At 37.2% G+C, this 113,766-nt stretch overlaps 1 protein-coding gene across 2 annotated transcripts; it reads left to right on the top strand.

Moving 5' to 3' along the window:
- The first annotated feature begins 12,174 nt into the window (after positions 1-12,174).
- Positions 12,175-105,680, top strand: LOC121429594 (probable ubiquitin carboxyl-terminal hydrolase FAF-X). 2 transcript variants are annotated; one of them, XM_041626703.1, is made up of 61 exons: positions 12,175-12,293; positions 36,755-37,010; positions 38,145-38,334; positions 39,302-39,414; positions 41,176-41,288; positions 41,801-41,855; positions 42,505-42,555; positions 43,789-43,907; positions 44,813-44,879; positions 45,626-45,724; positions 46,140-46,364; positions 47,191-47,253; positions 47,645-47,734; positions 48,277-48,381; positions 50,382-50,588; positions 52,393-52,509; positions 53,074-53,224; positions 54,168-54,249; positions 54,760-54,811; positions 56,170-56,241; positions 56,773-56,876; positions 57,559-57,769; positions 58,928-59,029; positions 59,575-59,684; positions 60,282-60,348; positions 60,525-60,586; positions 61,644-61,755; positions 62,472-62,609; positions 63,164-63,284; positions 66,425-66,555; positions 68,536-68,598; positions 69,430-69,521; positions 70,781-71,030; positions 72,079-72,368; positions 73,133-73,241; positions 73,751-73,897; positions 74,718-74,864; positions 75,699-75,909; positions 77,718-77,839; positions 79,022-79,123; positions 80,103-80,290; positions 81,131-81,304; positions 82,592-82,733; positions 83,925-84,010; positions 84,896-84,987; positions 86,060-86,204; positions 87,727-87,811; positions 88,809-88,873; positions 90,439-90,548; positions 91,139-91,314; positions 92,812-92,903; positions 93,476-93,617; positions 94,516-94,597; positions 95,741-95,892; positions 97,063-97,236; positions 98,943-99,104; positions 99,919-100,087; positions 100,691-100,893; positions 101,483-101,629; positions 102,133-102,345; positions 103,813-105,680. In XM_041626703.1, the coding sequence occupies exons 2-61, from the start codon at positions 36,903-36,905 to the stop codon at positions 104,056-104,058; spliced, it is 7,815 nt and encodes a 2,604-aa protein (XP_041482637.1). In that variant the 5' UTR covers positions 12,175-12,293; positions 36,755-36,902; the 3' UTR covers positions 104,059-105,680. The 2 variants fall into 2 exon arrangements, with proteins under 2 accessions (XP_041482637.1, XP_041482636.1); XM_041626702.1 differs by lacking the exon at positions 60,525-60,586 and having other exon boundaries at positions 60,282-60,410.
- The last annotated feature ends 8,086 nt before the right edge of the window (positions 105,681-113,766 follow it).

Here is a 113,766-nt window from a genome sequence, read left to right as displayed (position 1 = left end):
GTTGAAAACATAACCTTTTTGTCAATAGTTTGTTGGTATCATAGTCGATGCTACATGTCCTTCGGATCGTAGCACTCATGATTATGGCCAACCGCGTAGCCGGGATTTCATTTTGGAGGGGGCGGTAAATGCACGCGAAGCGTGCCAACACTTACAAAGCGCGCGAAGCGCGCTCCCTAGGGGGTGGGTGCAGGGAGGGGGAGTTTCCCCCTCCCCCGCGAAGCTTTTAGTGTTTCATAAATTAAAATGAAAAGGAGCCGTTTCTCTTGTCTCAAGTACCTCCAATTCGGTTGACTATATTGCGATTTTGAACCTTGTTTTCAAAAGTGATTGTAAACGCACAAAAGAGGTATATACAATGGAGGAAATTAAAATGATAATAACTCCGCGCGAAGCGCGGAAGCTAAAGTGATTTATAAATTTTTCTTGCCATAAAAAGGGTCCCGAGAAAAGGGTATTCTCAAAGATATATTGAAACTTTCTTTGGAAAGATCAGATTTGATTACAAACAATTTAGCATCAGTGCATATTTTTAACTCGCAAAACAGAGGAGAAGATTGGTAGAGGAAGATATTCCTCCCCGCGATGAGCAATGAAACTCTGAAATTTCAAAGGGCGGACGTTTCATCAAATGTAGATATCTCTAATACCCAATCGTCTCTAATTCAATTGATTTTCTAAGATTATTGAACTTCATTACAAGGAAAATAGTGCGCATAAAGTTGAAACTTCTGTGATTTATTGAAATTATCTATCTATATAATAAAGGATGATTAATTTTTTTTGACTTATCCTGAAGCGCTTCATTTTGAATATAAAGAAACTTAAGTGTCATTCAAAATTTCAAACTGAGGGCGCAAAACAGGACAGGAGATGAATGTATACAGGGAAATTTGATAAAAAAATATTGTACTTTTTTATTTAATACGACACGAATTCCATACCTTCCTCTTTTTAAATTAGGAACCTGTTTGCCCCCAAATTATGGTTGTTTATAGTAATGAGCTGAAAAGCGGGAGAAGCTGACTTTATGGAGGTGACGGCAGAAACTGATATAAAGATTTTTACCCGCTCGGAGCCGACCAGACCAGAAGTTGCGCGATCAATTGAAAAAAAAAAGATAACTTCATACATTTACTTCGGCCTAACCTTACTCAAATTCATGCCCTAATGTATACAATTTTAACTTTAACTGGCAAGAAGCACATAGCTGAGGTGGAAAAACAGGGTTAGAGAAAAGGTGGGGGAACAATGGAGAACTTCAATATTGTCATTTAACCGCGCGCAGCGCGGAAGCAAAATTCATATATGAATTTAAAGCAAGAAGAGTGAAGAAGTTTCTCTTTTGAGAAAAAAATAAAGAATAAATAGAAAAAACACAAAGCTACCTTTCTTCCCTTTCCTTCCTTCCCTTTTCCTTTTCTCCTCTCCTTTTTTCCCTTCTTTTTTTTCTTTTTGGGGGCGATCGCCCCCCCCGGCTATGCACCTGGATATGGCCTTGATCAGAACACTAGAAACTTGAGAAATGTCATGAATAATTACGAGCGAGCGGAGCAAGCGAGCCGAAATGTTTGCGTTTTTCCGTCAAAACATACAATTCTTCTCAATAGCTTGTTGGTAATGATTACATATTAGTTGATGATACATGTCCTTCTGCTCGTAAGTCTCATGATATGGCCTTGATCAAGAGACTAGAAACTTAAGAAATTTCATAAATGATTACGAGCGAGCGGAGTGAGCGAGCCGAAATTTTCGCGTTTTCCCGTCAAAACATACATTTCTTGTCAATAGTTTGTTAGTAAATCAAGTATTAGTCGATGCTAAATGTCCTTCTATTCGTAACACTCATAATACGGCCTTGAACAGGAGACTAGATACTTATGGAATTTCATAAATTATTACGAGCGAGCGGAGCGAGCTAACCGACATTTTAGCGTTTTCCGTCATTTTGGTTTGGTAAAACATATTTTGTAAGAAAACGTATGTCTTTGTCTTGGTTCACTTGTATTCATAAGTATACATCATGATAATCATGTATGGCCTTGTTAATGGCGATACCGTGATCATGTCGGTGACATGCGGAAATAAAAGATATAATAAAATGGAGCGAGCGAAGCGAGCGGAAATTTTTTCTGTTTTTTCGTCGGAAACATGAGATTCTGTTCATTATTGCTGTCATATACATTATTGGGTAGGGGAACTGTCCGTAACCAGAGTCCAAGAAGTTATCAGGCGCTTGCCCGATAACTCCTTGACCAGACCGACCTCTGGGGAGACAAGCAAAAAAAAAAGGAAACGAAAAGTGGGGGGGGGGGTTGAACCCCCGAACCCCCCCCCCTTGCGTACGCGCCTGCCTCCCACTGAATATCTGGTATTGCCATTTAGTTGTTCAACGTTTGATATTTCAGTCAAGTTGAGGCTTAGTGTCAAATTTGTAAAAATTAAAATATTGTATAAATAAAACAATGAAAAACAAAAGAAAATAGCGAGAGTCATCATATCTTATTTGCATGTCACTGATCGATTGGTGCATATAGATAAGCGAAAATTTAAAGTGTCATAACTTTCTTCCGATTTGGATGAAATTTTCAGGGTTTTTTTTATTTTTCTCTTCTGTTGGCAAATCCAAATTTTTTGGAGTGGACTTGACCTTCAAGCCCGGGGGCCACTTACATTGAGGAGTGGATACCATGCGCGACCCCAAAAAACACGTAAAAAGTATGTCTTTTTCAAGATAGGGCACGTTACGTGATAAGGGTGTAAAAACACAAAAATATTGAAAAAAGGGTATCCATTTTGCTAAGAAAGTTACGTGCTTAGGGTCAAATTTGTGGGGATAATCAAACAAAATTAAAATGTTTTATAAAGGATGTCCTTTTTGCCCCTACATTACGTGTTTAGAGTCCGATTTGCGCGAGGTGTGGAAGGTAGGGTCGTACTAAACCAAAAATGATGTGTAAAGGTAAAACCGACAACCGAAGGACCTGTGACATATTAAAGGTCAAGTCCACCTAAGAAAAATGTTGACTTGAATCAATAGAGAAAAATCAGACAAGCACAATGCTGAAAATTTCATCAAAATCAGATGTAAAATAAGAAAGTTATGACATTTCAAAGCTTTGCTTATTTTAACAAAATACTTATATGAACGAGCCAGTTACATCCAAATGAGAGAGTCGATGATGTCACTCACTCACTATTTCTTTTGTTTTTTATTGTTTGAACTATACAATATTTCAATTTTTACGAATTTGACGCGATTAGGACCTCCTTGCCTGAAGCACATTGCAAACTAACCGGGAATTTCACGTGTTCAGGGAGGAATGAAACTTCATTTAACATGACAATTACTAGTACGAGAAAATAAAAATATTTCATATAATAAAATACAAGAGAAATAGTGAGTGAGTGATGTCATCAGTTCCTCATTTGCATACCGACCGAGATGTGCATACAATTGTTTTGTGAAATGAAGCGATACTTTAAAATGCCATAACTTTCTTATCCGATTTTGATGAAGTTTTCAGCGTTGTGCTTGTTGAATTTTTCTCTTTTTATTCAAAACAAGTTTTTGTTTGGGTGGACTTGTCCTTTAAACAATAAAATATGGCTGTACTTGTTTAGGGGTTCATTTTAGGGAATATTTGCCTGGAGTATCGCTTTGTTTCCAATTATTTATATTCCAAAATTAAGACTAAACTGTTTTATAAAGGATGTACTTTTTGCCTCAAGAGTCACGTACGGCCCGAATTCACAAAGGTGGTTTCTGCGGAAACCATGGTTTCAACCGTGGGTTTTGCTCAGTGATTTTGGTATTCACAAAGGTGGTTTTAAACGAAACAACCTTTGTGAATTCGGGCCATAGATTTTTGCAGATAAGATTTTACTCAGAATTATGAAAATGCTATTAATCGAACAAAGAGTTTTCCCGTTTTTTATTTAACCCCCCCCCCCCCCCTCTTAATACGGTTCATTAGTTTCAAAATCTATTTTCATATTTTGATTGTTTACCCATAATACGTGATCATTGTACGGCCTGCTACAGCATGTCCAGCGCGTCTCTTTACGCCAACAGCAGGTGCTGGGATCCAGGGGCCAGCTTAGCAATGATCGTAAAACATTTTTCTATGATTGATTGCATTGACTAAAATGAACTATCAATCGTAAACATCAAGCGTACGATTGATCGCTAGCCTGTGTGTTACGGGTCTGGCGTCCTCGATAGATGCTCCGCAATCACGAATGAAAGCAAGTAACAACATTGCTGTATTGGAAAAATATATATTTACACTGCCTGGAATTCATTTGAAACTAATGAAACATCTCATATCATCCACAATCTTTTTTAAGAAGTTCAAGCCAAAGTAATAAAGAAACTTTAAGACATCCACAGAGGAATATTGGATTAATTTCATACCAAGTGAAATTAAACCGGTGAGTTCAACACAATTTTTTAAACATTTATCTTTCTACTTCTGCTTTTTATACTTTTTCAAGCTAGAGTACTAAAGAAAAGCACACGAACTTTTAACTTTACTTACATGTTGCTTTGAGGGCAAAATATGTATCAAGAGACTAAGCTAGACAAGCAAGCGATATTTTGCGATTGATCCAAAGAGAAACAGAGTAGCTAGAGATAGATTGGAGGCAGATATCCAGACAGAGAATGGAGATAAACTTTCACGCGAGGTCGAGGTGGGCTGACGTCTAAAGCCAATGATAAAGGTAAATGTACCGACGACCGACGTTCGTGATGATATCGCTGTTTGTTTAGGGGTTCAATTCGGGAAATACTTTCCAATGGTATCGTTTTGTTTCCAATACTCGTTAAGGGTATAGGGTTTACACGCCAGTGTTGAAGTGCCTTGATGCTCGGCCTTGGCCTTAAGGCCTATTTTTTCAAAGCCTTGGCCTCAGTGAGAGGGCCTTGGCCTTGAGGATTTTGAGCCTTGAAATTTCAAGGCTTTTTCAAGGCATTTTGTATTTTGTACTTTCATTTGTTTTATATAAGTAATTATAAATGTTTCAATTGTTCTGTATATTTAATGACACTAATGGTCAAAACTACCAAGGGCGCCGGAAGCGGGGGGGGGGCACTTGCCCCCCCAAAGAAAATTTTTGGGGGGCAAAACGAGATTTTGCCCCCCCCCCAATGTGCCCACCTAAAAGTAGAAAAATGATATTATTTAAGGACAAAAGTAAACGATGAAGGCACTTTTCTGCCTAAGAATTGTTATTTCTTTTTTCAAAAATGAAAAAATTTCGCCCCTGACGGGGCAATTACACATCTTAGTAAGCCTTGCGTCTTTTGACGAACATGTCCCTCTGTGAAACATACCTTTGATAAGCCCCTTTTCCATCTTATTACAGTGTGATAACGTATAACCTTTTAAACCCCCAATCCACAGAGAACAAGACCGCTGGTAGACCTTTGAAAGACCATGAATTTTGGTTGATCTTTCAGAGGTCTCTCAATGGTCTTTGAGGTCTTACACGAGTCCTGACCAATCTTTCAGTGGTCTTCGTGGTCTCTAAAACTTGTTGAAACGGTTCAAAACAGTCTTACAACGGTCTTTCAGGAAAATTGTCTTTCAGTGGTCTTTCAGCAGTCTTTCAGCGGTCTTTCGATGAACTTTCAAAGGTCTTCATAGTCTTTCATTGATCTTTCGGCAGTCTCTCTCAAGATTTTTGCGGAGATCACTGAAAAACTCATGAGAGATCATTGAAAGACCATTGAAGGACCAGGCAAAGTCCATGGAAAGAATTCTGAAAGACCACTTATTGCATAAAAGATCTCTGAAAGACCATTGAAAGATCTCGAGAGGACTAGTCTAAGACAGTACGACAAGAAATATCCATCAGTCTTTCAGAGTTCTTTGAGGGGTCTTTCTGAGCCATTCCAAAGAGATGACAAATTTCATTGATCTTGAAGACCGCTGTAAGACCTCACTAATTTCAAGTTATCAGTGGTCTTTCAATGGTCTCCGTTCTGTGGAATGGGGGCCTATTAAGAAATACATTTCAGACTAAAAACCGAATGGCAAATTTGCATGCTGGCTGTGTCCGCTAACAAACGCGCGGTCGCCCAGAAACGCTCAGACCGGGGTGGTGTTTCATCAATATTTTCGTCCGACAAGTTGTAAGATCTGACAACTTTCCTGTATTCTGATTGGTTGAGAAGCATTGTTACCATAGTAACTGTCGGATAAAACAGGACTTGTCGGATAAAACGTCCTACAAGTCCTTTCATGAAACGTTCCCCGGACCCGATATCACCAACGCGCGTGAACGCTAGTTACTCGAGCAATATATGGAATCTGAAAATAGCTGTAAAACCGAAAAATTTAAAGAGTTATAGAGGATTGAGTAGTTGCTTATTGGATAAATGAGAAGATGCTAGCTTGAGTCGGCGAATGGAGTGCAGAGCAGGAGTACTCATCTATCAACTAATCAAGCCTCTTCTTCAACCTTTTCTGGTTTACTGTCTTTATCAGGACTACGCTCGTTTGAACAAAAAATTACTCGACTATCAACTGTCTACTCCCTCCTATCAATTTCACTTCTTCCTCTATCCACTTTTTTCGAAAACTCCACATGGTGTACCGTCAACCACATCCGCTGTTGGAATGTAATTGTTTTCTTCTAAATAATATATGTTACATAATGTACATTATGAACTGCCGTAGTTTGTTAGGTCATGATTATTTACAAATGAATATTTCCTGGAATTTGATATTCATCATTTCCTAGTTATGGTCACATTTTCCCCAGAAAATATGTAAAGAAAAAAGAAGATTTTGAAGGGGTCATCCAAAAGTGCTTCCCAGCCATACAAAACATGCCAAAGGAAATACATAAATCGAGTAATGTTTTAAATTTTCAGAAAAGTTTTAAATTGTTAGACAATAATTAAGCAGGTCATATTTCTTTTTTCCTCCAGTTACAAAATATGAAACGTTTTGCCTATGCATGGATAATCACGGACTCTCTCCAATGCTGAGGTCAGAAATGATTTAAATAGAATGGGGATTTAAGCGCTTATCGCAAAATGTCATACTGTTCTGCCACGTCAGAACAGTATGACATTTTGAATTTAAAAAGACATTCATTAGAATGTATTTTGTTTCTGTTGTTACGCTTCTTCTGCTTAATACAATCCTTGAAACTTACGATAATTGTACTCCAGCTCGCATCGTCCGTGTATGTAAATGTACATAAATAAATATTTCTGAAAGGATATTGCATGAAAAATGTAATTTCTGGTATTTTGAGTAAATATAAGCGTTTTACGCAATTTAATTGATCAGACACGAAAACCACATTCCGAATTAAGCGATCGTTTTGCGCGTAGATTTCATAGGTTCTCATAAACTCTGAGTATAGTCTTTCGTAGTGAATTCTATGTTTAATTCTCAAGAAATTGATTTTTGAATTCTCTTAGAAACTTAATTTTTAAACTCCATTTTTACACAAAGTCCTTACCGTGGGGGGGGGGGGTCCCACGCCTTCTCCCGCTCGATCGCTTCGGTATCTCACGCTGTCAAAAATATTGTGCCCCTTCGGGATTTTGCCCCCCCAAAACTGAAAGTGTTCCGGCGCGCCTGACAACTACCAGTCACCAGTAACAGTAGCAACAGCAGTAAGTGTACTAGCTGTGTCATCGATTGTAATTGTTAAATCATCATTATTAAGAATTATCATCACATTGTAACAAAGAAAACAGCAGTGATGAAAAATAACTATTAATTGGTAATGTGTTGTAATCATGACTAATGATGATAATGACAATATTAATAATAATGATAATAATGACAGTAATAATGATTATGATCAAGATTATAGTGCTTTGATGAAAGGAATAATTCTGACAGATCTGACTGCAATTTTGACAACAACTTTCATACTTTAAACATAGCTAACTCTAAGGAATGATTTATAACAAGGTTGATTTCTATTCCATTAGGATTTTCCTTGTATTATTTTCTTTAGCCAACAAGAATGATTTAAGTCTTAATTATATTCTGAAAAGATTTGGAAAACTTGAACACAGACTTTAATTTTGTTATATCCAAATTGGCTACATGTATGTCAATGGCATGATGAGCCAAAAATTTAGAGGGGCCAAGCATGGCATATAAAACAAAATTTCTGCCAAAAAAGTTGAAAGCGATTCAAGCGAGCGAGCGAACAAAATTTGTCACCCTCTTGCTATAAGAAAAGCTTTTTTTTGGAAAGATTGTGACAGTATGTTTAGAAAATAATATCAAATTTACTCCACATTTTCCTTTCCTTTATCCTCCTATTTTAAGTTTATTCTTGGTGGTGGAACTTCTTCCTCTCTCTCTCATTTTTTTTTGGTGGGGGTCTGATATATTTTTAAAGAGACTAGAAAGAGGAATGGGAAGAGAGAGAGAGGATAAGGGAGAGAAATATGTAAGGGGGTAAGAAAGATGGGCGTGGTTGGTTAGGCAGAAAATACTGCAAAATTAGTTAATTTTCTAAATTGTATACATTTTGTTTTGGGTCTAGTGTCTCAGATTGACAAAACAAAGGGAAAAAATTCAATGAAATAACGTATTTGTTTTTGTGTCAATGTGGGTTCAAGAAATAATGATTAATTAAAATAATGATATATAATTAATAATTATAATATTATTAATAATTATTAATAATTAAATGTTTCAGGAAATAATCAAGATTTACCCCCCCCCCAACTAAGGGTATGGGGTGCACCCCATTTATTTTGTATCCTTTTGAATATAACTTTATTTTGTAAGTATTCTTTATTCTGGTTTTTAGGTAAAATAGGTGTAGAAGATACAAGAAATGAGAATTGAAATTTGAAAGTGGTTGTAAGCAGAAAAAACATGAAAACTGGCAAGAATCCTAAAAATGACACATTTTCAAGTCAGCATTTGAAAATTTCAGCTTGCGCTCTGTGCTCTCTTGTCCCCCCCCAAAAAAAAAATTCCTGTAGGAAAAATACCTCTTTTTCCAAAGTCAAAAATGCCTTCTTTTTCAGAACGATTTTGCCCTTTTTCAAAAAGAAATACCTTCTTTAATAGTAAAAATAATACATTTTATTTTACGTTTGAAAATCACAAATTTTGAATCATGCTTATATCAGTTATTGGTTAGTACAGTACTACATGTAATCCTGTTACAAAAATGTATAGAATGGTGTTTTCTGGTTGGAATATCACAAATTTTTGGCTCGCTTTCTGCACTCGCATCAATTATTGTACTCATTCTATTCCTGTTTACACACAAAAAATGCTTAGAATGTCCAGTTTTCAGGTTGGAATATCACAATTTTTTTTAGCTCGCACTTTGCGCTCGCATTACTTTGATTGGTGAGTTATGTATCCTATTAAAAATGCAGTCCTTAAATGCTTCCTTTTCTGATCTGTACATTATCTAGCGTTATTTCTTTAATTAGATACACATCTTTTTCATGATTACAAAAACAGCTCAGAATATTTAATTTTCATGTCTTATTACACATGTCCAGAAGTTTGAGATCGTGGTTCGTACCGGCAACATCACGCAACAGTGATTTAACAGTCATTAACCCCATAATTGACCAAAAATCGAGTTTTACAACTTCAGAATTGATTTTCTTTTCAAAACTGCTTGCTCGCTACACTTTCTCGCTGAGAAGTAAAACCTAAATCTATCTTATCAATAAGAAATAAATTTAAAAAGGCTTTGCTCAACTTAATTTCTACAAAACAAACAACTACTTCACGCAGTTGATAATCTCATTTTGAAAATACATGTATCTGTTAGCACCAAAAATTCCCATTTTGGTATATAAGTGCCTTTTTGGCTCTGAACCACCCCCCCAAAAAAAATTGTATATAATATATTATGTCTAAATCTATCATGAAATTATTTTTGTTTTAAACATGTTAAATGTACAAGGGTGAAATTCTTTGTTCGCTCAGTCCGCTCGCTCACATACATTTTTGCCATGTGTGATGTCTAGCGGCCTAAGCATTGTTAGCTCATTGTTCTGTATATCTTAAGTTTGAAATGCCTTGGCCTTGGCCTTGAGGTTTTCAGGCCTTGGCCTTGGCCTTGGGTTTCCATGCCTTGGCCTCAGCCTTGGGTATTGAAGCCTTGGCCTTGCATGGGTATTAAAGCCTTGGCCTTGGAGGTTTGAGCCTTGACTACAACACTGTTACACGCCAATAAGCCAGTTCGTAGTTCCTTTCTAGTCTGCATGCAGGCACAGACCCTAATTGGAACTTTGATCAACAAGTGTGCCTCCACGCAAAGACTAGCACATACAAAACTTGGTGTTCCAATACAGGAGCGAGAGAGCCTTCAGTACACAAGGCATGAGTAGGCTGCACATTCAGACCCTTATTTCGAATTTCGGTTTGCCCAGCAGACTAGTTCCTTTCTGCGCATGATCAAAATATTCTACGCATGGGGAGCGTTTCATGAAAGGACTTGTCGGACGTTTTATCCGACAGTTACTATAGTAACAGCGCCTCTCAGCCAATCAGAATCAAGGAAAGATGTCAGATCTGACAACTTGTCGGACAAAAATGTTGATGAAACGGTCCCCAAGAAGGCCATTTGTACTAAAGTGACATGGCGCTTTAAAATGTAGTGAGATAAGCACCAACTTTGATGTCTTGATTATTCATATATTCTTTTGAATTGTCGTTGTCATTTACATCCACAAAAACAACAATACTTCCACGAACGACTGGTATTTCACAGTTTGCAAAGTACATTGTGCAATATGCTAAGATATGCATTCAAAGAAGGGATGCAACAAATGCCTTCATTAAAGGAGAATGAAACCATTGGAACAAGATAGCTTGTGTGAAAACAGAAAAATCAAAGAAACAGATCAACGAAAGTTTGAGAAAAATCGGACAAATAATGAGAAACTTATGAGCATTTGAATATTGCGATCACTAATGCTATGGAGATAGCAAATTGGCAATGCGACAAAGATGTGTGATGTCACTTGTGAACAACTCTCCCCATTACTTAAGTATAAATTTCACTAGAATTGCCTCTTTTATCACATCTATCCACAAATCATGTGTTCTGTCTACATGAGGGCATGTAATACATATTTTTTAAGAATACATCATGGATAAAGAGTTTGTTTGATCATAAGAAAAAGCAAAAAGAGACATTTTGAGGGTATTTTACAGTCCACCAAAGGGAAAGTTGTTCATCAGTGACATCACACATCCTTGTCGCATTGCCAATGTGAGGATCTCCATAGCATTAGTGATTGCAATATTCAAATGCTCATAACTTTCTCACTATTTGTCCGATTTTTCTCAAACTTTCTTTATTCTTATTCTTTGATTTTTCTGTTTCTACACAAGCCTATTTGTTCCAAAGGTTTCATTCCCCTTTAAGTGTTCATTTGTGTGCTATTCTAGTCACCTGGTCTATTCAATTTCTTCATCCTGCTATGTAAGGCAAGCTTACGTCATATCTTGCTTTGAAATCTGCCTATCATGATGAAAGAAATGAAAGGTCATTTGACCAAAATTGCCCATGAAGTAACTACGAACTGGGGAGCGTTTCATGAAAGGACTTGTCAGACGTTTTATCTGACAAGTCCTGTTTTATCCGACAGTTACTATAGTAACAGTGCTTCTCAACCAATCAGAATCCAGGAAAGTTGTCATATCTGACAACTTGTCGGATGAAAATATTGATGAAACGCCCCCTGGTCTATACGTGCATTTTCTAGGGGCCTTCAAGGAGGGTACCATGGACTTGGCCACGGAGGATTACTGGGGGTACTGTGACATTGCTCAGCACCCCCAGTTACAATAGACTAATCCTCCGTGGATAGGTGCCTGGAGGGTACCATTCTCAAATGTAAATAATTATTGCTGGAGTATATTTACGAAAGAAATATACATTACGTCGCCTCTTTATTTGTAATGTCTGCTAATAGTGATTTTTTAAAAATACATTTACAGTACGGTGTGTGTAGTACTGTTGACGTGTGCAATTTTTCTTTTATTTATCAATCTAAGCGCCAGTGAAGGAAATGTTTCCATCTATAAATCTTCCCATTCTTCGTAGCCCTTTTGACCCGGATATATCGATCGTCGACGGATTCGAGAAGAGGCGGCGAATCTTTTCCATATTTTTCACTCTATCGCCCTCAGTCGAACTCCGCGAAACAATACTATGACGTCATATAGACTAATTTGCTCGCAGGTCCTGAAAAAAGAGCCCCCGACGTACCTCCGATAGCTGATGTTTATCTATACTTAGCACCCAGTTCAGAGCATTTCAAGGTAAATTGTGAGATTGTTGATATTTTAGAGAGATGTGAAATACATTTTCCGTTAATGAGAGGTATCAAAGTAGTCTTAAGTAGTCACTGTTCATGATTAAAATGTTCAATATTCAGCATATGATGTCACTGTGAAAGTCGCCATTTTGTGTGTGTATTTTCAATAGAGATTTGGATGAGTTGATTTGCATTGAACTCGCCTTTGCATTGCCTTTGTATAGATCTAGAGTGTGATTTGTAAAATTGTATCTGTGTTGCTTCTTGTTTAATTGAGAAACATTATTTCCAGTGCTGATACTAGGCTTAGTGGTATCTCACTATCTCATTATCTGTTTGTACTATAAATGAGGAGAATGTCACTCATGTCACTGGCATTGCAACAAGTTGACTGACGCCGACGGTGACTGACGATTCATCAGCTGGACTCAGCAACTCTTTTTTTTTCTTCTTCGCTGCCTGACTAGCCTGGAGGCGTCTGGAAAGTAAAAGTATTTACTAGTACTACATAGGCTTACTCCCCATGGCCATGACGCCTGGCACGGCACACTCATGGTTTCAAATCGTCTCGTGTGTGAAGCCTGAAGGATTCATATGCACCTGGTGCACGCGAATCTTTCACACCCTTTTTACTATAATAACTATGACTTTACATCATAGCTAAGAATTGTATGGTAGTGGATCGTATTACCGAACACTTTTCATGAATTTGATCACATCAAACACATTATTCCAATAAAATTCACCAAACTTTCACCATAAATACACAATACCTACAAAATATAAATATGCAGAAATTTTGCCGAAATTGTTTTTCATTTTTACGACATCAGCTTCCAATCGGACCCCTCTTCACAAATGAAATATTTTGGTCACTTGAAAAGGTATTGTATTACCGAACGTGTGTTTTGTGTGGGAAAAGTTGGGAAAACAACAAAGTCACTGATGAGCTATTTTGACCATATTTTATTGTTTTGAGGATATAAAGACTTCGAAATTGTGTTTTTGATAATTTTTCATCATTTTTCTATTTAAGCTCCCTTTGGAAGGAAGTTGCAAAGGTTTGAGCGTATTTGATTATTTTTTCTGACGCATATGCTCGCGTTCGGTAATACAAGGCCGGTCGGTAATACAATCACTCACTATACTTGTTCTATAACACTTACCGAACCATATGGATCGTTCGTTGAATTCTCTCTGCTGTCTTTTTTAATAAAATAAGAGCATTTTTCGTGATCTTCACGTAGATAACTTCTGCTCAGCGTGGATATCAATTTTTGCCTAAAGAGGGCGCGCGATATTATTCACCAAGCCGGTAGGCACTTAAGAACCAAGTTTGAAAGGATACTCGTAAAATTATGTCACTCTCGCCGATGAATATTCATTAGATCGTGGTCGTGCGTGTTCAATACACACTGAGTGCATGTATGCAGAGAGTTTGTATTGAACACGCACGACCACGATCTAATGAATATTCATCGCGACAGTGACGTAATTTTACGAGTGTCCTTTCAAACTTGGTTCTTAAGTGCCTACCGTACCTTTGTTTACGGTGTTGCAAGCTAGCTGCATTCTAGGCGATCAGCATTATTTTCTTGCTCGTTCAATCCACTTTCATCATCATCTTGTCAAAAGATGGCGTACTTTACCAATAAGTATGTACATGAGATGTAACCTGTTGATTTTTGGTACAATTTCCTATTATGCGCTGACGACTTGAATTGAGAATGTTCGATACGAAAAATTGCTTTTCGATTGTTGTTTGCGTACTTTCCACCGCAGTATTAAGGACGGATCGAACGGAGTATCCTGGTTGAGACTTGGAGGTACTTGTAAGCGATAAAAACACTTTTATAAATAATTTCCAATTTATTTTTAAAACAAAATTAAACCATTACAATAAGAGTACGAAAGTGGAGAAATGCTGAAACGTTTGGCGTTTTTCATTCCCTCACATTCGTGTGATGAATGAAAACGTCAAAGTCCACTATGAAACCACATGCGTTGTGCGAGGTTAGTATTACTAACCTCGCATGTTGTGTGAGTGGGCACGGCAAGGCATTGCCATTGGCCCACACGAAGGAGAGTTTTTAGAGAAAACTATGTTGCTCCAAAGTACTTGATTTGTTTAACTTGCAAGCCACACAATTATGTAAATGGAAAAGAAGTACATATCCCCCCATTACGTACATTTATTTTTTTTACCCGAGAAATATTAAGAAAAATCATGTAAGAAGTTGAGCAGATACTCACCAATGATCTTGTCGTCATTTTCCTTCTTTGTTCGTAGCCTAGTTACAAGACGCGTATAAGAGAGGGCACCGATATCATGAGCAGTGCAAATTAAAAAAAATACCATCGGCTGATGAATATCGTGAATTGTAAAATACTTGCATTAGCTCATGTATTGGCTTCCTTCTCATAGATTACTGCAGGGAAAAACTCTTGTTTTTGTCTCACCTGCGAAGCAAAGTGAGACTATAGGCGCCGCTTTTCCGACGGCGGCGGCGGCGGCGGCGACGGCGGCGGCGGCGTCAACATCAAATCTTAACCTGAGGTTAAGTTTTTGAAATGACATCATAACTTAGAAAGTATATGGACCTAGTTCATGAAACTTGGCCATAAGGTTAATCAAGTATTACTGAACATCCTATTAGAGTTTCATGTCACATGACCAAGGTCAAAGGTCATTTAGGGTCAATGAACTTAGACCATGTTGGAGGAATCAACATCGAAATCTTAACCTGTGGTTAAGTTTTTGAAATGTCATCATAACTTAGAAAATATATGGACCTAGTTCATGAAACTTGGACATAAGGTTAATCAAGTATCACTGAACATCCTGCATGAGTTTCACGTCTCATGATTAAGGTCAAAGGTCATTTAGGGTCAATGAACTTTGGCCGAATCAGGGGTATCTGTTGAATTACCATCATAACTTTGATAGTTTATTGGTCTAGTTCATTAAACTTGGACATTAGAGTAATCAAGTATCACTGAACATCCTGTGCACGTTTCAGGTCACATGACCAAGGTCAAAGGTCAATGAACTTTGGCCGAATTGGGTGTATCTGTTGAATTACCATCATAACTTTGAAAGTTTATGGATCTGATTCATGAAACTTGTACATAAGAGTAATCAAGTATCACTGAATATCCTGTTTGAGTTTCAGGTCACATGATCAAGGTCAAAGGTCATGTAAGGTCAATGAACTTTGGCCATGTTGGGGTTTTTTGGTGAATCTCTGTAAGTTTATTGGTCTGGTTCATAAAAAGTGGACATAAGAGTAACCATGTATCACTGAACATCTTGTGCGAGTTAGAGTAGTATTCAAAGTCAGCACTGCTGCTATATTGAACCGCGTGATGCAGGTGAGACGGCCAGAGGCATTCCACTTGTTTCATATTTTCGCTAGATTCCGAGGCGTTGTACAACTAGCCTGGAGGCGTCTGGGAAGTAAAAATCATCTACTTTACGTAGGCTTACTCCCCTAACGCCTGGCTCGGCTACCTATGCCTGGGTGTAGAGGCCAGGATTACCCATGGTGAACCTAGACCTAAATCACCAATTTTAGTTATAGTTTTTCGCCCAAAGTTATGTACATGGGCAAGTTTTATGTTTACCCCCATTTAATTACATTTTTCTTATTTTTCATGAAATAAATAGTAGGCCCGTTTCGGGTACACGTGTACACGTGTACACGCACGGTCAAGTCAGTGCACGTGTACTAAATTCCATCACCGTGTACACGGTAGCATCTGCTGTTCTGCATAAACAAGCTCACAGCCTCACATTAAATCTTAGTTCTCAGACACTGCACATGTTTTAATTACTAATATGTCAACATATTTCAATTAATCCAGAGTGAGTTCACTTCCAAAATCGCCAATTTAATCCACATTGTTTCTGGAGACTCACGTTTTTGTACCACGAAATGGGTCTGCTCCGGTCTCAAAAGCTCAAAAGCGTTGCTCAATCACACTCAGAGTCAATTTGAGAATCACCAATTGCGATAGCGATCATCGCTACAACTACGTGTGTTATACGCTCACACACAAGCCTACAAACAAACGCTCTTCAAATTGGCAACATAATAATGAAAATTAATCGATAACTTCAGTTACACTTATTCTGCAGCGATCTGTGCATGCATGTACGGTACAGTATACAAAATGCGCATCCAACGAGCGTCGGCGCTAGCTAGGGCCCTGCACTGATTTTCTTTTGCATTCTTTATTAATTTAATGCGCTGCTATGCCGAGTAAACTTTTAGTTTGCACCAATTTTTGTGGATTGATACTTCAAACTTCTCAGGTAAGCTTTAAAACCGTGACTTAGGCTATATAGACCCCTTTTTATGACAAATTGATGCTGGTCCGTGTCAACATGAAAACAGAACTCGCTCTCACAGTGTTTACAACGTGTACACGTGTACACGACCGAAAAACACGCCGTGTACACGTGCATCAAAAATGGACTTTCAAAACGGGCCTAATAAATAGTCGTAAAATTGATATTTTTTTTATCGATAAATATCATATAAATTATTTTGTGATATTTATCAACCGAAACAAATATTTTACGAATCGTGATTTTTATTGACAAATGCAAGTATTTTTAAAATCTAAGTTGCAGCTCTGCACGCGTGTTACCGCGTGTGTATCTAGGTATCATAACAAAAGAAATCAAAATGGCGGAATAAACAGACGGGGGTAAGTGAACGCTCTTGCTCTTAACTTCTTTCAATTTTACGACTATTTATTTAATGAAAAGTAAGAAAAATGTAATTAAATGGGGGTAAACATAAAACTTGCCCATGTACATAACTTTGGGCGAAAAACTATAACTAAAATTGGTGATTTAGGTCTAGGTTCACCATGGGTAATCCTGGCCTCTACACCCAGGCATAGGTAGCCGAGCCAGGCATTAGGGGAGTAAGCCTACGTAAAGTAGATGATTTTTACTCCCCAGACGCCTCCAGGCTATGTACAACACAAAAATCGAATATTCTTATTTGTGCAATGGTGCGAGATTTCGCATTCGGTGAAAGAAACGCTCTATTCAACTCCGCTAACGCCCCGTTGAATAGAGCATCTTTCTTTCACCTCATGCGAAATCTCGCACCATCGCACTCATACCTAATCGATATATATTTGTATACTGACTCACCTACATGTACAGATGTGCAAATATCACTGTTTTGTGAAAAATAGGTGAAACTAAAATGTCGTAACTTTCTTATTTTACATCCGATTTTGATGAAATTTTCAGTGTTACTCTCGTTTGATGTTTCTTTTTATTCAAATCAACATTTTGCTGGGGTGGACGTGACCATCACCTCAGTCTGAACCAGGCTTGTAAAGTTTATTAGAATCAAAGCTCAACCCGGAAGGGCTTGGTAAGGCCAATGGAACTCGATGTTGAGTTTCCCGTCCCATTTTTCCAGCTCATAATGAGGAACCGATTTCATTCACTTTTTCCAGAAGATGAAAGTTTGATCTTTTGTAACCTTTTAACACACTTATTTGTTAATTTGGACATTTTCTGCAATACACTCAATAAATTTTTAATATCTGAACATAAACACTGTTTATATCTTCATTTGAGTTATGTTTGAAATGTGGATTTGTGGAGTGGATTGTATTTTGCTGTTTCATAATTTGTAGATCTAAGGTGGCTTGGTAGTGGTAGGGAATACGTCACATATTAACACATAACACTGATTCTTTGCTTGGATGTCATTCCTTCTCACTGAGACGCCTCCCTACCTTATTGACATGTACTGGACAGTGCTGAAATTACTTTTTATTTTCAGGGAGCCATTTTGAAAAATAAAGGAGAGCCATTTTTGTCTCACCTGCGAAGCAAAGTGAGACTATAGGCGCCGCTTTTCCGACGGCGGCGGCGTCAACATCAAATCTTAACCTGAGGTTAAGTTTTTGAAATGATGTCATAACTTAGAAAGTATATGGACCTAGTTAATAAAACTTGGCCATAAGGTTAATCAAGTATTACTGAACATCCTATTAGAGTTTCATGTCACATGACCAAGGTCAAAGGTCATTTAGGGTCAATGAACTTAGACCATGTTGGAGGAATCAGCATCGAAATCTTAACCTGAGGTTAAGTTTTTGAAATGTCATCATAACTTAGAAAATATATGGACCTAGTTCATGAAACTTGGACATAAGGTTAATCAAGTATCACTGAACATCCTGCATGAGTTTCACGTCACATGACCAAGGTCAAAGGTCATTTAGGGTCAATGAACTTTGGCCGAATTGGGGATATCTGTTGAATTCCCATCATAACTTTGAAAGTTTATGGATCTGATTCATGAAACTTGGACATAATAGTAATCAAGCATCACTGAAAATTTTGTGCAAGTTTCAGGTCTCATGATTAAGGTCAAAGGTCATTTAGGGTCAATGAACTTTGGCCGAATCGGGGGTATCTGTTGAATTACCATCATAACTTTGAAAGTTTATTGGTCTAGTTCATTAAACTTGGACATTAGAGTAATCAAGTATCACTGAACATCCTGGGCGCGTTTCAGGTCACATGACCAAGGTCAAAGGTCAATGAACTTTGGCCGAATTGGGTGTATCTGTTGAATTACCATCATAACTTTGAAAGTTTATGGATCTGATTCATGAAACTTGTACATAAGAGTAATCAAGTATCACTGAACATCCTGTTCGAGCTTCAGGTCACATGATCAAGGTCAAAGGTCATGTAAGGTCAAAGAACTTTGGCCATGTTGGGTTTTTTGTTGAATAACCATCATATCTCTGTAAGTTTATTGGTCTAGTTCATAAAAAGTGGACATAAGAGTAACCATGTATCACTGAACATCTTGTGCGAGTTAGAGTAGTATTCAAAGTCAGCACTGCTGCTATATTGAACCACGTGATGCAGGTGAGACGGCCAGAGGCATTCCACTTGTTAATTTTACGAGAGCCATTTTCAGTTTTCGAGAGCCATTTTTAAAAAAGTGATTCAGTGCATGGTTTCGCATCGCAGTTTTTCCTGCTTGTTTACAAATTTATTTAATGTTAAACATTGTTTATTTAATTGCCATTTATTTTTTCTTCATTGTAATTAATTGTTGAATGATTATTTTCTTAATTGTTGTCCATTTACGTGTAGATCTAATGTTTATTATTTGTTTCTCATTACTTCTTGAATATTAAATTAACTGGACATTCTAACTTCTTTTTTTAATATCTATTTTTGTACATCAATTTGAAAAGGATGAAGTTTATCAAATTTGAACAGAATTGTATTCAGAGGAATCCTTTTCATAAATACTTTTTGACTAAAACTCACTTGAAAATTATTTTATGAAACATTGAATGCATCACAGCCTGACAGCTAACGTCACCATGTGAACTATTTCTCAAGCTAGGCTAGGCCATAATAGCTCTATGCCTATACGCTAGCACAGCTCAGCTACTAAACATAGCACAGCTCTCAGTCACCACTGCAACACACAGCTCACAGTAAATTATCACCGCAATACAGGAGGGTATGAAACTGCATTAACGCCAATTTATGTATACACTCGGGCACTGACAGTTACTCACCAAAAGATCCCCACAGAAAATCCTCATTTCGGACTGAAAACTGCTGGATCTGCACCAAATTTCCTTGGCACCAAGTGGCTTAGTTCAGATTTGAGAAGTGGAATATCCGAAAATTAATCTAAGAAAAAAAAACTGATTTTCTTCAGAGTTCACGATCTTATTTTCTTGCAAATTTAGGATGGTATCTTTCAAAATTATTCAATAGAAAAGGAAAATTGCGGCTGCGCTGGCCTGGCTGTCTGACTACTAATAATAATGCAGTCGTAAATGGGAAAAGGGATGGGCACGGACGGGAGCGATTTTCATGTTGGGAGTTGCTCGGTACTTTGCAGCTTTAGGCAGTTGCGAGAGCAACTCGAAAGCACACGAGTGTCTCTCTAGGTGCACGCTGGTGCTGGGTGGATCTTGGCCCTAGTGCACTTTTGCACCGGAATTAATTCCTTTAGAAGCATCAATCTTGAAACCTGATTTTCAATCACATTGAACATCAGGAAGGCTGTATTTTGGCTTCGTCTAACAACCATTTGGTCCAATAACCACTTCATCTAATCACCAGTTTGTCTCTGACCATTTCATCTAATAACCAGTTTCTTTTCATTCATTTTGCACAATTAGACCAAATGGTTTGTGGACGAAATGGCAATTGGGCCAACTGGTTATTAGACCAAATGGTGAGTGGACGAAATGGCAATTAGACCATGTGGATAGTGGACAAATTGATGATAAACCAAATGATAATAGACGAGTTGGTAATGAGACGAATTGGCATTTAACTGTATGAGTGTGGTAGTGCTGTTGTCGATTGGCCTTAATATCGACATTGATGTCGACACACGAAGGATTTTCAATATTTCCAACATGTCGACATGCACGCACCCACATCGACATGTAAACAAAATAAAAAGGGGTCTAGCCTAAAGTCACGAGTGTGAAGCTTACCTGAAAAGTTAGAAGCATTTATCCACTGTAATTGGCGCAATTAAAAGGTTTATTCAGCTTAGCAGCGCATTGAATTAAAAAAAAAGAATACCTGCGAGCTGCGCGGCAGCAGAAATCCATCAGTGCGCGGGCTGAAATTATCGATGGAATTATATTATTTTTATTGACAATTTGAGGAGCTTGCGTTTGTAATGCATGTGTACCAGCATATAATACGCAGTGATCACTGTTGTAATTGGTGATTCTCAAATTGGCTCTGAGTTGTATTGTGCAATACTTTTGAGACAGGACAGTGGTATAAAAACTTGATTCTCCAGAAAAAAATGTGGATTGCATCGGTGATTTTGGTAGTGAATTCACTCTAGCTTAGTGAAAATATTTTTCCCCGAACTGAACCTGTATTACATGTAAATACATGTAGACCTAGATCTAGTGTGGGGATATCACTCATGTCAAGGTGAATACATGTGATTGAGAGTGTTATGTGCCACGATCGAATGATTTTGTTAGGGAGCCTAGGCTAAATTACGGTCCAATTTTTCATGTCGACATTGTTGATGTCTGGATGAATTTTTAAGCGACATGTCGACATGGATTTTTTGTTCCCGACAACAGCACTAGAGTGTGGGTGATGGGGCAAGTGTACATATATGTACAATATGTACATAGTGGTACATATTTCATGGATGCAGATATATAATAAACATGTAATGTGAGATGATTTGCTATATCACTGTTTACAAGAAGAACATGTGCCACTCGGGTAACATTTTGTCCACGACTTCAAATTTAAGATTTATCCATCTTTTCTTTATACTGTAACTTATTAAAAAAGTGTGAAGTTTCACATTTTTTGTTTATATGGTTTGGATTATAATATAAGATAATATTTTGGGCCAAAATGTTTCTTGTCTGTATGAGACCCCTTTGCATAATAGCTTCTACAGGAAAATTTTAACTACTGACTGTATCTTTAGAGCAAAAATAAAGTTTTTTTAAATGTCCTGTACATTGAAATTCATAAAATTTCCCTTTAATAGGTTTCCAAGTATCCTGACATAGTCTGATGATGAACAGGAAATACAGTAGTGCCTTATTTATTGGTCATATGTGCCTTACCTGAGGAAATCCCAATGTATTTACATTAGGGCTGTTATCGACAACATCTTTATTGAAAGTTTTGTTGATAATCGCATGCTTTTTACCACTTTAATAGCGATATCGATATTAAACGTTTCTCTTGTCGATAATATTAACGATAACAGAATTTTCTTAACGATCACAGCCCTAATGTAGGTTAGAACATGGTTAAAATAAGACAAGATCTTCTTACCAGAGTTACAGACTATGACATTTGGTCAGTATAGAAAAGAGCATTTCTGCAATTTTTGTCTCAGCATAGCAGAGTGAGACTATACATGTAGGCGCCGCTTTTCCGACGGTGGCGGCGGCTGCGGCGGCGGCGTCAACATCAAATCTTAACCTGAGGTTAAGTTTTTTAAATGACATAACTTAGAAAGTATATGGACCTACAATGTAGTTCATGAAACTTGGCCATAAGGTTAATCAAGTATTACTGAACATCCTATTAGAGTTTCATGTCACATGACCAAGGTCAAAAGTCATTTAGGGTCAATGAACTTAGACCATGTTGGAGGAATCAACATCAAAATCTTAACCTGAGGTTAAGTTTTTGAAATGTCATCATATTCATAACTTAGAAAATATATGGACCTAGTTCATGAAACTTGGACATAAGGTTAATCAAGTATCACTGAACATCCTGCATGAGTTTTATGTCACATGACCAAGGTCAAAGTAGAAGTTAGATTAAGAAAATGATGTGAATGATACAAATTGTTGGTTGACTTTATGAATTCATGTATCTAATAACAACACCTAGGCCTACATGTATCTGTACTGCAGTCTATGATAGCATCTACATGTACATGTTGGACTACAGGTATATGTATTTGTACATACTTCCTGAGTGATGATCCCAATCTGTATTGCACAATACATGTGTCATGGGGAAGTCCCAAGTGCTGGCTATTAAAAGCAGGGTCAGTATCCCTATTTGCATGTCAGCTTCAAGTACTGCACCAGGGCCAATTGCGTAAACAAATATTATGGTAGTACCATCCAATGGTATCTTTCAAGGAGTCCTTGATTCTGATTGGCTGTTGAGCACTGTTACCATGGTAGTTACCCCCTGGGGGGGGGCCCACTTACATTGCAAGTGGATACCATGCCATCCAAAAAACATGTAAAAGGGATGTCTTTTTCATGATAGGGCACGTTACATGTACGTACGAACGTGATAAGGGTATCAAAAACACACCAAAAAAATGAAAAAATGTTATCTATTTCGCTAGGAAATTTACATGTTTAGGGTCATATTTGCGGGATGATAAAACAAAATTGAAATGTTTCATAAAAGATGTCCTTTTTGCCCCAACACTATGTGTTTTGAGTCCGATTTGCGTGAGCCATAGAAGGTAGCGTTGTACTAAACCAAATGATGTGTATGAAGGTAAAATCGACAACCGATGGACCCGTGACACAACATTAAAATACTGCTGTACTTATTTAGGGTTCATTTCAGGGGATACTTGCCAAGAGTCTCTTTTTGTTTCCAATACTTGTTAAGGGTAGGGTTTCACATGCCAATACTTGTTAAGGGGTGCATTTTCAGAATATGGAAATTACGTGTTTAGGGTGCTTTTCGAGATCCCATTGTCACGCATGCCGCCCCCCCCCCCTGGGTAGTTACCATTGGATGACTTGGATGACAAAGTTAATGTTATGCAATAGGGCCCTGATAAGTGTTTCATAAAATAGAAGATCAGGAGGGCATGTACGTGTAAGGAATTTGTTGTTTATTTCTTTTTTTTCCTTCTAAATGGTCATTGATGTGGATTTATCTCCTTTTAGAAAAGATCGCCTGTTGTTTTGAAGTCACTTGGGGTGTTTCATAAAGCTGTTCTTAAATTAAGAGCGACTTTAAGAATGACTGGTGTTAATGTTATACACCAAAAGTTCATCGGCGATGGTTTAGCACGTACATGTAAGAAAGGATCACCAATCGTTCTCTTAACTTGCGAACAGCTTTATGAAACATCATCCAGGAATAGCAATTCATGTACATGTAGTTGAAAATTTGAATTTAATCATAATACCAAGAACTATTTGAATAATGAAATCTCTAGGTGTACTACAGGCATTAAATAGCCAAAAGAAAGGATGACTTACATGCTTGTTAGTAAGCAACTAGAGAAAAGAAAGCTTGAGGTCATCTCTGAGGGAACTGCTAATGAGGATAAATGCCTTGCCAAAGAAGGCCAGTGCTCTGACTTTTATTTTGAACCCGGGTTGGCGGAGTTGTGAGACCACAGCTCGATCAACTGTTATCCTGTTTTAAAAGTTGAAGCAAAACTCTATCAACTGGGTTATTAGTAAGGATATGTTCATGCATGGTATTGACAATTATATCAAAGATTTAAATGGACATAAAGTGATTTCTTTATCATATTTATGTATTTAGAACAGAGGAATGATTGCTATGTACATGTATGCAAATAATGTTTACAGCCAAATTGCCTTGTGCAATGGCAATGTTTTTTTTCCTTGTAATCATGAATTCCTTAATATAGGCAGCTATGCTGAAGCTGGTGGTAAAATTGTGGAGCACCAGTAGTGTCACATTTGACAGACAGGAGTGCCAATATATCTGATAATTAGATTGTGTTGGGGGGGGGCACCTGGTTATCAATATGGGGAGGGGGCAATACAACCTATTTTTTATTGAAATTAAGTAGTACAGGGATGATGTGTAGAAATACACAGCAAATTACGTCCCTTAACTTCTATTTTACTCTCCCTGTCTTCCCCCCTTTTTATGTGATGTAGCATGTTAAAAAAAAGAGTATGGCTTCATGTACATCTGACTTTGTGAAACAAAAAGTAGAATGTTATGTTGATTATTCTGCATGTGAAGGGTGAAAAGACGTACCGTACATGTACTCTCTCATACATGCAGGCTATTTGAATTTTCCTACAAAATGAATAATTCATTCATTAATAAAAAAAAAGTACAGTGTGTTGGTTCTGTCTGTTACATGGAGTAGATAGAGAGGTAAGGATTGGGGGTACGGAATTTACCCCCTCTGCAGTCATAAGGAATAAAACCTACCCCATACATGTACATGTAGGCACTAGTCTGCTGTACAAACCCTTCACTCAAGCTAAGGGTCTGAATGTGCAGCCTACTCATGCCTTGTAACAGCAAGTTTTGAATGTGCTAGTCTTTGCGTGGAGACACACTTGGTGATCAGAGTTTCAATCAGGGTCTGTGTCTGCAGACTATGTACAGTACTGTACATGTACATGTACATGTAGGCATCACTCCTTGGCTTTTGCAATGTGTGTATTTTAAGTGTTGGGATGAGTATCCCTAGCTTTTTTGCATTTCATTGGTAGGGGAGACCGGGGTTAGTTGGAACATGGGGTAAGTTGAAACATTGTAATTTTCTTTAACGCCTGTAAAATAAATTTATGCAATACTGCCCTCAATTTATTGCTATTAATAATACAACAGTGTTGAATAATTATTGCAATAAATTGAGGGCAGTATTGCATAAATTTATTTTACAGGCGTTAAAGAAAATTACTATGTTTCAACTTACCCCATGTTCCAACTAACCCCGGTCTCCCCTACGTTAAAACCCTGTATTAATACACTTGATGCATCTATTCATTATAAAAATGATTTATTATGAAATGTACTTTTGGATTTGTGGCATACAGTATGTACAAAAATAAATAGCTAGTCTGTAAACACAGACACATTTGTCCAGAGTGAAGACTTGACTCCATACGCTCTGTGTCAAATTAAAGGGTACTCCAGGCTGATAAAACATATATCTAAATAAATAAAGTAAAATTCACAGATCTCTGTTTTTAGAACAAATAACAACAAAGCTATTGAATTTTAAAGTTTAACAATAATTTGTGAAAGCAGTTACATGTACATGTACATACTACATGTACATGTAGTAGTCCTCATTGTGCATTCTTTATTTCCTTTCCTTTATCCAGCTTTACAAATCGCCATGAATAATTATCAGGTAGGCTGATGATGTTATGTCCCCACTTTCCCTTTTCTTTACATGAAGTCATAAATATTTCATATTTTCTAGCATGTGTGTATCGTCTTCCTTATAAGTTGCAGCAATGAATATTGATCTACATGTAACTCATTCTTTCCAATGATACGTATATTTTGAATTATTGGAGGACAAAATTTGAATACACCTAGTACACAAATATAATAACATACAGTACAAAAGAACAAGTAGGAAATATGATATCATCAGGTTGCTGTTGAATATTCATGAAGACATGCAAAGAACCGTTCCACTGAAATAATGTTAATATTTAAAATGTCATAACTTTGTTATTGTTTGATTTTGATCAAATTTTCAGTTTTTTGTTTGTCAGATTTTTCTGTATCTTTTCAAATCATCATTTCCAGCCTGGGCCCCATTGCATAAAAGTAACTACTAGTATTATGGTAACTTTGCCATCCAATGTTCTACCATGGTAAATGATGATCAACAGCCAATCAGAATCAAGGATTCCATGCAAGTTACCCCCGGGGGGGCCACTTACATTGACGAGTGGATACCATGCGCGACCAAAAAAACACGTAAAAAGGATGTCTTTTTCACGATAGGGCACGTTACGTACATGTACGTAACGTGATTAGGGTGTCAAAAACACAAAAATAATGAAAAAAGGGTATCTATTTCGCTAGGAAAATTACGTGTTTAGGGTCGACTCTGCGGGGATGATAAAACAAAATTAAATGTTTTATAAAGGATGTCCTTTCTGCCCCAACACTACGTGTTTAGAGTCCGATTTGAGCGAGGTGTAGAAGGTGGGGTCGTACTAAACCAAATAAGGTAAAGCCGACGACCGAAGGACCCGTAACAATAAAACATTCCTGTACTTGTTTAGGGGTTCGTTTCAAGGAATATTTGTCAAGAGTATCGTTTTGTTTCCAAGACTTGTTAAGGGTAGGGTTTCACACGCCAATACTTGTTAAGGGGTGCATTTTCAGAATATGGAAATTACGTGTTTAGGGTGCTTTTCGAGACCCCATGGTCGCGCATGGTATCCACTCGTGAATGGAAGTGGCCCCCCCCCGGGAAGTTACCATTGGATGGCAAAGTTACCACAATGGTAACCTTTATGCAACAGGGCCCATCAACATTTTCATCCGACAAGTTGCCAGGTGTGACGACTTAACTTGAGAACGATTGGCTGAGAGTCACTGTTACCATGGGAACTGTTGGTTAAAACGGGACTTGTCAGATAAAACGTCTGACAAGTCCTTTTATGAAACGCCCCCCTGGAGTAGCCTGCAGGCACAGACCCTGATTGGAACTTTGATCAACAAGTGTGCCTCCATGCAAAGACTAGCACATAAAACTTGCTGTTCCAATACAGGGCAAGAGAGCCTTTAGTACACTGACTACATGTAGGCATGAGTAGGCTGCACATTCAGACCCTTAACTCGAGTGAAGGGTTTGCCCAGCAGACTACCCCTGGAGTACACCTCTAAAGAAGCAGCCACATTACATGAGTGAATCTAGCAATACTTCAGACTTTGTATCATGCTCTATGTGAAAACAAAGAGGTCTGTGACCGCAGACTAGCATTATCACCATGCATCATGATTGTCCCTGCACATTACATGTTCTCAGTGTGAAGTTCATGGAGTGGTCTGAACCATGAATCATCGTCTATGATGACGACAGCGCTTCCATGTGCATTGGGTTACCTGGAGGACCTCCAATGAACAGCATTGAGGCACACTTTCTGTTTTGAGAGGACTACCATGCTACATGTAGGTGTGTTCAGACGTCGGATTCCGCCCCCCCCTAAGATATCAGCCTTTGATCGCGCAAGCACCGCAAAATTTTGCACAGTGGTAGTGTGCGATAAAATCTACAAGGCTTTATAATTTTTTTTAAATAATAAAAAGATTCTTCATTTAATGGATTAATTATGCTAATTTATGCGTGAAATAAAACATTTGCTCTAAATCAACTATCGTAAGGCCCCAAAACTGCTATTTTTTTATTCACATACTCTTTGTAGAATCTCAATCAAATGTACTTCAAAAAAAATGTGGTATCACAATTTTTTTAATGTATTTTATTTTAAAAAAAGTAGTTAGACTTTTTTGTTTTTAAATGTTTTTTTTTGATAGAAATTGTTGGATAGTGATAATCCTGATCATAAATAAGACAAAATTAATTTAGTTTAATCAGTAAAACTAGAAATGATATACATTTATGAATTTTGGCTATATACACAATTTGCATTGGATTTGTTCATGAATTCACATTTTTGAGCAGTTTTGGATCCGACATGCACAATACATAATTTTGTGTATTAAATGTCATACCCGGGCATTGTAGATTTGGTCTCAAAAGGGTTGCGGGATTTGAACGATGGGGTAAAAAGAAATTTGCATGGCGGATTTATCGTGAAAAGTGTATATGGAGGGAGGGCGGAATCCGCCCCCCTGGGCCTTATAGGGTTAATGATGATGAACATCGAGCGCATTATTTAGTGCATACTGAGGCTGTTCTCACTACGTTCCTAAAACTAGTTTAACACGTAGTGAGAACGGTTCAAGCGGTCTTGGAAGCGATCTTCCAAACCAGTTTGGAAAACCACCTCGCGATGTAGTTTCAAGATCGCTTTGCCTTGTTAAACTGGTTTTAGCGTAAGTGAGGACACAACCGTTCTTCGGGAAGCGATCTTCGCACATTTTGAGCGCGCTACTCCACACGACAGGTGTAGAATGCCTATGCTGCGGTTTCTAATTTCGCGCGAAACGTGTCACCCCACTGAGAGCGTTTCCATAGCAACAAGAGCGCTTTACATGAAGTGATTTTGAAAACTACTTTCGTGTGATCAAGTGGGAACGCTAGCAAAGCGATCTTCCAAATTGGTTTTCTGAATCGGTTTCCAGAAAACTAGTTTTAGAAAGCATAATGAGAATGGCCTTTATTGCAAGTTTGCCTATAGTACATTATATGTACTGTACATGTACTGTAATGTTCATGTATGAATGCCTATTCCTCATAGTTGAGATGCCCTTGATAAATAAACATTTAAGAAGTGCTTTTGTGAAATGAAATTGAAACTACCAATTGATGAAGTGGATGACATTAATCTTCTTGCAGCTTGTGTCAGCCAGTAAAAGAGAAAATGATAAAGCAGTGTACTGTAGTAGGCATCAAATTTGTTTCAGGAATGCAAGTTACATGTAGGCCTACATGTATGTGTACAGACTACGTACATGTACATTGATGTTTGCTGTTTGCTTGCTACAGGGAAAGTTACATCCTGAAGAATTTTGGAGACATGTTCTGGGGTCAGACTAGATGGTTTTGATTTGAATTTGGTTTATGACAGTATAGTTGTTTAAAGCATGCGGAAATCTTTAATGCTTATTTTCAACCATCTAAAAAGTGTCTAGACAATTCCCGGGGGGGGGGGGGCCACTTCCATTCACGAGTGGATACAATGCGCGACCATGGGGTCTCGAAAAGCACCCTAAACACGTAATTTCCATATTCTGAAAATGCACCCCTTAACAAGTATTGGCGTGTGAAACCCTACCCTTAACAGGTATTGGAAACAAAACGATACTCTTGGCAAATATTCCCTGAAATGAACCCCTAAACAAGTACAGGAATGTTTTATTGTTACGGGTCCTTCGGTTGTCGGCTTTACCTTATTTGGTTTAGTACGACCCCACCTTCTACACCTCGCGCAAATCGGACTCTAAACACGAAGTGTTGGGGCAAAAAGGACATCCTTTATAAAACATTTTAATTTTGTTTTATCATCCCCGCAAAGTCGACCCTAAACACGTAATTTTCCTAGTGAAATAGATCATACCCTTTTTTCGTTATTTTAGTGTTTTTGACATCCTTATCACGTTACGTACGTAACCTGCCCTATCGTGAAAAAGACATCCTTTTTATGTGTTTTTTTGGTCGCGCATGGTATCCACTCGTCAATGTAAGTGGCCCCCCCCCGGGAGACAATTCTACCAATCCTTGGTAATCAATGGGGGGGGGGGGACAAATCCCCAAAGGACAATTGCTACATGTACATGTACATGCATGTACATTAAACATGTGGCCAGTATTCTGAAGTGTGGTTAAATTTTGACCATGTCTGACTTATCAAATTATGGGAAGCTAAAAATGTCAAGAAATACATGTTTACATCAATGTGTGTTTCTTATGTTTAAGAAACATGTACTATGTTGTTTCCCCATTTGGATGCTTTAAAAATGAAGAGAACTATATTTATTTCCAGAGAGTTACAAATGATTTGAGTGTAAAATGAGCTTATCAAATGAGCCTGCAAATGTTTGAGATAATTATACATGTATCTGTATGTCCCATTTGGCTCTCCATAGTCAAGTCACACCAGAGTGTAAATTAAACCTTAGGGCCAATCGGGCTAAAATCTCGAGATTGAGCAAACTCGGGCCGGTGCAGCACAATTTATATTTTGCATAATGGCCCTATGGGCTGAAGTGATCAGCGAAACACATAAATTCCTTCTCTGCGAGTGATTAATGGGAAACTACCTTCTATCATGTGATTAACTTTTGACCGATCATACAGCAAGATTCTTTAATTTAGTATGCAGAAAAAGTAGAATGTAGTCTGATGGGGTCAAGTTCCGTAGGGTGTTGGGGGAGGGGGGTATTGCCATTATTGGTTATTTCTATTTCGGGGGAATTTACCAGGTACATGATTTTCGATGCAAGGACACATTAAAAATTGTTTTAAAAACGAAATTGAATTTTCCCTGTTCGTTCAAGGATTCACTGAAAAAACGTTTTACTTGATGTTTCACAATCCCAGCCTTTTTAAAGGTCAAGTCCACCTCAAAAAAATGTTGATTTGAATCAATATAGAAAAATCAGACAAGCACAATGCTGAAAATTTCATCAAAATCGGATGTAAAATAAGAAAGTTATGACATTTCAAAGTTTCGCTTATTTTCAACAAAATAGTTATATGAGCCAGTTACATCCAAATGAGAAAGTCGATGACGTCACTCACTATTTCTTTTGTTTTTTATTGTTTGAATTATACAATATATTAATTTTTACGAATTTGATGATTAGGACCTCATTGCCTGAAGCACAAGATGTTAAAATAGTGGAATTCCACATGTTCAGGGAGGACTGAAACTTCCTTTCACATGACAATGACGAGAAAATAAAAATATTTCATATTTTATATAATAAATGGATACTCATAAAGCTTCTACACATGTTTATAACCATTGACATACATGCATCTAGAATCAAGAGGAGTAACAGTACATTGATGTATTATTACAGCATCCCACTAAAAAGCTCTCCCATTGTGCACTCTACCTATTTCTATGCCCTTCACTCTAATTTATGAAATATCTAAAAGCAGTGTCAACTGAAAAGCACTTATAACACAGCCTTGACAAAATTGGATCAGTTGCATGCTGTTTGCATAATATTACAGTGTCTCTTCTGTCTACAAACATGTACATGTAGGCCTATATGAACATGTATTGTATAACTTCATTCTTTCCAATAGAGATCGCCAGTTTATTTACCAAGAGAGTCAAAAGGGTCCTAAGCTTTCGATCCTAGCAGAATCTTCTTCGGAGGCAAAAATGTTTTTTTACCAGTTTTTTTACCAATGAAAACAAATGACTGTCATAATAGGAATATATGAGACCCATCTGTTTGAAATACTGCTTTACATTGAATTATAATGAAGATGGTGTTGATGGTGACGACGATGATGAAAATTATGTGTATGATGATCACTAGCGTACCTATGGGGGGGGGCAGATTCCCCTTCCCCCCCCCCCCCCCGACGAGAAGTTGAAGACCTTTTTTTTGTCAATTTTTTTTCTGCTGTGAAATATCTGGTTGAGGACCTTTTTTTTTCTTTTTTTTTGCTTGTCAATTTTTTCTCGGTACAAAATCCTTTATTTCGGGTTGACCTTTTTTTTTTGTTTTTGCTTGTCAAATTTTTTGGATGGACGATTTTGCCCCCCCCCTGTTAAAAATCCTAGGTTCGCCACTTACATGTATAATGATGATTAAAGCTGGAGTCAAACCGGACTGTACTTATGCAAAGTTGTTCAGATCAGTGCACCAATGAAATAAAGAAATATGTAAAAGAATTCTGTGTCACCAAAGACTGAGAATAACCATAATAAGAACTACATTTAGACTATTGTTTACTTTAAGTTTAATAATAATAATATTCAATTCTTTTATAACACATACATGTAGCTACTCATGTCCCAATCTACTTGAATGAAATTAAGGAAAGAAATGATAGAAAGATCTATCTAGATCTACATGTCATCAAAATCACATTTATAGCTTCTTGAACTTTGTAGAGCTCTACATGTACATACATGTATACATTGTATGTTTTAGTTGTTTGTTTACAAGTATATACATGTAGGCAAGCACTACCTACATTACATTATGTACAATATTGACTGGTATCAATAAATCATGCATGGATATAAGGTCATCGACAATGATCATGTCTCGGTTTACAAGTGGCATTGATGTTGGATCATGAAGGCCGCCCACCCCCCTTAAAGAGAGAACAGGACAAATACATTTGAATATGATCAGGGGCCCGTTGCAGAAAGAGTTGCAATCAATCGCAACTCTGAAAATCATGCGCTACTTGATTTTCAACCAATCAACAGCGCGCATTTGGGACTTGCGATTGATTTTTTGACTTGCGTTTAAACGCAACTCTTTCTGCAACGGGCCCCAGACCTCTTCCATGTTATGGGAAACCAACCATACTTTGTGGTTTGGCTTCTATGATAATTTTTGCTTCAGAATGCTCTTGAGGGGAGGGGGAGTCAATTATATCGCTGTTCACACGCATGACAAAAAAAAACATGTTGAAAGGGGTGTAAGGGGTGTTTTTTCAGTTTTTGATGCAGGCCGTACATGCTCTTATTAAGGGTATCAAAAACACCTATAAAAAAGGGGTAGTTTTGAAAGACCCAAAGGTTTTTCCCTGGGGTCATATTCTGGCGACAACTTGTTTATGGGCCAAAATGCAAAATGTGTATTAAATAAAGCCCGCGAAAAACTTGTTTAGGGGATTATTTTGCACACAGAGAAAAACTTGTTTAGGGGGTGTTTGGAAATAATTTGGCCACGCATGTGTACAGCAATACATTTGACTGCCCCCCCCCCCCCCCCCGGGCTCCTGAAAGGCTTTCAATACCAGATGACCAAAGAGAAGAGAAATTAAAAACAGATTTTGATCTTTTCATTTCTGTCTAATGTACATACATGTACTAGTAATCATCTACATGCATTGTAGTGTGAAAATAAAAGTGATTGCATCATAATGGATAGATTACTCTACATAAAGTACATGCTTGTACAAATTATTGTAAATATTGCGTTCATTATGTATATGTGCATGATGTGAGCAAGGAGCAATGAGGACATGTAATGAAGAGAAGAGTGAGGGGTGGGGGGGGGTCAGAAAGCTCCCTAATTACAACAAGCTTTAATTAAACTTAAAAGATTGATTGAGAAGTCCAGATTCTGCAAGTGAAAAAGGTTGGAAAAAGGTCCTTTTTGGTACGATTGGGTACCTGTACTGTGTTATACATGTAGTTGTATTTCGATCTCTTTTTGAGGGAGGGGGGGGGGTAGAGCAAAAGACCCAACCTATAACAACAAGATGGAAAAATGCATCCTTGTATGGTATACTGTATGATGTACAGCAGATTTATAGTGAAAATATGAAAAAAGGGTTCTTTTTGGGTAAAACTAGGTTTGACCTTTATTTGACTGGTCACCGTGTCTCTAGTGGCTTGTTTTGACTGCCTCGTCTGGATGGAATAAGTAGCAAGGAAATTGGCAAGCTACAGCTCTGGCAAAGAGATGTGTATTGAATGGGAAATTAGCATTTTCCTTTTGGTGGAGTGTATTTTGGTGGGAAGGATGGAGTTGGCATTTGATGTATGTACATTACCAGTCTACCGCTGTTTTTTTTTGTGTGTTGGTAAGAACGCTGGACTGTGAAATGAATTCCGATGAAATTATATGTTTCATGAGTTCAAATGTGCTCAAGTTGCGCCCTTATTGCGACATCTCTCCTTCACATTCATTCATAGAGATCGCTCGTTGGCAGTGTCTTCACGCCATGTATTAATCACAGTGTTTCTTGGTCAACCGTCAAAGTGGTTACAAATATTTGAAACATCTGGTCAGATCATCAGATCATTATCATACAATATAAACACTGATATTTTTTTATTTATCGCAAGAACAAGACATTTTCATGTAAACTACTTGTCCTTTGACCTCATGAACCCCGAATTTTACTTGAATCATCTCCCCAGATCTGCTTTAAATATCCCCTTTAAATTTGTTTCCACTTTTCCTTGGTGCTTTTATGAAAAAAAAAATCACGAGTTGCTTGCCTTAAAAAGCTATCTTCTTAATATTCATCTCTATGGCCTATACATACATGTACATGCATGTGCTGTAATGATTTGTAGTGAAGAATATAAAATTTCATAATAATGACATCCATGTACATTTCATATTGATGTAACAGACTGTTCAGTGAAGTGCAAACTTAATGATTATGCGCTTGTACAGGTTTCGGGAATGTGTATGTAGTTAGGAATCGTATGGAGGAAATTGCACAATCAATACACATCGGATAGAAAGGCATGATCATTAGGATACATACGCATTGTATACACTCATATTTGATCTGGAAGTAATGATAATATCATTTGAAGATGTACAGTAAATGTACATACATGTACAACACATGCATGTTCTTGTATGTGATAATGTGTTTAATTTCTGGAAAACATGCTGTATTTAATGACATTTGCGCACATTGTACTTCATATAAAGGCAGTGACATTGTAGATGCGTTCAGTGCACCTACTGCAGACATCTATGCATCATGCCATTTTTTACCCTCATCATTTTTGCATATTTGCAAATTATACTTGTTCCCTAGGCTAGGCTTATGGGAGTTTTTAAAAGCATATGTATGTGATACATGCATATATGTATACAGGTACATGTATGTGTAGTGTTCTATGGACATAATTGTGTTTTTATGGGGATTGCATCTGGAGATCATATAATTTTTGCATTTTTCAGAGATGCCAAGTTCAAAGACCAGCTATGCGTGAGATTTACTGTGAATCTGAGTGAGATCACAGACATTGTGTACAATGTATATGGGGATAGGCTGTGATAGTTGCGTGAGACAGAGATTTGAGGGGATGAACAAGAGTCCAAAATGCTTGAGTCTCACCCATAATGTGTGAGACTTGGTAGCTCTTTTTTTTCTGACATTATACATGATATGAAACATGAATTTACATGTACATGTTTCTGTTTGTGGTAACTCCCTCAAGAACTCGGTAGAACAGCATTTTGGTGGTAAACGCCAAGCTGGTACATGTACACCTAAAGGAAACATTTTATGTCTATGTTGATCAGTCATAATGGCTGACGTTATAGATGACAGATATCACTCTCGGGCCATTTTATCAAAGTGGCGACAATGGCAGAGTTGGAATTCGAACTCACAACCTTGCAAAATGCTCTAACCACTTGACCACACGACCCATGCATGTGCAATGACAGTATACATGTACTATACAGAGTTATTTAGACTTTGATTAATATGATGATGAGTCATCGATTATCCTCATTGACATTTCTTAATCCATTTTCATTGTCATTACTATCTTTGATTGTACATGTACATTAGGTTCAATTTCATGCTGTACAGTATCTATTTTTAAAGTTGATTCCTTGCACTTTACACCATTTGCAAGACATACATTTGAGAATGCCACTCTCCACCCAGGTTTGGTACTGTATATATCATGTTGTGTGTACATGTATGTTTGCTATGTTTATTAGTTTACTCAGCATTATTTGTGAGCATCAATGGTTTAAGACTGGAATATTCCCCAGGGAGTGGAGTCAGTGGAGAATGTTCAGAAAATGTTATGTATGCAGATGAATTAATCTTATTTCAAATCCTCCTTTTCTCTCTTCATCTCCTTGTTAATCCCTCTTCCCTCGCTCTCGTTTTTCTTCTTTCTCTACCTTCCCCTCTTCTCTTTTCTTCTACCTTCTACTTTTTCTTGACCTCTCCTCCTCCTTTGCTGATCATATCTCATTAGACACATTTCCAAGCGCACATCCAGTAAAGACAGACCCCACCCCCTTCAGACCATTTCCGGTTTTCCCCTTCTCGTTGCTCTCCTAATGATACAGGTATTTCCAAATACATATCCAATAAACCCCCCCCCCCTCCAATCAGACCACTTCCCCTTTTTCTCTTCCTTCTCATTGCTCTCCTAATGATACAGTTATTTCCAAATACACATCCAATAAAGACCCCCCTCCAATCAGACCACTTCCCCTTTTTCTCTTCCTTCTCATTGCTCTCCTAATGATACAGGCATGTCCAAGCGTACATCCAGTAAAGACAGACCCCCCATCAGACCACTTCCCCCTCCCCTCTTCCTTCTCATTGCTCTCCTAATGATACAGGCATGTCCAAGCGCACATCCAGTAAAGACCCCCCCATCAGACCACTTTCCCTTCCCCTCTTCCTCCTCTTTGCTCTCCTTCTAATGATACAGGCATTTCCAAGCGCACGACCCCTGATCAGACCTCTTCTGCTCCTCCTCTTTGCTCGCTTCCTTATATCTTTTCTTTTTCCTACTCGTGTTTAATACTTGTTGCTGTACATGTATTACAGTACATAATTTTTATTCTTCCTACCTTCTCTTCCGTAGCTCACCAAGGAGATGGTGACATCCGGTGGAGTGTATCTCATTGGCACCACTCCCGGTATCCTATCACATCAGACACACCTACAAACACACATCCAGTGAGTCGTCTACTCTTCCTGGACCAGTCTCCCAGAGACCGCTGCAGGGCACCATGACTCTAGGGATGAAAGGCACACCCACTGGGGCAGGGGACACCACCCCAGAGACCTCGCCCGTTGTTCCGCCACACCCATCGCCGTCTCATCCACCAGCCAACCATGTAAGTCATGCTACACATTTCAGAAACAATTGGTATTTCTTGAAACAATCTGCCCCTAAAACTCACCTGTTCAAAATATGTCTCATTTCAACATAACATGTAGATGTTTCTTTTTCTTTTCTTTGTGTCTGAAGCACATAGAGACATATCATACAAATAATAAATGTTTATGAGTGCAATGGACAGAATACTTCATGAGGTGAAAGATGAAATGATCCATTCAACGAGACGTAGGATCATTCGTTTCAACTTTCACCGAATGAAGTATTCTGTCCATTGCACGAATGAAAAGAACATTCATTATTTGGTTTATATGACACCTAAAAATAGATTCTTTTGAATGTTGAATTAATGAATTTTGATGCAAAATATACTCATGCAGTGCGAGCTCAGTCTTTTAACTATTGCGTGCTGCAAACACGAGTGCAGTCTCGGTGCGCGAGTGCAATGGACAAAATCGTATGGATCCAAAATTGCACGGTTGATGATGTCATTGTAAAATGGGCTGAATGATCGATATCGAACAGCCAATCAAATGACAAGGATCTATCTAGGTGTCATATGATTACGTTTACATCTTGTGATATGTCCACATGTATATAAAAGTGTATACAAGTCAATCCAATTAATAATAATAATCCGCTTTTATATAGCGCTTAATCCATCGGAACGACGTTTCTAAGCGCTTTACAGATATATTATTACCCCGGTCATCGGATTCAATCAGTCATTCCCGCACACAATGTGTGCACATCCTCCACTCCCTGGGGAGTATTCCAGTCAGTCGCCTGTGAGGCGCACACAATACTGAATTAAACCAATTCCTAACTGACTGGTGGTGCATAATTGGAAATAACACAATAAGTTTTGTCGGTATAGAGTCATAGTCAATTTTATGACTGGAGCATTAGGGTGAAGACATAAACTTTTCGCTAGTGTACATCTAGAGATTAGCGTCACAATTCACTATACCAGTTTTACGACAATTTTAGACCAGAGTTTACATTAAAACCAAGTTCGGAATACGTACCATAGTGTATTATCACAAAAGCTGTGAATTGTATAATAAAGGTTTTAAATTGGATGAAAATGAAGAATGTCGTAACAACCCTATCCCATACTTTTGACCCCAAGCCACCTGAGCCGACAGAAGGAGGTAGCGATGGTGGTGATGAGAACATTGATATGGAGGAGCCTCCGTTCCCTGTCGAGTCGCTGAATCGTCTAGATGAGATGATCAACAAGCCAAGATGGGTCATCCCTGTTCTGCCTAAGGGAGAGCTGGAGGTTCTTCTCGAGGCTGCTATTGAACTCAGCAAAAAAAGTGAGTACCAAGTAGTACTAGTCCACTTTTTAAAATGATGATATTCAATTCTGGTATAGCACCTATTTGATTGTAATCATGTCTTTATTTCAAAGAAAAGCAGTATACAAACGAACAAAGTGAAACAATGAAAAAGTAACAAGCAAAACCAAGTCCATGAACCTGTACTGGTTCAAGGCCGGTTGAAATGTACATAAAAAGTGAAATTACATAGACATTTATTGTAAAAAAAGAGCAATCATACATTGAAGCTGAATAGTTACATTTGCATTAACACTAAAAAGAATTGGTTTTAAATATGGATTTGCTTACATGAACAAAGGTACATCAAATGACATCAACTATGGAGCATTCTGTACATCCATTATGGTAACAATAATTATTATACATAATAACATAGTATTTTACATTAAGGAAGACAGAAGAGAGAACCCCCTGGTTCAATAATTCAATTTATCATGTAAAACAGTGTGGATAATTGGATATTGGCTATAAAAATAAAATAGCAGATGAGTCGAATAATGAAAAAAAATCATAACTTAAGATTTTAATATCTAATGTTTCTATGTGTTCCCAAAATTTACTTATCACCTTGGCAGCGAATCAATTCCTGCTATTACCCATTTTCCGCACCTGGGTTGAGTGTAGCATGATGTGGGTCAGTTTCTTGCTGAAGGAAATTGTGCTGTGGCTGGGATTAAAACCCACGGCCCTCTGTTTTTTTTGTCTGGAAATACATTTAATTATCAGCAACAACTAAGAAAACATGCGAACCTGGGAATGGGTTCAAGTAATTATCAGGGAATTTTTAAACTTCATCAACGAAAAATCAGGGAATTTGGTTCTCGAAAAGCTGGGAACACTTTTTATAAAACATTATGCCCGAATGTTATAATGATATCATGTTCCCATTCTTTTCCTTCCAGAATAAATGATTTGAATGTTACCATTCTTTTTTTCTTTCCAGACCTTGATATTCGCAGTGAGTCATGCCAGAGGTTCTTCAGAGACGGGTTAACAATCTCCTTCACTAAAATCCTCACTGATGAAGCCGTTAGTGGATGGAAGTTTGAAATCCATGTGAGTATTTCTTTTCTTTTACCTGACATTAAAAAAAAAACAATTTTTAAAGAATCTGTATTGACACAAATTGTTTCTCCCATATGAAGTTGATATTTTTCATATAAAAGGTTTTCGATGCTCATTTTGATTAGTTCAAATCATTTTTGTCTCACCTGCGAAGCAAAGTGAGACTATAGGCGCCGCTTTTCCGACGGCGGCGGCGTCAACATCAAATCTTAACCTGAGGTTAAGTTTTTGAAATGATGTCATAACTTAGAAAGTATATGGACCTAGTTAATAAAACTTGGCCATAAGGTTAATCAAGTATTACTGAACATCCTATTAGAGTTTCATGTCACATGACCAAGGTCAAAGGTCATTTAGGGTCAATGAACTTAGACCATATTGGAGGAATCAACATCGAAATCTTGACCTGAGGTTAAGTTTTTGAAATGTCATCATAACTTAGAAAATATATGGACCTAGTTCATGAAACTTGGACATAAGGTTAATCAAGTATCACTGAACATCCTGCATGAGTTTTATGTCACATGACCAAGGTCAAAGGTCATTTAGGGTCAATGAACTTTGGCCGAATTGGGGATATCTGTTGAAATCCCATCATAACTTTGAAAGTTTATGGATCTGATTCATGAATCTTGGACATAATAGTAATCAAGCATCACTGAAAATTTTGTGCAAGTTTCAGGTCTCATGATTAAGGTCAAAGGTCATTTAGGGTCAATGAACTTTGGCCGAATCGGGGGTATCTGTTGAATTACCATCATAACTTTGAAAGTTTATTGGTCTAGTTCATTAAACTTGTACATAAGAGTAATCAAGTATCACTGAACATCCTGTTCGAGTTTCAGGTCACATGATCAAGGTCAAAGGTCATGTAAGGTCAATGAACTTTGGCCATGTTGGGGTTTTTTGTTGAATAACCATCATATCTCTAAGTTTATTGGTCTAGTTCATAAAAAGTGGACATAAGAGTAACCATGTATCACTGAACATCTTGTGCAAGTTAGAGTAGTATTCAAAGTCAGCACTGCTGCTATATTGAACCGCGTGATGCAGGTGAGACGGCCAGAGGCATTCCACTTGTTCTTCTTCCCATTACTATGAATTGAGGCCAGAATATTGTTGCCAATGTAAGGAGCAAAGACGATTGAGACCCTTGCAAAGATCTGTACCAGTATGAGAATAAAGGGCATAATTCAACCCAGAGGGGTTTCAAACCTGTCCGTGTACTTCAACTGCTTAGAGGCTTTCCTAATAAGCCATTTTGTAATCACAATCTGCGCATGTGTACATGAAGGTCATTGGTTGTGAACCGGAATAGTGCTTTTGAAGTCACTGAAATAAATATGATTATGTTATTCAAAAATGTGCTTGTCAACCCATTTAAGGGATAATAACAAAGTGTTGAGTGATTTTCGGTATTTGGCAACCGGTCAAATGATAGCCAATCAATTAAATTAACATAACCTACAAGTCCTATCACATGTTCTGTGCAGCGTTTTCTTCATCATAGTTGAATATCGCAGATTGGTGTACCAGGCAAGCTTACATACATAACATTTTTAAAAATATAATAACAGTTGATTGAGTACCTATCCAACTGAAAGTAAATATTTTTATATTGCTTGTACAGAACGTCCTCATCTTCATGATTGCAGAGAGGCAATTATGTTTTGTATAATTTTAAGCCTTCTTCTGAGATATGATGTCCAATAGATAGTAGCTATATGTTTTTTGATATTTTTCTCTTTGTAGAGGTGCATTATGAAGAATACAGAGAAACTGATAGAGCTGTGTGTGAGCAAACTATCTCAGGACTGGTTTCCCCTCCTAGAACTACTAGCTATGGCTCTTAATCCACTCTGCAAGTAAGTATCACAGTTTGCAAGGTGACGGGATGGGTGATTCACAAAGCTGTTTGTGATTTCTAAGTGACTTTACAAGTGACTGGAGACCCTTTGTGGTTAAATGAAATATACAAATTGTGAGTGCTTTTAACTTAACCCTTTGAACCTGATAAGCCGCAATACCAGCCTGAAGCCATAGGACAACATAAATACCAGCCTGAAGCCATCGGACCTAAAAAACATACGTTCTAAATGTCAAGTGATCTTTTAAAAATGACGTCATCTTTCTAGTACGTGTAGGGATATTTAGTCAATAATTTCATTCAAGATTGGTATAGATTTCTGAAGGTTTTAGCATGATTTGGTTCATTACAGTTCTAGATCTGCAATGATATGTTGACAATTAGTCTTGATTGAACAGATTTAGTCATGAAATTATTGATTTCTTCATGACGAATGTCACAATGACCAGTTTCCAGTCAATGACGGCAATCATGCAATACAGTGATTTGTCATTTCATCTATCTTTTCAGGTTCCATGTGTTTAACGGCTCAAGGCAATCCGAAACAGTTCCAATGGGTTCCCAGGTAGGCTTTGAGATGTACCCTATTATTATTGGTGATGGTGCCAAGAGAGGTGGCAAATGTCAATAGATAGAAGTGAGATTGAATTAGATGAGAGAGAAGGAGGAAGAAGAGAAGGAAGACGGAAAAGGAGAAGAAGCAGGAGAAAGAGAAGAGGATGAATAGGAAGAGGAGGAAGGCAGAGTTGGAGATGGAAAGAGAGAGAGAAAGTTATTTTAGTGAATTAGACCCCTGGAATTAGAGAAGGAAAGAAACAATCAGAGAGAGAGAGAGAAAAAAAAAAGAGATCAAGAGAGGGAAAATAAAAAAAAAGGTGTAGTCTCAATTCAATTAAACCTGATTTGATAGACATTGTTATGTGTGGTATCGTCTGTGCATGGGAGGGGAAAGCAAAATGAAGATCTGTGACATTTTGGGTTTCTCTTGATATAATTGAAGTTGGAAGTGTGCAGGTGGACCATTTAATCAGATTTTTTTTCCTTCTCTTATACAAATAATGCTGTGGGATCTAGACATGCAATATGAGTGATTCTTCTCTACACTGGATTTCCATTTAACATCCCATCTGAGGGGTGGCATATTTTTTTATGTAATACAAATCATGTATAAAGAAAAAAGCTACTGTATTTTGTAATTATGTTTCCTCTGACAGCTGAACAATAACGAAATCTTTGCCAGACCCCCAGACATCAGAAATCCAAAGGTTAGTTTTTGTTATATTGTAACCCCATCCACTTTATAAAAAAAATACTATGTTTAATTTGTGTGTTTCATAGTACCAGGCATTAGTCATTGTGTTTGAAAAGTTTCAAGGACAAGTCCACCCCAACAAAAACTTGATTTGAATAAAAAGAGAAAAATTCAACAAGCATAACACTGAAAATTTCATCAAAATCGGATGTAAAATAAGAAAGTTATGGCATTTTAAAGTTTCGCTTATTTTCAACAAAATAGTTATATGAACGAGCCAGTTACATCCAAACGAGAGAGTTGATGACATCACTCACTCACTATTTCTTTTGTATTTTATTATATGAAATATGAAATATTTTCATTTTCTCATCATTGTCATGTGAAATGAAGTTTCATTCCTCCCTGAACACGTGGAATTCCATTATTTTAACATTTTGTGCTTCAGGCAAGGAGGTCCTAATCGTCAAATTCGTAAAAATGGAAATATTGTATAATTCAAACAATATAAAACAAAAGAAATAGTGAGTGAGTGACATCATCGACTCTCATTTGGATGTAACTGGCTCGTTCATATAACTATTTTGTTGAAAATAAGCGAAACTTTGAAATGTCATAACTTTCTTATTTTACATCCGATTTTGATGAAATCTTCAGCATTGTGCTTGTCTGATTTTTCTCTATCGATTCAAATCAACATTTTTCTGAGGTGGACTTGACCTTTAAATATGTAGATAAGGAAATTGAGTACTTAAACTGGTAATGTTCATAGGCTATGGTGACATTGAATCACTTACATTTGTTCATTCACTGGTCTCTGGTTAAAACCCATTATAACTTATAGATAAAATGAAAATTTAGAGAGGTGAGGATAGTTTTATTCATTGCACTCAATTGATAGTGAGTAAGAAATTCATATGACATAGATTATCATAATGACAGTCATTATCTATACTGCTTTCATGGTAATTAATTACAGTACATTATTGAAAAAAAGTGCAGCTGCATGTGATTTGAAAACGATAATCCCTCTTATTTTTAAGATAACATGGGCCGTATGTCAAGGTATAATTTAAGTAACACTTTAGTCTAATTGTGGCTTAAATTATGGAAAGCTGATTGGGACGAGTGTCAAAGTTGACTATCCATAGTTACGCCACAACTTTAAACCAAAGTTAAGTTGAAACCTGAGTACAGAATATGCTCCCAGTGGATTTAATATATTCTTGGTTGTATGCTTGTTTAGGGATGGTTGGTAGACCTGTTGAATCGGTTTGGAGCACTCGGTGGATTTGATATTCTTCAGGAAAGATTCTTAGATGAAAGCCAATCTCTCAACGTACCAATTATTCATGCTTTACTCAGGTAAGATATCACTCTTTCATTTATTGTCTAAGAGGTACTTCGGAGACCTTCATTGTATGCTGCAGTCGGAGGTCACATGGTTTGGTCAAAGGTCATCAGGTTACGTGAAAGTTTTCTTGCAAGACTCTAATGACAAATGTTATTCCATCCCAGTTATTTCACAATGAACTTTTTATACAATTCTGTTGCATGCCGTCACAAATCACATTTCTGGTTATTTCCACAAGCGGGCAAGACACAATTTCGCTTATGCCTTGTTACATATATATTCTGTTTCTTTTCAACTGTCCCAATATTAATGTGTTGTTTCTAGTTGACTGTATATTATAAGAAGTTAACATTAAAGAATACTTTATGATAGACATTAACATTACAGAGAAGGGAATATAAATAGAGGGAAACTTCAATGTTTGGATGGGAAATATACCTGTTTGCTACTTGGTAAGATGATTATTGTGATTGAATGCTTCGGTAGTGAATTAGTGGGTTACTATTCAAGTGGGCCTATATTATGAGAGTACACTGCTTTGAATGTTGGATTATGGGTCACAAACCTGGCCACATTTGAATAGTTTAGGATGTGAGGTGGCGATACACAAGCCTGATGGTTCATATAAGCTTTAAAACAGTCATTGATGTAAGTTCATACTGATTAAAGTAAAAAATGTGTTACGGCATAGAAAAAAAATCCCTATTTCTTTTAAATGTCAATTTGAGGCAATGTCCTTTGCATGCTTATAATGATTATATTTTAGCTGGAAGTGATCTTAATGTATTTGGAATGATCTTTAATGAACTTATACATGTATCTGGAAATAGATTCACCATAAATTTATTGTAAGGTTTCATGATGTTTGTGTTGTAATAACATTGCATTTCCTTATTTTTTGTGATTTGTTTTCCAGGCCTTGGGGTCAGTGCTATGAACTTATCACTCAACACACTGTACAAACTCATTTCATGCCCATTGTGGTAAGTTGTCAAAATAATCTTAAGTTTGTTAATAATAACGATGATGATGATGATGATTGTGATGGTGATGGTGATGATGATGATGATGATGATGATGATGATGATGGTGATAGTGATGTTGATAATGATGATGGTGATGATGGTGATGATGATGATGATGATGATGATGGTGATGATGATGATGATGGTGATGATGGTGATGATGATGATAGTAACAACAAGTAGTTTTTATATAGCGCTTTTCACATAATGGCTCAAAACATTATAGAGCATATTATTACCCCGGTCATTGGATTTATCTCGATCCCGCGCAATCCCCGAATAGTGCACAATTTCCACTTCCTGGGAACATTCCTTAAACATACAATGACTTTCGGATCCTACCGGGTACCCATTTAGCACGTGGGTTGAGCAGCCCGCTCTCTCATTGGATGATTTTCGCCGACCAATTTTTGGTCGGAATAGTCATAAGAACAATAAAAAACAAAAGAAAGTCAAGAGGCCCTTGCTTGATGCGCTCGCCAGACATCCCTCGATTTGCTTGGGAAGTAGCCACCAGGGCCTCGACAAGAGGCTAGGGTTGAGAGTGCCAAAGGATGCTAGACTTCGCTGGGATTCGAACACACGACCCTCTGTTCTTAGATGTTTCAATGCCACTTGGGAGTAATCCCTTTGATCTACTACCAAATGGTTCAATTCAATCTCATTCATCATGCAATCTTTCGTTCTGTCAATCATGTCCCTAGGATCGTGTTGTGGCATACTTGGATGGTCTTTCGGATGATGAACTAAAGAAGGAGTCCAAGAACGAAGCAAGGAACGATGCTCTTTCATCTATCATAAAGGTAAAGATCATTTGTCATGACCACTTTCAAATAATTATTTTTCAATATAATTTAGATGTTCTATATTCGCTTTAAAATCATCTATAAATATACAGCTTATGCAAAGCATTTAACATGATAGGCTTAGTATAACTTAAATAAAAGAGATGAAACAAAAACAGTAACGCCGTGTAATGCATATCTGGAGTACTACATTGTGAACAAATAGGAGATAATCACTTTGCCCTCCTCTTTTCTCAGGAAGCTTTTGCATAAATAGTCGTCCCTTGAGCTAATCAAGTTATATATAGAGAGAAAAAAGTCTACATAATCTGGCCCCCTTTATCGAAATACCCTGATGACAACACTTCACCATGGAAATGAATTGAATATTTTGATTATTCATGATTTGTATGTGTTTCTTCATCTTCTACAGGCACTGCGGAATCTGGTCTCGAAGGTTCCCAATCAAGAGGAGAAAATCAAGAGTTTAGAGATGTTCAGACTCAAGATGATCTTGAGGTTGCTACAAATATCGTCTTTCAACGGGAAGATGAACGCACTCAATGAGGTCAATAAGGTCATAGCCAATGTGACATACTACACGCACAAACAGACAGGCATGGACGAGGAGGAGTACCTTACTGCGGAGAGGATGGCTGTAAGTTCAAGAGGTTTTTTTGTTGAGATTTTTAATCATTCATTGATTTCTTTATGTATGTTCATGTATTTGTGTATTCATTTGTTGTTTATTCTTTTAGGAATATTTGATTAATTTATTTCTTTTATTATATATTGATTGATTGATGTATTTATTTTTTTATTGATTCATTCATTTAGTCAATTAGTCAATCAATCATTTAATTATCTATCTATTGATTTATTTAATTATTTATCTATTGATTGATTTATTAAAAAAAAAATTTTATTGGGGGGGGGAATGCTTCCCCCTTATTGCAACAAGGAATGTATGGGGAGGGTCTATCTTAAACGATTAGTTATCACAATTTTTTTCAAAGTCAAACTATAGCCTATACAGTGGTGCTGAAAAGTTATTGAATCCCACCAGAAAAATGAACATATTTAAGTGTTCAAGTTCTGCCATGTTTTAGGTATTTTAAATGTGACATCAGGTGATAAAATATTACATTCAAAACAATATGTTTCTCCCGACTCGCCGAACATTGAAGTGTTGTTGTCTACATTCAACATTTAGCATGATGGAGTGCATTTTGTTGTAGTGTTCACAATTTTTTTAACACAACAGTAACTAAAATCCAATGAAGACATTTTTATTGCAATGGGAGAAAACATTTATTGTGATGGAAAATCATTCTATCTTCATATATACAGATTGTTTGACTAGTTGATTATGTTGAAGGCCTGGAATATGCAGGGGATTGCTTCTCAAAAGGAGGGTACACACATTTTGCACATAATAGTATCGCTGATGTAGTATATACTTGATGTTTTTTTCCTTCTTGTAGGAGTGGATTCAAGAGAATAAAGTGTTGAGTATTGTTCTACGAGACAGTCTTCATCAGCCTCAGGTAAATACTCATCTCAAGTATGAAATGTAGTTAGATTGAAATTAGATTCAATTTCATTTCATTGTCCACACTGGAAATCTGTGTTTGCTCACATTTTAAAATCACATTTGTTTTACATTGACTTTCGATACATTTATTAGAGGTTACATACTTGTAATTAGAACAACTTATCATTTATTAATTAGAGGCATATTGTATTTGTAATAATTCAGAATGATATAGAAACATAGACAGTTACAAAAGAAATTCTATAGAATATTATCAAAGGAAATGGTGACTTGTTAATGTTAAAAGCGAAGAAGATTGTCTGGAAATACAAAAACAGAGGTGAGAATGTACTTGATTAAGTGGCAACTCATTGATATATCTCATTGTTTCTATTATTTCATAGTATGTTGAGAAGCTAGAGAAGATTCTTAGATTTGTCATCAAAGAAAAGGCCCTCACCATGGAAGACTTGGACAACATCTGGGCTGCACAGGTAAGCTATCAACTTTACATTGCTATTGATGATTTCAGTTTAAAAACATTGTGTGAAGGTATACTCTGTGCTTACATTAATTATATCTAAAACTAGAGTAAAATTCACCAAGCAAAACCGGTGCGCAATAAAAATGATTGAGTCCCTTCCTAGATTTGAGTGGAGGCACAGTGTGTAAACATTTCTTGTTGAGGGAAAACGATTCATGTCTCGGATTTGAACCCACAATCCTCTCTGATTGAAAGGTGAGAGTTAGAACCACTAGACCAAGTTTCTGAGTTGTCAAATATTTCGCTGTCTACTTCCATAGTTCAACAGGTAACACACTCTTGAAATATCCTTCTGGAAGATCAAAAAAATCTAACACCTGGTGATAGTCTGTTTATCAAAGTTGTTGACTATCTTCATTTATCCATTCTAGGTTGGGAAACATGAAGCGATTGTAAAGAATGTCCATGCTTCTTCTATGTATAAGTTGTTGTATGTTGGAAGGTAGTGTCTGTTTATCAAAGTTGTTGACTATCTTTATTTATCAATTCTAGGTTGGGAAACATGAAGCAATTGTAAAGAACGTCCATGACTTACTAGCCAAGCTTGCCTGGGACTTCTCTCCTGAACAACTAGATCATCTCTTTGATTGCTTTCAGGTTAGTTTGTTTTCTCCTCTGTATATTTCTCATTTACCCAAGTCCAAAAGAGCGTTGGAGAGGGAGGGAGTTGGCGGACTACTTACAGCTCCAAAGTAATAATCTTAACTGGGCTATTTCACACCAGGATATACTGGGGGGGTGTCAATTTGACCCCCCCCCTCAGATCTTGGCCGCTGATTGTGCGATCACCGCGAGAAATTGCACGCACGTACAGCCGGATGTAAACTACAAGACTGTATAGTAAAATTTTCAAAAAATTCATTTTTTATGTTATAATTATGCAAATAAGTGTATGAAATTTGCCCTAAATTAGTTTTTTTTGTCTCACCTGCGAAGCAAAGTGAGACTATAGGCGCCGCTTTTCCGACGGCGGCGGTGGCGGCGGCGTCAACATCAAATCTTAACCTGAGGTTAAGTTTTTGAAATGACATCATAACTTAGAAAGTATATGGACCTAGTTAATAAAACTTGGCCATAAGGTTAATCAAGTATTACTGAACATCCTATTAGAGTTTCATGTCACATGACCAAGGTCAAAGGTCATTTAGGGTCAATGAACTTAGACCATGTTGGAGGAATCAACATTGAAATCTTAACCTGAGGTTAAGTTTTTGAAATGTCATCATAACTTAGAAAATATATGGACCTAGTTCATGAAACTTGGACATAAGGTTAATCAAGTATCACTGAACATCCTGCATGAGTTTCACGTCACATGACCAAGGTCAAAGGTCATTTAGGGTCAATGAACTTTGGCCGAATTGGGGATATCTGTTGAATTCCCATCATAACTTTGATAGTTTATGGATCTGATTCATGAAACTTGGACATAATAGTAATCAAGCATCACTGAACATTTTGTGCAAGTTTCAGGTCACATGATCAAGGTCAAAGGTCATTTAGGGTCAATGAACTTTGGCCGAATTGGGGATATCTGTTGAATTCCCATCATAACTTTGAAAGTTTATGGATCTGATTCATGAAACTTGGACATAATAGTAATCAAGCATCACTGAACATTTTGTGCAAGTTTCAGGTCTCATGATTAAGGTCAAAGATCATTTAGGGTCAATGAACTTTGGCCGAATCGGGGGTATCTGTTGAATTACCATCATAACTTTGAAAGTTTATTGGTCTAGTTCATTAAACTTGGACATTAGAGTAATCAAGTATCACTGAACATCCTGTGCGTGTTTCAGATCACATGTCCAAGGTCAAAGGTCAATGAACTTTAGCCGAATTGGGTGTATCTGTTGAATTACCATCATAACTTTGAAAGTTTATGGATCTGATTCATGAAACTTGTACATAAGAGTAATCAAGTATCACAGAACATCCTGTTCCAGTTTCAGGTCACATGATCAAGGTCAAAGGTCATGTAAGGTCAATGAACTTTGGCCATGTTGGGGTTTTTTGTTGAATAACCATCATATCTCTGTAAGTTTATTGGTCTAGTTCATAAAAAGAGGACATAAGAGTAACCATGTATCACTGAACATCTTGTGCGAGTTAGAGTAGTATGCAAAGTCAGCACTGCTGCTATATTGAACCGCGTGATGCAGGTGAGACGGCCAGAGGCATTCCACTTGTTTGCTGTATGTTTTTCTCTTAACTCAATTTATATAGTTATTAGAATGCTAATTTTTGGTGGGAGTATCAGTTATTATATTTCTAACAAATATCAACAAAAAATATATAATTAATTTATGTATTTTATTGTTTTTTAACTTCTTATATATTTCTTTGTTTTTTATTGTTTTTTTCTGATGAACTTTGTCAGGTACCCTTTTGCATAAAATAGTGACAGAATTGTCAAGGGGGTTGATCCCCCAGTTTAATAAGGGTACAGGGTTCCTAAACTATGATCAAATGGAAAAACATTAATTATAAGAGAATGGCCCTTTGAGCTTATAAACTGTGCTCTGAAATAGTCTTAGTAACTTTTTTGAGATCTAGCTTGAGATTCAGAATGAATATGTAATCATATCGTCTCACAGGAGAGTTGGGCCACTGCCAGCACCAAACAGAGGGAGAAGTTACTGGAGCTAATCCGTAGACTAGCTGAAGATGACAAAGATGGTCTCATGGCCCATAAGGTCCTGTCCCTACTCTGGACCCTGGCCCATCAACAAGATGTCCCTACAGACATCATGGACCAGGCCCTACATGCCCACACCAAGATCCTGGACTATAGCTGTTCACAGGTAAGACCAAATTGGACTTGTTGCATGGACCAATCCACAGAGGATTATCTATTGTTACTGTTGGTGCTGTGACAATGCCAGCACCCCCAGTAACAATAGAATAATCCTCTGTGGATAGGTCCATGACTTGTTGCAGGTTGTGAAGTTATAACTATAATAGTCATGATACTAATGGGTCTTATAATAAAGTGCCAAATCCTTGACTGTAGTTTTTACAGGTTTGGTCTTGATTCAGCATATCTATTCTTTTCCAGTTGAATTAAAAGCAACAAAAGGAAACATGCATAGCTTGTCAGATCTTTGCGGCCAAAGTCTCTGCTCAAAGGTAGTTTAAGGAAATTTGGTGTGGTTTGGATATATTCCTTGAATGCACAGAGCACATGAAAAGGCAACTTAACCCTAAATAGACTGGGCTATTTCGACGCCTAAGAAGACTGGGGGGGGGGCTGATTCAGCCCCCCTTATGATCTCGGCTGTCGATCGCGCGATCGCGACGAAAATTGGCACACGCGTTACCCATGGCATTATCTACAAAACTATAACATCAAATTCTGCAAAAAATCTCATGTCTCATTAATTATGCTAATTTATGCGTAAAATCACAAGTTTGCTCTAATTAATAAAATAATGCCCCTGAAATGCTAATTTTTGTTTCACATACTCTAGATAGGCATCTGATCAAATTGATTTAAAAAAAAATTCAAAATCACATTTATTTTCTTATGTATTCTATTGTTTTCTAAATTTCTTATGTATTTCTTTGTTTTTCGACTTTTTGTTTTTTATTGTTTTTTCAATGGAAATTGTCGGGGACTTTATTTTAACCATAAAAAATATAAAAATAATTGATTTTAAGCAGTAAAAGGAAAAATAATGATACATTTATGAATTTTGGCTAAGAACACTATTTGCATTGGATTTGTACACAAATTCACGTTTTTGAGTAATTTTGGGTCTGCATGCACTTACGAAATGTTGCGTAATTTTGGAACCGTGTACCCGGGGGTCACAATTTTGGTCTCAAAAGTTGCGCGAGACTTGAAAGTAAAAAGTCAGCGAGCCACGCGGTCAAAAAATTTCGCGCGGCGGATTTATCGCGAAAAATGTCGAGGGGGGGGCTGAATCAGCCCCCCCCAGTCTTTTTAGGGTTAAGCTAAGGTAGGGGAAATAAGAATATATTTCAGTATACATGCCTCAGAGTACTATGTGATAGATACAATCATGAATGCCAACTACGTTTGTACTAACTGTCTCTATTTAATGAGGACAGACCCTATTTTGCGAAAAGAAACCAATTTTCACCCATAATGACTATTCCCTACTTCTATCAAAGTTTGTCCATAGGGTGTGTAGAAAAGTTAGAAATGACCCTTTTATTTTTTTTTGGTCATTCTTAATCCCTATTTATGGACTTGTTGGCATTTATGTTATAATTGTTACTTTTGGGTCATTGTGCTTCCTTTTTTCATGGAACCAACTTGAAGATTATTCCTAATTTAATGAATATTATCTTAATATGGAGCATTGTGGCCCAGTGGATTAGTCTTCTGACTTTGAAACAGAGGGTCATGGGTTCGAATCCCAGCCATGGCGTAGTTTCCTTCAGCAAGAAATTTATCCACACTGTGCTGCACTCAACCCAGGTGAGGTGAATGGGTATCAGGCAGGATTAAGTCCTTGAATGCACTGAGCACTGAAAGGCAGCTCGAGCTAAAGCCAGATAAACAATGCACCTCGGAATAAAATATTTCTAGATAGATGGCGCTATATAAATGCCTATTATTATTATTATCTCTGTTGTCAGGATCGAGACTCTCAGAAGCTTCACTGGATAGATAAGTTTGTGGAGGAGCTGAGGAAAGATAGTTGGGTCATTCCGGCTCTCAAACAGATCAAAGAAATATGCAGTCTCTTTGCTGAGGTGAGTCTATCAGATATATTCAAGGTTTTTTTTATATCTGTGTTAACCCTTCTTTAAAGGGGAACTCCACCCCATCAAAAATTTGATTTGAATTAAAAGAGGAAAAATTAAGTTTTATCATGAAAATTCTGTCTAAATCAATGAAATGAGGAATTAATGCCATTATAAAGTTTTGCCAAAATTCACAAAAACATTTATATGCACATGCCTGTAAGCTCACAAATGAGGGAAATGATGTCACCTATTCACTTTTTCTTTGGGACTTTATTATATGAAGTATAGTAATTTTCTCAGAATTGAAATATAAAGTTAATTTGAATCACCCCACTGGTCGTAAGATGGGTCTAAATAACCTGGCCCCATTGGAGTTAAATCTCTAGCGATTTTTTTTTCATTTGACATGAAATTTGTCTTTCTATTATGTAAACTCAATCTTCCTTTCCAGTGTCTTCATTAAATGTTGGAGCTGCCCTTTCTCTTAACTATGTCCCCTATGTGTATAACATGCTTATTCCTGAAACTCATATATGGAAGATGTCTTTTTCTCCCTTTCGATGTCTCCAGGCACCACAAAACTACCCTACTGCCCAGCGTAGCTCCCATGTGCAATATCGGCATGATGTCATCAACTCGCTGCAAACAAAACATTCGCTGGTCACCTTGGTGGCCGAGAACCTGTCCACTTACATGAATCGTGCAAGGCAGTTTGCCAAGGGTAAGACTGGATTCTCTAGGGGGCTGTTTCATAAAGCTGTTCGTAAGTTAAGAGCGACTTTAAGAATGACTGATGAACCTTTCTAACCTGCTAAACCATCGCCAATGGTGTATACCATTTACCAAAAGAAAAAATCACCAGTCGTTCTTCAAGTCGCCCTTATGTTATGAACGGCTATATGAAACACCCACCAGGATATTCAAATTGTGACCACACATGGCAAACCAACCAAGAAAAAATCACCAGAAAAAAAGTTTCAGCGAGATACCCCTACTGAAGGAGGAGATTCTCATCTTTAAAATGATACCGTAAAACATGTGTTTAATAGTGGCCAATGATCTATTTCAGGCTCCTGTATGAAGTGACCACTAAAAGAGTTAGATTGTGTGTTTCAGAACCTTTCTATAGCAGCCACCTGTCTATAATGACCACAGTTTGTGTTTTCATTTGGTGGTCACTATAGATGGGTTTCTAACTCTGAGCTAAAATTATGGGAAACCAGCAATTCAAAAATTCTGTTAATATTGTACATTTCTTATATTTACTCTTCTTAAAGTTCTTAAAGATGCAAAATACCATATACATGTAAATAGCCTCTATGCATGTGTTTCTTTAAAAGATATGTTTTTAACACAGACTTGAATCTGTTATTGATCTTATATGGTGAGGCAGATTGTTCCACAATTTTGGTGCAATTTTTCCAAAAGATCTATCACCAAAAGTCTTGGACTTTACTCATATTTCAGAGAGAATATCCTTTGATTGTGAACGAAGATTTTAACTGGGTTGATATTTCTGAATTAAATCATTTTTGACCTTTTCTTAGTTTTATTGCTTATTTTCTCCCAGAGTTGTTATCGTTGTCATTTGATTGTCATTGATTTTCTCTCGTAGTGATGTACACTCCTTTACTTTTCCCATTATTTGTTTGTATTTGATACAGAAAACCCAGATCCCCATAATATATCACCAAACAGCAGGTATAGTCATGTACAACAAGTCCAGGAGAGACTCAATTTCTTGAGGTTAGTGCTTGTTTTATTTACATACCTAAAGGTCAAATGGACCCCAACAAAGAGTTGGTTTGTTTGGAAGAGAAATCAATACGACATAACGCTGAAAATTTCATTAAACTCGGATGTAAATCAAGAGAGCTATGATAATTCAAAATTGTAGTTTTTCACAACTCAGTTATATGCATAAAACAGTGATGTGCTAATAACAGTTGATGCTGTAAGTAACCATATCTTTTGTAATACTTTAAATTTTGTACAATATTTCATTTTTGTCAGATTTGACAATGACAAAACTCTTCACTGCAATTGGTTACACCAATGCCAATTCCACATATCCAGGGTGGAATCAAACTTTGTTATGAAGAGGATGAAATCAGAATTGTTTATATTGTATATAATAAAATGGGTATCATATATCACATGGCTGATATTGTAGAATGGCTCGTTTTCCATTTTTGCCTTGATTTCGCAATCTTTTCAGATTTGTGATTGATTTTTTTTTTTTGATCTTTTTAACAGGTTCCTATTAAAAGACGGCCAGCTGTGGTTGTGTGCACCCCAAGCCAAAGAAGTAAGTAGATATTGTTATGGAATACTGTTATCATGTCTGCTTGGTGTATCTAATATTGAATTGATATGACACTTATGTAGAAGTAATATTAGTAGTCAACTGTATCCAAGCAAATCAGCCTTTTTTTTGTCCATTATCTGTCCTTCGTTTTGTAATATAGTAGTAGTAGTAGTAGTAGTAGTAGTAGTAGTAGTAGTAGTAGTAGTAGTAGTAGTAGTAGTAGTAGTAGTAGTAGTAGTAGTAGTAGTAGTAGTAGTAGTAGTAGTAGTAGTAGTAGTAGTAGTAGTAGTAGTAGTAGTAGCAGTAGTAGCAGTAGTAGCAGTAGTAGCAGCAGTAGCAGCAGTAGCAGTAGTAGCAGTAGTAGCAGCAGTAGCAGCAGTAGCAGTAGTAGCAGTAGTAGCAGTAGTAGCAGCAGTAGCAGCAGTAGCAGCAGTAGCAGCAGTAGCAGCAGTAGCAGCAGTAGCAGCAGTAGCAGCAGTAGCAGCAGTAGCAGCAGTAGCAGCAGTAGCAGCAGTAGCAGCAGTAGCAGCAGTAGCAGCAGTAGCAGCAGTAGCAGCAGTAGCAGCAGTAGCAGCAGTAGCAGCAGTAGCAGCAGTAGCAGCAGTAGCAGCAGTAGCAGCAGTAGCAGCAGTAGCAGCAGTAGCAGCAGTAGCAGCAGTAGCAGCAGTAGCAGCAGTAGCAGCAGTAGCAGCAGTAGCAGCAGTAGCAGCAGTAGCAGCAGTAGCAGCAGTAGCAGCAGTAGCAGCAGTAGCAGCAGTAGCAGCAGTAGCAGCAGTAGCAGCAGTAGCAGCAGTAGCAGCAGTAGCAGCAGTAGCAGCAGTAGCAGCAGTAGCAGCAGTAGCAGCAGTAGCAGCAGTAGCAGCAGTAGCAGCAGTAGCAGCAGTAGCAGCAGTAGCAGCAGTAGCAGCAGTAGCAGCAGTAGCAGCAGTAGCAGCAGTAGCAGCAGTAGCAGCAGTAGCAGCAGTAGCAGCAGTAGCAGCAGTAGCAGCAGTAGCAGTAGCAGTAGCAGTAGCAGTAGCAGTTGCAGTTGCAGCAGCAGCAGCAGCAGCAGCAGCAGCAGCAGCAGCAGCAGCAGCAGCAGCAGCAGCAGCAGCAGCAGCAGCAGCAGCAGCAGTAGCAGCAGTAGCAGCAGTAGCAGCAGTAGCAGCAGTAGCAGCAGTAGCAGCAGTAGCAGCAGTAGCAGCAGTAGCAGCAGTAGCAGCAGTAGCAGCAGTAGCAGCAGTAGCAGCAGTAGCAGCAGTAGCAGCAGTAGCAGCAGTAGCAGCAGTAGCAGCAGTAGTAGTAATCAAATCAGTAAAAGTAGTTGTATAAGTGTCATCAATATTTACTTTATGCATAATTCATCCTTCTATTTTCAGATCTGGAATTGTTTAGCTGAGAATTCTGTCTATGTTAGTGACAGAGAAGCATGCTTCAAATGGTTTTCAAAGGTGAGCTATTGAATCAAGTTTTAACTTTCTATGTTACCTAAGAGTCAGCTTCATGCTTCTTTCACAAAAAGTAGCCCTTGAAATGAAAAAAAAATAGCCCCTAAAATCATACCAAAGACTTTGAAAATGGGACCTTCTGACTTCTTGTCTGGCACTCAATGAATTAGAGTGGACAAGGGTAATAATAAATATTATGTTATGCAGGGCCCGCTGAAAGAACAGCTTACAGCTGAGAGTGGCTTCCATTATGAGACTCACCGCTTAAAAAAAATGAAATAAAAAAAAAGAAATTCATTATTCGCCCCAATATGGGAGAAAAATAGCCCCTATGAAATAAAAATGATATTCAACCATTATGTCTGTATAACATTTATTCATTTATTCATGCTGTAACACTCTGTAAGTTATTCATATGCAAATCCATTAAACCCTGATGTCTCTTGAACATTTAAAATTTACACTGTAATACTCCAAGTTATTTACATGAACAGTACATATACCTAGAACTCTGTCCTTGTGTTTGTTATTCAGCTGATGGGGGAGGAGCCTGATCTTGATCCAGAGATAAACCGGGATTTCTTTGAAGATAACATCCTACAGCTGGATCCAGCACTGCTCACAGAGAATGGCATCAAGTAAGTCTAACATAATATAGATATATGGACTGCTATGAGAGGCATTGTACACAATCAAATGGGGATCTCAGCCAAATTAAACTATGCCTGTTGTAAAGGGGCAGGTCAGGGGTCAACAGGCAGAAATCTTGTGAACTATGCCTGTTGCCCCTGGTAACCACCTTAGTTTGTTGTATTGCAGGCATGGTGAAATACACGACCCCACTTATGATCAATCAGAGGAAGCGATTATTCGACATTCTTAAAGAGAAATTTATAATTGATTATAATAATACACGGTTCATGTATAGAGCATTTTACCCAATTATATCCCTCATGTTAAGTTTTTTGCATTGACATTGTATAGGGCGTGAGAAAAGTAGAGTTTTCACCTTATAAACCTGAGAGTAGGAAAAGATTGACTGGCCATGATATAGTAATTTTCAGATTTCATCAATTCCAGGTCACGTCAGTGCAGAACTCTGTTGATCAGTATTCAAATGCAATCTTACATATGTCTGCTAGTTGTTCCATCTCTTCAGTCAGTAGCTATACATTTTTGCATTTTTCTCTTTCCATTCAAATCAATTTGTCGTTGGGTGGACTTGACCATTATAGTGTAGCTGTTTTCTCCCGGAAGATACCCCAAATCAAATAAATCACACCCTTCTGAAATAATTTTTTGCACTCTCCTCTCCATCAGATGCTTTGACCGCTTCTTCAAAGCCGTCAACTCTAAGGAGGGCAAGTTGGTGCCCAAGAGACGAGCATTCCTGATGGACGATCTTGAGCTGATAGGTCTTGACTACCTATGGAGGGTGGTCCTCTGCGCGGGAGATGAGATAGCCCTGAAAGCCATCGAGCTACTCAAGGAAACCTACACAAACCTTGGACCAAAGCTGCAGGCCAGTCAGGTAAATCCATGGGTCACTGGTTCCATGATATTTTTCAGCGACAATTGCTCTGCTCTAAATTCCACGCACTAATCGAATGACCAACTTCTACCCTGGGTTTCACACTATACCCTAACCTAAACGTAACATAAACCCTACTGCAACCCTAACCCTACATCTGAGATGAAATTAAGCCCGGAGCAACTGTCACAGGAGCAGATGTCGTGCCACCATACTCACTACAAACAGTTTGTCTTCTCAGATAGTCTAAAGTCGTTCAAACTCTACGTGATCCATTGCAACCAGATTTTATAAGAAATTGTAATGACATTTGCTACAAACATTCCAACCTAAAAAAGTTAACAATCTCAGTTTTGGAGAGTGATACTGAAATCGAATTCCCAGTCTATGTGTATTCTTCATATTGGAATAAAAGCAAATTCTGTTCCCAATCGTAATGACACCATTTTCAGCTGCGATGAGAAGCCCATTTAAATACTCCAACTACAAGGCTTTCAGCGAAGGTGAATTCTGATTTTGGAATTCCTAACATTATACGGAACTTGTATACATGTGACAATGTTTTGCTTCTTGGAACTTTCACATGTAATGCAAAATGTTATTTGTTGAAAAATTGTGTTGTATCGGATCGTGAAGTTTGACCGGGCCTAAACACGTATTGGCTAAACCCAATGTGTCTTCTATCATTTTGGTATTATTACTATGTGGTGAATGAGCCGAATGGCAAAGACCAACTGGCAAGTAGGCAAACAGGTAGGAGGAAAACCAGAATAAGATTGTGTGGGATGACTTCAAAACGTTAAACAAGTGTCAACTGATTCGCAATTCATCAGCCTTCTGCTTATTTGCTTTTTCTCTTAAAGAGATGTAATACTAAGTAGGGTGTGAGGAATAAGCCAATAATTTCATGGAATGGAGGTTCCATCTTAACTGGCGTAGGAGGATCCCTTTCTATTGTTTATCTGATTAACAATTACAATTAAAAACAAACCCACAACATCATCCTCACCTTTTTTTCATAGTATTATTTATTGGGCTAGTTTATAACTGTCTCACAACCCATTGTAAAAGTCCAGACAAAAGCATGCAAAGGAGCACTGATGTTTTAAAGTTTTCAAACAATGTACTGAATGTTGATTTGATTTTGTTATTTTTCAGAGTGATATACATGAAGATTTTATCCAGTCTTGTATGGACAGACTGAAAGCTATGTACGACACACTCAGGATACTAGAGACAGACAAGGAATGTGCAGATAAGGTTAGTGTGATAGTGGTGGTGGTGATAATGATGGTAAGAATGATGAGGATGACGATGGTGGCAGTGATGGTTATGGTGATGGTGATGATTAGGATGGTGATAATGAAAATGATGAAGATTATGATGATTAGGATGCTAACTAGCAGGTGGGTTATGATGATGGTGATGATGATGATGATGATTATAATGATGATGATAATAATGATGATGATGGTAATGATGATGATAATGATGAAATGATGATGATGATGATGATTCCAAGGATGACTATGAGGATGCTGGTGGTGATGATAGTGGTGGTGATGATGATGATGATGTTGACAGTGATGATGATGATGGTGGTGGTGGTGATTGTTAGGAGGTATGGTGATTTTGTGAATGTGAATAAAGATGATGTGATGATAGGAGGAAATCGGTGATATACAACATTACCTACTCCATTACATCTTCCATATGAAATAATGATGAAAGTATGAACATGCATGTCTCTAATGGAATGAGTTGTATTGATCTTATATCTGTTGTGCAATTCTCTTCAATGCCAGGTGCAACACGAAGCCACAAGAATGACCAGAATACTGACCATCTTGAGAGAGTATATCAGTGAATATGACCTGGACTTCACAGAGGAGAGAACCATATTACCTATGGCAAGGTGAGGACTTGTACCAAAGTGTCGTGGTGTAGTGCTGCCGACCTTCGCCTTGTGATCAGAGGGTTAGGTGTATGACTCCCTCTGTGGCCTAGCGTCCGTCGGCAAGGCATTTGTTTACCTTTTGCCACCCTCCGCCCAAGAAAATGACCATGCAGAGATGAGGCCATTGACTATTTTCAGCTGTGGTCAATTTGTACAGTTGTGCAGACAGAGATGAAGATTGCCACCCCCTAGTTTTACTCTGTGTTTATTTTTGTATATTTATTTCTTTATTATTTGGTTGATTGATTGATTTATTTATATATTTACCTATTTATTTTTGAAAATATATTTAAACAAACATGCTTTATCGAGTATTACAAGATCAGTTTGAAAACTGTTTTACATCATGATCTTCACATTAGAAAGTAAAGAAAATATCAATAGAAAACAATTGAGACATTACAATATATCAATATTATTTCATGTGCAACATTTGCTATTTTCCTGTAAACTTTTGAATTTTGTAATGATAATAGGCTTTTTACATTGACGAAATTGTTTGAGTAGCTTATGAGTTGAATCTTACCATTATGTATATCTATATTTTTCATTCAGAGCTCACAGGGGCAAGCATGTGACCCTCAACGTGAGGTTTCCCAATCAGGGCAGGCAGGTGGATGACATTGATATATGGTCTCATACCAATGAATCCTTGGCATCGGTCAGGAGACAGATCTTACTCAGGTAAGCTTTCCCCCCTACCCACATACCTTCCTTCCCCTCTCATACACCTCCCCCTTTTCACTCTATATCTCCCCTCCCCTAGAACCCCCCCCATTCTCCCTGTTTGTAGATAACATTGATATATGGTCTCATACCAATGAATCCTTGGCATCGGTCAGGAGACAGATCTTACTCAGGTAAGCTTTCCCCCCTACCCAAATACCTTCCTTCCCCTCTCATACACCTCCCCCTTTTCACTCTATATCTCCCCTCCCCTAGAACCCCCCCATTCTCCCTGTTTGTAGATAACATTGATAAATGATCTGACACCAATGAATCCTTGGCATCGGTCAGGAGACAGATCTTACTCAGGTAAGCTTTCCCCCCTACCCACATACCTTCCTTCCCCTCCCATACACCTCCCCCTTTTCACTCTATATCTCCCCTCCCCTAGAACCCCCCCCATTCTCCCTGTTTGTAGATAACATTGATATATGGTCTCATACCAATGAATCCTTGGCATCGGTCAGGAGACAGATCCTACTCAGGTATGCTTTCTTCTACCCCTACACCACCCCCTTTTCATTCTATATCTCCCCTCCCCTAGAACCCCCCCCCCAATTTTCCCTCTGTCTGATGATGATAGTGATATATAGTCTCATACCAATGAATCCTTGGCATCGGTCAGGAGACAGATCCTACTCAGGTATGCTTTCTTCTACCCCTACACCACCCCCTTTTCATTCTATATCTCCCCTCCCCTAGAACCCCCCCCAATTTTCCCTCTGTCTGATGATGATAGTGATATATAGTCTCATACCGTGAATCCTTGGCATCGGTCAGGAGAAAGATCTTACTCAGGTAAGCTTTCTTCTACCCCTACACATTCCTCCCCCTCCTATTCACCCCCCCCCCCTCTCACTCCACTTCTCCCCTAGTAAATGCAGATGCGCAGGTTTTACTGGCAAAATGCACATTTTCATTGCAGATCAGATGCACGTTTCTCTCTAATTTTCTTACATTAACTCAAGAAAAATTTGATTATTGTTCGTATTTTCGCTAACTTCCGAGCCGTTGTACAACACAAATAGCGAATATTATTCATGCAATGGTGTGACATTTCGCATTCAGTAAAAGAGACACTCTATTCAACTTGGCTAATGCCTCGTTGAATAGAGCATCCTTCATTCATCGTACTTATGCCTATTCACTATTTGTATACTATTCTATTCTTTTGTCTTGAACTCATTTCAGAGCGAAAGCTAATTTAACGACGACCCGGTTAGATCTTTACATCAATGGTGAGCTTCTAGATCCTGCTGAAGACAGGCGATTGGTTGGAGACATTCCTCTAAGAGACCGAACAGTGAGTGAAGATGTACAATTCAATGCATTGTTTCATTCGAGATCTAAACGTATATGTTTCCCTTGCAGCTTAATCCTAAAAGGGGGGGGGGGGGGGGGGGGGGGCAGGAGTGCAGCCGAGTGCGTAAGGAGAAATGCAGGGCATGCAAGGTTTCTTTAGATAGGTGCCGCACTGTGCACGAGCCACTGGCGCCGAGTGCCCAGTGTGAACCATGTGAAGAAAATGAGCTTTCTCTGCATTTACTTTAATGCACAACAGAGCAAGTGCATATTTGTTTTATAAGATAGCATCACAGAAACAAAGTATTAAAAAGTTACAGTTCAGTTTTGTTGGATTTCTCAAGGGACTCCTGGTCTGCTTGAGCATGCAATGTCAATTTTCGTTGTGCACCTTTTGCACTGCTGTACATGCACAAAAAAAGTTAGATGTCATGTGACGCGTATTGGCCACTCGTGATGCTTGAAATAATACACCAATTTTATCAATGCAATTGATTGCAAATATTTTTGCAACACCCCCATCCCTCTCTGCGGGAGGGGCAAAAGTAAAATTCTGATTAAGAGTTGATGTCAGCAGTTAGGTTTGTCAAAAAATGCTTTGTAAAAAGTCATGATAGATAAAAAAAAAAAAATATGTATCAGATTGTGCAAACTAAGTTTCATTTGATTAATTCATTATTCAATTGAATTCTCTTCTGTTTTATGACCTCCTTACAGCTGATAACAGCGAAGCTGTGTCAGGTGGGGTCCAATATGCCATCGTCACCTGATAGTTCATCGGATTCATCAGGTGGATCACCGCATCATCCTTATGATGGACCCAACGTGGAAGCTGAGAAATGTCTTCCAGGAGTGGTAAGTTGGCCCTCTCTCGACATCACTTCTCATTTTTTTGTTGTCTGTCATGCAAATTCCTTCTTCTTCGGTGCTTTAATCACCAAATATTGTGTTTTTTGGTGACATATTCCAAACTTATGATGAAGCAATTGTAAATAGCGAAATCTTTGAAAAAAAATGTGAGATTCAATTTCATACATGCACTGCCTCCAGATAAAAAAGACATGGCAAACTCAATGCTTTAACTGCAGACAGACTTGATCAGCCCTTTTTTCATTGATTCACAATTTAGTTGTTGATTAGATTATATCTACTTTGATTTTTATGATTTCCCTTTTTTTAGTAATTCAAACTTTTTGGACTGAAAAAGTGTGTGTTTTCTATGATATGAAATTTTATGAATTTTGTGCTCTTTGTTTTCTGTCTAGCAAAAAATTTAGCCCCTTAGCTTTCAAGCATACTGCTTTTCTTGGTGATAACATTGAAACAGTCAATGATTTCAGTATGGTTTAATTGTGTTATATAATGTTTAAAGATCCGTAATGGATAATCTGTATACTTCTCTGTTACAGCTGATGTCTTTGCAACACACCTATGTGGAGTTCTTATTTCACCTATCTGACTTGGGCTGTAATCTCAATATTAGTCCACTCAGGGAAGGGGCTAGAGCATTACTTAAAATCATCCCAGCAGGTAAGATTCTCTCATGTTATGATTTCAGCGTCACTTTTTTCTCCATTGATAGAAACAAACGTAATGGAAAGTAGCACATAAATTGACCTGGAAGTGCATTGTAGTTTATGTGATACACATCTTTGTATTACTGCAATAGCTCACATTTTCATGAATTTCGCAAATTGCTGAATTGTCGCAAATTTAATAACTTGAAAATATTGGCATGTTTGAGAAGCAATTCTTACATCCCTAGCAGTAAGGGATACCGTAGCTACTGATATCATGTTTTGTGATCAAGCATGTGTGATGTTCATCTATGTATTATATAAAGTAAGGTTAGAAAAGGCTGGATAGATTTTCACAAAGTTAGCTTGTATTTCACCTTTATACTTTTTACTCAAAACCAGAGCATGTATCAACCTTGTTTTCCTAGCTAAGCTTGTCTACCATTATCTCACAGCTACTGATCACAGATTTGGATCCTTGGCCCATATTCTGAAGTCGGGTTTACCTTAGACCATGGTCTAACTCTGTGCTAAAATTATGGGAAGCCAAAAGTGACAAATTTTTTATTAAGTTGTATGTTTCCTATGTTTACTGTGGTCTTTCCTGATTCATTGATGGTGAAGACCATCATATATTTATACTTCCTAGACAATCATGAATGATTTGAGAGCCAAATGAGCTGAAATATGATATCTCTACTGTTAGTGACTTACGTAACAATTGACTATCCATACTTAAACCACAACTTTAAACCTGAGTTTAAGTTAAACCCGACTTCAGAATACGAGCCTTGCTGTTGAACTCTAAACCCAACCCATAAAACAAATCCATGACCTGTCACAGGATCTATTTCAGGGTGATTCCATACGTGTCGTACGGGACATTTAGAGAACATTTGACAGTTTTTGACAAGAAAAAACAAAAAAATATTCCAGTAACTATAGGTGGTTATCAACTACTACCAGAGTGTAAGAAAAACCAAGACTTAACATGACTTGAATTCACATCCTGTATAATACAGATTAAAAATAGTAATGTGTCGTACGGACGCAGAAAAAGTGGCTTTTTTAGAAACCTCAAGTTTGTACTCAAAAGTCTGTGAGTTGGGCAGATAAATTTCATAGAAACTGAACTCAAATTGACACTCAATTACCCAAGAACATACACATTTACAAAAGAAAGCAAAATAAACATTCATGAATAAATAAAGCAAATTATAATTTTCGAGAACATTGTGGCGTACGGGACATTCAAAATGTGTCGTACGGGACATCTCTAAATTGAAGCCAAACTTTCTTACTTTATGTCACTTTGACTTCTTCAATCACATTATTTGGCTGATGATAATGATAATCCCATCAAACTAAGACATTCATTAGGTTAGAAACCGCTATTAGGTGAATATTTCTGTCAATATATCATAAACAAAATAATGTGTCGTACGGGACAATTGTGTGTCGTACAGGACACTTCTGTGTCGTACGGGACACTTGTGTGTCGTACGGGACACTTATGTGTTGTACAGGCACTTGCGTGTTGTATATACTGGGCAGCCTGAATAAATAAACATGAAATTTTTATCAATCAGAAGGAGCATTGCCCCTAAATTCTTGCTTATTTATGAATAATCTTTTAATAAGCAGTCATTCAGGACAATACAATTAAGTAACCTCAATATAAACAATTGGGAGCAATATGTTATAATTGTTTTTCATGATGGGAAATGTACAAGTGTTCACAGCATTTTTACGAGCTGAAAAACTTCAGGTTTTGTGTGAAGTTATATTTTAGGGAACTAATTGATGATTTCCAAACACTATTTAAACAATAAATGAATGAAACTGTGTGTAAATTATGGGGCTAAAATGATCATGATGTTATGATTTTTTGTATAAATGTATATCGACATGATATATGTCACAACTGTCACTTTTTTCCCTTTTTTGGTCACAATTTTTTTGTCTAAAGAAATGCGGTTCTACTTTTTCAAACCCATGTGCATTTCATATGGTTTGTCTTATTTTCAAGATTTTTTTACAACTTGAAAAAAGTAAGGAGTTTCAATATTGTATATAAAAAATAGTGATCATCAAGGGAAGTCCAAATAGATGATCATGATGATTGATATTATTTTTTTAACATCTTATAATAATTCCACATTAGCATGCAAGAGGAAGTCATCTTCCAGGCTAGGTTGAAATATAAAAGTTTTCTTTTCATGCTCAATGAAAAGAAATTAACCTGCTCTGATCAGTGAAAATCACCAGTTTAGCTGAAGTGATTCACAAAAGAATAAGCCTACATGAAATCAATTAAAATGTTTAGAATCACCAATTTCATGTTGTATGGAGATAAACAAAGTACTTTTTCAGTTCACTTTATGTTAAATCAATTAAATGAATTTAAATATGCCTACTATTTATGGTTTCTGAATCCAAATCCTGCAATTAGATGCATTATTATATTGTGTGTCGTACGGGACATGTCCCGTACGACACAGCGTGTGTCGTACGGGACATTTTTTAATAGGACAATAATTGAAAAATGAAGGGCAGTAATTAGATCTTTATGGGATAAATCGATCACCCATGGGTCAAACAAAGAGAAATTCATTTTATGAAATTGCATCATCAACAATAAAATTGTAGGAAAAACTTTTGCATTGTCATGTGTCGTACGGGACATTGCCAAAAATAGGTTCGGAAAAATCAGGGCTGCCCCTATTATGGATCATGAAAATGTTGTAGATATTATTTGGAACCATCAATGATATATTATTCTATTGACCTGCAATATTTTCAATCTTCTCTTGCTTTGCAAATAATTGTTTCAGGTGGAATTTGTACTTGACTATTCAATGAGCAAAATTATTGAAAATTTAAAATTCCATTGTTCTCCCCCCCAAAAACTATATCTGTCTTCACTTTTGGTTAAAACTCATAATTTTCATAAAATTTAGGTATCATAGTAAAATATTACACTACTTATGACTTATTGAAAGCATGTTGAAATTTATGATATTTTTGAAGTTCTAGTGTAGAATCGCCCTTCAGCCAATCATATGATTGGGAACCATGCCACCATTGTACAGTTAATGAACTGCTATCCTTACTACTGCTTCATCGTTGATTCCATACATTTCTGTTTTTTAGATGTGACTATAGTCGATAAACTGATAGAGATTTGTCGGAACAATGCCAAGCTAGGAGAACAGTCGTCATCTCCATCCTTAGAGTCTCTCTTCTTTGGGTCATCTTCATCTCAGGTTCTATATCACCTTGAGGTAGGTCAATAGTATCAAAATAATACACATCGTTCAGGGCATTAGTAAAAAATGACGCACAGCAAATACTCTGCTTTCATATCACCCATAATCCATTGAGTTCTGCATTCTGTAATTTCTGTACGAAACCCTTGTGTAACCATAATAGTCGGGGGGGGGGGGGGTCATTATATCCCCTTAGGATCTTGGTCGCAGATTGATTATTGCGACAGAAATTTCCATGATGGTAGAAAACAACAATCTATGGGTGTCAGAATTATAATCTTACTATATCTTTAATTGTATTTTATATGAATTAATCATGTTAATTTATGGATAAGAAAAACAAAATATTTCTGCTATCTATAGATTAAGCCCACGGTGGGAAGACCTTAAAAATGTCTTATCTTTCATCTTTTATGATTTCGAGTATCTTGGTAAAAGTGAATTTCTGATGAATACTTGTGCCTTGTTTGAATGGGGCCCCCAAATCATTTTAGCAAAGGTTTTGCAAGGATCAGAGTTGCTAATTTTCCGGATTTTTCCGGAATTCCGGATTTTTTCCTTTGCTGAAAAATATTCCGGAAAAAAAAATTGATTGTCAAAGTGAAATCCGTAAAAATTTCCCCTCCAAATCTTGTCACGGAGTTCGCTACGGAGAGCGCAATTTCAATTTTGGATGGCCAATTTGCGCAGACGGAAAATTATTAGCGTTGTGCGCAGCATGAAGTTTAGCTGGTACTGTACTTGCACGGTACGCGCGAGCAATACATTGTAGCAGTTGCAAACGCCGCCCTATACCCTGCAGGGATAAGGGTGTCAGCGCTATCCCAGTCGGGCGATCGCCCGGTAGAACCGCTCGAAGCACGGCCCGGTGTGGCTGCAATTGCCTGCTGCTGCGTGAGTGATTGGTTGTCTGCCGCGGGATTTCAGCTGAAAACCTATTTGCTACCATGAAATATGTGTTCTCTGGTGCGTATTCATCAATTCATATGTGTGAACTATCCATCATTTTGATAGAAATTGTGATTTATGGATTTTCAATAGTATAGGATTGTCTTGTTGATGAGTACAGTGAGTGAAAAAGGGCACCCCAGCTGCTACATACACCCGTCCCGAGTCGCACCCATTGGCCGCAGCATATTAACCCGCAGCAGGTTAACCCGTACCGTAATGAGTACGGGTTACATGATTTTTTTTTTTTGAGCACCTTTCTTGCCTATGATATGAAGTTTATTGTCATTAATTATTTGTTATGTACTACTGTAGATTAATGATTTCAGCCCTCTAAAGAATAAGAAAACGTTCCAGCTTCAGGGGGCTTCGCCCTTGGCCTTGACCCCGCCAGGGGCCCTGGGCGGGCCCCTGGACCCCCGGCCTGGGTTTTCAGGATTTTTTGGAGCTATCAGTTAGCATCTCTGAAGGATACAAATGTCAAAACATGGTAAAGTCTAACATTCAAATTTTATGTGGCAAATATGCACAAAACTTGTGCTTGTGGAGTCCCTTGTCGTTTGCGAGTAGTTTATATAACCCCAAACTATTTGTGAATGAGCAACTCCATGTGAATCATTCGTAAAGGTAAGCACGTGAAATGTAAATGGCGTACGTCACCAATTATTGACATCTGCACCCTTGTAGAACCATATCAGTATATTTGTGATCCCCATGAAAATCTGGTTTAAGCAAACAGGAGCAGAAATGTTGGTCGATGTCACAAAGACATGTTATGTGATTATTTTTAATGGCTCTTACCAAGTTTGCACACACGGTAAAACAAGATTTCTTTTCGTGTGAGAGAGTATACAAACTGCGGTGATGGCCATTTGATTTCAAAATTATTTTTATATTGTTTTGATTTAATATTTCCCAGATATTCTTAGTGTAGTAACTGATGCTCTGATGATTCAGCCCTTGTTTAATCACTCTCTTTTTGCTTTTTGATTTCAATCTTTGCAACAACGTGAGTATAACGGTCTACCATTTTCTTTTCCACTCCAGGTTGTGTACTCATTACTTATGCCAGCCAAACAGCCACACAGTGAACCAGCATTTGATTTCCAGGTATGTGGAACATTTCTGGTATTCCATGAAATGAAGGTATCCAATATACTTATGATTATGTGTCCCCCAAACCGTAATGGAGCAAATCACGTCACTTATCACATTCAGTTAAAGGGGAATGAAACCTTTGGAACAAATAGGCTTGTGTAGAAACAGAAAAATCAAAGAATAAGAATAAAGAAAGTTTGAGAAAAATCGGACAAATAGTGAGAAAGTTATGAGCATTTGAATATTGCAATCACTAATGCTATGGAGATCCTCCCATTGGCAATGCGACATGGATGTGTGATGTCACTGATGAACAACTTTCCCTTTGGTGGACTATAAAATACCCTCAAAATGTCTCTTTTTGCTTTTTCTTATGATACAAACTCTTTATCCATGATGTATTCTTAAAAAATATGTATTACATGCCCTCATGTAGAAAGAACACATGATTTATGGATAGATGTGATAAAAGAGGCAATTCAAGTGAAATATATACTAAAGTAAAGGGGAGAGTTGTTCACAAGTGACATCACACTTCTTTGTCGCATTGCCAATTTGCTATCTCCATAGCATTAGTGATCGCAATATTCAAATACTCATAACTTTCTCATTATTTGTCTGATTTTTCTCAAACTTTTGTTGATCTGTTTCTTTGATTTTTCTGTTTTCACACAAGCTATCTTATTCCAATGGTTTCATTCTCCTTTAATGTAGCCCCACTTCTTCAGATTGATTTCTATCATAGAAATGCGACCTATGTGTAGCTCATTATGACGTCTTTTAGTACCTCTGCAGTCGTTGAAGGGGTGCTGATGACCTTATTTCTATTTTTTGCTCTTTCAGTACAATTTCTTGAAAAGTGGTGGAGTATCTGCAGTCATGAACATGCTGACGAAGAATAATTTCTTGCCTAATGCTGATATCGAGACAAGGAGGTGAGTGTGTATGGGAACATGCTTAACCTTTAAACCCATATTTCATGAACACCTGTAATAGAAAGAGCTCTTCCTGCAATGGTCTTCACTTTTTAAAATGAAAATGAAGCAAAGGTCCATCTTTTGTTCAAAGAGAAATCAGATATATTAATCCTATGTAAATTCATTTTGCCCAATTCATTGTGGGCCTGACTGAAATCAACTTATTTCATGTTTCTCATGATGAGTAAAGCATTGCTGATGATTTCTATAAAAACATAATGAAAAGCAAGAAGTAGAAAACTGGGAAATGTCAACAGCAATAAGATGTATAAGATAAGATTTTGAAACTGCCCTTTTTGTTGTACATTGGATAAGAATATTAAGATAGTGTCTAGCCAAAAGAGGTGCAGTTAGGGAGGTTTGTTTAACCCTATCTAGGCCGGGGGGGGGGGGCCTCGGAGGCCCCCCCTCAACGAATCGCGCGATATTTTTGCTGTGAGAAATTTTATGACCGCGCCGCTCGCTGAGTTTTTACTTTCAAGTCTTGCGCAACTTTGAGACCAATTTTGTGTCACCCGGGTATGTGGTTCCGAAATTACGCAACATTATGTAAGTGCATGTCAGACCGAAAACTACTCAAAAAACGTGATTTCGTGTACAAAGTCAATGCAAATTGTGTTTTCAACCAAATATCATAAATGTATAATTATTTTTAGTTTTGCTAGTCTAAATGTATTCATTTTATGCTTTTTATGATCACAGAAGAGTCCCCAACAAACTTCATTGAAAAACACTGAAAAACAAAAGGTCAAAAAAACAAAAATACATAAGAAATTACAAAAAACAATATAATACATAAGAAAATGATTTGATATCACAATTTTTTTCATGTACTCTTGCTTAGGACACCACAAAGAGTTTCTATACCAAAAATTAGTACATTTGGAGCTTTATTTAGGGAGTAAGAGGAAAAAGTATGATTTCGCATACTAATTACGCATAAATTAGCATAATCACTTAATAGTGATTCGCATGAAATAAATTACTATACAATCTTGTAAATTATGTCCCAGGCAACCCGTGTGCCAATTTTCGGCGCGATTGCGCGGTCGACGGCCGAGATCTTAGGGGGGGGGCCTCCCAGACCCCCCCCCCCCCCGGCCATAGGAACTCCCAAAATACCCCGGCCTAGATCGGGTTAAAGATTTTCAACCTTCTGCTAATTTCATGCATGAATTAGCATAATTGATAAATAAAAATGCTTCAATTCCCTTCAGGTCTGCTCTTCTTATGGTGCTGAAGGTGGGCAAGCTCATGTTTACAACGCTAGCCTACGCCCGCATCACGGCGGTAGCCGAGGCCTGTCAGACAGACCCTGCCGGTGGTCCCAGCCAGTCGGCCGTCTCTCAGACCACGCACACCCAGGCTGTGGTACTACAGCAGGCCATGCAGCATATCCCCAATCCTAACGCAGAGTGTGTGCTTAGAAATGTTGCTGTACGGCTGGGAAGACAGGCAGCTGAAGAGGTGATTGCACATTTTTCTGCATCGGTACCAGGGTTTCTTAATTTCTGGATTGTCTGATCATAGCCCCAGGGAGAGGAATTTCGACTCTTGGTGTGAAAAATCCAATGGTTTAATCATTTTCTGCACTTGAAATGCTTGCCTTACGTAAAGGACAAGTCCACCCAACAAAAACTTGATTTGAATAAAAAGAGAAAAATTCAACAAGCATAACACTGAAAATCTCATCAAAATCGGATGCAAGAAGAGAAAGTTATGACATTTTAAAGTTTCGCTTCATTTCACAAAACAGTTATATGCACATCTCGATTGGTATGCAAATGAGGGAACTGATGACATCACTCACTCACTATTTCTTTTGTATTTAATCATATGAAATATGAAATATTTTGATTTTCTCGTCATTGCCATGTCGGTGAAGTTTCATTCCTCCCTGATTCGTAAAAATTGAAATTTTGTACAATTCAAACAAAAAAAAGAAATAGTGAGTGAGTGACATCATCGACTCTCTCATTTGGATGTAACTGGCTCGTTCATATAACTATTTCGTTAAAAATAAGCGAAACTTTGAAATGTCATAACTTTTCTTATTTTATATCCGATTTTGATGTAATTTTCAGCATTTTTGTCGTCTGATTTTTCTCTTTTGATTCAAATCAACATTTTTCTGAGATGGACTTGACCTTTAAGGTAGAATGCAAATTGTTTATGGAAATATTCATTTTCTTGTTTGGGGGCATCAAAATGTTGCAAAATAGCCAGGCCAAGATGCATTTAAAATTACTTCATTTCCACTTTGAGGTTTATACCAGTATTAAAGAAGTTAAACTTCTTTTCAGGCAACGACTGATATTCTAGATCTGAGTGTTTTAAAAACAATCAAGAAGATCATCTGGTTAACAATAATGATGTTCTCAGAGATATATGTATGTTGATTGTTTGGTGCTTTAGAACTTTGCGAAATAGCCAGGATAAGATACATTTAAGATAATTCATTTCCACTCTGAACTCCAAACCAGAATTTGAAGAGTTTAAATTTCTTACTATTCAGGCCAAGACGGATACCCTAGATCTAAGTGTTGTGAAAGCAATCAAGAAGATCGCTTGGTCTGCTGGCTGCGGATGTTCCCATCTCCTTCATGGCTCAAACGAAGAGGTTCATAAATCCTTTGAGAAGGCTGATAGCGGTGAAGCGGACGGTGATGACGCGGCATTGTGTCGGGAAGCACTGGAGGTGTTGACAGTATGCCTAGCTCTTTGCCCTCAAGCGTTGGACGCACTCAACAAGGACAAGGCCTGGCAATGCTGTATAATAGATCTTTTACTTCTAGCAAAGACAAGGTTTGTATTGTCACATTTGATTTATAGCATCATTTTATTTTATCAAATTGGAATTGAATGGAATAGTGAATGGAATAGAATACCTTGTGACTATGAAAATGTTGGGATGGAGTCTAGCTGGGGGAATGTCTTAGTCACAAAACCATGTAGAGTTGCAGACAAGAAAGCTCTAGCTTCCTCTCAAATCAAGCCTGCAGAAATCATACATCAAACCTAACAGGAATAATAAAACGTTGACCTCTTCCAATGTAAGCTTGTAATAGTATGGGATTTCACAGGATTTGTTTTCAACAAAATGATTGAACCTTTCATATCTAGTTTGAAAAATGTAAATTTTCTGCAATCCGCATTTTAGCGTCATGATACATTTAACGCATAGAGTGTGTTTATTCCTTTGGTATATTTAGTATGAAATTATACCATGACTTTTCAATATGTAGGTAAGAATTAATCAGCGGAGCATCAAATAATACTAATGCTGTTTTTGAGTGTAAAATAGGTTTACCTTGTTTAGAATGTGAGTCATAGTATATTTGTTTCTTCCAACTGTATCATTCATCATCTCATCATATGAATAATAAAGAATGCAGTTCAGTTTTTTCCTTTGTAAAAATGAATTATTTGTGATGTCAGCAAGGAAAAAGAATTATTTCATAGTAATCACCTATTGTTGTTAAACTGTTTATTATCTTCTGTACTCCAAATGTAACAATATTAAGAAAAAGGATATCATATTATCTAATCATCTGTTTCAATATTTTTAGGTCTGTCCGTGTGTCTGCTATGGAACAGTTTCAGCTGATAGCTACCAAGTGTTCATCGGGTCATCGCCCTCTTATCTTCTTCATCACACTCTGTTTTTCAGTCCTTCAGGTAAGTTCACCATCACTAATATTGTCTCGTCTGCATAGAAGTGTGAGACTACAGGCGCCGCTTTTCTGACGGCGGCGGCGTTGAAATTTTAACCTGAGATTATGTTTTGAAATGTCAGCATAATTTAGAAAGTGTATGAACCCAGTTCATGAAACTTGGACACAATGGTAATCAAATATTAATGAACATCCTACGTGAGTTTCAGGTCAAATGACCATGACCAATGAACTTAGACCATGTTGGGGAAATCAACATCGAAATCTTAACCTAAGGTTAAGTTTCTGATCCCCAGCCCACTGGTAAGGCATGCATTAAATAGCTGTCAATACCAGGGAAGTGCATTCTCAAGATCGGTCTTGCTTTTGTCTCTTATTTCATCTTATTTGTTTGACTCCTAGAGCAAGTTCTTTTTTTCTCCCATCAATTCTGCTTGCTTTTAATCTTTGTTTTACTTAATATATATTCAAAAGAAATCATTAAAAAGATTAATTATTCATTTTTTGTTTCAGAACAAGACAAAAGAGCATCCAGGCTCCTGTAGTGAATACTTTCTGTTGCTATGTCGGTTGCTAAACTATGGTTACGTGTCAAACAGTTCCATGCCCAATGCTGAGGCTCTCCTCAACAATGAAATTGACTGGCTTAAGAAAGTTAGGGTGAGTATAATGAAGATGACGAAAAGTGTGTCTACTATGAAGTATTTACACTTTTTTGCATGTCGTGGAGAGATTTTACTGAAGACTGAATTGTAAAAAAAAGGCATGCTTTTTATTTCTGACGTGCAAGTTAGCAAAATATGATCACTTCACTCCTAGAAAGACTAATTATATGTAAAATTTATGTGGGTGCGTCGTCTAGTGGTTCTGACTCTCGCCTCTCAAACAGGGTCGTGGGTTCGAATCCTAGCCATGGCATGTTTTCCTTTTTCCTTCAGCAAGAAATTTATCCACACTCGACCCAGGTGAGGTAAATGGGTACCGGCAGGAAGTAATTCCTCAAAAAACTGTGCGCACCAGATTCGGTAGACCAGCTTAGCCGAGGTAATATGGGAGCGCCTTGAGTACCTAGCAAGATGGATACGTGCGCTATACAAATCGTATGTTATTATTATTATTATTGTTAAAAATTAAGAGAGGGATGAATGGATAAACGGATAGATGAATGAATGAATGAACAAATGAATGAATAAATGGACAAATAATGAAATAGGTAAAATTGATTAATTAATCAATGGATGGATGACTTAATGGATGCATTGATAAAAAAATGAATGATTGAATGGATGAATGAATAAATGGACTATTGAATGAATAATTCAATTGAAGGATGAATGTATGAATGAATGAATGGATGATTGATTCATAAATAACTTCAACTTCACCCTTTTCTTATAAACTTGAGCCATAGTAATCCACTATTCTCCACCTCTGAAACCTGATCTTCATACTGTTCTGATCATTCTTATTTCTCAAACAGGATGGTGTATTGACGACAGGAGAGTGTCTATGTGAAGAGACGTTATTGGAGGGTCATCTAGGTATTACAAGAGAACTCTTGGCTTTCATGACGAGCGAGAAGAAGTTCCAGGTTGGATCTAAGAAAGATGGCTGCCAGTTGATTAAAGTGAGCTCAGATTTCTCTCTTCTTCCCTGCTCTAACTTTAGTTCTTTTCTGCAAGATGTAATGATAATGATGATGATGACCATCATGAGTAGTGATGATGGTGGTGGTGCTGCTGCTGGTGGTGGTAGAGGTGGTAATGATGGGGATGGTGGTGATGGTGGTGATGGTGATGATGATGATGATGATGATGATGGTGGTGATGGTGGTGATGGTGATGATTATGATGACAATGATGATGATGGTGATGATGATTGTGATGATGATGATGATGATGGTGTTGATGGTGATGGTGATGATGATGATGATAGTGATGATGATGAAGGTGAGTATGATGATGGTGGTGTTGATGATGATGATGATGGTAATGATGATGATGATGGTGTTGATGATGATGATGGTGTTGATGATGATGATGGTGATGATTATGATGATGATGAAGGTGATTTTGATGATGGTGGTGGATTTATAGAATGAACACGCACTCTTAAGACATTCCTGGCACTAGCCCAGCAGAAGTTCTCTTGTATATGAACAAAATCTCAAAATTAATTTAAGGTTATGTGATGCCAAAATTACAAATATTAACTAGAAGATACGGTTTTGCATCACTCATTGGAATTCCCAGCTACACCCTGCCATGTACATATACATGTACATGTATATTCTGAATCTGAAATTTTCCATGTTTCAATCCTAATTCTGTAATTTTTGCTGATTTTTACAAAGTGTGAAATTCTGAGCACTGGCCGAGATGCATGCAAGAGTTTTGAAACTTGTAATGGATCATTACAAAATACAAGTATACATGTGTGTTCCCCCATTGTCTCTCCTCAGGAATTATTGGATGACTTCCTGTTCCCGGCATCAAAGATCGTCGTTCAGACATTAAAGAACGGAGCTGAGACGCCGCTAGATCCTGTCATTCCAGTGTGCACGACCCCACCCACAATAAACGCTGCTTTTGATCTACTGGTGGCACTGTGCATGAACTGCGTACCCAACCTCAAGCTTGTCACTGATACGCTCACTGACATGTACTATTCAGGTTTGTATTGCTGATCTCACGTGTCCTTTGGCAAGTTGACTCTTTGGTGATTCATGATGCCATTTTACAATGATTTTTGTCTCACCTGCGAAGCAGAGTGAGACTATAGGCGCCGCTTTTCCGACGGCGGCGGCGGCGACGGCGGCGGCGTCAACATCAAATCTTAACCTGAGGTTAAGTTTTTGAAATGACATCATAACTTAGAAAGTATATGGACCTAGTTCATGAAACTTGGCCATAAGGTTAATCAAGTATTACTTAACATCCTATTAAAGTTTCATGTCACATGACCAAGGTCAAAGGTCATTTAGGGTCAATGAACTTAGACCATGTTGGAGGAATCAACATTGAAATCTTAACCTGAGGTTAAGTTTTTGAAATGTCATCATAACTTAGAAAATATATGGACCTAGTTCATGAAACTTGGACATAAGGTTAATCAAGTATCACTGAACATCCTGCATGAGTTTCACGTCACATGACCAAGGTCAAAGGTCATTTAGGGTCAATGAACTTTGGCCGAATTGGGGATATCTGTTGAATTCCCATCATAACTTTGAAAGTTTATGGATCTGATTCATGAAACTTGAACATAATAGTAATCAAGCATCACTGAATATTTTGTGCAAGTTTCAGGTCTCATGATTAAGGTCAAAGGTCATTTAGGGTCAAAGGTCATTTAGGGTCAATGAACTTTGGCCAAATCGGGGGTATCTGTTGAATTACCATCATAACTTTGAAAGTTTATTAGTCTAGTTCATTAAACTTGGACATATGAGTAATCAAATATCACTGAACATCCTGTGAACGATGCCGGTTTTCTGACGGCGACGGCGGCGGCGGCGTCAACATCAAATCTTAACCTGAGGTTAAGTTTTTGAAATGACGTCATAACTTAGAAAATATATGGACCTAGTTCATGAAACTTGGACATAAGGTTAATCAAGTATCACTGAACATCCTGCATGAGTTTCACGTCACATGACCAAGGTCAAAGGTCATTTAGGGTCAATGAACTTTGGCCGAATTGGGGATATCTGTTGAATTCCCATCATAACTTAGAAAGTTTATGGATCTGATTCATGAAACTTGGACATAATAGTAATCAAGCATCACTGAACATTTTGTGCAAGTTTCAGGTCTCATGATTAAGGTCAAAGGTCATTTAGGGTCAATGAACTTTGGCCGAATGGGGGGTGTCTGTTGAAGTACCATCATAACTTTGAAAGTTTATTGGTCTAGTTCATTAAACTTGGACATTAGAGTAATCAAGTATCACTGAACATCCTGTGCGCATTTCAGGCCACATGACCAAGGTCAAAGGTCAATGAACTTTCTCCGAATTGGATGTAACTGTTGAATTACCATCATAACTTTGAAAGTTTATGGATCTGATTCATGAAACTTGTACATAAGAGTAATCAAGTATCACTGAACATCCTGTGCGAGTTTCAGGTCACATGATCAAGGTCAAAGGTCATGTAAGGTCAATGAATTTTGGCCATGTTGGGGTTTTTTGTTGAATAACCATCATATCTCTGTAAGTTTATTGGTCTAGTTCATAAAAAGTGGACATAAGAGTAACCATGTATCACTGAACATCTTGTGCGAGTTAGAGTAGTATTCAAAGTCAGCACTGCTGCTATATTTGAACCGCGTGATGCAGGTGAGACGGCCAGAGGCATTCCACTTGTTTCGGATATCTAATTCATGTTTGTTGGCAATTTTGTGAAGTTTTTTTCTGGCTCATTTGATTGAGAGGCAGATAATAGACATGTTTTTTGTTTCTTCTCCTTTGTGATCAACAGGTAATGATGCACCCTTGACAGAATGGGAGTACCTGCCGCCTGTTGGCCCAAGACCTAATAAAGGCTTTGTGGGACTAAAGAATGCTGGAGCAACCTGCTATATGAACTCTGTCTTACAACAGGTCGGTACATTCATTGCCCTTTAAGATTAAAGGAGAATGAAACCATTGGAACAAGATAGCTTGTTTGAAAACAGAAAAATCAAAAGAAACAGATCAACAAAAGTTTGAGAAAAATCGACAAATAATGAGAAAGTTATGAGCATTTGAATATTGCGATCACTATTGCTATGGAGATAGCAAATTGGCAATGCGACAAAGATGTGTGATGTCACTGATGAACAACTCTCCCCATTACTTTAGTATATATTTCACTTGAATTGCCTCTTTTATCACATCTATCCATAGATCATGTGTTCTTTCTACATGAGGGCATATAATACATATTTTTTAAGAATACATAATGGATAAAGAGTTTGTATCATCGTAAGAAGAAGCAAAAAGAGACATTTTGAGGGTATTTTATAGTCCACCAAAGGGAAAGTTGTTCATCAGTGACATCACACATCCTTGTCGCATTGCCAATGGGAGGATCTCCATAGCATTAGTGATTGCAATATTCAAATGCTCATAACTTTCTCATTATTTGTCCGATTTTTCTCAAACTTTCTTTATTCTTATTCTTTGATTTTTCTGTTTCTACACAAGCCTATTTGTTCCAAAGGTTTCATTCCCCTTTAAATTTATTTTCTTCTGGTTGATACACAAAAATATACAGTGTTTATACAAAACATACAAATTAATGAATCATATGATTTGAATATACACACACAGGTTATGACTTGCAAAACATACTGAAGTTATAGTGAGTGCATATAAATCGGATTGCGATGATAATCAAAATTGTCTCAGCAAATGTAATTGTCATATTTTGCTTATTTACTTATTTTGCTTATTTTACATATATTTTATATTTTTATATTATATATTTTGCTTATTAATAATGTTACTATTTTTACTATTGTTGTCATCATTGCTGTCGTTATTATCATTATTGTTTAGGAATTACTAATCATATACATATTAAGTTATGCACTTACAGCTAGAATACATGTCATTGTATTTTTTAGTAAGAATGATGAAAAAATATTCAGAGAAAAGTTTATTTGGAGACAATCAATTCAATGCTTCCAAGCCTAATCAAATGTTTGTCTTTTACAGACATCTACATAAAAAGCAATAAAGATTTGATAAACCTTACTAATTTGTTTGTCATGGTATCTGTACTTTATTTTGTACTTCCAGATATACATGGTTCCCGAGATTAGACGAGCAGTTCTCTCAGCAGAGGGCGCTATAATAGACACGGAAGATGATTTCTACAATGACGAGAAACAAGATAATGAGGTATTTGAATTCCTTGTGGTTTATTAGCATCATCTCTCCTGAATTGAATATAGCCAGTTATTGTTTGATATTGCATTATTGCTTCTCAGAGCTTTATACTTGTAGTTGCAGCAAATAGTGAGTTCATGAGAAAGTCTTTAAAATCAAGGTCAATTGTCTCCACATCAAGGTAGATTTATATCTGGTACATTTAAATAGACCAGACTTTGTGAAATCGTGAAATCAAAGCTGAAAAATTATCACTCTAAAGATCATTAACTCTTCATGCGTTACGTTCGCATTATTGCACATCCGTAGGCGTGTTTCGTTCGCATTTTTGCACAACCACACATTTCCCATAGACGTCCCCTGTCCCATTGTTTTTCGAACAATTGCACGCCCCGGAGCGTGGCTAGCTACAATGTATAGCCTGGCGTTTTGTATACCGTACATGTGTACCTATCGATCGCGAGTGCAACATTAGTTTAGCGTTCGACAGATTAACGCAGTTTACAAATTACAGAATCGTTGAGTTTTCCCCAAAAATCAATACATCCTGATCACAGCCAGGAAGTTCATTGAAAAAGGAGAGGATAAAATCAATAAAACCCTCCTCACAAACAATACCATGGCCAGGAATGTGAATGAGACCCTAAAATAATGCAACACACAGGGGGTTTACAGGTGAACGCATGAAGAGTTCGCAACATAGATAAGCACCTGTGGGACTATCATTATTATTGCTTGGAAAAAGACCCTATATCTGACTGTAATGCCATGGTTATTTTGTATCGTATTATTTATCAAGGAATAAATTTTTGCCAGGTCCTCATTTACCTCACCTGGGATGAGTGCAGCACAATATAGATACATTTCGTGCTGAAAGAAATAGACACTTTGAGTAGGATTTGACCTAACTTTGACAGATTTTTCAAAAACTTAAGAATTTTAGAGTGTAATGTGTTAACCAGATATTTTGCTGCTTATTTGATTTGTTTAGAGTAATATAGATATCGTAGAATCGGAGGTCGGTAGCTCAGTCATCGAGGAAGGTCCACCGATGAGCAAGCAAGAAGAGACCAAAGAATACAACCTGGGTGTCCTGAAGCACGTCCAAGCCATCTTTGGCCACTTGGCAGAGAGCAAACTCCAGTACTATGTACCTAGGGGATTCTGGAAGCAATTCAAGTGAGTCAATAATATATAAATTCAAATAATGCACGTAAGCGTGTGCATGCTGGGCCGAATATTGAGTGATGTGCAAGAAAGAGCCAATGGATATATACCGCACCGAGGTCCGCAGGACCGAGTGAGGTATATCCATTTGGTGAGACGAGCACAGAGTTCATTTGATAGGTCCTCTCTGCACAAGAATGCCTGCATTGTTTGTTTTACACAACCCCCCTCCCCCATGTTACTTAGTGGCCCCGAATGCTATATTTAATCTAAATTCAAGAGAATTCCAGATCTCGCACTATCCTGCACTCTGACGTCAGAGTGCAGGATAGTACTTTTGGTATGACGTCAAGAGTGCAGGATAGTGCATTTTGGATGCAATAGTGCAATTCGCTGAATATCATGTGATTCGATTTGGACCAATCAGATTACAGAACATTCTTGGGAGGTGTATAATGGTTGTTTATTTTGATGAAATTTTCATTGTTATGCTTGTTGGATTTTTCTCTTTTTATTCAAATTAACTTTTTGTTGGGGTGGACCTGTCCTTTAAGCTTAGCTATCAATATCACCTATTACATAGTCAACAGTACACTATTAGCTAATGACAAGACATTTTTAAGGTTTTGTGTAGTTGACCCAGGACTATCACAAATTTCCAGAAAATATTCTAATTGGTTACAGATTTTTTTTGTGAACAACACGAGAATGTAATTATATTTTGTTTGTCCATTGCCATCTTGGTTATCGATTGTTAACTTTTGTGTTACAGTCTAAAATTGTTGGCCCTTATGCTTATATTTGTGTAAAAATAATGACTTATCGACCATAGTTTTAATTTCCTGTCTCTAGATTGGCGGGTGAACCTGTGAATCTTCGAGAGCAGCACGATGCTTTAGAGTTCTTCAATAGTCTGGTAGACAGTCTTGATGAAGCCCTCAAGGCTCATGGAGCCAATGCCGTCTTTGCCAAAGTACTTGGTGGCTCTTACGCCGATCAAATGATATGCAAAGATTGCCCCCATAGGTAAGCCATTCTTTGTGGTTTCTGATGTAGACCTTATGCATATGATGTCAAAATCTCAAAGCGCCCTCCCTCAGAGGAGAAAGGAATGTGTCTGAATGGAGTTGTCAGAGATGCACCAGCTGCAGATCTGTGTATGCACAGCAATGACTTCCGCCCCTAGTGGCCAGATTGTGTCATTATGCATGGTATATAGATGGATCACTACTTATTGTACTATTTACGTGGACGATGAGATTTTTTTTTTCATGCAGATGTATTGCTATACATACACTTGGTCTTCTTCTGAATGCCATATGGTCTAATACCCATTTGGTCTAATAATTTGCACTTAGTAGAATGAAAGTTTGGTTCACAGTCAGTAAAGCTAATCATATACATTATTTAGTGATGCCATCTCATACATTAGGCTAATTGATATTAGATTTAGTAGATATTAGACAATCTTGGTATTAGACAAACTGGGCAGTAGCGGACCGTGACCCGGGAGGAGACAAAGCATTAGAGGGGCACAGCATTGTTCACAAAGAATATGGTGCCCCTCCAATCATTGTCTCCTTCGGGTCACAGTCCGCCACTGAACCTCGGTCTTGCCTAACTGGGAATTATACAAATGGCAAATGGGTTAGATGACAATAAAGAGAAAAGTTTAGTTGACAATAAAGAGAAAAGGTTAGTTGACAATAAAGAGAAAAGGTTAGTTGTAGGTATTAAAATAATAATAATATAGGTATATTTACCCAGGGAAGCCACTTTTCCCAGCAGGCTCTGCTAAATTTATTACCCCGGCTTTAGCTGGGCTGCCTAGGCGCTCAAGCATTCAAGGAATTTCTTCATACCGGGTACCCATTCACGTCACCTGAGTTGATTGCAGCACAATGTGGATACATTTTTTGCCGAAGGAAATTACACCATGGCTGGGATTCGAACCCATGACCTTCTGTTTCAAAGTCTGAAGACTAATCCACTGGGCCACGATGCTCCATACGAATTAGGTTTAGAGCATATGGTCATATTATATCATACGAGACCAAACAGAATGGAGGCACAGATCAATTGCAATTTACCAATATAGTATATATATACAATTGATAGCCCTACGGTCACATATAACTTTACAAACTCTGTATGAACAATTTTATCCCGTTTATTGCTATGAATAAAAATCGTTCATCTGGTGTTCGTAAAGGTAATTGTGATGGTAACAAGGATTAATCCTGTAAGATATTTAAAGATTCCTTGTGATATTTTAACTATGCTTGATTTTCATAATTTTCCATCATATTTCAGGTATTCCAGAGAGTCGATGTTTACCACCTTGAATGTGGACATTCGCAACAATCAAAACCTGTTAGATTCACTGGAGCAGTTTGTCAAGGGAGACTTACTAGAGGGGGACAATGCATACAGGTGTGAAAAGTGCAACAAAAAGGTAGGAAATAAAGGACATTCAAGATTCTTTTATTTTTGAATGTTTTTATACAAAGAGATTTGGTTTCCAATGGCTTTAACAATAACTATACACAACGATGAAAAATACAGTATATCATAACAATATAGAAAACTGTACATAAATAAAATGAATTAGCAATAATATTCTGCAATAACTTTGATACCCCTAAAGTTCATAATGCATCTGTATGATTATATATTGCTTGTATAACACCCCCCATCCTAAAAATTCTTCAAAAATCCTAAATTCTACTGTCTTTGATAATAAATTGATTTAATTCTTATCATAGATCCATTTATATAGCGCAGTTTCTATATGCTTCTACTCTACTGCGCTTGATACTGGGTATCGGGGGGGGATTTCTTTGGGGCGCAGATCAATGTTGCCCCTGAGATGCTCAAACGAACCCTGGAAATGACAAGAAGCCCTGGGAACTTCTCATTCACTGCAATGTTAAAGCCAATTATCCAATGTAGCTGACACATTACGGGACTTGCCCGGGAGAGACCCCCCCCCCGAGAGATTAGCTAAATATCCAGTTTTCTTAAATAATGACGTCATAAAATTGGTATAGTGAAAAATATATAGAGGCCTGACGTCACACATTATTATTGGTAAAATATATTTAGTCACAAAATGCCATTTGAACCAATCACTATACAGGAAGGCGATTCCACATGTGTCGTACGGGACATTTTGTCAACAATTTCTTGTCTCTTAGCTGATTACTTGAGCAATGAAAAATTATTTTGGGTCAATAATAAAGTTAAAGTGGGCAGTCATGTGAAAAACTTATTACCAACTAAAAATATTTAATTATGGGCTGAATCAAGGGCGAGAATGTTGCGTGTCGTACGGGACATTTCTAAGTCCCGTACGACACGCAGCATTTTTACCTCTAATTCACCCATGGACAACATATTTTTGTTGGTTGTCATTTTTTCATACATGTATGTCACCCAGTAGTACTCTATTATTACCACAAAACAAATTGAAGTTCTTCATTTGTTTGGACAATAGGTTGAAAAATGTTGCGAAAATAGCTGATTTTTCTAGCATGGAATCGTCCAGGTTTAATTTATGTAGGAAGGACACTTTCATGAACTGTTTGTTTGCTACAACTATAGGTAGTTAGCTATAAAAAAGGTTTTTTTGCTTTCTTTTCTTCAGGTTGACACTGTTAAACGTATGTGTATCAAGAGGCTACCGAAGGTCCTTGCTATTCAGCTGAAGAGATTTGACTATGACTGGGAACGGTATGTCATCCATTGCTAGACACATTGGCCTGTATTCTGAAGTCAGGTTTAACTTAGGCCATGGTCTAAGTTTGTGCTAAAATTATGGGAAGCCAAAGTTGAACGTTTCTTATGTATAATGTGCTCTTTCCTGATTCATCCATTGTGAAGACAATCATCTATATATACTTCCTCGACAATTATGAATGAATTTAGAGCCTAATGAGCTGAAATATGATATCTCTATCGTAAGTGATTTATGTAACAATTGGCTATCCATACTTAAACCACAACTTTAAACCTGAGTTTAAGTTAAACCCGACTTCAGAATACGGGCCATTCTATTCTGCTCTGTAGGAACCTGAATTAATTCTTCCATTTAAATAATAATCTACCATGTTTACTTTTCATGTCACATTAATGTTTTCTGATAACGTTTATCTTATGGTACAGTGTTGGAAATCTGTAACAGTGATGTACGATGGGTCCTTCTAAAACAATCACGATTCCAGTCATTTTTTTTCAGTGTAGGCAAATGATGCATGATATATTTTGAATTTCAATGTCGAAATCAAGTTGCACTGAAAAATTGGTCAAGATTTTTTTGATAGGATATGACGGATGAATAGAAGAAAGTGATGGCTAATAATCGTTTATTTCATGCCCTCTGTTTTGCTTCTGTTACTAATTATCCGAATAAGAGTTAGTGCTGACATGCACATGAGGTTCTGCTCCAATCATTTTCATGTTGTTAAAGGCTGTGTTTGTGAACAATATGCTAATTTACATGTTTGAAAAATGTATTCACTATTATCAATGCTAATTGTCTGAAGCACGTCTTTCTTAACATTTCATCTCTGATTATATTGATGAAAATGGCTCTTCTTTTCTTGGTTTATTCTGCAGGGAATGTGCAATAAAGTTCAATGACTATTTTGAGTTTCCCAAAGAATTTGACATGGATCCTTACACTGTGGAGGGGCTTGCGAAAATTGAAGGTGAGTTACAATGATAAAGATTGGGAAAGTGGGACAATCGTTAAAAGTTTGTTGCAATTGCAGATTCGTAGATTTAGCCTGATAGGGGGATAGTGTCAGAAACCCTGCATGATTGAAGAGGTTCATCTATTTATTAAAGTAGTGGTGTTGTGGCTCAGTGGATAAATCCCCAGTTTTCTTAACTGCTGCAGTAATGTCACAAGACATCATTATCCATCATTCACCGTTAGTCTGCTTTTCAATTGAAAAAACAATGCTTAACTTTTTCTTTCAAATAAAGCCTTCAATATTTTTTGGAATCATATATCAAATGCAATATGCATGTAATATGTTACGTACAATATTATTCATGTACAGTCAAAAGTTAGTCAACCCCACCATAAAATGTGCTCTTTCACACGGAATGTTGAATGTAGATAACAACCTTAAAATGTTCAGCAAACCCAGAGAAACAAACTTTACTGAACGTAATATTATTTTCACATGACTTCATGATCAAATATGTCATATATGTCAGAACTTGAACACATTAAATATGTTCATATTCTGTCTGTTGGGGTTGACTACCTTTTGAGCTTCACTGTATAGAAATCAAAACTTAAAGGTGGTGTGCCTTGATTCAGCAAGGTCTCTAATACTAAATTGGATTATTAATGCTCCACGTCAGGATACTTATTAAACGTTGCTATGAGGGTATATTAATGGCCAATCTTCAACACCCTATACTGATCTAGAAGATGATGACGATATACTGATCTGGAAGATGATGATGATGATGATGTAGGCCACCCAGATTGGCTGGCTCCTCCAATGCGCCTTTGAATGTCTTTTACAGATATATGGTGCTATACAAATGAGGTGCATCATCATCATTACGGTGGTAGTGGTGGTGGTGGTGATGATTATGATGATGACAATTTTTCGAAGTCTCAAAGCTAATTGCTACAGGGCAAATTCTTACTGCAGGAAATTTTCTTAACTGCAACAGTAATATCTGAAGGCATCATTCACTTGAGTCTACTTTTCTATTTGAAAAAAAATGTCAAACTTTGGAAATTCTATTTTTTCTTAGGTGAGATCATCCAGGATGACGAGAGAGAGAATAGTGAGGAAGAAGAGGAAGGAGGATCAAGAAGTACCAAGTATAGATTAGTAGGAGTCGTTGTACATAGCGGACAAGCCAGTGGTGGACACTATTATTCATACATTCTACATAGGTAAGAATATCATGTCTCAACGCATTCATATAATCTGGCTAAAGTCTGCATAGTGGAAAATCATACACGGGAAGAAAATGATTTGTCTGAATTATTGTCTGATTGTTAAGAAAATATATGTCCCAAGTAGAAGAAATAGATCCTTTGAAGACCCACCTAATTTAATATTTCTAACTAAATAAAAGCAGACCAGAGATAGAACTTTCACTGTTGCATCCCCAATGGAATGGAACAAACTCCCTCTCTTATAAAGACAATCCCCAATAATTGAATTGTTCAAGCAGTTCCTATTTTGTTTTAGGCAACTGCCTTCATTTGTATATATTTGTGTATATTTTTGTATGTATTAGGTAAATTGAAATTATTATTCCTTTGGGCCATTTTGGAAAAGCACATTATAAATATTAGGTATTATATATCTAGATAAGTATGTGTGTGTGTTTGGTTTTTCACAGTTGTTTATCAGATATGGTTATTTACATCTGGGACAGACCTATTGGCCCAAATTCACAAAGGTGGTTTTGAAAACCCATGGTTGAGTCCATGGTTTATGCAGATTTCCTGTATAAATTATGCTTATTTTACTGCGTGTATAAAAAATGTCCAATGCTGATGCACGCTTTTGTCACAGTGCGCTAAGTGGACGTCTGTTGCCATGGATATCCATGCTATTTTATTAATGAGTCCACTCTTTAAACAGTGGACTCATTAATCAAATAGCGTATCCAACCATGGAAACAGGCATCAATTTGGTGCACTGTGGCAAAATCGTGCTGAATTAAGCGTAATTTATACAGGGAATCTGCATAAACCATGGACTCAACCGTGGGTTTTCAAAACCACCTTTGTGAATTCGGGCCATTTGGTCTCCATTCATGCAAAGTTTTTGTGCCTTGTCGAGCGCCTAAGACCTCTTGGCCAAGGCATCTCCAAAATCTCTGAAAGTCTCAATGCAACTTTAAATGTGCATTATGGCAAGGAAGACGTACTGTAGTTGACATAAATATGCATAAGAATGAAAGTGTAATAAATGTATTAGGGAAATAAATGAATAAATGAAATCAATTAGGGAAATCTCTCCATAGTAATGGCTTTACATTGCAATTATCATTATCCCGGTCAACAGATCCTGGCGTACCAGCACAATGTAAGCATTTTCTCCTCTCCCTGGGGAGTATTCCAACAAGAGTTTTAAGACTCAATTGCTAGGCATACTACATAGGCTTTCACATCCTACTGGGTACCCATTCAACACCTGGGTGGAGAGTGGCTAATTGTGGATTGATGCCCAAAGGACACGAGGCTGCTGTGGGATTCAAACACACAGACGAGAGTTTGAACCGCTTCATCACAACGCTCCCTCATAGACTAGGAATAGTGGTTGTAGAGACAAGCAGGGGACACATTCATCCATACGTAAATCACCAATATTGTTTTGGATTATGAGTAGATGAATCTTCATTAAAATGCCAGGAAATCCCTAAAATTGTGTTGTTTTCTCTCATTTTCTTTGATATTTCAGGAACGGTGGTGACGGGAACCAGCAGGGTAAATGGTATAAGTTTGATGATGGAGAAGTGACAGAGTGCCGGATGGAAGATGATGAGGTAAATTATATTCTTCTTCAATGATTGTAGTATTTTAAACCAGATGAATAACAGTAATGTACAAATAATACACATTGTCAAGGGTATTTAATAAGAGTTATTTTTTAGAGATAGGATTGAAGACTGGTCTTAAACCAAATTTTTCCACCTTCATCTTTCTCTCGATCCAAGTCATTGGTAAAGTCTTGCAGATACTGTCTCCTTTGCTTGGTCTGCCTATTTTGACTTCATTACTGCTCCTGTTCTGCCCAAACAAGTCCCTGAACTGGTCGTCATAATGAACAGAGGTACCAGTTCTTCAGGTTTTTGCCTGATGTAATGCCCTGACAAGATCACATTTCAGGCTTTTATATTGCACAGCACATAAGGGACTTTAAACTAATCCAGCTTCTCTTCTGGCCCAGTGAGTAGTAGGGTCCTTGGTAAAACTATTGACAAGTGGATCCCATGTGCGACCAAAAAAACATGTAAAAAGGATGTCTTTTTTAAGATAGGGCACGTTATGTATGTAAGGTAACAAGGGTGTCAAAAACACTATAATAACGAAAAAAGGTATCTATTTTTCTAGGAAAGCTACAAGTTTAGGGTCAAATTAGTGAGGGTAAAAAGACCCAAATGTTCTATAAAGGATGTACTTTTTACCTCAACAGTCAACACTACGTGTTTAGAGTCCGATTTGCGCGAGGTGTGGGAGGTGGGGGCCCTAAACCCAATGATGTAGGTAAATTAAGGTAAAACCGCGACGTCCGTGACATAACAAAATATCGCTGTACCTGTTTAGGGGTTCAATTACTTGCCAAGGGTATCGTTTTGTTTGGAATACTTATTAAGGATAGGATTTCACACACCAATACTTGTTAAGGGGTGCATTTTCGGAATGTGGATAATATTTGTTAGGGGTGCTTTTCGAGACCCAATGGTCGCGCATGGTATCCACTCGTCAATGGAAGTATATGTAAAAACGACTGAATGTAATTCTTCCCTTTTTTCGTTGCAGGAGATGAAGAACCAATGTTTTGGAGGAGAGTTCATGGGTGAAGTCTTTGATCACATGCTAAAAAGGTGAGTGTCATGTGACTTGTCATATGACTTACTATTGTCATAGTTAGATCACAATAAATCCATAGTTAGTGTTTGCTTCTTTAGTTCTTGAGATAAAACCCTTAAAATATGTAAGATACAAGTTAAAAGGGGAATTGTTTTGAATCTTAAATTTGATGCCAGGAATTCGTAAAAAATAGAAAAGATATGAAATACTTGACTTTGGCAAGAAATTGGGAAATAATAATGATTGTTTCTTAAGGGGTGTTGCAAGAAAATATTGGCAATCAGTTGCATATATTCTGTTGCACTGTCACAAGTGATAGATCAGTTTTAACCATAGCAAATCAGATTACATTCTTTGTTTAAAAAAGCAGATTAAGAATCAATTACTTTCGAGACTTGTGACTGATTAAGGGACAGAAAATAAACTTGCAATTGATCGCAAGTTTCTTGCAACGCCCCGTTAATATGTGTAGTTTTTCAGTGAGATTTCTTTATGATCATAGCCACCTATGTTTGAATCTAAAGTTGAACACGTGGTGAAACATCTCAGGATGGACCTCTCATTTTGCTCTCTCACTTTCATTGTTATGGAGGTATTAGTAAATGAATTTATTTCAGTTATTAAAAATAGTGCATGAGATTGATTACATGTATATATTGTTATTTTTTTTAACTTTTGAAAACATCATGAGACCTGAATTGCCATTACTTGTTTTGTGCTGGCTAACTTGAAAGTTAACTGTAAATGTATAATAAATCATGATTTCAATCCCTTTATTCATCAATTATAAAAAAAAAACATAATGCAGATGTAAAATAAAATTCAAGTGAATATTGAACAAGAAAATTCTGACAGGATTCCAAAGTAAAAGTAAAATTGCATGATAGAATTTGGATACTAAAAAAAACTCAGAAAGTCATCAATAAAGTACATAGCTGTACATTACATTATGATATTAAAAAGAAAGCATTAAAATCCAAGCTAAGCTGAACTATTTCTGACAGTGATTCATGAAGATGCTGTTTATGTTCTTGTTTGAGGAAAGATAAACCTTCTAATTCATGATTAAGACTATTCCTGATCAGAGCATTCAACTGTAAGTGTACATCGAAGAAAAGTTCCAATAAAAAAAATCAAACATACTGAAGTATACATGTAATTACACCCCTGTCTTAACATGTGCATTTTATTAAAGACCTAGGCTCGTATTCTGAAGTCAGGTTTAACTTAAACTCAGGTTTAAAGTTGTGGTTTAAGTATGGACAGCCAATTGTCACATAAATCACTAACAGTAGAGATATCAAATTTCAGCTCATTTGGCTCTCAAATCATTTATTATTGTCTAGGAAGTATATATAGATTATTGTCTTCACCATCGATGAATCAGGAAAGAGCACAGTAAACATGAGAAACGTACAACTTAATACAAAATTTTGATACTTTTGGCTTCCCATACTTAAACTACAACTTTAAACCTGAGTCTAAGTTAAACCTGACTTCAGAATACGGGCCCTAGTCATTTTCTTGTGCATATCTTCTCTTATTTTTGTTTTATTTGTTGTTAAAAACCTTTGTGTAGGATGTCATACAGAAGACAGAAGAGATGGTGGAATGCCTACATCTTACTCTATGAAAGGATGGATAATAACAAGAAGGAACTTGACAAGGAGTTTGAAGGTCTCACAATAGGTAAGATAGCATGATTCATCATTCAGATGTAACGGATCTATGCATCATTGATTGAATATTTAACGTGAAAGTGAAATAAAAATTATGGTAAGCAACCTGTATTCATTCTATGCAATATAATGCAACATATGCATGTTGAGCGTTATGGCCCAGTGGATTAGTCTCCGGACTTTGAAACAGAGGGTCGTGGGTTCGAATTCCCAGCCATGGCGTAATTTCCTTCGGCAAGAAATTTATCCACATTGTGCTGCTCTCTACCCAGGTGAGGAGAATGGGTATCCGGTAGGTAGCCATGCTAAAGCCAGGGTAATAATAATAGCAGGGCCCGCTGGGAGAACAGTTTTTGTTATTATTGTTATTGTTATAATTATTGTTATATAATTTGAATGGGTATTATATAATACAGCACTTTCAACAATAAATATCAAATGTTGAACATTGCTGTTTAAATGTTCAAATATTTGCTTAAACTTTTAAACAAGACAAGATCAGGACATATAGTATGGAAAGTTGTATAAAGCAATTTTTACGGTGTGACAAGGAACAAAGTCTTTTCATTTCGTGTTTCTTTGCCTTGCCCCATTTTGAAGCCCCTAAGATGCTGTACAAGATGCCTCCGGCCATCCAGCGCAGTGTCCGCAAGCAGAACATACAGTTCATGCATAGCCGCATGCAGTACAGTCCAGAATACTTTCAGTTTGTACGAAAGCTGGTCACCTGCAATGCAGGGCTCTTCAATCCACCACAGGGTCAGGAGCTGCAGCTGGTAAGTCCCTCGGATAAGATGTAAAGTTGTAGATTTAGTCAGTGCTTGTCACTATGAAGTGTTCACCTGTTTCTGAATATATAAATGCAAGGTTTCACAAGGTTCTACCAATAAAAGTGTACATTCATCCTAATATTAAGTTGATAATAAAGTTTTTAAAAATTCAAAGGGGCAACAGATTTAGAATTCTTCAGAAATCGGATGAACAGTAGAGGTTATTGCATAGAATAGGCTTCAAACCAAATTGGCAATCATTTAGTTAAATGCATTTTCTTTACAATCATTGTGGTTTAGTGGTTCTGAATCTCGCCTTGTAATCAGAGGGTCATGTGTTCGAATCCCACCATGGCCTAGCGTCCTTAGGCAAGGCCACACTTTGCCACTCTCCACCCAGGTGTTAAATGGGTATCCAGTAGGATGCGAAAGCCTGATATGCCTAGCAATTGAGTCTTAGAACCCTTGTTGGAATACTCCCCAGTGAGTGGAGAAAGTGCATACGTTTTGTTTGGGCATGCCAGGAGGTGCTGTGGTCAAGTGGTCTATTAAGGTGCCTGACTATACGTGAAAAGTCAAATAAATAAAAATGCTATATGCATTCTGGGTAGCTTGGTGTGCACTTGTTTTACAAAATTTTTGAAAATGCCAGGATCCAATGATCGGGGTTGTAATGATTACAATGTAAATTGCTTATAAATACTAAACGCTATTTAAGTGTAACTATTATTACTGTAATTATTATTTGATGTTCTGCAAGTTAATTGAATGTTTGCTGGTATGAGAGATAAGAATTGTTTCAGAATACCACTCCTGTTCATTATTTTTTGGATACTCTCATATTTGAGCTTATGTCATCAGCTCACTTCTGGAATATTTACGGGATGGTCCGGTTGAAAATATCTATATCTGATTAAATAAAGTAAAATCACAAATCAAAATACCGAAAATTTCATCGAAATCAGATATCAAATGACAAAGTTATTGAATTTTAAAGTTTATCAATATTTTGTGAAAATAGTTTTATGCACATCATCATGAATATTTATTAGGTGGGCTGATGATATCACATCCATACTTTCCTTTTTGTTATGTTATTACATGAAATCATATGTTTCATTTTTTCATACATGTGTAAATGATGTGATGATGAAATAAGTTGCGGGTATAAATAACTAATGCACTTAATCAGTTGTCAATCCAATTCTTTTAGTTCTTGGTAGAAAAGATTTGAATAAACCTGCTTTCATATGATAAAATACAAAAGAACAAGTGGGGATATGACATCATCAGCCTACCTGACGAATATTCATAAAGACATGCTTAGAATTGTTTCACCGGAATAATGCAAATCTTTAAAATTCAATAACTTCGTTATTTGTGATCCGATTTCAGCACTTTACTTTATGAATTGAGATATAAATATTTCCAGCCTGGACCATCCCTTTAAGTGAAGATATGTGCTGATTTCAAATTATTCTCTTGTACTTTATCTCTCTGTAGACAACTGAGTCTGAGGAGCTAGCAATGCTCAGTATTCAGCTAGCATCAAGGTTTCTCTTCACAGTCGGTCTTCATACCAAGAAAACACTCAGGTATGTACCAGTCAATAGTATACATATAATGCACACCTTCCAGGGCATTAGTAAGATTTATACACATGAGTTACCTTTGGAACAGTTTCCACATGAGGCAAAGCCAAGGGCATTTAGACTGCTTCAAGGCATAACAGTTGTGTGTTATTATTTCTATGCCCTCTCAAAATGATGAAAGGTCTACGTTTTATAAGGTAATAATATAATGTTGATGAATATATGAATAATAGTAGAAAACAGCTTGAAATTTGATGAAAGTCCTCTATTATACTAATTAATTCTTGCATCCAGGCTCATTCCTGTTTTTTTTCTAAATGATAATCAAATTTCTTTCGATATTCAAGACAAAAATAAAGGCTTATTTATTTTGTTCATGAATTCTGACTGTTCTACTTGCTCAACTTGTCTCGTGGAATCTAATGACTGTTAAAGAGCCCATATCTATTGGAGCAAATTGCAAAGTGCTCCAGGCACCATACCACATGCTCTATGGATGGATAAATGGATGACAATGTAATGATTCTACATGATTTCTGAAACTTGACGTTATTTTCATTGTGTTCTTTGTACAGAGGGCCGGCCAACGACTGGTATGACGCCCTCTATATCCTCCTGAGGGTCAGTAAGATGGTACGGAGGTGGTTTGCACAAAACATGCTCTTCTCAGAACCAGCCAGGTTCTCGGAGTATCTCCTAGATTGTCCAAGCTCAGAGGTAAGTTCTAACTACCTGGTGGGTATTTCATAAAGCTGTTCGTAAGTTACGGGTGACTTTAAGGACAAGTCCACCCCAACAGAATATTGATTTGAATAAAAAGAGACATCCAACAATCATAACACTGAAAATTTCATCAAAAATGGATGTAAAATAAGAAAGTTGTGACATTTAAAAGTTTTGCTTAATTTCACAAAACATGTGAATGAGGAGACTGATGACATCACTCACTATTTCTTTTGTATTTTATTATATTAAATATGAAAATATTCTACTTTTCTCCTCATTGTCCTGCAAAACAAAGTTTTATTCCTCCCTGAAGATGTGGAATTACCATTACCATACCATTTTATGGTTCATTCAAGTTGGACCTTGGCAAATCTGCAAAAATTGAAATATTGTATGATTCAAACAATAAAAAGCAAAGGAGATAGTGAGTGAGGGACATCATCTGTTCTCTCATTTTTCATGTGAATAAATTGTGCATATAACTATTTTGTGAAAAATAAGTGGAAGTCTAAATGGTCATAACTTTCTAATATATCTGATTTTGATGAAATTTTCAGTGTTATGCTTGTTGGATTTTCTCTTTTTTTATTCACATCAACCTTTTGTTGGGGTGGACTTGTCCTTTTACAAACGACTGGTGATCCTTTTTCAGGAGCAAAATCCACACCAATGGAATTTTGGTATGAAAAGTCACCTCAAGAAAGGATCACCAGTCATTTGTAAAGTTGCCCGTAACTTATGAACAGCTTTACAAGACACCCACTTGTTTTCTTGTTTTATATATTCACTTGGTATACAAGCAATTGAACTGTATCTCGGATCATATGTTCCTTTTCCACCCTCTGTTGAGTAGACAATTTGACCCGATTCTTTTCCTATTATGTATTAGGTGAGGAATGCCTTTGCTAAAGTGATTGTCATCCTGGCCCACTTCTCTCAGCAAGATGGAGCATTTCAGCCATCCTTACAAGGTATATTACAGTAGAACTGTACTCGGAATAGAGTGGACCTCATGGAATATTATGATAGTCTTGATATAAAGGCCTGTTGGCCATAAAGCTGCTTGTAAGGTCATAGCGACTTTAAGAACGACTGGTGATCCTTCAAAGTCGCCCTTAACTTACGAACAGCTTTATGAACCACCCACCTGGTCCTTCTGGCCAACGGACACAAAACATACCCATAAGGGATACAGCGGACAGCAAAATTTTGGGGTGGCTCCATCTGCTTTCATCCGCTCCCAGACAATGGACAAAATGGGCGAACAATGAAATCACAGTGGACGGATGCTCGACGGATATAGAGCGTATGAAACTTGTGCTATGCAAATAGTAAACAACGGATACATATTGTTTTCCATTGGATGGCAAGATTCTTTTCCCTTTTACATCCTCTCTGCATCTGAAGGTGCAGTGGGACTGGTCTTAAAGAGAAATGCCAGTAGTTGCAGTAAACAATGATTTCATGAGAAAGTCTGTAAAACCAGGCTTAATTGTCAGTATATCATCGAGGATCTAGATGTGGTACCGTTACATAAACTGAACTTTGTGAAATCTTGAAATCTACGCTGAAAAACGTTCACACTGAAGATCACCAACACAGATAGGCACACGTGGGACAGTGTATTATTATTGCTGGAATAAAGACCCGACGGAAGTGACCAAATCCGCGCTTATTTTCCCTATTTCTCAGCAATTACACAATATCTCCCAGAATCCTTTGGCACATATTTTTTATTTATACAAACAGACACTTGGGTGGTCATTATATTAGATTCTGTAAAAAGTCACTTTGAGATCGTTACCAAAACTGGAACTTATCTTTAAACCCTTCCATCTAACAATCAAAGGTGTATGGTAAATTTGGGTTTTAAAAAAACATGATGGTCATTGGATTTCTATTGATACAACCAGAATACCCAGAAACATATTGTCAAATAATGTTATATAGATATGTAAAGATTACATTCACCATTGTCGTGAGTGTACTTTATGAGACTATTTCCTGAACTGGGATTTTACATAATGTTTTACTTAATACTTATTAGTCTTTATTCTTTCTTTGTGTTATGAAACTCACAAATTCACAACTTCCAAATCTCTTTCCTTCTACAGGGTCGGTGTCACCTGACAGCTCAACAACGCTAAGCAATCACCTGTTGAGGGCAGTATTAGATCTATTAAAGAAGGAAGTGTCTGAGCATGGTAGACACCTGACGCAGTACTTCCAACTCTTCCAGATGTACGCTAATCTAGGAGTTGTCGAGGTGAGTAGAGTCAAAATATCTCGCTTCTCAAATTGGCAACAATTGTTAATATTCCATTCATTTTAATACTTTGACAGATTCAAATATGGATTTAAAAGTTGTCAGTTAAATAAAAGAAAAAAGCAAGATATTAGCAAGAAGTTACCAAATTCTCATTTTGAAAGAGTGGTTTAGGTTCTTGCACACTGTTGCCAATTTAGTGTGTGTAAAGAATAGAAGAAATAAAATGGCTTATTCAGGTATTTCACCGCATGATACCCTGAAGATAGTATCAACATTTTCAGTACATTTTTCGGTGGGAGGTGAGTTCATGCCATTGTTTAGTGATCGGATAATGGTAATGGTTATGGTATTCAAACAGTTTATGTGCAGTGTGACGATGTATCACATAATTCGTTGCACGCACCACGAACCGTCCTCTCTGCGCACTTCTATGCGAAAGTTATTTTTGCAGAAAACAAATTTAAAGAAAAGGGTTTTTTTTAACCAGCAATAACTGCACCTACTAGGAGAGCAAATTATTAATCGGTGTCTTTGTTCAAAATTTCAGGTTCCAAAGTTTCATCCCTTATCTTTATATTTTCTTGAAGTGAATTATTTACACCACAGTGGGCAACGTAACAGAGGACGGTTCGTGGAATAGATACAGTGCGCTTAACTTTCGCATCAAAGTGCGCAGAGAGGACAGTTCGTGGTGCGTGCGACAAATTTATTTTAGCTCTATCCACTTCAGAACAAATTTGGTTTAATGACTAGGTGATGACACACCCACAGATGCTCTAAATATCTTGTTAAAGGACAAGTCCACCCCAACAAAAAGTTGATTTTAATAAAAAGAGAAAAATCCCACATGAATAACACTGAAAATTTCATCAAAATCGGATGTAAAATAACAAAGTTACGACATTTTCAAGTTTCGCTTAATGTCACAAAACAGTTACATACACATCCTGGTCAGTATGCAAATGAAGAGACTGATGATGTCATTCACTCACTCTATATTTTGTATTTTAGTATATTTATTATTGAAAATGTCATAACTTTCTCATTTTACATCCGATTTTCAACATTATGATAGTTTGATTTTTCTTTATTTATTCAATTCAACATTTTTCTGGGGTGGACTTGACCTTTAATTGGTTATTTCTTCTTCTCCCCAATATCTTTCAGAGGACACAACTGCTGAAGTTGAACGTTCCTGCGACGTTCATGTTAGTAGCCCTAGATGAAGGACCGGGTCCCCCCATCAAGTACCAGTATGCTGAACTGAGTAAGCTCTACTCGGTCGTCTCTCTTCTTATCAGATGCTGTGACGTCTCTTCCAGGACGAAGTCATCCATGGCGGTGAGTTATGGCGTTACGTGCGTAAAACATTCCCCATAGACTTGTGTGGTCATTGGCCCTTTTGAAAAATTCATAAAAAAATATGTTTACTACCATTGGATGGGATACATATCTGACATTCCATATATGACCAGAGAAGGGTATTGTAGCCAGCTCATTTTAAAGATAAATTGCAATTTATGAAGATAACTATGATGGGATCAAATTTATCAACTGAAACAGTAAAATAGCCCTAATTCTTCCGCCAGCCAAAAAACAGTTCCAAAGTCATTTTATGTAACTTCCCAATTTGGGCAGAGGAAGTTCAGTGGTTACCATTTCTAGAATCAGTGTTAGATTTTCAAGTATATTCATATACTTTTGTCAATCAGCAATATCAAATTGAAAAAAAAATTTGAATGGGTTGGGTCAAACAAATATCTTTAGCCCTCCTGTTGTAATAAGGCTCATGGAACCTTATGTTATATTCAGAAGGCCTGCTTATTGAGTGATTCAAATCTAGTATTATCATTTATACATCCATCCATGAAAACAGCCAAATTTAATGTGATTATGCAATTCCACAAAAAACACAACTTGAATAATTAACTAGATATTTAATTTGTCTGGGGTGAATGAGGGATCTGTTGGTAAATCTCGATGTTCAAGATGATGAATACCATGTTCATGAATGTAAATACGATCATCATGATGAAAACTGAATCGTGGGGGCGTTGTGGTCTAGTGGTAACGACTCTTGCCTTTCAACAAGAGGGACGTTGGTTTCAAGCCACAGAGTTAGAACATACAATATAATACAATGTAATATAATATTACATAGGCTATGTAGATTCGAATCAGTGATAGGTCAACACGCCATCACGTGACCATAGCTGCCAGGATCGCATTTGTTATATTCTAGGTTTTGACGTCACCTCAGGGAATATACTGCGTAGTATTTTCAATTGCGGCGTTATATCACCTAAGGTGACGTCACTCGCTGCATACAAGTTGCGCAACAAGATAGTTTATTTGATGTACGCGCTAGTGTTAACGCGTCGATTGCATGAAGAACGCGCTTGATGTATTTTCAAAAAAAAAATCTATTATGACGTAGACGGATTAGAGCTGTAGCAAGAATTTCGCTCTTGAAACAGATGATGAATGCAATTTCTGATGGCGAATCCACATATACTATATAATATAACAGATATTGCCTGGTCTATCGTTTTAATAAATAACATTTCAACTCCCCTCCGAAGCTATATTTTTCCCTCGGGATAATATTTTCCCTCAGCGCTGCGCGCTTCGGGCAAAATATATTCCCTTGGGAAAAATATAACTCCATCGGGGAGAGGAAATGTTATATTCAAACTCTAGGTAGGCAATATCTGTATACAACATAATCTCCTAACCCTAAATTCAACACATTCTTCAGGATTAAGGTATACTTAATTCGCATAACTATTTCAAAATTCTGTGCAGATCATTTTTCACTAACTTCAAAAGTAAGTTGTGCTCTCTCAAGCGGAAATATTTTCGACAGTTATATCGTCATTTGCTTAAATGGATCTGTACTAATGTTGAAATGTGGAAAAATCTTCAAGATATTACAAATGTATAATTTTACAGGATATTTTCTAAGTGTAACTTGTTTTTTATACACACTGTATAAAAATACCCTAATAATTATTATTTGTTTGATATTATCCCCCTTTCTCTCCTAGGGTGCCAATCCTCTACCCAACCCTCACGGTGACCACATGTGCTCCAAGCCTATCATGGCTATTCAGCCTCAGGTAGCGGATCTTCTCTTCTCACGTGGGGCCTACATCAAGAAACTCATCGAGGACTGTAATAACTCAGAAGAGACGCCCAAACTTCTCAAAGTAAGTATCCGATCAATGAGGTGTGTCAGGCATGAAATTCTTTTTTTTTCTTTTTTGGTAGATTTTTGTTTTCCTCATTTTATTTTTTTAGATTTGTTTTTCTTCATTTATTTATTTTTCAATATTTTTTTTGATTATTTTTTTTTGTTTTTAAACGTGAAATCCTTTGCCCAAGAACATTCTCATCCTGTTTTTACTGCTTTTTTAAGTTGAATGATAAAATTATCATGCAGACACACCTTGGGGCAGACTGCCCCCTCCTGACAAGTCACGCCCCATGCAAGGGTATCCCTGCCCCCCCCCCCCCCGACGAGTCACAACTGATCCTTGACAAACCACAAGTGGCCCGCTCCTTTGAACTTGAATTTGCCCCCCCCCCCTATGGAAAATCCTAGGTACGCCACTGCTTGGTGGGCACTGTGACACGTAAAACTACCCATAATATAAGAGTATATACATATAATACAAAGAGAAATACCACCATGAACAAGATGACATTTTCATGTTAACAGATTCAGGAAAATTATCAAAACAAAGAAATACAAAGATTTGTGACCAATGGCATGCTCATGTCCATAATACAGATTGTGATTCGCTCTTGTCCTGCTAATTGTAAAGAATAATTTCAACTGGAATCGAATGAAACCAATAAACTAAATATTGCTATTATGATTGTGCGGAATATTATTAAATAATTGATTAATAGATCTGAGAAAAATAACATAGAAGGCACACCAAATCTCATTGGAGTTCCTTATTTTCAAGACCATGTATGCTATCCATTGTTGTCTTTTTTTTTCATTTTCCCGTATAGTTTTGCAGCTGGGAGAATCCAAACTTCACGTTGGTTGTTCTAGGTGAACTCCTGTGGCAGGTTGCCTACTCCTATACCTACGAGCTCAGACCTTACATGGACCTCCTACTACAGATCCTGCTCCTGCAGGATTCCTGGCAGAACCATCGCATCCTCAATGCCCTCAAAGGTAAGACTTATTCTCTTTCTTTCCTCTGCCTCAACCCTTATATTTTGAATACCACTTGCCCCTCCTACCAAAGCTTAAAAGGTAACTACATCGATACTTTGTTAAATCAACTTGAATGATAATTATGTTATTTGTAAAGGGCAGTTTACCTAGTTGTCTATTCATGGGGTTTCATGACATTTCCTCCGAAGACAATTGCTCCGATTGAAAATCTGCACGTCAAGCCAAATCTAACACCTAATCTAACAAATTAAATAAACCCTGATTATTATATTTACATTATTCTGAATCAAAAGCTTGATTATAGTTGTAATTCTAACCCTATGCTCCCTGAGATATTAAGACCGGAGCAAATGTCACAGGTGCAAATGTTGTATCACAAAGTGGCAGTCTATGTATCCAGGGGCCCATAACGAATTGATCCTGCTTGGTACACACTCACCTCTACCGGGCTGAGTGTAGCACAACGTCTATCAATATCTTGTTGAAAGAAAATAGGCCTTGGCTGGGATTTGAACCCATGGCCCTCTAATTGAAAAGAACCAGTTCGACCATCGGACCATGATGCCGCCTTTTCAATACGTTTCTTTGTCTTCCTCCCAGGAATCCCAGATGATCGTGACGGCCTCTTCGACACGATCCAACGTTCGAAGACGCACTATCAGAAGCGTGCGTACCAGTGCATCAAGTGCATGGTGGCGCTGTTCAGTAATTGCGAGGCGGCGCACAGATTGCTTCAGTCACATGGCGATCTGAAAAGGAAGTGGAACTGGGCTGTGGAATGGCTTGGAGATGAATTAGATAGGGTAGGTCATAAGTGTGGACATTATTTGTTTTATTCTGTAATGGCTGCAGTGTCTGTGTCAATCATTAATTTGTCTGTGTTCATTTGAACTGTTGTATAGCGATATGACAATGAGATATGTAGTTGGAGAGGATTGAGTATAAACCTTGTTATATACTACCACTGTTTCTCTCAAGCCATCTAGGATTTTCATTGCTTGAACAATGCATGACAGGGATGCCTTGGACCATTTATCAATATTTCTATCTTTCCTTGTAATGAAGTGATCTCTCAAGAGAGCTACATGTGTATTTTTTTTGTTTGAATGGGCTAAGGGTTCATCTGTACAAAAACATCGTAGGGATTGCAACACTTTCAACCCAACTGCTATATCACTGTGTTTCAAAGAAAGTCATTGGAGGCTGTTAGACAGTGTGTTGTCGTATTCAGCAGTAACCGTAATTATCTTGTAGTCTTATTCTTCAAATAAACTTATGAATGCTAACTAGTAACCATCAAAAATTGCCCCAAAATAGGATGATAACTTGCTGTTTTACAACATGATGTGAATATTACCATTTTTTTTTCCATTTTTCCATTACTATTTACAGAGACCGTACTCTGGCAACACACAGTACACCTACAACAGCTGGTCACCCCCAGCTCAAAGCAATGAGATATCCAATGGGTACTTCCTAGAGAGGTCACACAGCGCTCGTATTACGCTAGAGAAGGCTTGCCAGCTCTGTCCTGAAGAGGTAGGTTTTGGAATGATACGGCCAGACCATGGCCCTGTCTTACAAAGTACTAGTAGTTGCAATGTATTAACAATCAAACTCAAATTGCAATTGTTCTAAATCTGTAACTCTTTGTAAGACAGGGCCCAGAGCTTTGTCCTGTAATATTTACTGTTATGGTAACTTTGCTATCCACTGGTATCTCCCATGGAATCCGTGAATTTGATGGGCTGTTGAGTATCAATTGCCATGTTAAAGAAGAATAGGAAATATGTGAGAGCATTGAGCGAATTTCTCTCTAATCACAGCCAAAATCACCTCTGAATACCACAGATTGTCCTTGAATCATTTTTGCTGGGCTAAATGTAATGGAATCCCAAAGAATTTTGTGGAGAGCAATTCCACATTATTCATTCTATTTCTAGTTCTTATGTAATATAAATCTATGTTGGTAGAAGGCACTATACAAATGCTTTTAGATTATCATCATTATAAATAATAATATTAATCCATTTAATAATTAGGAACCGGATGAACCCGAGATGATGGATGAGCACGAGGGTTCCGATCCCCAGGACGAAGCCCCCGTCCCATCGACGTACCCGCAATCCCTACCACACCTACAGACGGCTCCCAACAACCAGCAACAGCAGCAACCCAGTCCACCACCGTCATCCTCCTCCTCAACGTCGTCATCGCAGCAACAGTCGCAGCAACAGCCACCAGTCACAGCGCAAGTAAGTGATGAATAAGTCAGCTCATAGTTCCTTTCTGCGCATGATCAAAAGATTCTATGCATGATCAGAGGAAGGTTATTTGTATTTAAGTGACATGGTGGTTTAAAATCTAATGAGATAAGCACCAACTTTTATGTCTTGATTATTCATATATTCTTTTGAATTCTAGTTTCATTTACATCCACAAAAAACAACAAAGCGTCCACGTAGACTGGTATTTCAGTTTGCCAAGTACATTGTGCAACATGCTATGATATGCATTCAAAGTAGGAATGCAACAAATACCTTCATAATCATTCATTGGTGTGCTTTTGTAGTCACCTGGTCTATTCAATTTCTTCATCCTGCTATGTAAGGCAAGCTTACGTAATATCTTGCTTTGAAATCTGCCTATCATAATGAAAGAAATGAAAGGTCATTTTACCAAAGTTGTCCATGAAGTAACTACAAACTGGTCTATTGAGAGTCAGGTCTCGGGCCTCATCTTCCAAAGAGTTATGATTAATCCGATCAATCGCAAGTATGGAAAGTCAACAAAGTCAACATATAAAATGCATGTTAAAAAAAAATTCTTGATATTAATGTATATCCATAAATTCATTGATTTCTTGACAATGTGGTGTGTTCTCCTTTGTATACAAAGGACATATTGCAAATTTCCTGTAGAAAAATAATGACACTGATGGATTTCCATAGTTACGATTGATTGGAATCGTCCTTAAACTGATTTTGATATTTCTTTCTTGAAAATGATAAAAAGTAAAAATGAAACTGAAAATTGTGTGTATCTTGGAAGCTGGCCCCTCATACTGAAATTTGAAATACCTAGTGGTATAATATGGTAAGCCCCCATCACATTTATTCCGAATCAAGCAGAATTGGCCGGAATGAAAGGACTATTGTTCGACCACCAGTTGGTCATAAAATTCTACTTCGAACACCGTTCAAAAATACCCCTTGAATGTTTTTAACATGACCAAAACCTTCGGGACGGCCAAAAGAAATTACAAAAATATTTCGAATGCACTCAGAATGCAGTCAGAATATTTAGAATGCACCTAGAATGTAAAACGAATTATCCATCCGACTCCATTGCGGTTCATTTTGACTAGTGTATGATTTACCTGGTCAATTTACTGAATTTCAACTCAAGTTTGGTGAATTCAGAAGTTCCTCCCAAAAATTTCTAGATTTTTAAAATATTTTTTTTCGTTCCAGCTTCTGCTTGATTCCTGCAGATTCGAAATAAGTGTGATGGGGGCTGTAGTGTACTTAAGATAACTTATTGTTGAGCATAGGTCACTTGAACCTAGCAAGGTTGCTTTATATAATTTGCTTTATATAAGTTTGTTTTTATCCTGTCTTGTCTTTGTACCAGTAGATAAAATTGCTATCTATTTCAAATCAGGTAAAAGATTGTTTTGAACCTGTTCTAGAACCTGTGTTTGGATTCTTTTTGTTTTTCAGAATAGCCAGATGCAGCCACAAGTGCCCAACAACCAGCAACCGGCCCACAATGCTCCTCCAAACACGGGCGGCCAGGTTGGGAGTCTTCACAAGCACCCAAACACCATCAACAACACCCTCCATAGTCCGGAGCAGGGCGGCACCACCAGCCCCACCACCTCCACTCCTGGATCCAACCCCCAGACGAGCCCACTAGAGGGGCAGCTAGATGAGAAGACGGAAGGGGGCAACAACAAGGAGACTTAGCTGGATGGTGATGAACAAGCGAGGGCTCTGTATTCACTAGGCTGTGGCATCACGGAACCTTTAGGATTGGTTGGTAGACATCTCTATGATAAACCACCTTGTTCCTGTTGTGTGGAATCTATAAACCTCTTGGATGAAACATTGAAGCTTTGGTGTTGAACTGTAAAACACCATGCGGATATCCTTTGATGATGAAACAAGTGAGGATCCTTTCACGTAGAAAGGAACAAGTTATTGTATGTCCTTTGCATTGTTCTACATAATGCTGTATAGACAATTTCTTTGATTAAGGAACGAGCAAGGTACCCTCTAATTTGTCAAAGGAACCAGCCGGCATGCGTCCATGGCTTGATCTACAAAATCTTCAAGACAAACTTTGGGAGTTACCAAGGTTCTGAAGATCTTTGTGGACAATTTGTGTGAAGGGAAACGTCATTAAACTTGCTTCGCATGGCACTCAACACTTTTCCAAGAGGAACTTTCACAGCTTCAGCCATGTCCTCAAAGAGTGATTTTTCAGATGTTGTTTGACCCTAGCTGAACTCCACACTGTAGGTAGCTTTCTTTTTACACCATTCATTGTGATGCTGATGATTGTAAAGGGATACAAATCCTGGAACTGTTGGAGTCATATTAATGAATGTTGATGAATTCATAAATTGGATTAAAAGTGATGAGAAAAAGGGACTATATACTGTTCAAGTTTTAGTGATGAGAGATTTTACAAATTCCTAGTTGGTGGTCTAGGAAAGAGTATGAATCCAAATTGATTTTAAAGTTAGTCTCTCTTTTTTTGGATAGTACATACATGTAGTATGAATAATAATAAAGAAGATGTATTAAAGATGATGTCATTGAATTAAGGATAATCATCTAGTGACTATTTGCAATAGAAAAGACGCCACGATAATCTGTAGTGAATTTTCAGATCCTGTAATTAAGCAGAACGTCAACAGGGACTATGCATCCTTTGATTATGCAAAGGGGAAGGACTTATTATTATCATTATTTATTCATAATTTTAACAAAAAGCAATTTACAAATTTTAAAGGGACTCCAAGCACACATCACCAATAAGATCGCACATTATCTGGTTTCGTGATGGGAAAATGCCATATACATACATTGTATGCTGTTATCACAGACCCTTAAGAGATAAAAGAAAAATTCATTTGAAATAACATTCAGTGTCCTGTGAGAAATTAATCCAGAGAAAAAAATGGGCACAAACTCACACAACTTGTGTTGATACTAATTATTATCTCGGGAGATGGTTGGTGTTTTCCTGTGCTATAACAATTCATGCCTGTGGTAGCTTGCCAGTGGGGAATTGATAACCCAATGATTACTGTCTGATGTAATCCCCCAAGGCTGTATGTTAGGCCCATCTGGTGTCACTAGCCAAAGGGTTCATGAAGCCAGCTTATTCGGGATCTGGATTTAAAATTTATGGTGTATTTTGGTAATTCAGAATAATATTCTATTGAGTGGCAATGAAAGAAAGGAATGTTGGAGTTGAAATTGATTTTTCAGAAGGACGGGAGTTGTGGAAAAACATGCAAGTTCATGCATGTACTGTAAGCTTCCCCAGCAATTCACGATTGGGCCGTTTCACAAAATTATACTATCTAAAAAAAGTAGGCAAATGTCATTGAACAAATCTAATATTCACCAATATAAGTTATTGTGCTCCCTTGCAATAAGAGTTGAATTCATTGGTTGAAAATCAAGTTGCAATTAATGTTGGAGTTGTGATTGATAGTAAATCTTTTTGCAACAGGATCATAGTATTGCACCATAGACACCTGATAGTTCTTTTCACAAGCAGTTTAACGTTGTTATAGAGCCTCACTCGTTTTACAAAAGTCATTTACACTTTTTCAGATATCTCACATTTATTTCTCAGAAGTTCCCCTCTTGTTGATCTCATGAACTTAACTTCAAGATAACAGGCCAGGGCCCCGTCTTACAAAGAGTTACAATTGATCCAATCAATCACAACTATGGAAAGCCAGCAACGCCCACATCTAAAATGCATGTTAGTTAAATATTTGTTCTAAGTATGATGTATAATCGTACATTCATTTTTTCTTGGCAACTTAGTGTGCTTCTCTTTATTACAAAGGACATCCAAATTTCTTAAAGAAAGAAATTATGACATCGTTGGATTTCCATATAGTTTAGGTTGATTGGATCAAATCACTCTGAAAAATTGGGCCCTGTTTACTAGGTCAGTCCAATTTCTTTCCTGGGAACGTGGTAAATATTACAAGGTATTCCTTTTGGCTGTAAGTAATAAATATACTACAATACTTGTAATCCACTTTACACACATTAGTTGTTGCTATGTCTGGTCAGTCTTTGGCAAGCTTTCTGGTTGTCAGGAACAATGTTTACATGTATAAAATTTGGATATACAGTTGGGCTCAAAAGTTGCTGAACACCACCATAAAATGCACTTCTTCATGCTGATTGTTGAAATGCAGACAACAATACTACAATGTTCGGCGAGCCCAGAGAAACAAACTTTATTGAATGTAATATTTTATTACCTGACTTCACAATTAAATATGTTCATTTTCTGGTGGGCTTGACTAAATTTTGAGCCCACTGTACAATTATTGGTTAATAAAAGCCTTTTATGCCTAATTTTCTTTTACAATTCAGGGGCCCGTCTTACAATGAGTTGCGATTGATCCGATCAATCACAACTATGGACGGCCAGCAATGCAACGTGTTAAATGCTTGTTTGTTCAAAATGTTTTCTAGATATGACGTAAATGACATAAGTTCATTGTTTTCTTGACAATTTGGTGTGTTCGCCTTTGTTTGCAAAGGATGTTTTCAAAATTTTATGTAGAATAAAATTATGAAACTGATGGATTTCCATAGAGTTACGATTGATTGGATCAGTTCGAACTCTTTGTAAGAAGGGGGCCCAGATCCCCATTTCATCATATGAAAGAACAATCGTGATTGGTTCCTGATCAGAGTCTGAATGAAATGTGCATGCAACAATGATCTTAATTGGCCACTGCTGTTAAGAGATTGATTGCAAACCTTAGAGCCCTTGTCCCCTTTTTACAAAGAGTTATGATTGATCCAATCAATCGTAACTCTATGGAAATCCATCAGTGTGATGAATTTTCTGCAGGAATTTTGCACAACGTCCTGTGTAAACAAATAGAAGCACACTGAATTTTCAAGAAAACAATGAATGCATGAATATACATCATAGTTAGAAAATATTTTGAACAAACATGCATAATACTTGTAGATGTTGACATTGGCTATCCATAGTTACGATTGATCAGATCAATCGCATCTCTTTGTAAGATGGGCCCCTGACATCCTCTTCAACTAGCCCTAGCTTTACAAACCAATACTCCTGTTAGGGAAGTAGTACCATTAATCTGTTTAAAATAGTTTGCAACACCAAAAATTGAATTTTATTATTATTTATTTGCATGCACTTTTTATATTCATAATGGTCTTTGTAATTCAAGCATTGCCATTCCAAGTCTTGCTTATTAGCAGCTTTCATTTCGGGAAGTATGGAATCAGAAATTTTGGGGATAGAATATGGCAGTGCTCTGCTATATTCAGGGAGATATCTCTTATTTTAATGTGATATGATTCAATTTGTATATGATGTGATAAAATACAGTGTACATGAAAAAAAAATAGAGGTTTGTTAATAATAACTCAACAAAGCGGTATACTTTCGGGAGTTGTTGTAAAGGTAGTTAGGAGAATGCGATGAAATTTTTTGAGATTCTAATTGGCAACGTATCTTTCAAAAATGTAAATTTGAAAACTTGCATGGTCATAATTATTGCAAGAGCTATTTAATCTACATACAGCACTATGTGTCTGCTTGTGCCCTAAAGAAAATATGACGTCACCTGTTGCTAATTGTAGCTGTAAATGTTCTTGGGTCGTTGTATGCAGTTGCGCTGTCGTCTAAGGTAAAGCACCTCCTTTTTTGTAACTACTTGACGATTTTGTGCTGTTTAAATTCATTCATCCATATGATTTATGAATACATTTGTTTTGTGATTGTTTTTTGTGTGTGCGTTTTTATTATGTTTTTGGGGGTTTTTTTTGCAAATGATATGCAATGAGACAGGTTTTTGTTTTTATATAGATATGATCTTTAATTAGTTGTTTATTTGATGTTTGTAAATATGCAATTACCTTTGGTACAGAACAGAGTTGTTTTGATTAGATATTTTTTCTCTGTCTCTCCCCCATATATCTATTTTTTGTCTCGTCCCCTTTATATTTGTATGTCATGTTTGTTTGTCTCTTCCTGTCATTGTTTCAAAAATGATGTCTCATTTAATACTTTGAATCTAAGTTAAGACTATTTTATTTCACTTTCTCCCCCTCCCTCTTTTCTCTCTCTTGCTTTATGTGTATGAGAACAATCAAACTTGCAGTTCATTCAGTCTAGGCCCTATGATTTTTTTTTTATTTCGATTATTTTATTACACCATATTTTCATTCATCGTTAAATAATCTATCAATATAGGCCTAGTAACTGAGGATAAACATTGTGCTACACTCAAATCAAGTGAAGGGAATTGGATACTTTAAATGCACTGAGCGCTGGAATGAAGGGTCAGCTCCAGCTAAGGCTAGTTTAAAATCAGTTGGATTTGGTATTTTATGGTAACAGCGCTATATAAATCCAGTTATTATTTTTTATGATTACTCAAACTGAATTTTTCTCTCCCCTAATTATTTCCCTCACAAACACCACATCTATTATGAATATTTAAAAAATGTATTTTATAGATGTTTTTAATTTTTTGCAATGTACTCTGTTCCATCGGAATAAATAAGCATAGAACATATCTTTATTTAAAAAAAAGTCCCCCTGGCCAAAATATAGAAGAAAGGTTTGTTCTGTTATTTATTAATCCCTTTATATAAAAAAACGATGTATGTGTTATATTTGTGTATGTTATTGTTAAATTTCTTATATTTTAGACATAATTTGATCATATGAAATCGTTAGGACTTGTAAATCATAAATATTTGTTGAAATTAATCGTGAGAGGTCAGTTATTTGTGAAACTGTATTCACAGCATTTTATAGTGCACATTCTCACTGATTGTCATTGATTGGAAATTCCACTCGATGTTAAAAGTTGCATATACTATAAATACTATGTTTGATTCTGTTTATATTATTTAAATTCATCTATTCCAAGAAGTATTGTGTTTTTATGTGTTTTTTCCCATGATGAATATCACTGTACCCAGCGCATGTAACTACCATTTATATATTTAAAAACAAATTCTTATATTTCAATGTGATTAAGATGACTTATTTGATAATGAAGTGTGTTTTGCTATGGAAAAAAATGAGAGACTGATGAAAAGATGGAAATTATTTTGCACAGATTGAGTTTCTCTTGTGTTTTAGAGAGTCACAAATGAATACAAAGATTTAAGCAGTGTCAAGGGATGTATGTATGTATGTACTTAACATGTACTATCACTGAATGTCTTTAAAAATGAAGTAGATTTTTGAGAATGAGCCAGGTGTCCATTACATTATGGATTTCTTAGGCATGTAAAGTAATATGATTCTCAAAGCTTTTTATAAGGCTTGCTCCGTGTTAACATACTCGTATTGTAAAGAGAGAAGGATGTTAGAATGAACAAGCCAGGTTTTGCTTTGAAATTGTTGGCTTATGAGATATATCGTGACACTAAGTGCTGTTTTTCTTTTCTTTTTTTGTTTTATCTGAACGAGCAAGTTTCAATGAAGAATAAATGATAGCTTAAGATATTAAAATCACAATAGCATTGTTTTAGTTATGTTATCTGAATGTTGTGATTTGAAAGTTAAATTGACGAAAGCTATAATTAGTTTGTGATGAGATTAAGGGAAGGATTGTGAAAAGGAGATGAAGAGGAGAATGAGAAGGAGTGAGAAGTGGAAGAGGATGAGGATACAAAGAAGAAGAAGAAAAAAAAGAAAGAGAAGAAGGAGAAGAAGAAGAAAAAGAAAGAGGATGAGAAGAGGGAGGAGGAGAGAAAGAAGAGGGAGAAGGAAGAGAAGAATGGGAAGAAGAAGTAGGAGGAGAAGAAAAAGGAGAAGAAAAAGGAGAAGAAAAATGAGACGGAGGAGGAAGAGGGAGGATGAGGAATTTCAAAGAAGAAATAGTAGAAGACCAAGAAGAGTATGAAGAGGAGAAAGAGAAAGAAGAAGAGATATAAAAGGAAGAGAAAGACGAAGAAAGAGGAGGAAGAGGAGAAGAAAAAACTTGTCTGTTTTTAAATGGGGAATATTACGATTATTTGGGGTTACTAGTACTTACATTTTTTAAGGGAGTGTTAATCATTTTTTTTCTTTAGGAGGCAATGATTTCTCTCCTTATCTTTTTATTGATAAAAAATGGTCACATAAAATGGAATTTTAATCAAATTCCTGTCCACCACTGCAATAAAGCATCAACTTTCGGGTGATATACAATTCAAACACAATGCACCAAGATCAAATTGGATGGGGTATATCTTCATTTTAACGAACTTTTCTCTGCTCCATTACTCATTGACAAATTTAAATAAGCGGCTCGTTTGATCTCCAATTCCCGCAAAGCCGACAAACGTAATAGCAGTGAGTTGAGTGTTGGGTAACAAATTGCCGCCAAACGAAAATAAAGTATAACACATTAGGCGTTTACACAGTCTATTTTGTCGTATTATACAAAGCGAAGATGAAGAAGCCCACGATGGCCGCTAAAGCCAGGTGACTAATCTTTGTCTAAATATTGAGCTCCGAGAAGGATCATTGCTACAAGAAATCCACATCACCGCTATCCGATCATAAAACATAATATTACATCATTATTCTCAGGCATTGGAATAATTGCCAAACGATGGTCCATTTGAAACATTCCAAACTGCCCTCGGCTTTGCCTCGGGCGTGTTAGATCTGTTCCAAAAGAACCTTGTGAGTGTATTATAATGTCGTAACGATGTGCATTACTTCTATTTTGTAGGTATGGAATAGTTTTAACATCATTGATATTTTAACATCTGTAAGATGTTCACCCATGTGTCATATATCGGTGCTAATCCACATTAGCTGCTTGATTGCGTATTTAACACCAAACTATATATTACAATTAGGACTTTTTGCAAAACAATTTGTTTTTCGGCAAACATCGGGGAAATGATCAAATAAATCTGGACATTGAATGCATCAAAACCTCTAATTTTCTCCCTTTTTTTTAGATAAAGATCGATAATTTCATTCGTTAATCGAATAAGGTATTAGATGAAAGAAAAAAGGTCCTACCACCGCTAAAATAAAGTTATTCAATCAGCAAAACCTATACGGCCTATAACAACTATAGACTCCATAATTCAATATATTTTGCAACTTGCTTTAAAATGCGGTCAAAATATTACAAGACATAAGTGATCTGATCACACCCATTAGACAACGCACATTGATACCAAGCGATCTCAATTCTAAAACGCTCCCGGGACAAAAAGACAACTGGGTAACACTGAGAGTGAGAAAACAGGATTTAGAGACCAAATTTAGATAAATAAAATAAATATATATTGAAATCCAGATCTGATAACCACACGACACACATTGTCCGCCCAATCGCTTATTTTGTTAGACTCGAATTGTGTCATCTATAGGCGAAGTGTTTGGGCCGAATTTACTAGTTAATGAATCAAAAGCTACCGCCATTAGTATGTAGGTCATTCTCTTCTCGCAGTTAGAACGAGGTGCGAGACGTTTTCATTATAAGCTGATGACGAAAAAGGGGGACAAATAAGAGGCGGGGGGGGGGGGGGGGGGGGGGTTAGGGAGTACGTAATATGAGCAGTGGCACTCATGATATATTTTTTTTCAGGTGGGAAGGGAGCCCTGAACGAGGGTGTTAACATGGTTAAGGTACTGGCAGGATCCCGGGAACGATTTATTAACAGGGGTACTGGTCGAAATTTGAAGAGAGAATGAAAGAAGTATTTACTACAAATTATAAGTCATTTTCTTGGTTACGAAAAAATCTGCTATTTAGCGTACCTACCATATTAGAAGGGGATGCTGTTTATGGACACACAAGCCAAGAATATTTAAAAAAGATATGAAGACAGGTAGATTTCTTTCATACCCAATTTTATGTTCACATGGTAGGGTATCATGAAAATTTAGTTTCGCATAAAAATATTGCAATATGGGAGAATAAAAGAAAAATATTTTCTTGGAGTGGGTCTAACCCCTTTTGCAACCAAACTCGTAATTAGATCCATTTTTCACAAATTTTATTGGTTTTTTGTCTCAAAACCTATAGATTTTTAGTCGCTCTGATGATATCAAAGAAAATTTGAAATTCACATTAAAGCGTTTCTAAAAGTGGCAAAGAAAAATCACTCTCTTCATTTCAGTTTGCTTGCAAAAGGGGTTAGATCCACAATGATAATCTTACACACAAATATATATATACATAGGGCCTATATATATGATAAGGGTAATACATCATGAGAATATTGCTATATGGGAGAATACAAAAAAATTCTCGGAATGGTCCAAAGTAGATCTAACCCCATTTGCAAACAAACTCTTCACATGCAAACTCAATACATAGATTTAGATTTTATTCGTTTTCCGTTCACAAAGCACAACAAAATCAAACAATACAAAACAATACAATACAATACAATATATATATATTGTAAAGAAATGGATGAAGAGAACAATGGTAGGCGTAGCTTAAATCAAGGATCTGGCTCGCCCTAACCATTAACCCGTCTCTGTGGTCTAGTGGTTAGGGCACCGGCGTTCAAAGCTGGGGGCCGGGTTCGATTCCCGGCAGAGACATTTTTTCAGAATCACCAATTTTTCCAAAGGGTAGATAGCTCTGGGGAACCTTGATTTAAGCTACGCCTACCATTGTTCTCTTCATCCATTTCTTTACAATATTTAAATAAAAGAGTTGCCAAAAGCTGTTGTACATGTAAAGCTTTACACACTTATAAATATATATGAAATGGCCCCTGCCCCCATAAAAACAGCAGCGTGCAATATGGGGGGGGGGGGGTGAAAGTTAGATGAAGGGGAAGAACGAACTTGGAATTATTACCCTCTCTCTTTCTTACATATTCAACAAGAAAAAAATAATTCCCTTTTCACAAAGGGCCTGTAGAAGCGATAATTTTCGTTTCATTGTTTTATTATAATGACAATCTTTTTATTTTATTGCGAGAACCCAATTTCACATCCATACAAGTGCAGTATTGTCTCAGAAATGAGCCTATAAATTTGTATTACATACGAACTAATTTAATTTATTAAGATTTTCTCCCCTCTCTTAATTGATATCTAACTTTTGATGGAATGGACTTGACCTCTCACAAGATTTTAACAAATTGTATGGTATCTATCCATACTAGTGTACTTTTTTTCTGTCCCGTCTAAAATGCTTGAAATGATAATTTGAAGATTCCTTATTTTAACTGCTTGATCTTTCATTAATCCGCCACTTTACCACCGACTTTGTACAACAAACATGGACTACCAATTCTTGCTTCACATGACAACGCATGTGACATCGGAACGGCGTTTTCGAGATCGTGTTTTTTCTTCACTCGCAATTATAGCTGTCATTACGAGAATACGACTGGGGTTCAGATGTAAAAGTTGAACATTAATTCATCACGTTACCACTA

This window comes from Lytechinus variegatus, chromosome 16 (assembly GCF_018143015.1).
Source record: "Lytechinus variegatus isolate NC3 chromosome 16, Lvar_3.0, whole genome shotgun sequence".
Taxonomy (NCBI): domain Eukaryota; kingdom Metazoa; phylum Echinodermata; class Echinoidea; order Temnopleuroida; family Toxopneustidae; genus Lytechinus; species Lytechinus variegatus.
Note: the sequence above shows the minus strand (reverse complement) of the source record. Positions and strands in the feature narration are given on the sequence as shown.

Bases quoted from the DNA above. Each gene is read 5' to 3' on its own strand.
- LOC121429594 (XM_041626703.1), top strand. From the start codon at position 36,903: ATGACTCTAGGGATGAAAGGCACACCCACTGGGGCAGGGGACACCACC. The intron at 47,254-47,644 runs GTAAATACTCAT...ATTATTTCATAG, and splicing joins ACAGTCTTCATCAGCCTCAG to TATGTTGAGAAGCTAGAGAA. The intron at 80,291-81,130 runs GTGAGTCAATAA...TCCTGTCTCTAG, and splicing joins GGATTCTGGAAGCAATTCAA to ATTGGCGGGTGAACCTGTGA.